General features: G+C 49.6%; 1 protein-coding gene across 1 annotated transcript; it reads left to right on the top strand.

The window, feature by feature from the left end:
* The first annotated feature begins 32,722 nt into the window (after positions 1-32,722).
* Positions 32,723-121,586, top strand: VSNL1 (visinin like 1). The gene is made up of 4 exons (XM_043988893.1): positions 32,723-32,970; positions 77,000-77,166; positions 118,539-118,754; positions 120,500-121,586. The coding sequence occupies exons 2-4, from the start codon at positions 77,005-77,007 to the stop codon at positions 120,695-120,697; spliced, it is 576 nt and encodes a 191-aa protein (XP_043844828.1). The 5' UTR covers positions 32,723-32,970; positions 77,000-77,004; the 3' UTR covers positions 120,698-121,586.
* The last annotated feature ends 310 nt before the right edge of the window (positions 121,587-121,896 follow it).

The raw sequence follows: 121,896 nt of genomic DNA on the forward strand, positions 1-121,896 counted from the left end.
TTGATCTATCCTTGTTAGAAGTCGTGTCAAAAAGCATTTACTGGAGCAGCTAGATGGCTCGGTGGATAAAGTACTGGCCCTGGATTCAGGAGGACCTGAGTTCAAATCTGGCCTCAGACACTTGACACTAGCTGTGTGACCCTGGGCAAGTCACTTAACCCCATTGCCCCACAAAAAAAAAAAAAGCATTCACTGTGTGTCAGACGCTATGCCAAGTGCCGGGAATACAAAGAAAGACAAAAAAACCAGTCCCTTTTGAGGGCAGGATACAGATACCCCCACTTTATAGAGGAGGAAACTGAAACTTGGAGGAGTCCTTCCTTATTTGCCCAGACATGGGTGGCAAGATTTGAACCCAGGTCTTCCTGATTCCAACCCCAAAACTCCATCTATTCTGCTATGCTTCCCTTCTGTAAGGTAAAGGGATTGGACCTTTTCTGGTCACCTGGAGCCTATGAGCCTTCTCACTTTGTCCCTTTGCTCTCTCGGATTCCCCTCCCTCAAATTCCCTTTCCATTTCTTCATGTTAATCATGCCACATCTCACACCTCTGTCAAAGCTGAGGCCACGTGATCAAGCTCCTTGCTCCACCCCACCTACATTTCAAAATTCACCTCTTCCATGAAGCCTTCCTCCACTAACTCTAGGACGCACCTGCTCTGAACTTCCCCTGCACCTGTCTACCTTTTCCAGGTGTACACTGCATCTTTCCCAAGCTTGACGGTTCCTACCTTTGCTCTTCTTGTATTCTCTATGAGGTATAGCACAGTGCTGGGCACATGCAGGTAAAAGATTTATGTGACAGTGATATGTGCTGGGGTGGGGGGAGGGGGGAAGGGAGGCACCCTGGAGTACTCAGTGGGTGTTCCAGGATATTGGAAGTGCTGAAGTAGCAATGACAGCACACAACCCACTTCTGCTGTGCTTTCCATAACCACAGAGAAGGTTGGGGGAGTCACTTAAGTAATTCATGAATACATTAACTAGCAATGGGGTATAATATATAATTGCTTCATCATGTGGCTCTATCCTCAAGCCACTAGCCAGTGAGTGGTCCTATCAGTATCTGCCTTGGACACCTGTCTGCCTCAAGTCTCTCCCTACTCTCTACCATCCTCCTTAAGCTGTTGAATTCTTCTTAAAGACCACGCTACTCCCCTGTTCAGTGAACTCCAGTGGTTCCCTATTGTCTCTAGGATGGGATATCAATTTCTGTCTGACTTTTAAAGTCCTTCATTACCTGGCCTCTTTCTAGCTTTCCAGGCTTCTCACCCCTCTGCCCCACCTCAACCCCACACACTCCAGTGACCCTGGCCTCTTTGCTGCTCCTCAGAAAAGACACATGCTCCCACTCCTTGTGTTTCCCTGTTTGTCCCCTCTTCCTAGAGCTCTCCCCCCTCATCTCTACCTCCTGGGTCCCCGGATCCCTTTAAGTGCCAGCTAGATTCTCACCTTCGACAGGAAGTCTTCCCAGTCCTCCATAATGTTAGTGCCTTTCCTCCAATTTATCTAGCACCTATCTTACAGGTGCATAGTTGTGTGCCTGTTGTCTCCCCAGCAGAATGTGAGCTCATGGACTGCTTTTTGCCTTTCCTTGTGCTGCCAACAGCACCTGATCCATAGTGGATATGGAGACCTGACTGACTGTCCCTTTCTAAAAAAGAGTCAGGAGCTGACATGGTCACATGCACGGGCTGGCCCCCCTCCTCAGCACCAGTCACACATCCGAGTGTCCTGAGGATGTACACAATCTATAGAAAACCAATGTGGGGCCGCTAGGGGGCGCAGTGGACAAAGCACCCGCCCTGGATTCAGGAGGACCTGAGTTCAAATATGACCTCAGACATTTGACACTTACTAGCTGTGTGACTCTGGGCAAGTCACTTAACCCTCATGGCCCTGCAAAAAAAAAAAAAATCAGTGCAAAGGGATTTGTGAGAAGTCCTGGAGACTGGAGAGTTCAGAAAAGGTCTGTTGGAGAAGGAAGTCCTTGAGCTGAACTTGGAAAGAAACTAGGATTTCCAAGAGACCAAGATGAGGAGGGAGTTAATTCCACCCATGAGTACAAAGGTACCGGGCAAGGAGAGGGATTGCTGTGTATCAGGAACAGAGCATGTATGTGAAGGGGAATAATGGATGAGTCTGGAAAGGAAGCTTGTGGCCAAGCCATAAGGAGGAGCTGCTGCTAGAGTCCAGAGGCAATGGGGAGTCACTGGAGCTTATCGAGTAGGGGAGTGACACTGGCAGACCTTCACTTAAGGGACATCACTTCTGTACAGAGGATGGATTGGACAGGAGATAAGAGGCGATTGTAGAAGATGATGAGGGCCCGAGTTGGGATAGTGAGCGTGAGTAGAGAGATATGGATGACTATGAGTGTCCTGGGAGGTAGAATCAATTAGATTTAGGAATTGATTGGGGGGGGGGGGCTTTACAGGGGGAGGGGGAGAAGGGGAAGGGGGGCAAGAGTCACCGATGTGAGGAGGTGATTCAGAGATATTGGAAGGATGGTGGTACAGTCAACACAAATTGGGAAGGTTGGAGGAGGGTGGGTTTTGGTGGGAAAAGTAATGAAAGATTAATTTCTATTGTCTCTCTTTCCACTGAGTGAACTGTCCAAGGCTGCTCCACACAGGTCACAGAACTGCAAGATGTGAGGGCTGAAAGGGCCCACGCAGCTAACCAAACCATACAGGAAAGGAGTCCTCTCGGCGACATACTGGATCAGGGAGAGCCAGCCTGGTTTAGAAGACCCCCAAGAAGAAGGGAAGACGCTCCTCTGGAGCGATCCTCTTTGGACAACTCCCAGGGATGGAGCCTAAATTCACCTCCCAGTGACTTCTGATTCTGCCCCGTGAGGCCAAACAGAACACAGGGCACAGCTCCTCTGCCAGCTCTCATGGACCCCCTCAGTCTTCTCTTCTCCATCCTCGGCAGCCCCCACTTCCTGTAACCCCTCGAGGAAATGAAAGGAAGGGAAGGCCTAGGGAGGACATTCCAGCTCCCCGGAGGACCTGAAATGTGCTGCAGCCCCTGCTATGGCTCTTAGAAACATGAAAGGATATTTAGCCAAAGCTCCACAAACCTCCCACTTCTCCAGCGAAAGCTAATCAAATGCACCCAAATTATCTTCAGTTCCAGAAGAACCTTGTGAAAATGCATGGTTATCTAGCAGGGGCTTATCTGAAGGCTCTGCTGGAGGCGGCAGGCAAGCTTTTGGAGTCTTCTCCCTTGGGCATGGATGTGTGGATTAACTCATTGGAGCCTCTGAGATTTGGGAAAATCTGCTGGAGGGTAGCCTGGCACTGAGGGAGTGAGACTGGGGGAGGGAGATGAGAAAAAGGGGGTGAGCCCTGCCTAATTGGGGGATGTGAATAAACTAGCAATAGAGTCAAGGCCCCACATTCCAGAGCTTCCAGGCTAGTGCCTGGGGAAGGGGGTGCTACAAGATGATGAGGGGCTGGCTGGAGAAGGGAGAAGGCCTTGGAGGTCAGCTCCTGTTTTCCTACTTTGCCAAGGTGATGAGCCAGGCCCCCTGCTCCTGCATTCTTGCAGGAAATCCTGTCTAACCCTTGCTCACTGTCTCTTCTTGGTCCTAAGTTCTCTGCCTTCATCTAGCCCTGCCCCCTGCCTCATGTGCATGATCTTGGCTTCCTGTTCCCTTTGTTCTGCACAGCCTAGCTCTTTTCATGACCCTCCATTGAGTCAGTCACCCTCAGGGGAAGTGTTCCCACTACATGACAGGAGGTCCTAAGTTTACTGGAAAGATCCCCATGGTGTATTGGAAGGCCTGTGTGTGAATGTCCACTCTGTCCCTTACAGTTCCAAACAAGGAGAGCTCCCATTTCTCTAGTTCTTTGAGGTTTGCAAAGGGCTTTACAGATACAATCTCATTTTGGTCCTCACAACACTCTGGGAGGGAGGCATTGTTATTACACATTTTTATAGATGGAGAAACTGAGGTTGAGGGTGGTAAAGTGACTTGCCCAGGGTCACACAGCTAGAAGTGCCTGAGGCCAAAGTCAGGTATTTCCCCAACTCCAAGCCCACCACTCTCTCTATAGTGCCAGTGGCTGTGTGTCTTTGGACAAATCGATTCACCTCTCTGGGTCCTAATTTTCTCATTCTTACAAGAGGCTGCTTAGGCTAGTGGGTGACGGCTGAATTCAGATTCAAGAAAGCTTGGGTTTGAATCCCACCTCTGTGCCTTGCAGGTAGTAAAACCTTTCAGTTGTCCAAGCAGGTCTCTAAGGATGTAAATTATAAAGAAGATGATGATTGGCACTAGTAGTGAGTGCTTCCTCTTTGGAGGGGGGGGGGGCTCTCTGCAGAGATCAGATGATGGGTCAGAGCATCAGTCAGCCAACAGGCCAGATGCAGCCCTCCTCCCAGTTAATGTCCCTGTGTATGGCAAAGGGGCCACTATTTTCCCAGGCACTCAGCTTCCCCACCTCAAAGTCATCTTCAACTCATCATTCTCCTTCAGCTGTCCCATGTGACCAGTCATCAAGTCTTAATACTCTACCTCCACAACATCTCTCATGTATGTGCTCTTCCTCTCATACCTAGAAGCTCCATTTGTAGCATAATTCTGCCCCTTACCCCTGCCAGCTGTGTTGCCATTAAGCTCAGCCCAGCCTAAGGCCCCCAGAATCCTTTCCCATCTTGTCTGCTCAAAACCCTGCTTTTCAGCTCAACTGAAGTGATTTCCCATTTCCTTCCCCAGCTCATTTTACAGATGAGGAAACCAAGGCAAACGTGGTAAAGTGACTTGCCCAGGGTCACACAGCTAGTCAGTGTCTGAGGCTGGATATAAATGCATGAAGATGAATCTTCCTAATTCTAATCCTTGTGATCTAGCCACTGCACCAGTTAGCTTTGCTTTTTACCTCACTATCCCCTCACAAACTCTACATTGCTGCCAAAATGGAGCTTTTACTGTTCCCTATATACTCCATTTCTTCTCAACTCTCCATTCCTTTGCACAGGAAATCCCCTATACCGTGAACAAACAAATAAATTAACAAATAAATAGCTCAACAAATGAATGAATGAGAAAAATAAATAAAAACAACAAACACTTTAAGGTTTGCAGAACACTTTGCAAACATCATCTCATTTGATCTTTACAACAATCTTGAGTCAATCATTATCCCCATTTTACAGCTGAGGAAAATTGAGGCAGACAGAAGTGAAGTGCCTTGCCTAGGGTCTCATGACTAATAAGTATCTGAGGTCAAATTTGCACTCAGACCTTCCTAACTCTAGCCCAACAATCTCTGCACTGCTTTCCATATTCCTTCCTCACCTCTCCCTGTAGATGTTTTCTAGACTCCTTTGCAGTACAGTTCTGCGTCCTCCCTCTTCCCTCTTTGATAAGGTTCTCCCTCCTTCAAATTACCTTGATTTACATGATGTATATTTTGCATTGACTTACCTTTGTGCACAACACACACAAAAAGTCCTTACTGAATGCTACTTGGACTCAAGAAAATGATCCATCTACTTCTCTTTCTGCACATTCAGCTCCCTAATGATGTCACTTAGGACTCTGACCTCTGCCAGGCAGCTCATCTCCAGGCATGGGCATCAGGTCTGACACATACCTCTCAATGGGCTATTGGGTGACCCACCACTTGAATGCCTCAGATTCTGTTCTATTCCATGACTGACAGAGATGCAACACCCCTGAAATATTATCAGGATTCAGAAAAGGGGCCTTTTGATTAATAAAGAAGCTTGGGTCCTTACAAGCAAGTCCCCAAATACAACCTAAGCTGCCTCCTCCTATTTAGTAATAAGCTCAACTCATCATCCATCCACAGTGTATTGGAACCAACTCTCAGGATCACAGGATCATGAGGCTTTGAGCTGGGAGCCTGTCCAGCAAGGCTCAGCTTGGGGCTAACCTCCTCCATGGTGCTTTCCTGCATACTGTAGTCATTAGTTCTTCCTCCCTCCTCAAAATTTCTTAGAGCCTTGTGTGATCTGCCTGTTAGCACCAACCCCTTACTCTTGTCCATATGTTAAAGCATCTTATTTATCTGTGTTCACATTGCATCCTTCAGGTAGAATTTCAGCCTTTGAAGAGTCAGATTTCTCTGTTGGTGCCTCAGTCTCCCCAGAGCCTAGCATAGCCCCATCTACACAGCAAATGCTTACCAAATATCTCTTGGATTGTAATGTAAGGATGAATCCAAACCAAGGCAGGTCAAGTGATTTGGCCAGGATCCAAGAGGTCACAGACTCAGGCACTGGAGTCAGGTTGGACTCTTCCAATGCTTCCTGCTGCTGACCTTGAAGCAGGAATGGCCTCAACAAAAGTCCTTCCTCTAAGTCTTAAAGTTGTCCTTCAGCTTAAAAGCTTAGAGTCACCTGGAGCACTGAAACATTAGGGAATATGCCTGTCTTTGCAAAGCTGGAATCAGAGATAGGACTTGAACCCAGGTCTTTATGTCCAGAAGGCCAGCTCTCTCTCCACTCTGCTCTGTGGCCTCTGCAGGGCCTTTCCACACCAAAGTGTTTTAACGCTGTGTGACATTGATCGCATCCCATAATTCTCTTTTTCAGGCAAAATGATCAATCAATAAACATTGACTAAGTGACTACTTTGCACCAGGCACTGTGCTAAGCATTGTTTCTTTTTTTAAAATTTTTTTTTAATTTTTAATGAATATTTTTATTTAAAGATTTTTGTTCCAAATTTTCTCCCTCCCTCCTCCCTGAGGTGGTAAGCAATCAGATATAGGTTATACATGTGCATTATGTAAAACATTTCCATATTAATCATTTTGTATTAGAAACCTGGAAAAAATAAAAGCATGAAAGTGAAAAATAGCATGCTTTAGTCTGTGTTCAAGCAATATCAGTTCTTTCTTTGGAGGTGAATAGTATGCTTCATTATTAGTCCTTTGGGATTATCTTGAATCATTGTATTGCTGAGATAAGTTAAGTCATTCACAGTTCTTCACCCAACAATATTGCTGTCACTGTGCACAATGTTCTCTTGGTTCTGCTCATGTCACTTTGCATCAGTTCATACAAGTCTTTTCAGGCCTTACTGAAATCCTGCTTGTCGTTTTGTATAGCAAAATAATATTCCACTAAAATTGTATACCACAACTTGTTCAGCCATAATCAAATTGATAGACATTCCTTTGTCTTCCAAGTCTTAGACCTGCTGGAAATATTTTTCTACAAATAGGTCTTTTTCTCTTTTTGAGGATGTCTTTGGGATATAGACCTAGCAGTGGTATTGCTGGATCAAAGGGCATGCACAGTTCTAGAGCCTTTTGGGCATAGTTCCAAATAAGCATTGGTTCTTTGAACAAGCTCATATGGCAGAATCATTGTGGTCTCACTTCCATTGACACTCTCCTTCTGACCAACATCCTTCCTGAATTGTAGTGTTCAAAAATTAAAAAAAAATAAAACCAACCTCATGTGTGTGACCAAGGCATAGATTAATAATACTATCAGAGTAAAGCAATACCATATGTAATAACTCCCTAAACATAGCTCAATTACATTAGTTTTTTTTAATCTTACTCTCCTCAACACTAATAGCCTGTGAACTTGAGGGAGTTGTAATTGAATGGTAATCTAATCTAAAGCAGTTTAAAAGACATATTTGGCTTGGGAGATGGATGCTATGGGTCTGACTCATGAGCTAAAATATCCTTGAGGCTATGGGCTAGACTCAGAAAAGAGCTATCAATACCTCACTGAAAAGAAGAGGTCACTTAGCAACTAGAATTCAGCAGAGAAGAAACGCATGTGATAGCAACAGCTTAGAAGAGAGCTAAGAATGTCCAGAGCAGCTTATCAAGAACCAACATATGATAGTGCATCTGAAGATGATGCTGAAGAATTGATGGCATCAGGGACTCAGAGAGTAAGTAACCAGAGCTAGTTTGGGATTAAGAGACATTCCAGCCTAGACACAATGCTAGGAGCATTCTTTGTCTAATATCCCCTCTGTGAGTTGCCTTTCCAATTAGTATTCCTTTTCCCATTCAGGTTTCTTCTTCCATGAGTGGCATTGGAATCTGTGGGAGAATTTCTGTGGTGTGTGTGTGTGTGTGTGTGTGTGTGTGTGTTGTATGTACTGTGTTCTTTGCTTATGAGCATGGATTTTATTTAGTGCTTTTACTACTCTGTTTAGTCAAATGTTTTGAGTTAATGTGACCTCTACTGATAACACACAACAATGAGAATGCTGAACCACTTAATACTTATTTGTCTTCTGTTTTCTGTAGAGAATGATTTGTGGACCATGCCTTAAAATATAGTAATGACAGGTTCCTAGCCAAGAATGGAGTATACCTATCAAGGGATGGTAAAAATGTATTTGGATAGAAATGTGTATATTGAATCCAAATGGTTTTAAAGGCAGAGGAAAATTTTCAATGCATACCTACCAGACTAGAAACCATAATGTAATTAGAATCATTAAAGAAGCACCTCTAAATGCATAGTAGACAAAATCTAAGAAAGAAGATAGCAAAAAAACCCAAAACTTATGGCTTAAGTTGTCTATAGGAAAACAAACAAAATGTAGACAACAAGCAAAATGAAGAAGAACTTCTCCTTTTAAAGTCTTCAGATAGAAGCTAGGAGGATGGCTACTTGCTGTGGATATTAGCGAGGGAACCCTTCTTCAGACTGGGTAAGACTTAATGGCTTCTGAGATTGCTTTTAATGATGATACTTGGGAATTCTGTTATCCAATGGAACATAAGTTCTGTCATATCCTCCCAAACTGAAGAGGTTTTCCATACAGATCTGGTGATGGACAATGCATCAGGAGTTAAAGGGCCAACCTCAAAAAGGCTCTTCTATAGTTTGGTTCCAGGGTGACTAATTTTGTGGCCATGGCCATCTACCAAAATAGAGAGAGGCTGTGTCCTATAAAATCATAGATCATTGCAGTGGAAAGCAAGAATGAAATCCAATTTCAATCACTAATCACTTTTAAAAATTCTATTTATGTGCCAATCACTGTGCTAAGCAATGGGGATACAAAAAAGGCATTAGTGTGTGTGTATACATACATATGAATGTGCATATTCATGCATGTATGTATATGTGCACATATTTATAGTAGGGTATCTTTATTATGTGGACATTATATTTACTGGAAGAGGTAGGGGAAAATACATTTTATGAGACCACAGGAAAAACAGCTTAAGGAGAAACATAGCTATTTCTGAGAGGTTTTGAGAGAAAAACATCCCCTCTGATAAATGTACTTAAGGAGAAATAGCAATGAAGGAGGACCTGAAAGCATTTGATTTATATATAGCTGTTTTTAGAACTTTGAAAATTGCATCTAGAAAACTCTGTATCAAAGAAGTATGGCACAATATTATAGTGACTATTTGTCACTATCTTGCAACGTATCTTGCAGAAATGTGAATTTAGGTTTCTCAGCCTAAGATAGAGGTGGGTCATTACACCCCTATTTTGAGACATGAAAAGCTACAGAATTGGAAGGTAAACACTGGTGTTCGAAGTTGCAGACAATGAAGGAGATGAAAAGTACAACTGAGAACTTCTGACTAGAGATAGACATCTTCGAATGATTTGGAGGGTTGATCTGATTGGAGGCTATCTTTGATGCTGAGAGCTGACTGGAAAAGACAGACTCCTCTGCTATTTGAAGAGTTGACTGGGCAAAGATTGCCTTGTTTTCTATTGTCATCTACAGTTTGGAAGGGAAAAAAAAACCTCTAAGAGGCCAATCTGCATTGCCCTTTACTGTTGTCTATGGCTCGAGAGGAGGAAAACCCTCAAAGTCCATGGAGCTGACCTGAATAGCATTGCAGATCCCAGGTTTAAGGGAACTGTTTTCCATTGAAAGAATGTCATACTGCCTCAGTGCCCAGCCAAGAAAGCTCTACAGATCTTAGGTTTAAGGTTTCTGTTGCTAAAAATAGTTTAACGCTATTTCAACCCAAAAGTAGCAGTTGTTTCTTCCAGCAAAAGGAGGGAGAGATCCAGAAGAAATGGTGCAAATACAAAAAGGCTGAAATCCATAGTTGTGTCACCCCAAGCAGATGGGTTTTCCTACAGCTCATGCCTCATTGCTAGGTTTCTGTAAGAGGATGACCCCCTTCTTCCTCGATGGATACTGTGTGCATTCATGGGAGAGCACAGTACATATTATAGGTGGACATTTGTGTTATGATTATTATCACTTTGCTTTAGTAAATATTTCATGTTTAAGAGTTAATGATGTTGTATTAGCCAATTTGTTTAAATGGGAAACATACTGGAAAGGGATCAGAAGTCTCAATTATAATAGATATGTAGTTTTGTCCCCATAATTGTTACCCCTAGAACCTTGAGAGTAAGTTATAGATGTGTTCCTACATTGACATGTCAAAATAAGCTTAAGTTGGTTGGGTAAGCCAATTCAGTAACTTGCCCATAATCATGGAGCTAGTATGTATCCAAGGCCAGATTTGAACTCAGTATGATGTCTTCCTGATTCCAGGTCTAGCATTCTATCCCCTGTACCACCTAGCTGCCCAATATTCCTATATAACATCTAATTGATGACTAATACACCTGTGTTCCACAGTATCCACAGAAGGGGGCAGCTAGGGTGGATAAAGCATCAGTCCTGGATGCAGGAGGACCTGAGTTCACATCTGGCCTCAGAAACTTGACACTTACTAGCTGTGTGATCCTGGGCAAGTGATTTAACCCTGATTGCCCCACCAAACCAAAACAAAACTAACAAACAGTATCCACAGAACCAAAGACAGCTACCACCCCAGTTATGGGACCAATGTGCATTTCTTCATCCTCTCCTTCTACAAAGCCCAGTATGGGTCTCTGTGGGTTGCATGTTTGTTTTAGTCATTCAGAAATCCCTGCATTTATTCACACTGAAGTTTAGTGGTATATCTAGCCTGGAAAGTCCTAAAACAAAGTGATATTCGTTTCAGCTGTAGTACTAGAATTATCAATAACCTAATATTAAATGAATTAATAATATACATTCTCTCCAAGGGACTGATTTTAAATAAACTTTTTTTAATGTCCATGAACATAATTCATTTTCCAATTTGAAGAAACTTGCTTCACATCATCTTGGGGATAAGTTGGCAGTATTTTGAAATTTGTTGTCCTGAATAAAGATTTAAGATTCCCAGAATAAATTAATAGAATTTGCTTTCTCAATTCCCAAAACCTTTTCTTGCATTTTAGTAGCATAAGGACTAGAGGTGACCTTGGGCCACCTTCTTTTGCATCTACATACGCAGATTTTAAAACCACTGCAGAAAGTTGTCCATTTGTTGAAGTTGATCAGTCATTTCATGACTCTTCAGGACCCCATTTGGAGTTTTCTTGGCAAAGATACTGGAGTGGTTTTTCATTTCCTTCTCCAGTCCCTTTTACAGATGAGAAAACTGAGGCAAACAAGGTCAAGTAACTTTCCCAGGATCACACAGCTAGTAAGCATCTGAGGCCAGATTTGAACTCAATAAGATGATTCTTCCTGATTTCAGACTCAGTATTCTGTGCACTATGAGGCCACCTAGCAGCCCATGACACTTCCTCTTTGTATATGCAACATTTACTTGCAATCTATTTTTTAAAACTTTTTGAGTTGAAGATGTCTAGAGGATGTCCAATTCAAGATATCAAATGGGCAGATGGGGATGTAAAATCATGAGGGAGGTTGGGACCAGATAAATAGATTCAAGAATCATCAACATTAAGGTGATCATTGAGTCCTGGGGAGCTGATGGGATCACCAAATAAGGTAGAATAGGAGAAGAGAAGAGCATCCATACCAGCCCTATGGGAAACCTGCACTTAAGGGATATCCTTAGAATTGAGAAGTGAAGGTCATTTTTACCTCGTGTTTTATCAAGCACCAGCAATTTAGCCACAGGCAAACCTGACTTCTCAATGCTGATTCTCATTATTTTAGAATATCCATCATCATCCAGTCATACCTTGCTGGTGCCTATGTCAGCACACAAAATGAAAGAACCAGAGAATCTCTGAGTTGGACCGTCTGGCCAAACTCCAAACCAAAGAAGACTTTCCTCAATCATATCCCTGACAAGTAGTCGTTAGCCAGCCTGTGTTTAAAGGTCTCCAGGGAGGGGAAACCCACCACCTCCCATGAAGGCCCCTTCCTCCTTACCACAGCTCTGAGGCTAGGCTGCTTCTCCTGAAATCAAGCTGAAATCTTTCTTTTTATCATTTTGCCTTTCCCCTCTCCACCCCACTGCCAGCTGTACTCGTTCCTGGTTCTGCCCCATGGTGTCAAACAGAACAAGTATTATCCCTCTTCCACGTGACAAATACTGATACTTGAACAAAGCTACTGTGTCCTCACACACATCTCCCCCTACACACACACACACACACACACACACACACACACACACACACACACACACGCCCTTCTATTCCCAGGTTAAACATATACAGTTCCTCTACCCAACTCTCATTCAACACAAACTCAAGGTCCTTCTCTATTCCATCTTGGCACTATCCCACTTCAACCAGAATTGAACAGAACACTCCTGATGCAGTGTGACCAGGGCGAAGGACAATAGGGCTCTCATCTCCTTCTTGATCCATTCTGTACTTGCCACAGCCCAAGATCCTATTAGCTTTCTTGGTTAGCCAATTTCTCCTATCCAAGTTCAAGACACATTAAGTTTTTCTCAACTGGGAGATTTCCAATGAAAGAAATAGAACTCGTCTCTAAGATTGGTTTCTTCTTTCCCAATACCTCTACCCTCAGTAGTTCCGGGAATAGTTGAAGGGGATTTGAATAACTTCATGCAATTTCCAGAGATTTTCTGTAATTTAACCTGGGAGAAACCTCCAGTGTATTGTCAATTCTGAGAAAGAGATGAACATGAGCTTGAGAAAGAATTAGGAGGTACAGAAGGATTTAGGCATTGGAAGGATTGTCCTCTGCAAAAGGGATCAACTTTGATCTGCTCAGTCTCAGTGGACAGAACTAGAAACAATAGGCAGAAGTTGTGGAGAGGCAGATCTAGGCCAATGGCAGGAAAAATCCTCCTCACCAAGAGAATTCTTCTAAGGTAGAATGCCCCACTTTGGAGCACAGGTGCTGGCTAGATGGGAACTGTTCTTTCAGGAGGCAAGGGGAGAAGCTTCTGACTGAAGCTGAAGGAGAAAGGACATTGAGAGCCATAGTCGCTGTACTTGAAGCTGGTGTCAGTGATTAGGACTTTCTTGGCAATGAACTCGTAATTCCTATTCCCTGGGCAAGTTTTTGAGAATTCAGTTGATTCAAGCATCCACAAAGGGGGAGGTTGCCTTTATCTGGCATGGACTCACTGGAACAAAGCCACCTATTGGCCTGGGCACGTTCTTCAGAGAATCCATTCTGTGGTAGTTTAGCAGTGGCTGGAACTGTCCAGTGCCACCTGGAGCTGCCCACTGGGAGTGGAGAGCAAAAAGCATTGTTGCAGAAAGGGAAGCCATGATGGTGGGAGGATGGGCACCTGTCTTAATGAGATGTGGGCACCACCAGATACTTTCAAAGACCTATGAAAGGCAATACCTGCTGGGAACCCTACCTCCTCAGGACTTTAAGTAACTAAGGCTGTCCACAGACCATGGAAACAATTGCTGAGTGGAAGAAGTCATTATTGCTCAATAACATAGCTATGAGTTCTATTTTCTTCAACCTTTCAATCACTCTTCTTTAATTTTGTGAACTGCATACTTGCAGGGCAAGCCAGTATCAGCAGATGGCATGGTGACCAGAGTTGATTTTCCAAGACCTCATGGAGCAAAGCTCTGGCTAGTCCTACCCAGTTGCCACATCTTCAAGCAGGAGCCCAGTCAGTAACTGATTCAACAACTGGTATTGTGCAAAATGACTAAGAATGGAGAGGCCCCCTCACCAGATGGATGTCAACTGAGGGAATCAAGGGGATTAGGACAGCAAGTGGTTAATTGTGGTGGCTCCATCTTCTGACTCAATTCTGAAGCTAGCTTAATTTCTCTTCAAATATGGGTCTAGCCCACATTCTGGCTTTTGAGAAAACTTTATTGCATTGCTCGAAGCTAGCCCTGCAAAGATGAGAAACTGGACCACCCCTCCCTGTTGTTTAAAAACCCTTAACTAAAGACTAGCTTGTGCTGACCAGAAACTCAGTCAGTTCCAAAGATTGGTGCTGGCAATTTTCTCATGACTGTCTATCTCGAGCAATCCATGGGTCATATCTGAAAACAGGCCCCATTCTGTTCAATCAGTTACTGTTTCCTTCTGCCTTTGATGGTTTACAGACACTTGTGCAGAGTGGAATGCCTCTTTTTCTGAATTCAGGGTATAGTGCCTGTTCCCTCTCCTCTTCCCATCTGGGACAATCCCTAATCTTTCCTCCAATTAGACATCAGATTACCTAATGTCGTGTTGTTTCCTCTTATTTAATTGGCCTTATTTGATTAATGGTCTTTAATGTATAAAAAACTGCCTCCCCCTGTATTTGGTGTCCAGTGCCAAAGCTGAGGAAATCTACTGGTCCCAAGTTGTTGAACACTTGGCATTGCTTGATAAATCTATATGCTTGGAAACTCAAACCTTTGTTTCCTCAGTCATTTTAGCTTTCACCCACCACACAATAAGGTTTTCTTGACCAGGACCTCTCATGAGGACCATCTCTAACAGCATGGCAGACCTGCAATTTGCTTCTGTTGGGAGAGGACCAGTGAAGTCACAGATCTTTTGAAGAATCAGTGAGCAACAAATCTTGTTTTCAAGATTCCTGACTCAAGAAGATTGTCATTTCTGTTTCCTAGAATCTAATTACATTGGCAGGTATGACTTCTAAAGCAAAGCTATTAAAATAAGGCATATTCCATAGAACAGTTTAATTCAGGTGGAAGTATCAGATTGATACGTTCAAATTTTTTTTTATTTTGTTAGCTAGTGTCACAGTCATGCAGTCTCTCTATTTGAATATGCTGCAAACTCTTCCCCCAAATCAGTGATGACTCATGGAATTCAGTTAAACTCAATTAAAGAACCATTTATAAGGACCTACTATGTCCTAGAGTCTATGCTAGATTAACTGGGGACCCATGATGACTGTGATTAGATTTCAATGTTTCATTTCCACCCAATTCAACCACTACTCATCATCATTTTGGATCCTAAAATAGAAATCATAGGTCATGCTCTCACACTCATAGCAACTTATAGAAAGGCTTCTTATTTAACTTTTTCCATAACAGTATAATTTAAAAAGATGATTGTACATGAAACTGCAAATCAACTATGTACAATTTTCTACTCCTTTTAAATATAAAACAAAGTTATGATGGATTTTTTCCTTTTTTTCTTCCTTCCCCCCCACCATAGAGATGTCCACCATTTGACACAAATGTGTGTGTGTTTGTGTGTGTATGTGTGTGTGGAAAATCATTCTATATATACTTCTATTTATCAGTTCTTTCTCTTGATTTACATAGCTTCTTTCCTCTAATATCCTTCATTGTGTGTAATATAGTTTACCATTTGGGCACTTATAATAGTCAAAATGAGTTATTTGCTCAAAGTCACTCTTAAAACAACATTGCTATTATTGTATGCAATGTTTCTTGGTTCTGCTCATTTTGCTCTTCATTATTTTGTGCAAGTCTTTCTATGTTTTTCTAAGATCAGTGAGCTCATCATTTCTTATAACACAGTGGTATTCCATCACAATCATATACTACTGCTTCTTCAGCCATTCCCTAATTGAAGGGCATGCCTGCAATTTCCAGTTCTTTGCCACCTCAGAGAGATGCTGTAGGTTCTTTTCCTTTTTTTCCCTAATCGTCTTCGGAAAAAGAGCTAGTAGTGGTATAGTTTCTAATGGCTCTGTCCTAATCCCACTTTTATTCAACATTGTGCCAGTTCACTAGGATCAAGACAGAGAAGATGGAAGGAAGGGCTAAGGTATTGGAGAGATGAATCCAGATTTTGAACCTCTTACTAGACTGGATCAGTGGGCTATTAGTGAGTAGAATGAAATATGCAAGTTCATCGTCCTTGACCTTTATGCAGCATCTAATCCTGAAGACCAACCACTTCTCCTTCCTCCTTTGAACTCTTTCCCCACTTGGATTCTGTTCTGGTTCTCTTTTGCCTCCTCATAATTCAGTCCACTCCCCCTTTCTACTCTTCTCTTCCCCAGATCTAATCATTGAGGTTCAACATCTAACCCTAAAGACCAACTAATACTTCTTCCTCCTTGAGTCAGCATCTTCTATATCAGGAATAAACTAGAATTCTTTCAAGCAAGAACAAAGGTGTCCATTGTTGCCATTAGAATTTGATTTAGTGCTGGAAATTCTAGCTATAGCAATAAGACAAGAAAAAGAAATTGAGGAAAAGAATAAATAAAAGTATCTTTTTTGTAGGTAATGGAATGGTATTCTTTGAAAATTCTAGATAGTGAACTAAAAATTAATTGAAACTATAACTTCTATAGTTACTGGATATAAAAGAAATCCATATAATTAACCAGAATTTCTGCATATTAACAACAAAATCTATCAGGATTAGAAAGAAAAATGGGGGCAGCTAGGTGGCGCAGTGGTTAAAACACCAGCCCTGGATTCAGAAGGACCTGAGTTCAAATCCGGCCTCAGGCACTTGATACTTACTAGCTGTGTGACCCTGGGCAAGTCACTTAACCCCAATTGCCACACTAAAAAGAAAAGAAAGAAAGAAAAATGCTATTTAAAATAACTACAGAATATACAAAATACATTGGAATCTACCTCCAAAGACCCACAACTAAAAAACAGTGATTATAGAAATAGACATGCTGAAATATTTCTTGTTGGGTAGGCTGAGCCAACATAATAAAAAATGACAATAGTGTTCAAATTAATTTCACGATTAAGTGCCATGGCACCCAAACTTCCAACACTAGTTAAAGATCTAGAAAAAACATTAAAATTCATCTGGAGCAATAGAAAGTCAAGAATCTCAAGAGAAATCATTAGAAATCTAGGGCACTGTATTAAAAAGCAGGAATCTTCAAAACAATTTGGCAAGGAATTTAAAATAAAACAGTAGGGAGTTTGAGCTTCACTTTGCATCTGTTTCTTTGTCTCATTTCAACACCCTATAATAAGATGCCCCTCCTAGGATAGGCTCATAAGTTCTAAACTCACCAACTGCTTATTCAAGCTTTGATAGCAAGTCCCTTGGTTTCCTCTCTCCTGTAATTGGAGGGCAATAGGTCAAAGTATTAAACTCCCCCAAATGTCTTTCTTTATAGAGGACAGAAACTGGACTCAGCTCACTCCACTTTGTATCTGCTGCCTTGCCTGCTTTCAACTCCTTGGAACAAGATACCTCCATCCTGGGTACTCCCTAGTAGTACCCCTGCTTTCTTGGCTCTTTTTGCATGTCATCTTCCCCTTAAAGATAAACAGGAGGAGAACCAAAGGAGAACAGTGTCATGAAAACCGAGAGAAAAAAGAATATCAAAGAGAAGAGTATGAAGGTGTCAAAGGTTGTAGAGAGGCCTAAAAGGGCAAGTACTGAGAAAAAAAGTTATTAGACTTGGCAACTAAGAGATTATTGGTGATCACTGGTAACTTTGGAGAGAGCAGTTTCATTTGAATGACGAGGTTGGAAGCCAGACTCTAGGGAATCAAGAAGAAAAGGAGAAGAAAGGAAATGGAAGCATTGATGCTAGATTTTCTTCTCAAGTTTAGCCAGAAATGGAAGGAAAGGTACAGGGTAATAGCAAGTAGGAATGGATGGATCAAGTAAGGAGTTTTGAGGACGATGGAGACATGGGCAAGTTTGTAGGCAGTAAGGAAGCAACCTGTAGACAAGTAGAGAATGCAGATTAGTGAGAGAAAAGGGATGATAGAAGAAGGGATGAAATAGGATTACTTTCACATGCAGAGGGAATAAAGACTTACTATTTAGCAAAAATTGCTGGAAAACTGCACAGGATTTGTCAGAAATTAGGTTTAAACCAACACCTTACACCAAATACCAAGAAAAGCTCCAGATAAATATATTGTGCTTAGCACAGGGTTTGTCACATAGTAGGTGCCTAATTGATGCTTGTCAACTTGACTTGACATGACATAAGATCATAAACAAATTAGAGCAACAAGGAAGAAATCCCCTTTCAAACCTATGGATGGGGAGGAGTTCATGACCAAACAAGAGATGTAGGCCAGAAGATAAAATGGACAATTTTGATTATGCAAAATTAGAAAAGTTTTGCACAAATTCAATGCAGCTAAAATTAGGAAGGAAAAAGTTTTTCTGATAAACGTCTCATTTCCAATATATATAAGGAATTGATATAAAATTATAAGAATGAGGACCATTTGTGTATGTACTGTCCCAGATCCCTTCCCCTAGAATTACCATGTATATGTGTGCCTGCTCTTTGTGCACATACCTTTATAATATAATGGACGTCAGTATACATGTGTACATATTCTTATGTTTGTATGCATTTTTATGTGAAGAAGGGAGACAACTAGATGGTGGATAGACTCAGACTTAGAGCCGGGATATCTGAGTTCAAGTCATTTAACCTTTGTTTGCCTCAGTTTCCTCATCTACCTCCAGGGTTGTTGTGAACATCAAATGAAATGACGGGTATAAAGCACTTTGCAAAACAAAGTGCTCTATTCATTTCATCACCACCATCCCATCTAGATACATGTTGTTTCAATAGAACATAAGCTCTCAGATGGTAAGGATGGTTCATTCATTATCCTTATGTCCCCAGTCCTTAACACAGTGCCTGGCACCTAGTTGAGGGTTAGAGTTGAATGGTTAATTGGTTTTGCTGATCATTTGTCCCAGAAGCAGGATCTAGAATGTAGACTTGGAAGCATCTCTTGTGATGGCTCTGGCTTCCTGCAGCATTTTCCCAGGTCCATCTCTAAAGGAAGATGCATTCATGAAAGCCCAGTAGGTTCATCAAGCTTGGTTATGGTGCCAAGCTACCTGCATCTCTTCCCTGCCCTGGAGACACCTCATGCAAATAGATGGTACTTCCAGAAGAAAGTAAGGAACTAGCCCTTTCTTTTATGAAGAAAACACAAAAATCCTTGGTTTGTTTTGTTTTAGCAGTCGGTCAGTCAACAAGGATTTATTCAGTACTTACGATGTTCCGGGCCTCATAGCAAGCACTGGGAATGCAAAGAAAAAAGGGGAAACAGTCCCTGTCCTCAGGAAGCTTATAGGCTGTGGGATTAGACAACATGTGCATATAGAAGTATATGCAAGATATATACCAACCTCAGGCAAGGACCCTGCCGCCTTGAGTTTACTATCCCATGTGGGATTAAGAAACAGAGGCCAGGGTGATGATCTTACATGGCCCTGTTACAGGTGTGTCACGGCACATGAAGAGGCCCTGATTTTAGGCATTAGACTCTGGATAAGAAGTCACCAAGAAGATTCTGAGGAGCTCTGCTGGAAGCCAATAACCACTGATAGATACTGGAGAGAGGGACAAAAGTCTGTGTGAGCAGGAGGAAGATTACCAACAGGAGGGATTAGGAAAGGCTTCATAGAGAAGGCAACATTTAAACCGGGTAGAAATTCAATAGTCAAAGAGGGAAGGGGGGTGCAGATAGGTGGCAAAGTGGATAGAGCACCGGCCCTGGATTCAGGAGGACCTGAGTTTAAATCCGGCCTCAGACACTTGACACTTACTAGCTGTGTGACCCTGGGAAAGTCACTTAATCCCAATTGCCTCACCAAAACAAAAACAGAAACAAAAAACAAAAAACAAAAAACCAAAGAGGGAAGGGGATGAAATTTCAGGAAGAGAGGAAGGCTCTGCTCCTTTCCTCTGTGGTCATTTTATATACTGGAAGGAGCAGAAAAGGAAAATGTTGTGTGAAACATGGAAAATTGAATTGAGGTGAAACACCAATGGTTCTTAGGACTGGAGAGAAAACAGTTGCTCACATACACAAAGACTGAAGGATGTGAGTGAAAGCAGGTCTGAGGCAAATGCTGACTGAAGCTAGAGATGGCTGCTGGGCACCCTTTTCTAGTAAGTTAATTGCAATAAGACTGTTTTCAGACGTTGAAGTTGATTGCTGAGGACCTTGGAATCAAAGAACTGTTGGGGAACTATGGAAAACTTTTACCTTAACTCCTGGTGTCACATATGACAGAAGTGTTTATGTTGGGGCTTGGCCCTGTTACAGGTGTGTCACGGCACATGAAGAGGCCCTGATTTTAGGCATTAGACTCTGGATAAGAAGTCACCAAGAAGATTCTGAGGAGCTCTGCTGGAAGCCAAAGTCTGAACCCAACCCCAATGCAAACTGAGCTATTTTCCCTTAAAAGATAATGAGACCTAATGAGATCTTTCTCAGGACTGCCCTAAAGACAGAGGATCCAATCAGAAAGACAGAAGGAACTGAGGAGATGTAAAGACCAGGCAGATTCAATCTGGCAACATGAGCTTTCTCAATAATGAGTTTTCTGGGGAAGGGAAGCATGATAGAGGGGGCCCGAGAAGTCCAAAAGCAGGAGAGCTGATGCAAAGTGGGGAGGCCATTGGAGCGAGAGGTTACATGGGCATGAATTAGAACAGTGGCCATGTGACTGGAGAGAAGGGGATGTACAAGATAGATGTTGTGGAGATAGAAATAACAAGAATTGAAAACTGGCTGCGTATGTGGAATGAGAGGAAGGAAAAAGATCCAGGATGACTACAGGATTGTAAGCCAGGGTGACTGGGAGGCCGTTGGTGCTTTTAACAGAAAGAGAGACTTCAGAAGGGATGGTTTTGGGAAATGCTGCATGCAGGACAGATTGCAGAATAGGAGGGGCGGGGCTGAGCCAATCTGAGAGTCATCAGAGGCTGAGTCTTTATCATGAAACAAGATTCCAATAGAATACACACAGTATAAGGATGTAGAAATAGCTTTGGTATTCCTATCACTCATTCTCAAACACTGCCTGTTCTCTCTCATGTGTACCTAAGGAAAGAGTGCCTGGGAAACACTGCACTGGGTGGGTCCCCTCCTCCCTCTTCCCCTCCTCCTTCTTCCTCTCCTCCTCCCTCTGCATTCTTTCTCTCCCTGCTGCAGGCCACCTGTGCAGCAGATTCTATCACAGCACTGCAGTTGTAGGGTTTGTGTCACTAAGGGCAAAGACCACCATGGGCTCCCACACTATTGGGAAGCTTGCCAAAGACTGGGCTTGGATAAAAGAAAACACTAACTACCCAACATGACTAAGCCAGTTAACACAGAGACACATGCAGGACCAGCAGCATAGCTCAGAGACAGACCGACAGACAGCAAGACCAGCAGCATAGCTCAGAGACAGACAGACAGACAGCAAGACTAGCAACACTGAATACAAGGAAAGAGTAGAACATCTTTAGACATGGAGCCTAGGACTTTGAGCTAGAAGGAATTTTTGAGATGTCCTAGTCTAAGCCCCTCATTTCACAGAAAAGGAAACTGAGGGCTGGAGAAATTAAGTGACCTGCCCCAAATCACACCAATTTTTGTTAGTAGAAGTAAGAATTCAAACCCACCTTTCTTACCTCCAGGAAAGAGGCTGGGAGTTAAGGTGCCTGCCCTGGTCAGGGGGGAACCTCCACCCTTTCCTTGAGCTATCAGGGAGAGGCCAGGGAGGCCTCCTGCGGCAGGCAGCCAACAGGGTAAAGGCTTCTCCACCTTCCAGATCCTCGGGGACCCTGGCTGTAGAATCGCCACTTTAGCAGTTGTCAGCCAATGGAAACGTTGGCGCCTACTGTGGACATTTACAAGCTCTCTCTGTCTCTCTCTGTGTCTCTGTCTGTCCTTTTCTCTGTCTCTCTCCCTCTCTTTCTGTCTCTCTCTCTGTCTCTCTCTGTCTCTCTGTCTCTGTCTCTGTCTCTCTGTCTCTGTCTCTCTGTCTCTCTGTCTCTCTGTCTCTCTCTGTCTCTCTGTCTCTGTCTCTCTCTGTGTCTCTGTCTGTCCTTTTCTCTGTCTCTCTCCCTCTCTTTCTGTTTCTCTCTGTCTCTGTCTCTCTGTCTCTGTCTCTGTCTCTCTGTCTCTCTCTCTCTGTCTCTGTCTCTCTGTCTCTCTGTCTCTCTCTGTCTCTGTCTCTCTCTGTGTCTCTGTCTGTCCTTTTCTCTGTCTCTCTCCCTCTCTTTCTGTTTCTCTCTGTCTCTGTCTCTGTCTCTCTGTCTCTCTCTCTCTGTCTCTCTCTCTCTCTCTCCCTCTCTTTCTGTTTCTCTCTCTGTCTCTCTGTCTCTGTCTCTGTCTCTGTCTCTCTGTCTCTGTCTCTCTGTCTCTCTCTCTGTCTCTCTGTCTCTCTGTCTCTCTCTCTCTCTGTCTCTCTCTCTCTGTCTCTCTCTCTCTGTCTCTCTCTCTCTCTCTCTCTCTCTCTCTCTCTCGCTCTCGCTCTCTCTCTCTCTCTCCCTCTCTCTCTGTGTCTCTCTCTCACACTTCCTGGAGGGGAAGGAGGCCTTCCTCCCCCCACCCTTCCCCCCACCTTGCAGGCACTCATATGGTAGCTGCTCTATATCACATATGCCTATTTTGCTGTGTGTTCCTTTTCCTGAGCACCGGGGACCAACCAGCAAGGCTGAACTGGATATGGCAGCCTGAAAGGCAACCTTCTGAGTTTGATACTGGCAGATGGAGTTGGGGGCAGGCCATTCCCTGGAGCTATTGCAGCAGTTCTTGGAGAAGACATAGGGCTGATCCCAATCAAGAGTCCAAACACAGAAACTATAAAGAAGACCTTTCTGGTGCTGGCTTTGTTGTGTCCTGGACCCCTCTGGCATTCAGTCTGGTGAACCTAGCCACTCCTCACAATCATGTTTTTGAATGTAAGGCCCTGGAGTCAAGACGCCTGGAGCAGAGAAGACCTGAGTTCAAATCTGTCCTCAGACATTTCACACTTACTAGCTGTGTGACCCTGGGCAAGTCATTTAACCCTCATTGCCCTGCAAAAACAAAAACAAAAAACACAATGTAAGAGCTATAAAAAAAAAAATTCCCAGCCAGTATTTCCTTTAATCATCAACTATAACTACTGACTTCTCCACAAACTCTGGAACCTTAGGCCCACCAATGAGCTCTCTCAGGATGGACAACAAAGTGTTAAGGGTTAAAATTCTAGCTAAACTGTCTAAAATATCTAATGAGTGGTCGCCAATAAATTATAAGCTTTAGCAAGAGTTAGACTTTTAAGCATTTATTAAGGAGAATAAGAATTTGGTAAAGAGAGAGAAAAAGGCCTAGATTTCTATCTATTAAAGGGAGAGCACATTTCTAGCTCCCTTCTCCACTAGAGTCCAGAGGAAAAGAGCGTGAGATCGAGCGCCCGTCTCTTCCTTCCTCCTCCCACTAGTCCGCGTCACTTCCTGAAGCCTGGTCTTGCCCTCAAAGACCTTTGCTTCATGGGCAGAACTCTTCTACAGTAAGTATCCAGCAGGTGGCGTCATTCCAATCGTTACAAAAGTCTCTCAGGAATTATCTTCAGACATTTTCTTTGCTACATATCTTCTCCAAGCAATTGAGTTAAATTCATCTCCCTCAAAATGTCTCTTCAGTCTTTCTGAAATGTGAGAGTTCACTCAGTCTCTCAGGAAAGAAGTTCTCTTAGTTCTTTCCCTTAGAACCTCCTACAGACTCTCACAGCCCTGGCGGGTAACCCTTTGCAGAATGACTATTAAACTATGTCTCCATAAGGTTCTATTTCATTTTAAAGATACAGTAATAGTATTCATAGTCTCTGATGGAGGGGACACAGAAGCTAGAACTATGTAAGGAAGAACTTCTTAACAATTAGAGCTATCTGAGAGAAGAACAGACAGAAGTAGGAAGTAATGGGCTTCCTCTCCCTAGGGTTCTTAAGGCATATTAAAGAACATATTCTCACTAAAACAGATAACAGCAACACAACAACACTACAACTCACTTTTTACAGCAATTTAAGATTTGCAAAGCACTGAACTTATATAATCAATCAATAAGCACTTATTAAACACCTACTGTATGCCAGACACTAATGACCAAAATGAAATGGGCCCTGCTTTCAGAGAGATGGCTCCTATCAGGAAAAAGAAAGTAGGCACATGTTTACTTATCTTATATATCTCATTTGGCCTTCACAACCTAGCCATGGGGAGGGTGAACTTGTGTCCATTATTATTTCCCTGTTTTACTGATGAAGAAACTAAGAATAGGAGAAATTAAATAAATAAAAAGATAGATAAATGAATGAATAGATAAATAAATGAATAAATAGATAAATAAATAAATAAAGGATGCATGAATAAACAGACAGATGGATGGACGGACAGATAGATGGATGGATGGATGGATGGATGGATGGATGGATGGATGGATGGATGGATGGATGGATGGATGGATGGATGGATAAATGAATAAAGGAAGGAAGGAAGGAAGGAAGGAAGGAAGGAAGGAAGGAAGGAAGGAAGGAAGGAAGGAAGGAAGGAAGGAGGGGAGGGAGGCAGGGAGGGAGGGAGGAAGGAAGGAAGGAGTAAGTAAAGCCCAAAGTCACAACAGCTACTCAGTGTTTGAAGCGGCAGTCCAAATCTAGCCTTCTACCCTTTAGTCTTCTCAGGAACTGTGCTCGGTGCTGATTAAGGGGCAGCTAGGTGGCACAGTGGGGAGAGCACTGACCCCGAAGATAGGAGGACCTGAGTTCAAATCTCACCTCAGACACTCACTATTTGTGTGACTATGGACAAGTCACTTAACCCTAACTGCCTTAAGATATTCAGGGGCCATCTCCAGTTGTCCTGATATACATCTTGCCACTGGACCCAGATAACTCTGGAAGAAAGACTGAGGCTGCTGACCTTGCACAGCCCTCCCTCACTTAAGTCCCATTCTGTGCAAATCATGACATCCCCCAACACCACGGTCCCCTTGGAGAACAAGGACAAACAGCAGCTCATTGCTGATTATACAGGGACAAAATAAGTGCCCTAGGGGTTGCCTTCTCCTGGAAGCACTGGAAGTCCCTTTTCCAACTCTGAGCTTCTGCAGATTCTAAGGTCCATCCTATTACCCTTTAGAATTGAGAAGGCACCTCCCATCCCAATTTGTGATCACCTCCACCATACCCCCATCTAAAGGAGACTAGAGCCAGGTATTAGTCATGGTGAACTCAAACCCTGGCATCCTCCAGACTCTTTAGCTATAGCATTTGCTTGGCCTTTCTGAGCCTAAGCAAATTCTGGGAGGGTAAGGGGGTGTTAAATGAATTAGAAGAGATACAACTGTTGATTCACCATTTGCAGGGAGCAAAAAAGCAGATAATATTGGAGGGGTTAAGGTGCTTAGCCTTACATAGTAGTAGGTTCTTCAATAAATGCTTGTTCCCTTTCCCAATCCAAAATAAAGAAATGACCCCCAAATTACATGGATGGGGTTTTAGAAGGAATGTCCTTAAGGAGCAGCTCATAGAGCTGATCTCTGCCTTCGCTGTTTTAGGCCTCAGTTTCCCTTTCTGTTGTGACAGCCAGGATCTAAGGTCCCATCTTGCCTCAATATTCTGTCCTTTGCAGGTGCAGGAGTCTGATGGCCCAGGCCACAGTCCTGAGGAACACGCATAAAGGCTGCCACTTGGTTCCCTTCTGGAATCCTAAGAAAGGATGAGCCACTTGTCCATGACTAATCAGACAGACACTGTGTGGCTTGGAGAGTCTCACACCCATCTGAAGGACCGCAGCTTTCCCAAAGCATTTTCACGCCTACTTCAGTCACAGCCGAAAGATTTGGAGCTGCTCCGTCTGCGGGGACCACCTCAGTGTATCACAAAGGAACGGGATGGAGGGAGGCCCGGAGAGGGGACCTCACTTGAAGCAGGTCAAGCAGGCTGTAAGTGATAGACCCTGCATTCCAGTGGAGGCCACTCGTGGGGCCTCGACACTGCAGCCTGGGGCCTGCTCCCAGTCAGCCGGGCCTCTTAGGAGTGTTAGGAGCTAAGAAAGGCAATCAGGGCTATTGGGTAAACAGGACTCTGGGTCTGCCCTGTGCCAGGCACTGTGCTAAGCTCTGGGGGCACAAAGGAAAAAGAGAAAATGATTCCTGTTCTCAAGGACCTTGCCTTCTACCAGGAGAAAACAATACAGAGACAGAAGAGAAAATGCAAACTAGCATGAGGGGACGGGGACCAATGGGAAGGGGGCTGGCCTTCAGGAAAGGTTTGTATGGGAGCTGGATAGAGCTGGAGCTAAGCCTGCAGGGGTCCTAAGAGGCAGAGGGGGAGTGGGGTCTTATTCCTGGCAGGGGAGCAGCCAAAGGTTCCACCAGGCCGGGCCAAGGCTGGCTTTTCCACAAAGCTGTTGAGAGTGAGTTGGCTCAGAGAACTAAGGCTCTGGGCATTGGCATGGCCTCCTAGTGTCCCGAGGACCAAAAGCCAGGGCCCAAAGAGACCGGCAGACCAGCATGAGCAGCACAGAGACAGGGATGCCTTGGCCGAATCCTGCCACCATGGCTAAGTAAACTTCAGTTGGTTAACTGCCTCACGGTCAATGGGTGTCTCCTGCCATTCCACTCTGAAAGTGGAATTCAGACTGGCCTGAGGCTGGACAAAGTCATGGAGGAGAGATAGAATGTCGTGTATGGAATAGTGAGCAGGTCAGTTTGGCTGCAGGCTATGTGCTGTGTGGGGGCTACTCTTTGAGAGGTGCACTGGAGATAGACTGTGAAGCTTGGTTTTGTTTCAATGACAAAAGAGCTTATATTTTATCCTGAAGGTGAAAGGGAGTTGGGGGAAGAATGTGGTAATAGCCATGCTTTAGGAATATTCATTTGGCAACTGTGTAAAAGATGAATCCCTGGAAGGGAAAGACTAGAGGCCAGGAGAAAAACTGAAGGGAGAGAGAAAGGGACCTATTGTGGGTGGGAGGTGATGAGGACATGAACTTGGGTGAGGGACCCAAGGGGCTGGATGACAGAGCTGCTGTGGAGGCAGAAATGGCAAGATGTGAAAACTGATTGGAAACAGGCACGAGGACTGAGTGTGAGGAAGGAGAACGAGACGATGCTGACATTTTGAACCAGGGAAGGTGGGCAAATGGTGGTGCCCTCAACTGACACGAGGACACTCAGAAGAGGGCTGGGAGTGAGACTGGGAGGGGGAACTGGGAGCCTCCCTGACTTGAAGGATGATGAAGGAGAATGGCCTTCTTCCTCATGTCCACCTGAAAAATGTTTTTGTAGGCCCAGCTCTCTGCTACGTGGATTTCCTCCTTCCTAGATCGCCAGAACACCAGTCCTCCTGCCCTCCATTTCCATGGAGCCCTTTGGACAGCACCTTTGCACGCCGCCTGGCAACGCCCCGGTCTGTGCATGTTGAGATCCCCCACTGGGCCATGAGCTTCTTGAAGGCTTGGCATACTTGGGGTTCATTGGCTCGGCTCTTCATAGCACTTGGGAATGTTTTATGCTGAGGAAATGCCACCCATCTGTAACCACCCTTTAGGGTAATTGGGCACCCCTCACCCACTGCTCTGCCAAGTGTTCATTCATGCTCCTGCCCCCATATTACCCCCATCTAAAATATGGTCCTTGTCATCATCGCAGTGCTTGGCAGAGGAAAGAACATACCAATGCCTGAGTGACCTTAGGCCAGTCATTTCCCTTCTCTGGACCTCTGTTTCCTCAGCTATAAAATGAGAATGTTGGAATGGATGACCTTCAAGGCCCCTTCCTGCCCCAAAGCCCCTAATGTTTTGTAAGTTCCTGCTGGAGCAGGCTCGGTATCTTCAGGAACTAGACTCGAGGATAGGCTACATAAGTGCCCATCAGGAATCCCATCTCCCCAAAGGGTGTTCCATCCCATCTCTGAGCTCTTAGGAGGCAACACAGTGCCACCAGAATAGCCCCTGGCCTCCTGGCAGCAACGTCGCTCCTCTTTCTCTGGTCACCAATGACACTGAGGTGCCTTTATTATCTTTCTGCCCAGAATGGAAGAGAAGCCCGTGCCTCAAGGTCCAAGCAAAGGCTCCCTGGCCCCTTGGCAAGGATGCGGCAGAGGCCTTCCCGAGTAGGCACAGCTGAACCAGCTGGCTTCTGCTCCAGCCCTGAGGGGCACCTCGGTGGTCCACGGGATAGAGTGGCAGGCCCGGAGTCAAGAAGACTCATCTCCCTGAATTCAAATACTGCCTCAGCCCCTTACTAGCTGTGCAACTGGGCAAATCTCTTAGCCCTGTTTGCCTCAGTTTCCTCGTCTGTAAAATGGGCTGGACGAGGAAACAGCAAATCACTCCAGTATCTTTGCCAAAAAAACCTGGGTCATGAAGACTTGGACGTGACTGAAGAACCACCACCACCAGCCTGGAGAGTCTGTTCAGTTTTTGAGAGCCCTTCATTTAAGAATAGGCCTGTGGGCTTTGTTCTGCCAGCTTCCTAGCCGGGCAGATGCGGGGCACCCAAAGGGTGGTCCGAGCGCGGAGGGAGGGCAGGCAATAGGGGTCGGGGATATGTCAGCATTGGGGGAAAACCCGATGGGGGGGGGTGAGGGAATCTCATCGGCCTTCTGATTGGTGAGGACCGCTGTCTCTCCGCCGGACATCGCTACGGATTGGCGGGCTCTGGGCCCAGGTGTCCAGGCTGCCCTTGCCAGGCCTTACTGCTTGAGGGCTGAACATCGAGAGAGGGGAAGGGATGTGTCAAGGGGGGACCGAGGAGCTAGTCCAACTGGGGATGTCCAGCGGCCTCAGCGGCCCTCCGTCCTCGCCGGGGGGCGCAAATGGACGCATCGCCCGGAGGCGACACAAAATGGGGGCTGCCGAAGCCCCCTCCTTCGAGGCGGACTCCGCCCCCTTCTCGAGTCTCCTTCCGCGTGCTTTGAGTGTCAACGGGAAACAGAGAGATCCATAGATCCATTTTGCAGATGAACAAACTGAGGCGGATAGCAATTGAGGGACTTGCCCAGGGTCACACAGCTGCTCAATGGCGGCGGCCATTTGTTTTGAGTTGAGATATACGCTTCCTTAAAGGTTTCCAAAACATCATTTTTTTTCATCACCATTTCCCCCCTAATCCTCCCCCTCCCCCCATAGCTATTGTTTTCTTCCAAGTTTCCGGATGAGAAAAGTGACAGAGATTAAAAACGTGGCCAGGGTCAGCAGGCTAGTAAGCGTTTTAGGTAGGACTTAAAAGTCGAGCATTCTTTGAACTGCATCTCTTACCTCTCAGACGTTACATATTTTTGCACCCTGGCTCACTCCAAGAGATGTTGAGTCCCCCTCTCCAATACTGGTGCTGACAGAGGGGGGACTATGATGAAAAGGGGGAACGAACCTGATGATGTTGTCAGAAAGGAAATTGACGTGACTGCCATGGGGAGGGTGTCCGGTGAGTAACTGAGGAGAGGCCAAGCAGGAGCTTGGATGCCAGTTTTAATCACAGCTTCCGGGAATAGATTTAAGATTAGGGAAGTATAGAGATCCTCTAATCCCATTTTGCAGATGAGCAGATTGAGGCAAATAGTTAAGAGACTTGTGTGCAGGGGCACAGCTAATAAATGTGTGAGGTTGTATCATACAAATACCAAATAATTTTCTCTGGAGGTATGGGGAGGCTAACTGGAGATCTGGTTAAAAAAAAAAAAAAAGAATAGGCCTGTGTCAGGGGCAGCTAGGGGGCGCAGTGGATAAACCACTGGCCCTGGATTCAGGAGGACCTGAGTTCGAATTCGACCTCAGACACTTGACACTTACTAGCTGTGTGACCCTGGGCAAGTCACTTAACCCCAATTGCCTCACCAAAAAAAAAAAAAAAGAATAGGCCTGTGTCCCCAAAAACTCCAGAAGGAAACCCAGCCCTGCCCACCCTCCTCATCCATCCCACTGGAGCCCCTTCTGCCTTGGGATTCACATGTGCCCTGAGGCCAGGTTTCACGTCACTTAGGAAATTGAAAAGGAACCATGAAATTGCTTTTTGGTGCATTCTAAGCAACTGCTTAAAAGCTAAAACAAAGCCCAACCCTCCTCCTCCCTAGGATGGTCCCCATCTCAAACCCTGCCTGCTCTCAATGGGCCACCTTCCCTAGGGACTGTCCGCTCTCCTCAGCAAGGCCCCTCTGACCTGAATCCTCCTGCTCTCTGAGGCACCCATGGTCCAGTGCCAGGCTCCCAAAGTCAACCAAGCCCAGGCCATCATGGAAGAAAGGAAAGGAGAAAGAGCACACCCAATGTCTTGGAGGAGCCAACATGTCCTAGGGTACAGAAATTCCAGGAGAGAGGCCTGGCTCTTCAAAAAGCAGAGCCATCTCTCCCACCCATTCCACCAGAGGCAGGCCTGGCAGGATGAAGGGTGAATCCCCTCCTCCCCATTTCTCAAACAAAAGAAGCCCTACCTGAGGCTACTCCCCATTTATCAATGGCACATGGAGTCCCTAAAGCAATCTCAAGGCTCTAGGGGTAACCCTGAGCCATTGAAGCTCATGAGCTCCCGTCAGTGGGGCCCCCTTTGAATAATCAATGAGTGAACCAGAGTTTTAATTTGCTTTTATGAAGGGTGTTGAAGGAAGACTAAGACCTCCATGTGAGGGCTCATGCACCTTTGGTATCCAACCAGTCACCTGGCTCTCACCTGTGGTTTCAAGAAGCTGTAGCATGTCCATCAGATGGGCTAAACCAAGCTGAGTATAACTGCTGAAGCAAGCATGTGAAGACGTCCATCGGCAGAATGGGTGGAGGAGAACAATTTTGTTTCAATGATTAAAAAAACCATTGGAAGCGGGTGATGTGAAGCTCTCAGAGCTTGGTCAGACATCAAAGACACCAAGGTTATCCACTGAATCCCAGGCCACTACTAGTCGTCCTAACTTTTGTCCTGCCACCGGACTTGGATAACTCTGGAAGAGAAAGCAAAGCTAACTTTGTGCAACTCTGTCTCACTTCAATCCAATTCGTGCATAAATCAAGGCATGTCAGATGTCACTGGTCATGTTTGAAGACAAAGGACAAACAACATTAACAGGTATTTGCAAAAGTAGTTACAACAGTTGGTATGAAACATTCCCACTTGCTCTCCCCTTGCACAAGAAAGGTCATTGGGGTGGATGGGCTCAAGCTTAGAGACCACATGGGACAAAGATATAACACAGCTCCTCTTTTCAGGGCACGAGCTGGAGCTGCTTCACCGTGAGGCTGGTCCATCATTGAAATGCCAAATTCAGAACCAGCTCCCTAGGGTGTCACTGATTGTTTCCAGCCAACCACAAAAGGTTTCCTGTCTGGCATCTTCTGCCTTCATTCATTCATACTTAGTTTATGATCTATAATGACTGACAGAGATGTCTAGGAATTGGTCACATCTATTTCACACCTTTGAGTGATTCTGTAATTCGAACAAGTGTCCTCACCTGACAACACTGTCAGAGTGCAGAGCATCTTGCTAATTATATTCACTGGAGTTGAGGGGTATTCAGGGACACCCCCCTGTGTCAAATGAGGTTGGACTAGATGACCTCCAAGGTCCATTCCAAGTCTAGATGTAGGACCCCCTGATTTAAGAATCACGAAACAGAGCTGGGTGGAGGGAACCATGGAAACCGACAGAAAATCCAAGCTCTTCAGACTTGAGTAATCACTTGCTAACCTTGGACCTCTATTTCCTTATCAGTAAAAGGGAGCAGTGGACCAAATACTTCTAAACCCAGGGAGCTATGAGCTGGGTATTTGTGGACAGAGCCAGGAGCCCAGCACAACAATTATCAACCAATAGCAGTTTATTGTGTTAAATGGCTTGCCCAGGGTCAGAGTAAGTATAAGAGGCAGGATTTGAACTCAGGATTTATTGACTCCAAGTTCTGTACCTTTTAGCACTATGTTTCCTCTCAAGGTCCTGGAATGTACCGCCTCAGTGTGTTCCACTCTGCCCTTCATTGGCAGCTTGGCAGGTTCAAGGGTATAAGGATTCCCTAAAAGGGTAGATGTTAATTTCTAACCATAAACCCATCGCCATCACCACCATTGGCATCACCACCATTGGCATCACCACCTCCGCCACCATCATCACTTCCACCACCATCACCGCCATCACCGTCACCCCGATAATAACTCCTTATACTTATGTAGCACTTAGGGCTACAAAGCATTTTCCCTCACAGCTCTGTAAGTTGGGGCAGAGGCGGGTGGACAGAGGCCTTCCAATGACCCCCTCTGCTTTTCCTTCCAGGCATTCCCAGTATCAGTTATCCGGGCCCCCGCGGGGTCCAAGACATAAAAAGGGCTCAGAGCTGCTGCTATCACCCATTTTCCTTTCTTTTCTTTTTTTGCAGAGGAAGAAGCTGAGGCTCATCGAGGGGGCCTGTGACCCGCCCAAAGCATCAGCAGCGGGATTTGAACCTTTGTCCTAGGAACGGGAGAGGCCAGGGCGCCGACGCAGCAGCGGCCCCTGGCGGCCGTGGCGGGGCCGCGGCGCATGCTCCGCTTCCTCGGCGGACCGGGCTGGGTCACGAGGGTGAGGCGCGGCAGGAGCGCCGGCGGCCTCTTCCCGCTTCGCGTGCGCAGGTGCGCTCTGCAGAGGGGGCGGGGGCGGGAGAAGGCGGGGGCGGAGGCTGGGGGCTGGGGGCTGGCGCTAGCGCGCCTGCGCACTGAGCCCAACCCAGACTGTCAGTGGGATCTCGGAGCCGAGCCGCTGCAGAGACCGAGCGCGAGCTCGAGCCGGAGCGCGATCGGGATCGCGGGCGCGGGCGCGGGCGCGTGCTGCGGCGGTGGCGGCGGGGTCCGGGAGGCGCGCGCTGAAGAGGACTAAGCGGCTGCCGCTGCTGCTGCTGCTGCAGAAAGCGAGCGAGCCGAGCCCGGGACGGACGGACCGGCGGCGGGACCGGCGTACGGACAGACGGGCGGGCGGACGCACGCAGCATCCCCCGAATAGCAGACACCACTCCAAGCCCCTGAGCCCCGAGCTGCGGAGTGCTTTGATTTGCACCGAGTGGCAGTCCGTGCGTGCCCAGCGCTCCGACCGGTAAGTGCCCAGCGCCAGCTAGTCTTCCTCCTTGCCTCCTTCCTCCCTCCTTCTCCTCCTCCTCCTCCTCCTCCTCCTCCTCCTCCTCCTCCTCCTCCTCCCGGGTGCGCTTCTGCATGTGCGACTCTGCGCAGCGCGGCCAGCCCAGCCTGGGGAGGGGACGGGGGGTGTGAGGCTGTCCGCCCCATCCGCCCGGGGCTGGGGGCTGGGGGATCGGCAGGAAAGCCCGCCTGGGGATGAAGAGGGGGGTGTTATTGCAGGGTCCGCCTGGGAGCCAAGCGAAGACGACGAGGAGGCAGGGAGGGACCTCAAACAATTGGGAAGGGAAAGGGGGGGCTGCCTTTTTTAGGGAAGGGGGTGTCATAGGCGAGATCTCAGGATGCCTTTGTAGCCGATTTATAAATAGACCCATTTCTTCCGCACGTTGGATCCCCCAATTAGGGATCGGGCAAGTTTCCCGGGGGCTGCGAGAACTAACGAGCCCTCGATGGGACGGACGGCTTGGTGGTTTGCAGTCCGGTGTTTGCCCGCGTGCTGGTAGCTGGGTCGCTGGCCCCGGGGTCTGTCAAGCCACCCGGAACGGGCCAGGCAGCGGCGGGGTGGGGGGGGGGGGGAGGAGGAGCAGATTCAGGGGCTGGGCGTCAGGGATCGCCCAGGAGGGAGCCGGGATCCGACTCTGGCTCCTCATCCCTCGCCAGCCCTGCGAGGTGACTGCTGGGGGTTGTCGCGCGGGGATTTTCTGGGCGCTGGTGGCTCGCGCGCGTGATGCCTGAGGGTCTGCTGTGTGGCTTTGTCAGGAGCAGTATGCCGCGCTGGGGTCGCAGAGGCTCAGGGGCTCGGAGGGAGATGGAGGAGCAGCCGCAGAGGCAAACGCCTCGGAGAGCCCGAGGGGTTACCTGCCCGCCCGGTGGAGCGTAGTGGGCTCGCCTCCCGCCCGCCTTGTTGTTGTGGGCTTGCCTCCCGAAATGCGCTTCCCCGGCTCCCGCCCGACACCTAGCTGCGCAGGGGGATGGGCTGCCAGAGGAGCCAAGGTCATTTGGGCTCGGGAGCTGGGGAGGTTCCGTGGTGCCCAGCGAGAGCAGCCCTTTCTCGCAAGGTCAAAGGCAGCCGGGATGGGAGTCCTCCTGCTGAAAGCGGACCAGGCGGAGAGACGTTAGGTAGGGGGAGGGGGGAGCTTGGTGCAGGCGCCCGCAGATGATGGGCTGAGATTGCTCTCGCTGCATGGACGAGTTACCTGGAGGATGGCTGGCGGCAGTCCTGTCCTTCTGGGCTTAAAAGCCACCATCGCGGTGGCTCTTGTGGCCCAGGGGAGAAAACGCAGATCCTGGGGAGGGGGAAGTAAAGGGAAGAAGAAGAAGAAGAGAGGGTTTGCTTGTTGAAGAGGATTGAGTCAAGTTGAGACAGATCCCCAGGGGAAAGGGAAGGTAGTGAATGCGATTGGGAACCTGGCATTTTACTGCTTAACCTTCTTACCTGGCTGCCCGGCTACCTGGCTACCTGGCTGGCCCTACCCTTCGTGCAGTCCGAGGCCGCCGGGGTCTGCCCCGTGCTCCCTGGGCTAATTCCACTCCCCCCTGTGCCCCGGGACTGAAGGCGGCTTCCAGGGAGCTTTTGGGAGAAGGTGCTAGGAACGGCTGTGTGTATGTGCGTGTGTGTGTGTGTGTGTGTGTGTGTGTGTGTGTGTGTACACGCACGTGTGTGCCTGTGCTCGTGTGCCTAAGAGGACGGCGCCATTCCAGCACTGAGCGCTGCCAGGGACCTTAGAGGCAGCATCTCCCATTCCCCTTCCCCCCATTTTACACTGGGGGAAGAGAGCGGGAGGAGGAAACTTGCCCAAATTGGGGGGGGGGGGGTGTTATATAACACTAGCTTACATTTGCAAAGCACTTTGTACCTGACCCGAGTGAGCGCCATGGCTCTGGAGGTTCCTTTCAGCCCCGTCATCTCGGATCCTATTCTCAGAGCGCTTTGGAGCCTTAGCTGGATCTTTGGGGCACCTCCAGGCACTTGCCCATCTTGTTCCTCCCTCCATAGCCCTCAAAGGATCTGCCCCCCGAATGTATTTCAATGGGTCCCCTCCAACTCAGCAAACCCCTTTCTGAGAAACAAAGGTTACTCATGCTAAGTGTGGGCCTTTCTCCTTCTCCCCAGGCAGCAGGATGGGGATGAAGCAGGGCAGCCTGTGGGCAAGGGGGCTTCCATGGTCACCACTAGAACCACGTCATGGGCAGAGGAGGACAATGCCAAGTAATAAGCATCCCCGAGTGGAATAAGTGAGAGGATGGGAGGACAGAGATGGGGGGGGGGGGAATGTGGTGCTTAAAGCCCAGGCATTCACTTAAGTGTTAGGGCTGGGGAAGAACTCTGGCTCTGTGGAGCACTGTATCTTCTGTTCAAGAGGAGGGTGGGATAGAACAAATAGTCTTGACCTGGGCTCCAGGAACCTTTTAAAGAAATAAAGAAATAACTTGAAATGTAGTGGGTTTCCTTTGTCATGTTATGCGTTTTATTCTATGCATTTCAAACATGGCTGAGGCTTCCCTGGGTTGCCAGAGGGTGGTCCAGGACATGGAAAGGTTAAGAACCCCTTGCCTAGATTCTCTCTAAGGGCCTGTCTTCAAGATGTCAGGTCTTGCATTTCCTGTTTGATTGGAATTCAGAATTTAGATATTCAATATGAATTCTTAGTTCTCTAAAGACATCAAGCGAGATTAGTCTCTGTCCATCTCCCATCCTAAACTCTTGCTGTCCTCCAGACAGGTTTTCTGTCCAAAAGAGCCAGGGGGTAACTCTCATTGCCCCACCAAAATATATATATATATATATAAATACAAAAGAGCCAGGGGTGGGACTGGGAGGCAGGGGAAAGAAGGTGAAAAAAAAAAACAAACAAACAAGCCAAAGAAAACAGAGCATTTGGAATCAGGGGAGCTGAGTTCGAATCCAGATTCTGCTGCGTTTCCATACAGCAAGGGGAAAGGACCAAATTATCTTTAAGGCCTTCAGCATGGTACAGGGGAGGAATTAAATCTCACCTCATTCACCTTCGTGATTTGGGGCAAGGCAATTCAAATCCCTTGACTAGCTAGTCTTAGAGATCCCTTGCTGACTCTGTTTGTGACCCAGATCCTGTGGTCTTGAACTCTTACAAGAACCGTTCTTCTCCATGGCAGCTTCCCCCTACCTTCACCCAACCCATCTCACTAATACCTGATCCCAGTCCCAAGCTAATCACATTCTATTTGCTGGGGATTTTCTGAGAGAAAAGAAAAATTCAAAGCAACCTGCAGGGCAGAACCAATAGTCCCTTTCCCTACCTCTCTCTGCCCCGCAGTGAGGGGAGATAGTATGTCCTGCCTGCAAGGCTGGTGAATCACCCAGATAGGGTGGGCTCACCTGCAGAGATGCAGGAGTGATGCAGCCGAACCAGCATCCTGCCAAAGGCAGCCTCAGTAAACTGGCTGCCTGACTACCCCCTCCCCACAGAGAGGTGGGGAGGGGAGGTGAAGGACGAGGAAGAGAGAGGAGGAAAAGGAGGTCGGAGAGGGAGAGGGAGGGGAGAGGAAAAGAGAGGGGAGAGGGAGGCGGAGCATTACTTTGGGGTAAGGAAGGACATTGTGTTTATCCCTTCAGGGACAATACAGTTTCCCAGGGATAGAAGCATTTAGAACATGGGGGGTGGGGTCAAAGGCCCTCCCACATCTCCTTTACCAAGAGGTCAACTGAGATGCATCAAAGTTAAACATCTTACCTAAGCAGAGCCAGGATTTGCACACAAGTTCATTGGCTTCAAAAACAACATTCTCTCTCTGTGTGTCTCTCTCTGTCTCTCTCTCTAAAGAGTTTTTTAAAAGTTAAAGTTCTAGGTAAATTGTAGCTATTATTACTATTATCTCTCTGTATCTCTCCCCCTTCCTCTTTTCCCCCTTCTTCTTCACCCTTCCCCTTTTCTTCTTAATTGACACTTCTCTGTTGCTTCCTCCTCTTTCCTCCCCCTACTTCCTCCCTTTCTTCTCTTCCCTCTCTCCTTCCCCTCCCCTTTTCTGTATCTCTCCAACCTTCCCCCACTTCTCCCCATCTCTCTGCTAGTTACCTTCCCCCCTCCATGCATCCCATTAAGAAAATGCAATTAATCTCTAGAGGCTGGGGGGAAGGGGGGAGGGAATGTTTGTTTCCTTCTAAACTGAGCATGTGAGTGCAAAAATAGAGTCCTCAGTCTTTGATGAAGCCAGAGAGATGGTAACAGTCAAGTTTCCCAACTCAACACAGGCAGCAATTTGTAAACAGATCCCCCCCTTCCCTCCCCCACTCCCATATTAGGACTTGAAGGAATTCGGACAAGTCTACATCTTTTCCCCTGGAATCCTGCACCCTCCTGCTCTGTTGGTCTTACCTAGATGCTCTGGAATCAGTGAGCCCATGCAAAGGAGGCTGTTGTGGGGAAAGAGCCCCTGGAAGGAAAGTTAGGGACCCTTCTCACCAGCTGCCAACCACCCATTTCTATTCCCTGCTGCATATCTCATCCGTTATACACATTCTGGCCTCCTGTGTATGGAGAGAATGACTGGGTGCTTCTGGTGGAGGGAGACTACTTTGGGAGGAGTCGAGGATGCTGGAGGGGGCCTGAATAGTCAGCTCCAGCTTCCCTTGGGGAGGCCTTCCTAGAAGACCACCCAGGGATCCTGACAAGCCTCTAGCCCGCTGCCCTCCTGCAGTGATTGGCTACAAGAAGACCTCCTTTTCCTAAAGGCTTCTCTGTTTCCTCCCCCATCCCAGATACCTGGAAGGAGACAAACAGGAAACTCGATGGTATCCTTGCCAAAGAAGTAAAATCTCAGTCACCCAAGATTGGAATGGACCCAGAGTGCAGGACCACTGCTTCTTCCCAGCTGGTTCTGTTACCTTGGCCAAGTCATCTCCCCTCCCTAGGCCAGTTTCCTCACCAGTAAAACTGGGGGTATGGAGAGGAATAGACTAAATGACCTCTGAAGGTCCCTTCCAGCTCTAAGCTCTTTGATCCCTCCCTCTGGCAAAGGTGCTAGCCAGTGCAAACATGCAGAATGGTGATAAATGAGAGCTTCCTTCAGGGAAGCTAGTCAAGGGTTAACCTTGCCCGAGTATAAATAGTAAGTCATTGATCTTCCTGGCGCTCTAGCAGTTAACTGGCAGGAGATCATTAGTAAAATAATACAGTTTCCGAAGGAAAATGCCTTTCCTTAATCCTCTTTAATAAGAACCTGCAGTCCCTGTGGGTAGAGGCCATCCTTCTTGCTCACTTGTCTTTATGCCTCCAGCCCTCTCCCTCCCCCTCCCCCATGGCCCAGGACTAGCCCTGGACCCTGCACTGAGTAGGAGCTCCATTAAATATTCATTGAGTCTTGTAAAGACCACAGAGGACTGGCCTGCCGGAGGTGCTTTGTGAATTTTAAAGCTGCACCATCAACCAAACATGCATTTATTAAGCACCTGCTGTGGGCCTGGCTATCTGTGATAAACTGAGGCTACAAAAACCCCAGAGAAGCCATCCTGACCCTCACAGAGCTGCCTTTCTATGGAAGGGGCAGCATTCGGGAAGATGATTGAGGAGGGTCGAGAGAGTGGTGACATCCCTAGAGCCAGGAAAGACTTCAACAGCAGGTCAACAGGGCACCTGACGTGAAACTGGGGGGAAGGTGGGACTCCAAGAGGAAGCAGTCAGGAGGGGCATGGATGACAGGGACAGGATGCTCAGGCTGGAGAGGACTTACTCACATTCCTCTCTTTCAGCTACAGGCTCAGGCTGCTGGGCCAAGAGCTGTAGTTGATCCCTATTCAGCAAATGAGGAAACAGGCTCAGGGAAGTTGAGGAACTATCCAAGGTCATGAAGCCAGTAAGTCACTTAGTAGGGATCCGGGCTCCGCCAGGTCGCATGTTCTTCTATTGTGTTGATCGATTCTCGCAACTTTTTGTCTGCCCTGGGAAAGAGATAGCAGAATCAGAGACAGACAGAGACACAAAGAGACACGATGGTTTCTCCCCCTAGATACTCTAAGATCCCCCTTCTCTGGTGCATCTCTGGGCTCTTGATCAAAGATGGGGGGAAAGCTATTTGGGGGATTAAATGTTAGTAATGTTCAGTTTCTAATATCTGTATAGAGGCATTCATTTTAATCCAGTTATAAAAGCTTCTCCTCCTTCCCTCTTCTTAGCAAATAAAGACATACACGTCATTTATATTTTTATAAGCATTGATGTCACTAAGCCAGTCATAGGAAAACACCAGCTTCTGTTTTCACTTGGGATCTTAGATCTAGAATGGGGAAAAAAACCTTAGAAACTATCCAGCCCAACCTCTTCCTTTTACAGATGAAGAAACTGAGGCCCAAAGAGATTCAATGCCCTGCCCAAAGTGATAAGTAGTGGAAGCATGATTTAAGCCGGTCATCTGGCCCCAGAGGTTCTGTACCAGCCTCAAGGGACATCACCCAGCCCAGGTTATCTAGTCCAGCCCCAACACTTTTAGAGATGGGAAAGAAGCCCTAGAGAAGGAAAGAGACTTGCCCACAGGCACCCACATGAAAAACAGCAGAGCTGGGAGTCACCCTCAAGGCCCAGGGCTCTTCCTTTGGCATCAGCTGGCCTGTTCTCCCCCACCCATAGGTAACTGTGTTCAGAGCCAAGGTGAGGATTGGAAAGTGCCCACACTGTGACAACCTCAAGGCCATCCTCGATGCTTTACAGTTTGTTTCTAAAGATAACGGCCATTCCCTCACGTGAATCAGAAGAGAAACATCTCCTTGCCTTGAGCCTGCACAGAACTCATTGAGAATTATATAAATGGAAAGATCCCGTGGATGCTGCAGAAACTCTCGTAATGAATGAGCCAGGGAAGGAATAGCAAATTGCCAAAGACTCTTCAGTGAAGCTTGGCACTAATAACCAGGTGTCTGTAGACATACTCAAGAGAAATTCTAGGCTCTTTGACAATAATGCACCCCTCCGAAGAGGAGTCATTGATTGAGAGCCTGAGGCCTTCCATGCACTGCCCAGACCTCACCCAGGAGCCCCAAGACCTGACCCACACCAGGACTTCCTGGCATGGCAGCCATCAGTAGGCTGGGGTGAAGACAAAGCAGAGAACAAGAGCTCAGACTTAGGAGCCCCTGCCCATGTTCTGAGGTTAGGGAACAGGACATTCTGAAGAGGATTGTGGAGAGGAGGATGACAGCTGCCATTTCTCTAAGGCTTTCGCATTTCCCAAACCCTCTTCATACAGCAACCCAGGACAGGGAGCACAAGAATTATGCCCATTTTGCAGAAAAGAAAAGTGAGGTTCAGCAAGGAGAAGGGACTCACTCCTGGTCACCCAGCAAATCCACTTCAGAGTGGGCATATGAGCCAGACAACACAGAGCCCTTTGGAGTCCTTGCCCCATTGTCTTCTCCCCAACCCCAAGCTGTCTTCCTAATAAAATCACAGAACAGAACCCTGGCCAGCTCCCTTCCTCCTCCATGGAGCCTTTCTTGATTCTCTCGGATTCCCTTGTGTTCACTGTGTCCCCTCCTTTTATGCTGCCACAGGCACTTTGGCCGCCTTCCTTAGAGTGGAATCTCCATGAGGGAGGCCTGTTTCCTCTGTTGTCTTTGTACCCTTACAGCTCAGAGCAGTAGATGCTTGTGGATAGATAGAACAGGTCATGCCTAGTCTAGATCCCTGCCTTTGAGATGTCTCCTTTCAGTTGGTTCTATAACCTCAAAGTCCCTATTTCTAAGACGGAGATAGAATTAGCACCTCCTTTGGCGGAGTCCTTGTCAAGACCAAATGGGAGAATGTATGTGATAAAGGATTTTGCGAGCCTTATAAGCGTGTCTTATGAGTATCAGTTATTATTTTAAATGTATGCGTGTCACGGGAAAACTTGGAGAGATGGTTGCTGTCCACTGATCAGGGGAGGTTCCAGGATGGGGGATGGCTCTTGGGATGGGCCTTGAAGGGATGCCCTGAGGATGAAATTTAGGTTAGAAAGGGTTTGGGCTTGGCAGCCTCTAGTCACTTGACCTCCCCACCACCACTCAGTTTCCTGATTAGTTAAATGAAGGGGTTGGACCAGATGACCTTAGGGCTGGGGAGGGGATCTTCCCTCTCGATTTCTGTGATCCCATAATAGTCAGGAGAGCCTGGCACCTCCAGTGCCCACTTCTCTTCTTGGCTACTCTCTGGTCTCTCTGGCCTTTCCCAGAGGCTGCATTCCAGAAATCTGTTTGCAAATGGAATTTTTAGCCTTCAATCCCATACCCTAATGGCCATTCAAATGCTCCTGGGGAATCCTTCCAGAGTGCAAATTATCCTCCCTGCCTCCATGCCTGGGGGCTCACACCTGTTCTGGAGGGTAGTCCCAGGGGAGTTTAAGCCCGAGGGAGGGCTTCCAAAGGGCCAGCTGCTCAGTGTTGACATCAGATAAGAAATCCTGGAGTGAGGGAGCACCGGCAGCTACTTGGGATCCTAACAGACCAGGAAGTGCCTGCCTTAATTGGCCAGACCCTGTTCTCAGCAGTGGGGAGACCCACCTCCCTTCAAGGGTCTTACAGTCCATCTACAGTAGGCAAGATGGAAACAAAGGACACATCCAAACATCATTCTCTCGGTAGCCCTCTCAGCTGGGCAGGGGCACAGTGAGGGTGGCATATGGCCCCCAAGATGTGCTGGGAGCCTGAATCCCTGAGGGGGAGTCCCAGAATCCCAGAGTCAGAAGAGAGGGATGTCACTGGCACTCTAGTGCAGAATCCCCGTATCGGACCTGATCTGCCCTTGAAGCCCCCCACTGAGGGGGAGACAGCCCATTCCCCTCTGGGAAACAGCCCCCACTAAGGAAGTTAGTGAGCCTATAGTAACTTCTGCAAATTGTTGCCATTTCCATTTGTTCTCCCCTGCGGGGCCAAATAAAGTTAGGCTGACCCCTCCCCTTTCACATCCCCCAGGGTCTTCTCTTCCCCAACTGAACACCCTCGGTGAATCATCCCCTGGCCTTCCTCATGTGGACATTCTCCAGCTCACCCCCAGAGCCCAGAACAGGGGGCCCAGCAGTGAATGCACACATCCCATGTGTGGTCGGGCCAGGGCAGAGTGCCCAGGGACTCTCCCTCCTTGTTCCTGAAAGTTATGCCTGTCCTCTATGGCCGTACACAAGGGGCTGGGCTTGATTTCCTCATTGAAATTGGCCACAGGATTGCTGTGAAACTCCCACGCCCAGGACTTGGAAACCTTAAGTGTCTGCTTGAAGCAGGAGCTTCCTGGGTGGCCTCAATATAGTGTTGGCACAGATTGAATTAGTAGTGGTCCACTCGAACCCCCAGATCATTTTTGGAACTACTATCTATCTGTATTTGTCTCCTCCCCATATTTGTATATGCAACATGTTTTTTTTTTTAATTCCAAATTTAAAATGCTTTTGCTTTTCCTTGTTGAATTTCATCTCGTGAGATTCAGCCTCAGCTCTGGCCTCTCAGATCCTTTCAGATGCTAGTTCTCCCTCCCTGGTTGGCATCATCTGCAGATTTGATAAAGATGGCGTCTGTACCATTGTCCCAGGAATGGAGCCAAGCACAGAACTCTGGGGTGCTTGGCTGGAAATGTGCTTCCAAGTTGAGATGAATGAACCATCACTGCACACTTCGAGTAGGGCTCCACCTCTACCACATCAAACTCTCTCCATCTTCTCCAGAACAATGACAGGAAAGCCTGTGGCAAGTCCTTTGCTAAATAAAACCTGGACAAACTGGATCTGCAGAAATTCCCTGATCTGCCCAGTTCACTAATCCTGTTCAAAATGAAAAATATGGTTAGACTGGTGTGACCTGTTCTTGATGAGGCCATGTTAGCTCTTTGTGATCGCCAGTTCATTTTCTAGGTTAAGACCTGGAGGGATGAGAAGCTCACTACCGTCCGAGGCAGCTGGTAACACTTTTGACTGTTCAAGGTTTAAGGAAATTGTTCCATCTGTACCCAGTCAAAATCTTTCTCCTCACAACTCTCCTTCCTGTTGCTCATTCCACCCCCACCCCCCACCCCGAGTCCCATTGCTCCTAGTTCAGCCATTCGGGGCAGACTAAAATAAGCAGAATCCTTCTTTCATATGATGACCCTTCAGAGAGAAGCACAGAAGGTCAGAGCTTCATAGGGCCTCCCTCTGAGCCTCAATTTGCTCCTCTGCAAAATGAGAGGATTGGACTCAGTGGCCCCTTCCAGTTGTGCCGTCCCCATGTTGTACAATCTGGTCCCACCGTGGCAGACTAGGACACAGCCCGGTCATGTTCAGTACAGCCAGTGAATGGAAGAGGCTGGTCTTGTGGCTTCAATTCCTTCAAGACTATCCCTGCACCTCTTCCTATTTGAAGGCTTTTAGCCAGGAGCAATAGTGGCTCAGGAGGAAGAAGGCATGGATTGCAATGCTACCTCAGTCCCTCTCTCACATGTAATCTTGGACTCCCTTCAACTCCCTGTTCCTCATCTGTAAAATGCAGGTAGATAGGTAGGGAGGTGGTGCCCTGGGCCTGAAGCCAGGAGGATCTGAGTCCCTACTCAGCCTCACACCCTTACTAAATGTATGACTTTGCCTCATTTTCTCCATCTGAAAAAGAGGGGTAATAGCACCTACCTCCCCCCAGTAGTTGTGAGGTTCATAAAGCATGTAATAGACCTTAACATTCTCTATAAATGCCAGCAATCGTTAGCAATCATGACCTATAAGAGCAAGAGCTGGGAGCAGAAAGGTCCCCCTCAGTTCTGACATGCCATGCTCTGGGTGTGCCCTTTGGAGACGCAACCTGAAAACCTGTGACTGGCAGAGGGGAAACTCCCCATTTAAGATGTAGTTTGGGGGTCCGGGCTCCTAAAACTACAGCTCGCTGGATTACTTCCATAAACACGTTTTGCTCCAAATGCTGGCATTGGCTAAGAGAAGGCAGTGAGACTTGAGGTCATAAAGCCTTCCCTCCATAAACCTGGGGCCCAAGGTCCATGAATAACCACAGTGTCTGTAGGAAGAGTGTGTACAAACTCAGAGTCCACACCCAGTGAAGCAAGCAGGTAGGGAATATACAGACACAGTTTCTGTTGCTCCTGAGCCTCAGCGACCTTTCTCTCCCCATGAGGCTTCCTGCTGCTTCCCCTCAGGCTGTGTCTCTGCTAGGAGGGCTGCCCCTCTGGACTGCCTGAAATCCACAATCAGCTCTCTTCTCTGCTGCCAAGGCTTTTGATTCCCAGCGACTGCCTACATGTGTCCCTGGCTGTCTGGAGTGTGTGTCCTTGTCCCCCTTCCCTGGGGGATCTCCAGACTGGCAGGGACTGTGACACTGTTCCTACCTCAAGGGTTTGCCACCTCTTGGAAAAGCAGTATAGAAGTAAATACAAAGTGACTTCCAGAGGCGCCAGCAATGAGGGACATCAGGAAAAGTCTGACATGGGGAATGGGCTTATGCTGGAGACGGGGATTTGCAGGTGTGGAGATGAGGACAAAAGGCATTCCCATCATGGGGGAGATGAGATGGTGTAGATGAAGAATAAACATAGAGTGGCTCAGCTGGAAGATAGAGTATCTGCTGGGGGAGCGATGTGTCAGCAGCCTGGGAAGGTCGGCTGGAGCCAGATGGCCAGGAAAGGAACCGATCTCCTATCTTTGGGGCAGTAGAAAGTCTCTTGAGCTGGGAAGTGACAGGGTAAGCCTTGTGCTCTAGGAATAATGATGTGTGGAGAATGCACGGGCCTCTAAGCTAGGGAGTCAGGGAGGCCAGGGAGCAGGCTGCTGCCCTAGCCCAGGGGAGATGTGCTAGGAGGTGAGATTCCAGTGCCTGTCTTCTGAGTCCAAATGCTTCTGGAAAAGGTTCTGCTGTTACTCAGGGCTGTAAAGTTTGCAAAACCCAGTGAGGGAGATGAGGCTATGATTATCCCCATTTCACAGATGAACCTACTCAGGCTGGGCAGTCACATAGCTCCTAAGTGTCAGAGGCGGAGAGATGAACTCAGAGTCTCCTTTCTCCCAGTCCATTGCCCCTGCCCACTGCCCCACCCTGGTAGAAGGAAGGCATTAGTGATTGGGGGGAGACTGGACAAGGCTGCTCTTGAGGTGGTCCTTCCCATCATATCCCCACATCCATACTGGCCCAGGGAGCCTGGGCCCTCTTCTTTTGAGGCAGGCATCCTGAAGGGGAGCCCAGGGCCCCCTCCCCAGCTCACTGGAAAGCCTGAAGGGTCCTGGAGGCCTATCACTCCTCAGCAGAGCAGTGAGGACACTTTCGTAAGTCAGATGATGAAGTTTTGGGTGGAAGGCTGAAGGAGGGGGGCCTGGATGTCCTCTGTCACCTAGGATTCACAGATTCAGAATTGAAAGGGGCCTTCAAAGTCATGGAGTCTAACTTTCCTATTTTACAGAGGAGGAAACTGAGGCCCAGGGAAATGAAATGACTTCCTTGAAGTAGCCCGGATCCCAAATGTCACCCTTTCCATCTCCAAGATGCTGGGATTGTAAACGGGGTCCCCTGCCCTTTCCTGCCCCACGCTTGGGCAGTGAAAAGTGGGGTGTTGTCTGTGAACCTGGCCACCAGCCCTGCTTCCTGTGTTTCTCCCCCCAACACACCCCGTTCTCTTACCGACCTTTATATAGCACGTATGGGATGATTCACTGAGAGATGCCTCCATCCCGGCTTCCGAGCAGCTCTGCGTGATGCATCCAGGATGTAAGGATACCCAGGGCCCGGAGAGGGGATGAGATGCGCCCAGGGCCCCCACAGCACCAGGACAGCAAGCTGGGCTCTTCTGGAAGGCAGCGGGGTTTGGTGGTGAGAGGGGGCCATGGCTAGAGTCGGGCCACTGAGCTTTAAGTCACGGCCCTGCTCTTCCTTCCTGGGACGAGTCCGTCACCTGTGGAGCGGTGAGCCTGGAATAAGAGACTTCCGAGGGCCCCTTCTTGCTGCTTTCAGGACTCCCAAAGTGAGGGAGGTGGGTGATGTGATCTCAAAGGTGCCACATTGTACAGATGAGGAAGACTGAGGCACCCAATCCTGACAGCAACAAACATCTATTAGGCTCTTACTATGTGCCGGACAGCGAGGGACAAGACTAGCATGAAAAATAACAGTCCTTGTCTTCAAGGAATTCGGCATTTACTGGGTACTTTCCCCTGGTCCCCCTCGGGTTCTCCATTATCCCCTGCCTGTCTCCTCCCTTCTCTCCCCCCATATTCCTAAACAGCCATGAGTTGGACCTGGGGCTTTAGGGTCACTGGTTCCCATTTTTGAGCTTGTTGAATACAATGTTATGTTTTCTGGTTTTCATTTGAAAAGTGAGGTATTTAGAGAGTTTAGCCTTGTCTAGTGAGGGAAGGAGATCATAATTTGCAGTGTCCCCATACAGTGGTCCTTCAGGGGCATTGCCCTCCAGGCTCTGCTGAGACCATGAGGCCTCTTTCCTGAGCAAGCCAATTATTTCTTCTGCCTCTCCTTTACCAGCACCTTCCTCTCCTGGGCCCAGCCCACTTTATGACTAATCTGCTTTCCATTCTTGGATGTAGGAGGAAGGGAGAGTCATTCACTCCCTCCTCCCTGGGTTTGTCATAGACTCATCTAAGGCCGTAAGGCCTGAGACATCTTCAGATCCCACACCCTCATTTGACAAAGGAGGAGACTGAGCCCTGAGAAGGGGAGGGAGATGCTCAGGGCCTTTGTTTTTGTTTTGTAAACCCCACAACTAGAGCTATTTTTGCATCCACTGATTATCTGGCTATCTGTATGTGTGAAGTAGAAGAGGCTGCCTCAGGAGGGAGTGAACTGCATGTGAATGGAGCTGTTCAAGTCCAACTGACTGGCTGATCACTTCTTGAGGAGGTTGTAGAGGTTTGGGTAGATGATTTCTGAATTCCCTTAGGTCAGGGGTCCTAAATCTCAAGGGTCTATGGGTGGGTGAGTGGGTGAATGGATGGATGGATGGATGGATGGATGGATGGATGGATGGATGGGAAGAGAGAGATAGGTGGATGGATGGCTGGGTAAGAAATTACATCTTTAGTTTCACTAACTTCTATGGAAATTTAATCTTTCCCCTCCAATTATGAATTTTTATGAAACCATTCTTCTCAGAAAAGCTCTGTAGTTTTCAGCAGACTATCACAGGGGTCCATGACCCCTTATTGATGTACTAGCTGGGTGACTATGGGTAAGACCTGCCTGAGCCGTAGTTTGCTTCTCTGTAAAGTGAGAATGACACTTTCCATTATGTACCATCAGAGTTGTTGTGAAGACAGTGCTTGGTAAACAAACCTTAAAGGGCATAGAAGTATGAGTTGTGGTGATCATTCTCTGGAATTCAAGACCCCTCTTTGAGACAATGGGCTGTGGTAGAAAGAGTCATGGACTTGGATTCAGAAGCCTAGAACTGAATACTTGTCTTGGACATTTCACTATTGATGTGACCCTGGACCAGACTGTTAGTTGTTTTTGAACCTCAATTTCCTCATCTGTAAAATGGGTTTGAAAGCACTGGTATTGCCTGCTAAGGAAACCTAGAGCATCACCGAGAATGATTGTATTAACAAAAATTAAAGATTCACTTTAGAAGAGTTCCCTTGACCTCACAGATTAGAATTAGGTTGTTGTTCAGTTATGTCTGACTCTTTGTGACCCCGTTTGTGGTTTTCTTGGCAAAAATACTGGAGTTGTTTACCATCTCCTTCTCCAGCTCATTTTACAGATGAAGAAATTGAGGTAGACCAGGAGAAGTGACTTTCCCAGTGTCACACCTAGTAAGTGTCTGAGACTCCATTTGAGCTCAGGAAAATGAGTCTTCCTGACTCCAGGCTTGTCCTTATTCCCTGAGAAGTCAGGACCCTTGAGCAGGTCCTAATAAAAAAGGGTGTGTCCACTCCTGTTTCCTTTGGGTAAAAAAATAATCTCAAGACCATCACTGAAAACTTTCTACTTTTGTCCTTTCCTTGCTATCAAATCATTTCACCTTTTGTTTCACACTTGCTATAAATGTAAGTTGGAAATTTCTTCATTGAGAGCGAATTCTCTGATTACCAGCAGCAACCGTCAGCCAGAACCTCTCCCAAAGGTGCTTCTGATAAGACTTTAGCTAAGTGCAGACTGTGATCGGTTTTTCTTACCCATCTCCTACTCCAGTGGTTGAGAGGAACAGCCTGGGATAGAGCGTTGTATTTGGAGCCAAGAAAACCTGGGTTGGAATCCAGCCTCCAGCACTTCCTTGCTGTGTCTCTGAGCAAATTGCTTCATCCTCTCAGCCTCAGTTTTTGCCTCTGTAAAATGGGGGTAATAATGGCTCCTACCTCTTAGGATTGTTGGGAGCTATTGCTGTTGTCCTTAATCTGTTTCCCTCTCTTTAAATGTGGGTCAGATAGAACAGACTCTGAGAGAACGCACTTTTCTTTTCCGTCTGATGCATAAAAGAGATGGACATCACATAGAAAATCTATGTATATGCCCGGATGGATGAAATAATCTCTTTTTGTACGAATGGGAGCATTGGGTTCTGAGCTCTGCCGGCGCAGCTCAGTGAGAGCATCCACAGCCCCGGGGTGACTCAGTGACCGAAGGGACCCTGGGGAGGATGGGAGGTGCCTCTCATCCTCCCTCTCCCTCCCTCCCTCTATTCCAAGACTTCTCTGCTCCCTGTAGCTCAGAAATTGATGGGTGATTTGTCCTTTCTTCTCAGAGAGGACCAAAGCGACAACCCTATGTCGGGGTCGAGGTACCGTGTGTCTGACCGTGGCTGATCAGACCCATGTGAGCTCCAGAGGCTCCAGAGCAGGTGAGGCACACAAAGGCCGTATTGCTTTATCAACATCGATTTTCTGGGCATTTCACAAAGTTGTCGTTGGTGGTGTTACACCGTGAGGCATAGGAGGCGCGAGCAAAGACGACTTCATTCTGTGCCAAGCCCCATGCTCGGCGGCACAGTGGGGCGCGGAGGCCCCGGGAGCTGCCGCCTCGGACAGGTCGCTGCTCAGGCCTCAGGAGGTTTGGGTTAAAACCATGACAGTGCCATCCCGAGCAAGACGATTTCTCTTTTTCACACGCACAGGCGTTCACGCCGCCTCTCCGAGGTGGTGTTTTGTGCAAGGCACTTTGTAAACCTCAGAGCGTGGCAGAAAGTGGGTTTTCTTCATTGGGCCTGGACCTGGGAGGTCACTGGTTTCTACCTATAGACCACTCCCAGGTGAGGAAAGTGCCTCTGCCAGAGCCGGTTAGCACCCTCTCTCCTGCCTACGGGCCCTGCGCCGGCAGAGCGTTTGTTCACCGGGATCCTTCTTCAGCTAGGACAGCAAGCCGGGCGAGGCCACTGGCGGCTTCGAAAAGGTGAACTCAGCTTCTCTGCAGCCAACAAGGGAGCGAGTGGAGGCAAGGGCCGAGCTGCTCCAGGAGGCCTTGGCGCCGGGCCGGGAGCTCCCTCCCACAGTGCTGTGAAGGTTGTTTGACGTGGCCCTGCTTCATCTGCCCAGGATCGCGCCCTGGGAGAAGCTCGGGGCTGCTGTTGCTCGTGCCTTTCCGAGGTTCCCCCACAGATAACGCCTGGTCTGGTGCAGTAGCCAGTGGAAGGAGAAGGGGAAAGAGAGACAGAGAGAGAGAGAGAGGCAGAAGGCCTGAGTTTAAATCCCCCCTCTGCGACTTATCTGCCTGACTCTGTGCCTCAGTTTCCTGCTCTGTAAAATGAGCCAATTGACCTAGGCGACCACTGAGCTCCTTCTAGCTCTCTGGTTCTATGCCATTTGTAGCTTTGTAGAAGCTATTAGCTCCATTTTTGTTCAATGGAAAAGTATTAAGATCCTCCTTAATGGGGGGCAGCTAGGTGGCAAAGTGCATAAAACACCAGCGCAGGATTCAGGAGGACCTGAGTTTAAATCCAGCTTCAGACACTTGACACTTACTAGCTGTGTGACCCTGGACAAGTCATTTAACCCTCATTGCCCCGCAAAAAAATAGTAATGATGACGATGACGACAACAACAATGATGATGGAGCCTACAGGGAGAATGATAGAGCTGAGAGAAGGAGAGATGATGGAGCCTACAGGGAAGATAATAGAGCTGGGGGAAGGGGAGGTGATGGAGCCTACAGGGAGAATGATAGAGCTGAGAGAAGGAGAGATGATGGAGCCTACAGGGAAGATAATAGAGCTGGGGGAAGGGGAGGTGATGGAGCCTACAGGGAGGATGATAGAGCTGAGAGAAGGAGAGATGATGGCACCTACAGGGAAGATAATAGAGCTGGGGGAAGGGGAGGTGATGGAGCCTACAGGGAGAATGATAGAGCTGAGAGAAGGAGAGATGATGGAGCCTACAGGGAAGATAATAGAGCTGGGGGAAGGGGAGGTGATGGAGCCTACAGGGAGGATGATAGAGCTGAGAGAAGGAGAGATGATGGAGCCTACAGGGAAGATAATAGAGCTGGGGGAAGGGGAGGTGATGGAGCCTACAGGGAGGATGATAGAGCTGAGAGAAGGAGAGATGATGGAGCCTACAGGGAAGATAATAGAGCTGGGGGAAGGGGAGGTGATGGAGCCTACAGGGAGGATGATAGAGCTGGGAAAGGGTGATCGAACCTAAAGAGAGGATGGTGGAGCCCAAGGCATGTATTGGATGAGATAAGACATCACCTTTCCAGTGGAAAAGCGTCCAGCAGACCTTCGGCTACCAAAGCTTCCCAGCAGAGCACCTCCTCCCACCATGGGATCCCAGCGGCTGCTCCTTACAGATTTGCTGCTGCAGCATCACCTGGCTGTGAGTTTTCTCCTCATCACAAAAGCTCCGAGGTTTAAATCATAAATGTCCTTTCCCGAGGCTGGTGAGGGCGGTGACCTACGCCCTCCAGAGCCTTTGGGAGTCCCCAGAGGTCTCCACTGGCCGACTTGATGAGCCCAGGGTGGTGCTCTGGGGAGGCTGCGGAGGACACTGACCTGTGGCGCCGGGCTGGGTTCCCTCCCGTCCCAGAGCAGCTCTTTGGCTCAGCTGGCACTATCAGTATCCTCCTGCTAGAGGTCCAGGGCTTCCCACTCATGGGAGTAGGGGCAGGAGAGCTGGGGTGACGGCACCGGCACCGTACAGGATCTCAGAATGAGAAGGAACTTCAGGAACCACCCCTGCTGAAAGGGCCTGGAATCCCCTCCAGAGGTGGGGAGCTGTTCACTAAGTGACCACGTGCCAGGCCCGTCTCCATGAACCTAAGATTGGCTGCAGTATCAGCCTGCTGGCAATGTTGAGTCATCAGTCCACTAAAACCCCCAGCTCTTTTTCAGATGAACCTCTAGCTAGGCGGGCGCCACCCCCTCCTCACGGGTTTCATAGAGAAGGACGTTGGTAACAATTATTTCTACTCTGTTCTCCTTGCTTTTCTTGGTCATTTCATCTTTCCCTCGGGATAAATGTGAGATAGGAAAGCCTCTGGCATCAACGAAGGACCGTTCCTCCTGAGGACAGTGGAAAGGGAATAGCTTCTGTTCACTTGGGCCTCCTTGCTGCCCCTCTTTGTGCCTCCATCCAGACTGTGCCTAGAGCGCCCCCTCCTGGCCTCCGGTGCTGTTCTCTACAGAAAGCCTGTCTTTGGGCCTCACTTGGCTTCCTCCTGTCTGACTTGTATCCCTGCCTGAGAATGTAAGCTCTCTGAGAACAGGTTAATGTCTTTGGGTTAGTTGCCATCCCCTACACAAGACCTTTCCTGATCTTCTTATATGTTGTTTTTTTATTTCTTATTTTATCTTAAGCGATATTTTATTTTCCCCCAATTACATGGAAAAACAATTTTTAACATTCATTTTGTTAAATTCCATCCATTCCATCCCTGCTCCATGAAATGGTAAGCAATGTGATACAGGTAAGACATTAGCAATCATGTAAAAGATTTCCATATTTTTTTTTCAGGGCAATGAGGGTTAAGTGACTTGCCCAGGGTCACACAGCTAGCTAAGTGTCAAGTGTCTGAGGCTGGATTTAAACTCAGGTCCTCCTGAATCCAAGGCCAGTGCTTTATACACTGCAACACCTAGCTGCCCCAACATTTCCATATTTGAACTCCACCTCCCAACATTACTTAACCTTCACTTTGTATGTATTTTATATTTTCTTTTTTTAATCATAAAAGTATTTTATTATTTTCCAGTTACATGTAAAGATAGTTTTCAACTCTTGTTTTTTATAACATTTTGAGTTCCAAATTTTTCTCCCTCCCCCCATTAAACATATTTCTGCATTAGTTATGTTGTGAAAGAAGAATCAGAGTAAAAGAAAAAAACCTCAAAAAGCAAAAACAAAAAAACAACCCCAAAGTAGAAGCAGTATGGTTCAATCTGCATTCAAATTCCACAGTTCTTTTTTCTGGAAGTGGAGAACATTTTCCATCATGAGTCCTTTGAAATTGCACTGCTGAGAAGAGCCAAGTCTATCACTGTTGATCATCACACAGCGTTGCTATTACTGTACCCAATGTTCTGGTTCTGCTTATTTCACTGAATATCAGTCCACTTAAGTCTTTCCAGGATTTTCTAAAATCTGCCCACTCATTTTTTCTTACAGCACAATAGCATTCCATTACATTCATATACCACAACTTGTTCAGTAATTCCCCAATTGATGGACATCCCCTCGATTTCCAATTCTTTGCCACCACAAAAAGAGCAGCTATATATGTTTTTGTACATGTGGGTCCTTTTCCCTTTTCTATGATCTCTTTGGGATATAGACCTAGTAGTTGTATTACTGGATCAAAGGGTATGCACAGCCACAGAGCCCTTTGGGCATAGTTCCAAATTGTTCTCCAGAATGTTTGGATCAGTTCACAGCTTCACCAACAATGCATTAGTGTTCCAATTTTTCCACAGCTTCTCCAACATTTATTATTTCCCTTTTTGTCATATTAGCCAATCTGATAGGTGTGAGGTGGCACCTCAGAGTTGTTTTAATTTGCATTTCTCTAATCAAATGTGATTTAGAGCATTTTTTCATATGGCAATAGATTTGATTTCTTCATCTGGAAACTGCCTGTTCATATCCTTTGACCATTTCTCAATTCGGAAATGACTTGGATTCTTATAAATTTGATTCAGTTCCCGATATATTTTAGAAATGAGGCCTTTATCAGAAATACTAGCTGTAAAAATCATTCCCGGCTTTCTGCCTCCCTTCTAATTTTGGATGCATTGCTTCTGTTGGTACAAAAACTTTTTTAAATTTAATGTACAGATTTCATATTTTCTTAACTGTTCACAGGCTCTTTCTCGCCCTTAGAATGTACATTCCCTGAGGGCAGGAGCTGTTCTCACTTTTGTCTGTCTATTCCCGGCTCCTGGCCCCATGCCTGACACATAGTAGGGGTAAATAACTCCTTATTGAATTGAGTTCATGCTCTCATGGGGCTTGCAGTCAAGCAGGAGGTAGGGGGTATGCACACAAATAGTATAAGGTGTCTGTCATTGTTCAGTCATTTTTAGTTGTGACCGGCTCTTTGTGACCCCAATGGGGGTTTCAAACGACACACTTGGCAGAGACACTGGAGCGATTTGCCATTTCTTTCTCCAGCTCATTTTACATATGAGGAAAATGAGGCAAACAGAGTGAAGTGACTTACCCAGGGTCACACAGCTAGTACATGTCTGAGGCCAAATTTGAACTCGGGTCTTCCCAACTCCAGACCGCTATGTGATCTATCCATTGAATATAAATTGGTCAATCAACAAGAGCTTCTTAAGCACTTTCTGTGTGCTTGCCAGACACTGAGGCTAAGCACCGGAATCCAGAGACACAGATGAGGCCGTCCCTTCGCTCCAAGGACTCACGCAGTTAAGGCAAACAACAGGCACGCTTGTCAATGACTGTGAAACGAATGATGGGGGGGGGGGCTGGGAGGGGGTCCGTGAGTGAAGCCCCCCCCCCACACACACACACAGGAGGTGGGCTTGAGCAGAGCCTCGAAGGAGATGAGGCGAGGGAGGAAGGAGGAAGTGCCTTCCGGGGGGAAAGAGAAGATTTCAGCCGCAGCACGGTCTGGCTGGATTGTAGTGCGCACGGGGGAGCCGTGTACAATAAAGTGGGTGCTGGATTGGGAAGGGTTCAGTGCCAAACGAAGGAGGAACTCGGACTTTAAACTCAGGGCAATGGGGGCCCCAGAAAGTTCTTGAGCAAAGGCGCACTGAGGCGCAGCATGCTGCGTGTCAGGACTTTGCAGCCATGGGGTGGACGCTTCCCGGGAAAGCTACGGGGAGGCTCTTGCAATGATCCGTGGGAGAGGGGGTTGATGGGGAAGCAGTGAGTGGAGAGAAGTGGGGTCATGTGAGAACCGCTGTGGCAGCAGACTCCACAAGACATAACGGGTCGGGGAGGGGGTTGGGGGGGACTGGTGAACCCCGTAATAGTGAAAGTGGGGGTGGACCTTGGCAGACATCAGGAAGACCAAGCAGAGCACAGACCATCAGAGCGCAGAGACCCACCATCTCATCCACCCTCTCGTTTTACAGGGGAGGAAACTGAGGCATACAGAGAGGGACATTTGACCCATACCACATGGTTGATAAGTGGAGGAGCAGGATCTCTGAGTCCAGGTTCAGGGGCCTCCCTCTTGCCCTGTGCTGTGCCTCAGGATTGGATGAGGTCCCACCTGGCCAGGCCCCACAGGACCCTGCTATGCACAGTGAAGGCCTTCATGGCATGGTCAACCCTTGTCCCTCAGTGAGTGCCCTCAGTCCAAGCCTGTCTTGTTAGATTAGGAAAGAAGCTTTCTGGGTCACCCTTGGGAGCCTCCAGTGTTTAGGAGCTGACTTCATTTCACCCAGAATTTTCAAATTCACTTTTGTTTAATTTAAAATATATCCAAGGGGGCAGCTAGGTGGCGCAGTGGATAAAGCACCAGCCCTGGATTCAGAAGTACCTGAATTCAAATCTGGCCTCAGACACTTGACATGTACTAGCTGTGTGACCCTGGGCAAGTCACTTACCCCCATTGCCCTGCAAATATATATATATATATATATATATATATATATATATATATATATATATATATATATATAATCTCCAAAACCTACGTAAAAGGAGGCAATTTTGAGAAACAGAGAGACTCTCATCCCAGAGAAACAGACTGGCCACATAAGCACACTCCACCAAGGACACCGTCCTGTGGAGCCAGTGCAGAAAAGAGGCCTGAGCACTGGCTAGGCAGTGACCTCCTGGCCTCTCAAGGTCACCCCCTCCACCCACCTGCTTTTCCCCGACAGCCTTGGGCAGGAATCCCTCGGGAGTCCTGCTCTCCATGTCCGACTCTGCCTCTGCTCCATATGATAAAATGGGGAGCCAAGAGCAGGCAGGAGCTTCAGGGCCATCTGGCCCAACCCCCTCTGAAACACGAGCAGAACGAGGCTTGCCCAAGTAGCCAAACATAGATTCGAACTCAGGGTGCGTGACTCCAAGGCCAAGGCTCTGCCTTCTCGTTCCTCCTCCACTTGACTGAGCCAGGGGCCTCCCACTCAGCATTTCCATCCTTTGTCCCTGATACTCTCTGGACCCCGATTCTAGTGCTTGCTCTAAAATAAAGGGGCACCATAGTGCTCAAGGCCTTGGACGCTTTACTAGCTGTGTGACCCTGGGCAAGTCACTTCATCCTGTCTGCCTCAGTTTCCTCATCTGTAAAATGAGGTAGAGGAGAGGGTAGTCCAATCCAGTATCTCTGCTAAGAAAACCCCCATTGGGTCATAGAGATTCAGACAGGGCTGAACAAGAGAGTCCAAGTGATGCCTTTTGTTTTCCCAGACAGAGTGTAAGCCCCTTGAGGACAGGGACAGTTTCATTTTTGTCTTTGTGTTGACAGACCCTGGCACGGCACTGCCACATAGTGCATGCTTGCTGATAGATTAATCCATTGATTTGATGTCACCTGCCTCCTTCCTGCCTTTCCAGCCCCTCCCTCTTCTAACAAGGAAGATCAAGGTAGCAAAGTCAGCTGAGAAAGTGGCCTGAGAAAAGAGCACTCACCATTCTAGACCCAGGCAAGGACCTTAGAACATAGAACAGGGAGGGTCAGAGCTTGGAGAGACCTCGAAACAGAGCAGAGTTCAGGCACAGAAGTGAGCTTAGAACACAGAGGAGGGAATATCAGAGCTTGGAGAGAACTTAGAACTTAGAACAGGGAATGTCAGATATGGGAGGAAGTATGGAAATGGACTAGTCCAACCCCTCCTTTGTTTAGAGGAGGAAACTGAGACCTGGGAGGTTCGATGACTTTCCCAGAGTCACACACCACAGAGCGGCAGAGCCCAGACCAGAGCTTGGCGGCTTCTCCTCCTGCTCTTGAGCCTCTTGGACTTTTAATTGGTCCTGTCCACAGCTCTTGAGATGCTGCCAGATGTCAGCCTGCCCTGATTCTGCACCTTGACTCCGGGCTTGCCTGCAGGATACTTAATTAGCACTTTGGAGGAGGCTCCTGTAGGTCAGCAAGGTTTTTCAAAGTGAAATTAAACCTATTAAATTTGATGGAGATAAAGCTGAAGAGAAGGGAAGTTGGAGCACCTCTCAAGAGATGCTATAAATGAGTCCATCTACCATTCTGAGATGGTTCTCCTGCTCTCAGCTCTGCCATCCCCTGTTCTAAAGCCCCTCCCTGCCCTGAAATTCCCTGTTCTAAGCTCCCTCCCAGCTCTGCCATTGCTGTCCTAAGCTGCCTCCCAGCTCTGCCATTGCTGTCCTAAGCTGCCTCCCAGCTCTGCCATTCGCTTTCTAAGCTCCCTCCTAGTTCTGCCATTCCCTTTTCTAAGGGCCCTCCAAGCTCTGCCATCCTCTGTTCTAAGCTGCCTCCCAGCTCTGCCATTCGCTTTCTAAGCTCCCTCCTAGTTCTGCCATTCCCTGTTCTAAGGGCCCTCCAAGCTCTGCCATTCCCTGTTCTAAGGGCCCTCCAAGCTCTGCCATTCCCTGTTCTAAGGGCCCTCCAAGCTCTGCCATCCCCTGTTCTAAGGGCCCTCCAAGCTCTGCCATCCCCTGTTCTAAGCTCCCTCCCAGCTCTGCCATTCCCTGTTCTAAGGGCCTTCCTAGCCATAGGTCCTATGACACAAGACAGGGAGCCACCTACAGTCTTCCATCCTGGCCACTTTGCTTTGGAGCACACTTGGGATTGAGGCGTTTAGTTTCTGAGGCTCCGGGGACATAGAACAGGAGCCCTGCTGTCTCCTGGGCATGATGTCCTGATCTGAAGCCATCCAGCAGGAGGATGCTCCCTCCTCTGGTGCAGATCAAAGCTCCTGCATCTCATTCCCTCTGATCCCTGTCCAAGTCTTCCCCCAAGTCCTCCAGAGGATCCATCCCACCCTGGAGAACTTTCTCTAATGCTCTTCCTATTCTCAGAGCAGCGATGTCATGCTCCAGCTCAGCTTCTCTTGTCATCGGTCCTCCCTCTTACAAAGCGTCTGAGCTCAAGGGAATTCAGAGACATCCAGGCCATAAGGCACTGAATAGCCCTCCTTCTCTCCAGCACTTCCAGCTACTGTGTGATTTCCCAGAAGGCAGCACTTGTCACCTGTGGCACCCCAGTCTAATTGGGAGTGACTCATCATTAAACACCTTTCCCTTGCCCCAATCCTTTTCTGATTTCTGAGGCAGCTGGTGGCACAGTGGAGAGAGCTCTGGGCCTGGAGTCAGGCAGACCTGAGTTCAAATCCATCCTCAGGCACTCAGCCACCTTATGGCCCTGGGCAAGTCACTTAACTTCTGTCAGCCTCAGTTTTCTCAAATGTAAAGTGGAAATAACAACAGCACATTTCTCACGGGGTTGGTGTGAGGACCAAATGAGACAATAATTTGTAAAGTGCTTGGCACAGTGCCTGGCGCATAGTAGGCACTGAATGAACTCTCCTTCCTTCCTGATTATACCTTTCTTTGATGATGTCATTTGCTGCATTGTTCCCCCGCCAGGCTTGGTCAGTGTCTGCTTCATGGTGTCCCTAAGGTTCCTTCTATCACCTGCCACCTTGACTGTTCTTTGTTAATGATTTGAAACCATCCAGCATTCCCTGGAGCTTTTGGGCATTGCAGGAAGGGAGTTGTGAAAGCAGGACCTACTCATCTTCCCCTAGCTCACTGTCTACCTGAAGCTTCCAAGCAAGGTGCATGCACTGAGGGAACAAACCATTGGGCTGCCCATCCAGCTTTGATAGGTACCCAATGTCATGTGGTCATCTTCTCTTTCCTTGTATATATTTGTTCAGCAACAGACTCATTCCCACAGGACCTCTGGGTTTGGAGCTGAAATTGGCCTCAGAGACCACGCAATCCAACCCCCTCCCCTGGAGACCATGTCCTTCTGCTCCTCCCCTTCTCTAGACAAGCACAGAGACATTAAGCATCTTCCCCAAGGCAGCCTGGGTCACAGGAGCCAAGCTTTGAGCCCAGGTTTTCTGACTCCAAATCCTGTGTTCTTTCCACTAAACCACATCATCGTGGTGCCATCTGTGTGATACTATTTGCTGAGCCGACATTTCCTCAACTTGAGCTTGTTGCTGCCTCCTTGTTCCTTCTCAGAAATATTGTAGAGAAAATACACGTCTAGGTAGGTGTGTGGCAGGCTGGACTCATTACACAGAGTTGGACCACATGACCTTGAAGGTTGCTCCCAGCACAGAGATTTGAAGGGTGAGGTGGGAAGCATCAGCACATCCGCTGTTCTCAGGGACTGTACACAACAGTCATTGCAGCTAGTGACTGGAGGACACTCTGCCATGTGGGGCTCCCTCCTGGGGAGTAGATCATGGCCCACCCTGCCTTCTCCTGCTATGGGGCTCTCATCCCAGCCCTGCCATAAATCCCCCATGGGGTCCACCCAGTGCGCTGGGGGCCTGCCCTCCTCCAGGGCTGACCAGAGGTCATCTCCTGCTTATGCTACCTGACTGGTGCACTGCCCTCTCTGGGCACACTGCCTAGTCCTTCCCACCATCCACTTCCTCATTGCCCTTTGAGTGGCCAACTCAAATAAGGAGGTGTCCAAGGTCCTGAAGAGAGCCCTTGCCTCAGTGGTAGGTGACTGAGACCTGAGTCCAGGTTTTGCAGCAATCTCAGTACCGTATGACAGATGGGTGACAGGTCAGCAGCTAAGCATTTGGGGAGCAGGGATGGGCTGGGGGCATAGCAAAGAGGCCAGGTCAGAGTCACCATCAGGAGGCGCTTACCATGAGGGCCACCCAAACTTGGAAGGGGGCAGTGGGCTCCCATTCACTGGGTGTAGAGGCCAGGGGTGGGGGGGATCTTAAAGTGTGTGTGAGGCAGGGTATTTTCTTGTGTGACTTGGACTGGATTGTCATTGAGATCCCTCCCAACTCTCAGGTTGTGAGATTGTGTGAAGTCATTTCCCCTCTTTCAGACTCAGTTTCTCCATCTGTAAATAGCAGCAATAAGATCTTTCACTCTTGCCTTGAATGCTGTCACGGAGAAATCCTTTGCATAGCATCATAGAAATGTGAGTCGTCATTATACCAGCAAGAGGTTTGTTTCTGGGCTGGGGAGAGTGTAGGAGTCGGCCTGGGAAGGGAGGGTGATGGCCTTCTTGTCCTCCTCCTGCCTCTTGCAGGGGCTCAGAAGACCATCCTTCAGCCTTAGCTGAAGGTGGTGTTTTCTTGGGATTCGGGTTTTTCAGCAGACACGTTGTTTTGAGAGATTCCCCAAATTCCATGTGCCAATAATGAATCCGATTTCCCCACAAGACATCAGGGAGTTACTTATTCTTTCTCTTTTCCCCAGAATTGGTTGCCAATATCGATGAAATGGATTTCCCTCCCCCAGTACATATAAAATAGATTCTGACTGTTTGGAGCAGTGAAAAACAAACAGGAGAAATTACTAAAAAGCTGGTGCCACAGTGCACTGAGAGAGAGCTGGGCTTGAAGTTAGAAAGCCCTGAGTTCAAATCCTACATCATACACTTACTAGATGTGTGACCCTGGGCAAGTCATTTCACCTCTGTCTGCCTCGGTTTCTACATCTGTGTGATGAGGGGTTGAACTCATTGGTCTCTTGAGTCTCTTGGATTAAGTTTATTGTGCCTCTAAGCTCTAATGAACATCCAGCTGCCCCATTTTAGCCAAGACAACACACTTGTTTTTAAACCTCTGCAGACTTTTCCACAGGAGGCTGTTTGGCTAGGAACTAATTTGGCAAATTGTGATTTCTTCATTAACAGCCTCAGAGTGACTGAAGTACCTCTGACCTTGGGTGCAGGGGAGCATATTGGTGAGAATGCTAAAATTGGAACTGGATGATGTGGGACTGAATCCCAGCTCTTCCACTTATGCTGTGTCTAAGCAGGAATCGGTCACTTCCCTTCCATGGGCCTCAACTTCCTTATCTCTAAAATGGGAATAATGAGTCTTACCCTCCAACAGCCCCTCCCCAGACTGTGAGGATCCTTAGAAGACAAGGATGACAGAATGTGCTTTACCAACTGTAACAGGCTCAAACATGTCAGCTTTCAGTGGCCTCAGACACCAGATGGGTGGCACTGGCATTCACAGCTCTCCTTGGTTTGAAGAAGTCTCTAAAGTGGGGGAGTCACCCTGGGCTGCCTCAGAGACACCCCAAAGCCCCAGATCTGAGATTCTATAGTTCATCTCCGGGTGCCAGGCTGAGGAGGGCTACATCCTCCAGGCTGGCCGAGGGGTAGCGGGGGTCCCAGGAGCCCTTTGGGCTGAGGACTCAGTCTGCTCCAGAAGGAAAACAGAAAAGGTGTCTGCACCTGGTTCAGTTGGCCAATACTAAGCCAGCACTAAGACCAGCTGACATTGGCAGAGTCAGGGAGGTCTGCAAAGTGCCTCAGAGGGAACTAGAAAACCCACCCTAATAGAATTCAAGCTCTCACCCATTTTGCAGATGGAACCCAAGGCCCAGAGAAGTTAACTGATTCAGCCAGAGTCACACAGCAAAGGAGGGGGGAGTGGAGAGAGAGGGGGCTGAGTTGTGTCCAGCAATAGTTATGTTCACAAGCCACACGCTGTGCCAGCACTTGAAGGGGAAAAAACACTAGGAATAGGCTTTAGGAGTGAAGGATCTAGGGCAGGGAAGGCCCTTCAGGGTCCTTGTTTTATGGATGAGGAATCAGGTCCAGAGAAAGAGGGAGACTTGCCCAAGGTCCCTTAGGAAGGCATGGGCAGACCCAGGGCCAGAATTCCTTTCCTTAAAGGAGCTTGTAGACCAGTCCTCAAGCCTGGCCTCTGAGCTCTGAGCTGGGTCTTTTTTGAAGAAAGCCACAAGGGATCGCATCCCAGGCCTGGGGGCACCTGGGGCAAAGGCAGGGAGAGCAGAGGGATGGGCTGTCCTGGGAAGGACCAGCTGAAGGACGGGGTGCATTAAGCGGAGGAGAGGGGGAGGGGCCATGCTGTGGGGGCTTTGAAAGTCAGCCAGAGGATGCCTGCAGTGAGGGGGTGAGGAGGGAGCGTGCAATGGGAGGCAGAAGAACTGGGATCAGCTACCTGACTCTGCTACTTCCCGTTCACTGGATTGGTCTCTGGTGCCTCAGTTTCCTTATCTGTACAAGGAGGGGTTGGTGGGACCAGAGAGGCTCCCAAGTCTCTTCCCTGAGTACATCCTGTCCTTCCTGGGTACCTGCCCCTAGAACAAAAAGTGGCTGGCCAGTGGAAGGATTCATAAACAGACCTTTATAAAGTCATCCCGTGTCACCGGATACAAAGCAGCCTGTCTTCTCTGCTCAATCTCTAATTAATTGGACGGATTTTCTCAGTTAATTAAAGAGGATGCAGGCAAACCACAGAAAACGCCTTGTAGCAAGTTAGGAAGAGAGATTCTACCTGACAGACAGAGAGCTTTCCCCACCTCACGGTTAGTGCCGAGAACAGCTGCCCTCGCATCTCCCACACAGAGGTGTGAGGGGCTCCCTCTGCCCTGCCCTGTCCTCTGGAGTGCCATCCTCTGCTGTTGGAGGGGGGTAGCTGACACCTCCTCCAGGGAGCCCTCAACAGATCCCTATCCCCCCAAAATGCTCTTCCTTCCCATCCCATAAAGCCCGGCTCAAATACCAGCTTCTCCAACCCTCACTCTGGTTGGAACCCCTGATCCTGTGGGCCGTCTCCCTCCTGCACTCCCCACCCCAGGCTCTCACACAGCCCATTGGGCCTCTCTGATGTATATGCTGCGTTATATTGGGGTTTGTGACTTATGCCGTAGAGTGGAGGGAGCTGCATGAGGCTGGACTCTATTGGGGGCAGTCTTTTTAGGGGAAGACACTCACCAGAGGCAGAGAGAAAGCTGCCTTGGATGCTTACTAGCTGTGTGCCCCTGGACAAGTCACATAACCTGCCTGCCTCAGTTTCCTCATCTGTAAAATGGGGATAATAGCAGCGGCACCTCCCTCCCAGGGCTGTTATAAGGATCAAATGAGATAATATTTAAAAGTGCTTAGCATGTGCCTGGAACATAGTAGGTGCTATAGAAAGGCAGCTCCTTGTGGTCACACCAGCACTCTCCTGTCATTCCCTATCAGACCCTGTTGGTGCTTTCACCATTTTGCTGTGGTGAAGGGCCCCAGGGCTGAGCCTGGTGACTGTCAGGTGAAGGACCTAGAGATGTTTAACCTGGAGAAAAGGAGAGGATGGGGGTGGTCCCTGTCCTCTGGTGTTTGAAGGGATTGTCTGCTCCACTCGAACCTCAGCACAACCAGAAGCGATGAGGGACAATTACCAAGAGGCTGCCTGCGGGGAGGCTGGGCCGTGGCACCGGAGGGTCCAAGCAGAGGTTTGCGGTAGAGAGGGGTCTGTCTAGGGCCTGAGTGGGCTGTTGAGATCCCTTCTAACTCTAAAAAGAAAATGATCCAGGGTTCTGGGTTCCCACCAAGCAAACCGGAGCCCCGGTTCATCTTTCTGCTGGGCAGTGAGCACCCTGAGAGCAAAGCCCTTATCACGGGATCACAAGATTTAAAGCTCAAAGGAGCCAACTCCATCTATGGAGATGAGAACAGAAGCTCCAGCTGGGAAAGAAGACTTTCCTAGATGGAACATAGAGTCAGGAGCAGATCCCAGGGCAGGGCTCTTCCTCTGCCTCAGTGTTCTCATCTGCGAAGTGGAGTTGTACCATACACACACTAACTACTCCGCAGGACTCCTCGGGAGGGAAAGGAACTTTGTAAACCTTAAAAGAGGAGAGCTAGATTCAGGAGTCATCCCTGCGGACCAGTAGGACCCCGGGCTAAGAATTTCCAAAAACAATTTTGTTTGCCCCCAGTGATGACTGCTCTCCTCTGCACCCAGCCCTTTGGCCCGTCTCTTTAAGGGGGGAGCAGAATGATACTCGTTGTGCCCTCCCAGTGCTTGCAGCCTCAGTTTCCTCATATGTGAAATGAGCTGGAGACAGAAGTGGCAAACCACTCCAGTATCTCTGCCAAGGAAACCCCAGATGGGGATACAGAGTCAGGCACAACTGAAATGCCACGTGACAAAAATGGAAGGATGGATGGATAGATGGGTGGATGGAAGGAAGGAGGTGAGAGATGTCAGGGACAGACAGGTGGACATGAAGGGTGGAAGGACCAAAGGAGGCTGGATGGCCAGAGGGATGGGGGAATGGGAGAGATCTTGTGCAACTGCCCGCTGGGACCCTGACTGCTCACAAGCAGCTTTTCCCTCACCCTTTTTTGCCCATAACGTGATAACTGATCTCTGGCAGGCCTTTGAATGCAGACCGTCAGAACTGACCCTGCCAGGTCACATTGCCCAATCGCCTCATTGTCCAGTTGGTGAATGTGAGGGTCAGAGAGGTGAAGGCATGGTTCCTGCTGCTCTTCCTCTGGTCAAGATATTCCCATGGATGGCTTGAGTGTACTGGGGAATTGGTGTTGGACATCAGCTTAGGAAGAACAAGGGACTCATTTCCCTTGGCCTCTGGCATACTTGTTGGTGCTGAGGGTGGGCAGCATCCTCAGACAGCTGGGCATGGAAGGCCGGGCCAGGCAGGCTGGGAAGGCTGAGCCTCCCCAGCTCCCCAGATGCAGTCCCCTCCTTGCTCCCCCCATGCAGTCCTCTCCTGGCTCCTAAGGGCCCCAGGGTTGCAGAGAACACCCGTCAGAGCTACACGCTCTGGATGCCAACACCAGCAGAGCCAGAAGGTCTAATTTTAGCCCCGTATCCTTGGCATTGTCTCTCTCTGCTCGAGATGTTTCAGCAGATACAATAAAGTGCTTTGTTCCACATCCCCGGATGCTTTGAAAAAGGGATGGCAAGGACGGCAAGGGACGTGACTCAGGGCTCGGTGCCCATCTGAGGCAGAGGCTGACATTCCTGGAGGAGCTGAACCAGGCCCGGACACTGTAAACACGGCCCTGGCCAGGGAGGCGGGAGCCGTCCTTCAGACGGGCACTCAGCCGTGCTGCCCCCCGACCCCTGATGTGGAGCTGCACCTTTGGGCAGCCATTTACTGAGGGGTCTTGGAGAAGACCTTTCTCTGGGCAGATGTAGCCTGTCCTCCCAGCCTCTTCTCCCACCCCCTGTGGCAGAGTGGAAAAGAACTCCAAGGCTGGAGCCAGCAAGCCTGGAGTTAAGGCCCTGCCACAGACTAGCTGTGTCACCTTGGGCAGGTCCCTTCATTTCTCTCTGACTCAGCTTCCCCAGCTGTATGATGAGAGACTGACCTCTGAGGACCCCTCCAGCACTAGAGCAGTGATGGTGACGTGCATGAGAGCAGTGGCCCGGCCTCCTGTCCCTGAGCCTTCCTTTCCCACCCGCCACACTGAAGCCACTTCAGAAAGAGTCTTCATAAGGCATGTGGCCACTGTGATCTTGATTCTCATCATCACCAATATCCAGCCCACCCTAACACCACTGCCACCATTTTACACACAGGGAAACTGAGGCTGAGAGAAGGGATGGCCTCATGGTTTGTCCAGGGGCTTACAACTGGGGACTGGACCCAGCACTTGCTTCACTGGTAAGAGAGCTCCCTCCACGCATGCAGGCCAGCACTGCCCTGTGATTTACAGTCAGTCTGTCTCAGAGAAGGGCTCAGGGGCCAGACTTGAACCCAGGATTAGTAACCCGAGGTCAGAGACACACAAGTAGCAAGGGTCTGAGGCAGGGTCTTCTTGACTAAGGCTGGACACCTGGCCTAAGCTTTGAGCCCTGCATCCTCAGGATTCCTTTTGTCCAGTCCCATCATTCCACGCAAGCAGTAGAGACCCAGCAAGAGGAAGCCCCCCAGCGAGTGTGTGGCCAGCTGGAGCCCAGGTCCCCTGAGTCAGCCTGAGCTGCCGGCTATGCCAGGCCATATCGTACTCAGGTCCACTCTAAAATGGAATGGAAGGCGTTTCTTAAGGGCGTGCTGTGTGCCAAGCACTGTGCTGAAGGAGCCAGAGACAGTCCTGCTCTCTTGTGACCTACATCCTAAGTAGGGGAGATAGCTCCTACTTTGTCATACCTAAGTCACAACTTGGAAATGACAGTGATGTTTGCTCGAGATGGGACAAAGGTGAGAAGGTGATGAGGCCAGGAGCTGGGACACCCAGGTCTTCATCCTGGTGACCCTGCCACTGCCTAGGTCCTCCACCCTGAGAAATATGTAATATAAACCTTATTCCCTACATTTTCAGATAGGCAAACTGAGGCACAGAGAGCTGATGGGGAAACAGGCACAGAGGCAGGGGTCAGAATCAGAATTAGAACCCTAACTCCAGGACCAGACTGCCTCTCTCCAGGCCTCAGTTTCCCCATCTTTAAAATGAGCGGATTGCACCATATGGTCCCTAAGGCCCGTTCCAGCTCTCATGATGTACGTGCAGAGAGAGCCGGTGCCACGGCTGCCCCGGTTAGCTGCTCCTTGGCAGGACAGCCTGCTGGACAGAAGGCTTGTTTGTAATTATTAATGAGAGCATTTCCTCCTCAGCCCGCACAGAATAAGTGGTGTTCAATGCTCCCGGCTGACAGCCTGCTTCCTTTCATAGAAATCTCTTGGAAATAAATAGGATGGTTGGAAACAGGATACACAGGGAGGGAGGTAAAAATAAAATGCTGAGAAGCAGGGGGAGGGGCAGAAGGCTTGCTGCCCCTGCAGATGAAAGGTGACTGGCAGCATGCAGCCCCCCACCCCCTTCTGTGCAGCAGGCACATGACAGGCCTGCAGTCAAGGAGATGATTTCAACTCTGGCCTCAGGCACTTCTGAGCCCAGTGACCCCGGGCAAGATCCTTCAGCTCTGCTGTTTCATCTGTGAAATGGGGACAGTAAGGCACCTTACCCCCCCCCAGGCTTGTTGTGAAGATCTAAGGAGAGGACATGGGCGCAATTTTGCAAACCTCAAAGGGCTCTGGGGAAATGCAAGCAATGACTATTCCGTGACCCACCCAAGGTCTCAGAGATAGCCAGTCACCAATCAACAAGCATTCTGTGAGCACCTCCCTGAATAGCAGAGCTGGGATTCGAACTCAGGTTCTCTGACTCCCCATCCAGCGCCCTGGAAGCGATGTAAGAAGAGCCAGGATCTGAGCCCCAAACCCCCATTCAGGGCCAAGGAGCCTTCTTGACGTTCCTTGTACTCTGGATTCCATCTCCCACCTCCGGGCCTTTGTCCCGGCTGACTCCCCCAACACCCACCACCTCTGCCTCTTGGAATCCTGAGACTTGGCTTCAGGTGCCACCTCCTCCAGGAAGCCTGCCGCTCCTTCCAGCCACCTGGGCCTTCTCCCTCCTGAAATGACTGTCCACCTGTGCAGGTGTTCTTCTCCTCCCCCCAACCCCAGCTGAAGGCCAGTGAGAGACTGGGAGCTCCCTGCAGGCAGAAGTGGGTTTGTTTTTGCAGGCTCATCTCCCTGCACCCGACACGGGGTGACCCCAACACAACAGAGCTGGGATATCTTGCTCCATCTGATACAACTTCCTTGGTGGGCAAGATGGAGACAAATGACCAAAGGTATTAGGCGTCACAAAGTGGCCCTGCCTTCTCCACAGTGGCCAGGGACCTCTAAGTCCCCAAATCCAGTGTCCTTTTCTTGGTCCTCATCCTCCCTGACCTCTCTGCAGACTCAGACACTGTTGGTCACTCTTTCCTCCTGGATTCTCTCTTCTCTAGGTTTCAGGACACTGGCTCTCCTGGCTCTCCTCCCTCCTCTTTGACCACTCCTCTGTTGGCTCCTCCTCCAGGTCACTCCTGGTAATTGGGAGTGTCCCCCAGGGCTCTGTGTTGAGCCCTCTCCTCTTCTCTCCCTTCATTACCTCACTTGGGGATCTATCTGCTCCTCTGTATTCAATTATCATCTCCGATCTATTTATGCAGCCCTGACCTCTCTCTGCTCATCCCCAGACTCACATATCTAACTGCCTATTGGATGACTGGATGACTCGTAGATATCTTAAACTCACCGTGTCCAAAGTCAAACTCATTATTGTTTCCCCCAAACCCTTCTCTCTGTCTAATTTCCCTATTACTTCCAGGATAACACCCTCTTCCCAGTGACTAGGGCTTCAAACTTAGGAATCATCCTTACCTTCTTTCACGCCCCCCCCATCCTTTAGATCTCTTGTATATTCATACCCCCTTTCTCTTCTCTGACACAGCTCCCACCCAGGGGTAAGCCTTCATCACCTCATACCTGGACCACTGAAGTAACTTCTGGGGGGGGGGGGTCTGCCTGCCTCAGATTCCCCCCCCCAGCCCATCCTCCATCAGCCACCAGGGGGACTTTCCTAAACTCACGTCTGATCGTGTCACCCCCCCCTACTCAGTAAACTCCAGTGACTCCCTCCCATCTCCATGGTCCAACACAAAATGCTCCTCTCAGTGTTCCAAGCCCTCCCCCACCTGCTTCCTCCCACCTTTCTTGGAGTCTGACACCTTCTTCCCCACCACATTGACACTGGCCTCCTGGCTGTCCTGGCACATGATACGCCATCTCTTCATTCTAGACACTTTCTTTTTCTTTCTTTCTTCCTTCTTTTCTTCCTTCTTTCCTTCCTTCCTTCCTTCCTTCCTTCCTTCCTTCCTTCCTTCCTTCCTTCTTTCCTGCCTTTCTTTCTTTCTTTCTTTCTTTCTTCCTTCCTTCCTTCCTTCCTTCCTTCCTTCCTTCCTTCCTTCCTTCCTTCCTTCCTTCCTTCCTTCCTTCCTTCCTTCCTTTCTTCCTTTCTTTCTTTCTTTCTTTCTTTCTTTCTTTCTTTCTTTCTTTCTTTCTTTCTTTCTTTCTTTCTTTCTTTCTTTCTTTCTTTCTTTCTTTCTTTCTTTCTTTCTTTCTTTCTAATACCAAACACTTTTATTTAAAGTTTTGAGTTCCAAATTCTCTCCTTCCTTCCTTCCCTCCCCTGCCCCCTCCCTGAAGCAGCAAGCAATCAGATTTGGGTTATACATGGATGATTATGTAAAACATGACCATATTAGTCATTTTGTACGAGAAAACTTGAATAAAATAAAATAAAGTGAAAAAATAGCCTGCTTCAGTCTGTTCCATCAATATCAGTTCTTTCTTTGGAAGTAGATAGATAGTATGTTTCATCAATAGTCCTTTGGGATTGTCTTGGATCATTCTATTGTAGAGAATAGTTAAGTCATTCACAGTTCATTAAACAACATTGCTGTCTCTGTGCACAATGTTCTCTTGGTTCTGTTCTCTTCACTATACATCAGTTCATACAAGTCTTTCCAGGACTTTCTGAAATCATCCTGCTTCTTATTTCTTAGAGCACAGTAATATTCCATCACCATCATATACAACAGCAATTTGATGGGCATTCCTTTGATTTCCAATTCTTAGCCACTACAAAAAGAGCTGCTATCAAAATTTTTGTACAAATAGGTCTTTTTCTCTTTTGGGGGGATGTCTTTGGGATATAAACCCAGCAGGGGCCTTGCAGGATCAAAGGGTGTGCACAGTTCTATAGCCTTTTGGGCATCATTCTAAATTGCTCTCCAGAATGGTTGAATCAGTTCACAACTCCACCAACAGTGGATTAGTACTCCAGCTTTCCCACATCCCCTCCAACAACCAATATTTTCCTGTGTTATTATATTTGCCACTCTGCTAGGTGTGAGGTGATACCTCAGAGTTGTTGTAATTTGTATTTCTCTGATCAATAGTGATCTAGAGCACAGAGATAGTTGTGAGTTCTTTCCATTCCAGACATTTTCACCTGCTGCTGTTCCCCATGCCTGAAATTCTCTCCCTCCTTACCTTCGCTTCCTGCTTCCTTCAAATAAGAGCCCAAGCCCCACCTTCTACTGGAAACCTTTCCCACTCCCTCTTACTTCTGGAATCTTCTCTCTGGGATTATACTCAGTTTACCCTGAATGTAACTTATTTGTGACATAGGTGTTTGCTCATTGTCATCTCCATGGGATTGTGAGCTCCCTGAGGGCAGGGACTATTTTTTGCCCTTCTGGGTATCCCCAGCTCTTAGCACAGGATGTTCCTGGCACATAGTTGGTGCTTCATACATGTTTGCTGACATGTTTGGAGCCCAGGTCTGACAGCAGACCCTGCAGCTCATCCTGCTCCCACACCAGGCCTTGACAAAGTCCCTCTCTGGCCCTGCCTCCCTCCTTCAAAGGATGGGCTGGGATCTTTTGTGGAGCCCCTGGGACAAAGGAAAGGTTATCTTTAGACAATTGCCCAGAGGTAAGCCTCTGGTGACCTTGTCCATGTGGCCATCTCTCCTACTGCCCCCCCCACCCCGTGCTCTTTCCTCTCTCCCTCCCCATCACCCTCGGTACTTAAGACCTTCCTCAGCACCAATTCCTTCTGCAGGAAGGTCTGCTCCCTGGGGCTGGGGCTGCATTCCAAACCTGAACACTCCCTGAGGGAGGGACAGGCCCTGGGACAGGAGCCCAGTCCGGGCACATCCCAGAGCTGATCTGAGAGGTTTGCCTAGCTGGGGATTCTTTGACTGGGGTCTTTTTGAACAACTATTTCAATACCATTGGTTTCCTTTCCTGTGTATCTAACATTTTATTTGAAGACATTCTTCCAAGTAGGGGGGCCTTAGGCTTCAGCTCCTGCTAAAGGAAAGCAGGATACAAAAGTTAGGGAGCCCTGCCCCGAGCCCCGGGAGGCTCCTGCTGTGCTGGGTCTCAGGCTCCTGGAAGCTCCTGCCCCCTCCCACTCTGGGGAAGGGGCCAAAGCAGCCGGGCTCACTCCTGCCCTTCTTTCCCAATTCCAGGACTTCTCCCCCCTCCTCCAGCCTCCTTGACAAGTACCCCTCCCCCAAGTTCCAACTTAGTAATTGCCGTCTCCTCCATTTGATTGGAAGGTCCTTGAACACCCAGACTGACTTTTTGCTTATATTTGTACTCTCAGAGTTTGGCCCACTCCCTGGCATGGGGCGAGTGCTTAAAGCGTACCCGTCCGCCTGTCCATCTGTCTGTCTGTCCATCCATTCATCTATCCAGGACTCTGGGGAGGCTGTTGTAAGGAAAGTGCTTTGTAAGCCCTAAAGCAACAGGACCGGGGGCTGCTGGCCTGGCCTTTGTCGCCTGGGCAGGGTCCCTGGGCTTCTGGGTGGTGGGCCAACTACCTGGGGCCTTTTGGGTCAGAGGTTCAGCGTCATCAGGAAAGTACATCAAATGTGGAAAACAGCAGTATTCCGAAGTGGCTTGACCTGGTCTCTGGGCCTCGGGTCCTGCCCCATCTCTTCCATTCCTTTTGTTTATGTGTAAGATATTTTATTTTTATTTAGTAAAAGAAGCATTTCCCTAACATAGTATGATAAAAATTGTACGTGAGACTGCAAATCTACTGTGCATAGACAGCTTCCTGTTCCTTTCAAGTATACAACAAAATTAGTGCGCACATTTCCTTTTTTCCTTTTTTCTTCCCTGACTTCTCTCTCTCTCTCTCTCTCTCTCACACACACACACACATACACACACATACACACACACATACACACACACACACATGATCTCACAATTCTTCTGCACTTTTCTTCTCCATAAGGTGATGTGTGGCCTTAGACTAAGGCCCCTCCCAGCTCGGAGCTTCTTGGAACTAGGATGTTAGGGTTCTTCAGGGCTGCTCCAAAACTCACCTTTTGGACCCAGCTGAAAGCCAGGGGAGGCATCCACACCTAACAAAGGCCGCCATGACTTCCCTCCCCTTTAAAAACCAAAGGTACAACTCAGTGGAAATCTTTGGGTTTTTACCCCACCTTCATTTCTGAATCTCTCTCCCCTCCCTTTATACTTGTACAGAACAAAAAAAGAGAGAGCAAAAAGCAGATCAGCCAAACCCACCAGCCAGAAACTGTCTATATATTGTTCTATACCCAGAGTGCCCCCCTCACCCCACCCCCTGACAGGGAGGAAGTGGGGGAAGATTCAGCTCCAGGGGGTGTCTGGCACTCCTAGGTGTCTATCACTAGTCATTGCTTGTCAACAGCCCCAGGGGCTGAGGAACAAACACATGTGTGTCTTTCGATGTCTGTTTCTCATACTCCATTTGTCTCTGTCTCTATCTCTTTCTCCCTCCCTTCTTCTGTCTCTCTCAGTGTCTCTGTCTCTCTGTTCTCTCTTCTCTGTCTCTGTGCTGCGTCTATCTTTCTGTCTCTGTCTGTCTTTCTGTCTCTTTCTGTCTCTCTATGTCTCTGTCTCTCTCTATCACACACACACACTCACACACAGAATCTTTAAGACCTGGGCAGGGTTAGTTTCTCTCCTTTAGCCGGGGGCTATAGCTTTAGTGCAAACTCAAGTTTCCAGCACCTCCCTTCTTGGAAACTAAGATCCAAGTCCTGACAGCCTTCCCTGAATAAGAAATCCATTGGCTGACCAGCGTAGGCTCTCCTGGGACCAGCTGGCAGACATGTGTAGCTTTGTTCTTCCCCCAGGAGTGCCTTGTGAGAGCACAGTCAGACAGGACCTTGAGACTAGAGCATCTGCTAGGGGCTCTAAACTGGGAGTCTGTGACTTTTAAATATATATGGATAGAAAGATAGATGACAGATAACTCTATCTCAATATAATTTGTTTCTTTTGTAATTCCTTGTTTTTTGTTTTTATTCACTTAACATGACTCTGAGACGGGGTCCATAGGCTTCACCAGACTGCAGGTCCAATGATCTCATCTTATTTGGGAAAACTGAGGTCTGAAGAGAATACTGAAGAAACACTGCCTGGGGAGGCAGGAGACTAGGTGCCCATCTTGCTCATCACTAGCTCAGTGACTCTGGGCAAGAGAGTTCTCCTCTCTCGACCCCAGGTTCCCTATCTACAGAGCAGGGGGAGTGGTCAAGAAGAGAGACAGACAGACAGAGACAGATGGATAAAGATAGATAATAGAGAGATGATAGAGATAGGTGACTAGGTAATGGATGAATAGATGTATTGACAGACAGATGGATGGAGATGATAGAAGTGAGAGATAGCTGACAGATAAGACAGAATGATTGCCTTTTGGGGGGGAGCAGAGCAATGAGGGTTAAGTGACTTGCCCAGGGTCACACAGCTAGTAAGTGCCAAGTGTCTGAGGCCGGATTTGAACTCAGGTCCTCCTGAATCCAGGGCTGATACTTTATCCACTGTACCACCTAGCTGCCCTTGTGATTGCCCTTAAAATTAAGAATGGTGTGTGGGCAGCTAGGTGGCACTTCCTCTGGGGAAGTGATGGCTCAGCTGGAGATGTCTGGGGAGAAGACAATAACAGTTGGTATTTAGACACTCCCTTGAAACCACCCTGTGGGCAGGTGATACAAGAGGAACAGGGGATCTGAAACTGGGAGAAGCTAGACCCCCCCAAAGTCCCCTAATTTTATTGCTGAGGCCATTGAAGCCCAGAGACAAGTGACCAGTCTATGGGCCCCTAGTGGTGCTAGAGGAGCCTAGAACCCAGGTCCTTTGCCCCAGACTCTGTGCTCTTTCCATCACAAGGCATTCTGATGTGTATCTTTCTTTGCTCCTGTGCTGTTCTCTAACACATTCCTAGAGTTGATTGGCCAGGGTAGGCTCAGAGTTTCAGTGACTTGCCCAGGGCCACACAGCTACGGAGCTGTCACTCAGAATTCACACCCCGCTCTCCCTGCCTCCCCATCCATCCGTAGCCCATGCTCTCTGGACATTGGAGGACCTCCCCACAAGCATCCAGAGGGGTGGCTTCCCAGATGCCCAAAGCTCAGGGCAACTGACAGCAGCCCCGCACCCTGCTCCATTTCATCAGAGCCAGCTTTTCCAAACACTCTCAAGTTTAAAAAACTGCCTCCTCCCACGATTCCTTTGCATCTCCTCTTTGCACAGGGGCAGATATAGTTAGCATTGTTTCCTGTCTGGGAGAGTCAGACTGGGATTATACCCCCAGCCAGGGCGGGCTTGCCTCAACACACCGGCCAGCCAGGTGTGGTGTGTGATTTCAGCACCTGGGGGAGGTCCCTGCTAAGGTGTCTTCTGGAGGAGGGGGAAGAGCCCTGGGCTTAGAAGTGGGAAGGAGGCCAGGTGCCAGCTCTGACTCTGCCACTGAGCCTGGCCAGGGCCTCTCTGGGTATCACCTTTCTCACCTGTACAAGAGGCCAAGGTAACATCTATCCCCTCCCCGCTCTGCCATTCTTTGTCTCTGTTCTGTGTCAACCTGCCCTCTAAAGCTCATTAGCTTTAGTGCCAATGCAGTGCCCCCTCCTGCCGACCCTCCATCTCAGTTTGACCAGTGTGCCTTTGCCAAATCTTGGGGTCAGTGGATGACCTCTGAGAGAGATCCAGGGGTCCCCGTTGCAGCTCCAGAAGGCAGTTCTGAGGCCAGCCAATTCAAGCCCCCTCATTTTACAGATGAGAAAACTGAGCCCTACAGAGGGAGAGTGACTTCTCTTACTGAGGTCACATGGGCCATTAGTGCCAGAGCCAAGGATGGAACCCAGATCTCTGATTCCCAGACCAATGTTCTTCCCCGCACTCCACAGGCTGGACATCAGAAGTCTCAACAGGTAGGTTCTTTCTATGCCAAGAGTTCACTTCATCACATCATGAAACAGTCAGGACCTGTACCCTATCTGTGTGTGCTCCTTTGAGCTTGAAAATAGAGGGGCTCATGCTATCATTCCAAGACATGCGTGCACACATGTGTACACATGTTGTGTGTGCCATGTATGTGTACATGGGAGAGGCAAAATCGAGGAGAAAGCAGCTGATCGCCCCAATCAGCTACAGGCTCTGCAGATGGGAGGCCCACACAAGGGGAAGCCACGCCGTGTCCCCTCGTGTCATGGCTGTGTTTCAGGAAGCTTCCTCTGAGTCTGTGGGAGGAAGCCTGGAATCCAGACATCAGCAGATTTTCAAGGGGGCACTTTGGTTTGGAAAACAGAAAACGATGATAACAAGAATGAATCACTTGAAGTCCAGCTGATCCCATATGGGATCGGGCCCAGCAAACCCCTCTCACAAGCGCCTGCGATTCTCCAGCCCCAGGCAGGCAGGCTGAATCCCTGAAGGCTCAGGTGCTCAATTCGGATGAAAGATTCCATCTAGGAGTTATCATTTTCTTCCCCTAATGAATTAGTTCTTGGGCAGCCAGCCCCTTGGGTGCCCACCTGGCCTCCACATCAGGCAGCACTGCCCCCTGCAGCTCCTTAGAATTAAGGAATTTGTGAATGAGAGGCTGGAAGCCAGAAGCCAAGGGGGAGGGGAGAGGAGAGAGAATGGATGGAGACATTTGTAATCACAGATGCCACTGACTGGCCACTTGGGCAAGTCAAGACTTTGTCCATTCAGAAAAACTAGACAGAAAACCAGCTGGGAGAATAACCAGTGCTGACGGTTGAGTGAATCATTGACATCCGATGTTAAACTATGAGATGTGCTTAAACTGAACGATGAATCGAGGGACCCCCTGGCTTTGGCTGATCAGTGGGTGCTATAGAGACCTTTGCTGAGAGAGACAAAGAGAAAAAGACAGACCGAGTTCTGAGGCCCGGCTCCTTCAGCCCACAGGGGACTCTGGGGCCGTCTGACAGGTATCTTCCAGGATGTCTAAGGGCTGTCATAGGAAAGGGGGGTTAGCTTTGTTCTGCTTGGCCCTGGAGGGCAGAACCAGAAGCACTTAGGAGAGTACCCAGCACCTAATTCTGAGGCTACAGGAGTTCTTGTTAGGGCTGTCGTAGAGGAGACCTGACTTGGGAATGGGCTGGGCCGGTGGCCACTGAGGCCCCTGCCAGCGCAGGAAGGCTGATGGGAAGCTGTCTTCTTGGGAAGAGTGAAGGCAGGATGAAGGTACGATGGGGGAAGGAGGGAGCTGAATCAAAGAGGGACCTGGGAGATGTAGCAGCGTTGCTGCTGCTGCTGCAGTGAACAGAGCCCGAGTCTGGAGTCAGCCTCAGAAACTTTCTAGCGGGGGACCCCAGGCAAGTCACGCCATTTTTCTCCACCTCAGTTTACTCATCTGGTGAAATGGGCATCATGATATGACATAAGTGACCTCTGAGGGTTTGTGAAGGTCAGATGATGTGTGATGTGAGGGACAAACGCCAGCTTTGTTGCCCCCTCTCCCATTCCTCAAAAGATAAACATCACAGCCTCACAACCCAAACCAAGATGACCAATGAATGCTGTCCCTGAATTAGGTGTCCCTGGGCTCTCTTGGACACATATGTGGCTGTGCAGCTCTGGGGATGTTGTCAAGTCTTGTGGAGTGGGCTCCGGGGTGGATGGACCTTACACTTTCTACCTGTGTGACCTTGGCCAAGTCCTTTCTCTTTGACCCTCATCTTCCTCCTCTGGGGACCATCCCAAGCTTCCTCCCAGTTCTAAATCCCTAACCCTAACCCTATCCTTCAAGGGACCAAGAGCCTGACTTAATAGTGAACAGCATAGGACATGTGGAGAGAGGTCGCTGACTGGCACAGCAGGGAGTCCTGGAGACAGCAAGACCTGGGTTCGAGACCTGACCCTCACATGTACTGATTGTGTGACCCTGGGCAAGTCGATTTAGTTCTCCAAGCCTGTCAAAAGGGGACCTGTGGTATTTCTTTCTCAGGGTTGTTGGGAAGCTCAAAGAGCCCTTTGAAAGTCTAAATGGGTTAGAGAAATGTCCACTGCGTGGCCGTCACTTAACTCCTGGGGGCTCCATCCACTGCTTCATCAGGGCAGTGAGGAGGGCTGACTGGCTGCCCTGTCATTCAGGCCCCTTCTTCGTGACCCTTTTTGGGGTCTGACAGCATCTTCTTTGACAGCCCCTCCTTCAATCGAGAGGCGGAGCAAAGCGTCCCATCAGAGACCAGGAAACCGAGACCAAGGTTCCAGGGTCAACATCCAGGCCCCCCTGACTCCAGACTCCGGTCGTCTGATGCCCTTTTCCTTGTGTTCGGCAGCCATGAGTGGGAGGGGCGCGGGAGGGCAGTTTGTTGCTTAGACTGTGAAGGGAGCCTGGCCCAGGGCCCTCATCCTCCGTGGGTCTGAAAGGGCCGGGCCTTTTACGTACACCTTTCGTTTGCAGCACAGTCTTTGGGGGATCTGACTCATCCATCCCGCCCCCTCTGAGCCCTTCCTCAGAAGTAGGACAGTTAAGCGACACCCGTGGAAGGACTGAGGGGGGAGGGTACGTTTGCCGTCTGAAGCTGGCTGATGGAGGACAGTGTCTACATCAATCATTTGTTTACTATTTGTTACGAACGTTCGCTTCCCTTTTAGTCTCATCCTTTTATTTTACGAGAAAGAAACTGAGGCTGAGAGAGGTGTTCTTAAAAAAGGAATACCAGATTTGGCCCTCGAGGACCTGGGTTCGAATCCCTGCTCTGTGCTTTATTCCCGGGGCGCCGTGGGCACATCCCCGTCTTTGGGGCTCAGTCTCCTCTTCCTTCAAATGGGAGAGTTAGTCTTGGTGGTCTTGTAGATCCCTCCTTATCTCTCCCAGGCCCCCTCGGGGTAGTTAAAGGAGATAAATTATTGAACTTTAATTCTATTGGCTTCATTTGAGGGTCCGTTTCTAGGGTCACCCACTAGGGAGTGCCGGGGTCCGCGTCAAAGCCGGGGCCCCCTCTCCAGTCTTGCAGAGCCGGGGCCCAGAGGAGCCCAGCCAGGGCGGCCCTCCAGAGCCGGGGCTGGGGCCGCTCATTGTCCCCCCGTCCTTCTCTGCAGGCACGATGGGGAAACAGAACAGTAAGCTGGCCCCGGAGGTGATGGAGGACCTGGTGAAGAGCACGGAGTTCAACGAGCACGAGCTTAAGCAGTGGTACAAAGGCTTCCTCAAGGACTGCCCCAGCGGCCGCCTCAACCTGGAGGAATTCCAACAGCTCTACGTGAAGGTGCGTGACGGCGGGCCCAGGGCCGGCCTCTGGGGCGGGGGCTGCTGGGGGCGGGGCCTTGGCGGGTGCCGAGTCACCATCGATTCGGTTAGGAAAGAGAAACGTCTGGCACGCCGCGGCCAAACGATCTTCCAAAGACAGTGACCAGGTCACTCCCCTGCTCTAAAACGCCCGGTGGCTCCCTATGGCCCATAAGAAACACTGAACAATTCAACAAGCATTGTTAAGGGGCTCCTCGGAGCAGGGCCCTAGGCTGAAACCGGTTCCTTCCCTCAGGGAGCTCACCTTCTCAGGGTATAAAACAACAATAAATCCTGCCTCCTAAATCATAGCATCCTAGATTGAGGGTTGACCTACATCGCCAAAAATAAACCCCTCCTTTTACGGTAGAGGAAACTGAAAAGACTAGTCAGTGCCTGAGGCAGGATTCAAACCCAGCACTCGCAACTATAATACACCGCCCTCCCTTTACTGTCTGCCACAAGCTGCCTCCCACTTAGTAGTCCATGAAAAACCTTAGCAATTAGCCTCAATACACACTGCCAGATGTGTTTGAGAGTGGCCCTGAGCCCTGTGGCTTCTTCCTCTACTTCCCCTCCATCCACAGAATTCCCGTCATTGTCATTCCCTTCTCAGGCAAGATTGCAGCGAGTGTTTGCTCCCTTGTCCTTTCAGAAGGCATAGTTTCCGCTTTCCTGCTTTGGAAGATCCTTCACTCCCTCTACCAGCTGCCCGCCAGTCTGCTTCCAGGTCTAGATCACCTGTTCTTGCCTAGAATCTTTGCCTTCAAGGCTCTGCTCAGCCTCCGCCCCTCTGAAGTCCTCCCTGATTCCCCCAGCTGAAAAATATCTCTCTCCCTCCTCACACTTGACTCTAGATCCATGCTTGGGTCTCACGCTGCCTTGTATCAGGCGTATCTCACACATAGCCTAATCTACCGGAACCCCTTAGCAGATGGGAAGCTCTTTGAAGGCAAAGGTGATATTGTTTTTAGGAGCAGTGGGAGGGGGGTTTAGAGAGTCTGGTTTGGGCTGACTGTCGGGTGAAAGCCCTCCCAGAGTGGAAGGGCCTGCCTTGGGAACTGGTGGGCTCTCCCTCCTTGGGGAGCTTCAAGCAGAGGCTGGATGAACACTTGTCGAGATGGCTTCTGGGGATTCCGTTTGTGTGTAGGCTGGCCTCTCTCAGACTGTGTGATTCATCTTTGACTCCATAGTGCCTGTCTCAGGGAGGTGAGGTGACTGGTCTGAAGTCATAGACCTGCTCAGTGGCTGAGCCAGGACTCAAGAACCCTGGGTCTCACTCAGCCACCAACTCTCCCTGTGGCCTTGGGCATTGTCCTTCCCTCAGAGTGTCTGTTTCCTCCTCTGTAAAATGAGAGGCTGTATTAGAAGGCTTCTGAGGTTCCCTCCAGCTAGTCCTTTCTCTCATCTAAATAAGGTCCTGCAATTGCATTGTAGGAACGGAAGGTGGACAGACCACTTCTGAAATGTGGCACAGACTCCTCTGCATGCTTTGTGTAGATAGATCAGATGCCCCCTGCCTGGGGGTTAGAGGGGGCAGAGGAATGGGTCCTGTACAGGAGGAGGGATCGTTTAAGGCTGAGGTCAGACAATGATCTCACAGCTGAGGAAAGAGCCTTCAGGATGTCTTTGGAGGGATGTGAAGGGTGGCTTGGGGGGGGGGGGGAACCCATCAGACTTGACCTGAGAGGGTGTCGGCTTCTGTGGCTGGAGGAGAGGTGAAAGTGACCCCTGGGATGGACCCATTAGGGGAGAGAGAGGGCTCCCACTGCCCATCTCTCATCAACAGGGGCACACTTTGTGTCTGCCTCCCTGTCAGCCGGAAATCCCGGTTATCCTGCTACCAGGGAGGCCGGCGGAGCTGTCCAGCCCAGAGATCCCGGTTGGGGATGCTGGAGTCAGGCTCCTGGACCAAGGCTGCCCAGACGCTGCCGAGGCGGCAGCTGCCTCCCTGCCCCATCTCTTTCCAGGGCAGCCCCATCTCCGGACTTCTATTTTGTGTCTATCAGAGACCCAAAGCACGTGGGAGGAACAGCCTTCATGGCAAAGGCAGGCAGCGGGAGGGGGCGTCCAGACCAGCCGGCTGTACGCTCTGCTCCCCTCCCATCGGCCTCCAACTGGCCTGTTCAGATCTCGGCCCCTTGTACATCCAAGGCTGGCGGCGTCCCTCTGAAGAGTCTTCCCAGGGCAGGGCTGGGGCCTCCAGATATAGCAGGAAAGGGTCAAGGGAGACGCGGAGCATGGCAGAGGAAAGGTAGGGCGAGCGGAAAGGCCATTAGATGAAAGCGGAGAGGGGAGGGGGGATTATGTAACAGGGCCTGAGAGGAGACAGAACCAAAGGCGAGATGAGGGATGGAATGTTTACAGAAACTTCCATTAGTGTGCTGGGGAAATGCCAATACTTCCAGGGGCCGGGCCCCTCCCCAGGGCCCCCCAGGGTCCCATGGGGCTCTGGGAGCAGCTGAGCACAGTGACCAGAGGCCACTCCTCGGGGCACCTCCCAGCTCCGGGCTGCCGGAATCCTTGGTTCTGCACTGGAAGCCAGCGTCTGGAGCCACACCTGGCCAGAGGCGCAGGCAGCTCTGAACGGGGAGTCAGCAGTGGAGAGGCGCCGGTCTGGCTCCCCAACTGCTGAAGCTGTGGGAACGGGGGCCAATCACTTAGCGGCTTGGAGTCTGAGTCCTCTCAAATGAGGAAGGAGCTACCCATGTCACAAGGCGCCTTGGGGAGAGTGCTTTGCAAACCCTCAATCATGAGGGACGGCAATCGATCGATTTTATTGCGCGCTCGAACCCGTGCCAGGCGCTGGATGGAAACAGAAGGGCCAGGCCCAAACATGCTGTTCCTTCCAACGCAGTCATATTTGCAAAGCGCCTGCCCACAGTGGGTATTTAACTGCTTCTTCCCTTCTAGAAGATTAGATTCCACTGCAGGAAGCCCAGGTACCTACAAGTCAATAACAGGTGTATAAAAAGCAAATACAAGGTCATTTCGTAGAGGGGAGTATCAGAAAGGCCTCTCTTCAAGGGCTGGAGCCTGGCCCAGGCAAAGGCTCGGAGGTGGGAGATGCACAGGGACCAGTAGGAGGCCAGGAGCGGGGAGAGGAGGCACGATGGTGTGTCACAGACCTGGAGAGATCAGTCAGCCAATCAGGAAACCTTCATTCCCTTAAAGTGATGTCCTCAGAGCCTGGCACCTGAGTCAAGGACGGACCTGCCTGCCTCAGTTTACTTAGTTGTCAGATGAGACTCCCGGCAGGCTTGAAGCTTTTCTCCCTGCCTCTGTCAACTTTCTTCCCTGACCCCACAATGGTGTAATTAAATCTCTTGCAAATTGTCTGTTTTCCACAATCCTATTGATTGCTGGGCTGAGATAAACGGATCTGGAGAATTCCCTCTGATTGCTGATTCACCGGGACAAGACCAGCATTCAGCGGATGCTCACGCTGGGAGGGGGCCTGGCCACGGGGAGGGGGGGGGGGGGCTAATCGAATTAGGGAGGAAATGCCCAGGCCCTCCCGGGCCTCCCAGAGCTTCGCAGGAAAGCTGGCTTGGGGGCTGGGCTTCCCAAGCACCCAAGATCGGCCTGGCGGCTGACGGCCCGCGCTGAGTGGGCTGAGTGGGCATTCGCTGAATGGGTGCGAGTGGGCAGGAAGGAATGCGCAGAGGCGGCCCCTCCACGTCCGCGGCGGAGGCCACTGCGTGGGGGGCGGCGCTTGCTGAGGACCTGGTCCTTTTACCTGGGACTTCTCACTAAGCCTCCGAGGGTAGCTGGTGAAGGGATTATCGTGCCCATTTTACGGATCAGCAAGCGTGGCCCGTGGCCCGAGGCTGGGCCCCGGGGGGGGGGGGGCGGTGAAAAGGCAAAGGGAGGCAGGCCCTGTCCTAGTGGCTTCCGTTCTATGTAATCAGACTGGAGCCCCCAGAGGGAAAGGGCTCACCAGGCTCCCTCCACCGGGATGGCGCAGCCGAGCCCACCCTGCTTGTCACACCAGGGCTCTTGTCCCAGCTCCTCCACTCTTGCTGTGAGACCTTGGCAAGCCCTTCCCCCTCCTGGGCCTCTGGTTCCTCCTGAATTCACTTTGGTCTGAGAAGTCAGGATCTCAGCTGACTCGGGAACCTTGGGATCCACAACAGAAAATCCACCTGCCCGGGCTCTGCCTCAGGCAGCATTTGATCAATGGCCTGTGACCCTCGCTAGGTCTCAGTTTCCCCATCTGGTCCCCTCACGGAGCGGTTTTGGTGATAATGCTTTGAAAATCACTTTGTAAACTGCTAAGTTCTCTCTGAACTACAAAGGGCTTTGGAGGCTCATGCCATCCAGAGCCCTCAGCCAGATCAGGCCTGCCGGGAAAGCCTTGGTCGAGACGGGGATGGATGAGGTGGAGGGGGGGGGAGCCCCGTCCCTCATCTCGAGCCCTTGCTGGAACTTTGAAGCAAGGACATCCTTGGCCCTCAGGCACTGTCCCTGCCAGCAAAGGATGATGTAGGGAGGTGACAGCTACTTATCAGGAAGAAAGAGCCCTGATGTTTTCAGGCTGGCGGACTAAAAATAACCAGCCAAGGCCAGGGGAGCCTGGGCCTCCCGCCACCCAGACCCAAGGCCCACAGCGCAGGCCCCCTCTCCCAGCCGGGCTTTCCCCACAGGAGGTGGCAGTGGAATTCTTGGCTTAGCCATCCCCGAGGGGAGGTGTATGGGGCATTCTGAAGAGCCTGACCCGTGGCATCACAGGTGTAAGGAGATGGTGTTTAATGGGGATAAATGCAAAGCCTGGACTTGGGTGAAAGCAATCAGCACCATGAGTGCAAGACGGAGGAGACGCCCCTCCCGGGCAGGATGAGATGGAGGGGCTCTAGGGGGCTGAGTGCAGCTGCGCCAGTGAGGCCGGCTGGAAACCCTCGAGGAAGCCAGTGGAGCCTAGAGAGGAGGAGGGGGAGCAGTCCAGGCCTGGGGCCCAGCACATGCCAAAGCATGGATCGCAGAGCAGGAACACCCAGCATGCCAAGGGCGATTCTGATGTTGGGGGGTGGTGAAAAAGGTCCGTGTGCCTTGGGGGTCAATAAGCTCCCTTTCAGTCAGCATGGGGGGCGTGGCTGCCAAGAAAGCAGGGGCCATCTTGGGCTGCATTAACCAAGCAGCCCACAGGCATTTATGAAGCACCTACTGAATGCAAGGCAGGGATCCTTAAGGAGAGGAAAGCGTCACCCGGGTTTTGCCCTGATCAGACCTTATACACTGTTACGTTCAGCTCAGCAGGAGAGCCCCAGGGATGGGGAAGGGCCAGGAGAGTATCCAGTACAAGGATCTGTCAGAGAAACGGAGGGTGTCTAGGCTGTCTTCATGTTATTTGGTGAGCTGTTACCTGTGGGAGGCGTTCAGCCTCCTCTGTGTGACCCCTGCAGGTCGAGCCGGGTGCAGGGAGGGTCAGAATTACAAAGAGCTAAGGTTAGGCTTGTTATCAGGGGGAATTTCCTCCGATGGGAGTCATCCAGATGTGGTCAGCTGGGCTGCCCTGGGAGCTAGGGGCTTCCTTCTCCTTAGGGGCTGAGCCAGCAGAGCTCAGGCTACCACTGCCTTGGGAGGGGGGATGCATGTAGCAGGCTGGAAGGGCACAGGTTGGACTCGATTGCTTCTTCCCACTCTGAAATTCTCTGATGCTGTCTCCAGAGAAGCCCCAAAGGAAATGGATGGCCCCTCCCCTACCCCCTTGGTGGCATTCCACTTCCTACCTCCACACTTTGTGGGGGCCGTCCCACTGCCTGGAGAGGTGGTGAGTTTCCTGTCTTTGGAAGTGTGAAAATCAAGGCTGAGCATTTGTGGGCACATAGGGGTAGTTCTGCAGCAGCTGGAGGGCCCCCCCCCCATTAGGGAGAGCTTGGGCACTACACACACACCCCAGGCAGGGCCTCCACTTGAGCTAATGGGAAACAAAGAGCTGGTGCCTGAAATCCCCAAGAAGAGGTGATAAGGTGACAACAGTCCTAGGAAAGTGAGGTATGGCCCTGCCTCCTCCCCCCTTTGCAGGCCTGGCTGAGCGGGACACAGCCTGGCCAGGCTGGGAATTATGCCCCCACCTTGGGGAGGGTGCCCACCCCAGACACTGGCCTGAGCATCATGTCTAGTCACACCCATCCCAAAGTCCCAGAGCAGAAGGGCCCACCTGCCTGTGCAGCCCAACCTTCCCCTCGCCAAGGCTCCCTCTATACAGGAGCTCATCGGATCCCCAAAGCACCTGCCAAGTCCCCCTGCCTAGCTGGGAGCCTAGACAGTCCCTGCCCTCGAGGGGCTTACACACTGTGACGGGCACAGTAGTAACAGGGACATCATAATGAGCAGTTATATGAGCCCTGAAGGATTGCAAAGCCCAGCAGCAACTGTTGGGCCATTTGGTCCTCACCAAAATCCTGGGAAGTAGGTACAGATGGGGAAACTGAGGCAGGCCGGGTTACGTGGCTTTGCTAGCAAGTATCGGAGGCCAGATTTGAGCTCAGGCCTTTCTCACAGCAAGCCTGGCACTTATCTGTGCAAATGGATAAACATGCACACACACACACACACACACACACACACACACACACAGAGTCATTCTGAGAGAGAGGGCAGGGATCAGCTGAGCCTCCTTCCAGCCCTCTAAGAGGGAGCCTGCCCAGTGCAGCTCAGAGCCAGGGACTTCGAGGTGCCCTGTAAACGGGAGGGAGTCGTCTCTCGTGTTCTGACCTTGGGGAGGGTACTGCCTTTCTCCTGGCCTTGACCTTCTCATCTGTACAATGGGGCAAATGACCCCCGGCAGTGATGGGGTGAGGAGAGGGCTCTGCAGACCCTTGAGCCGCCCAGAGAAGCAGCCAATGATGACGTGGGTACCATGTGAGTGAGTGACTTTAGCATCATTATTTTGATTGTAACAGAGTAAAATCAGGTGATTTGTTTCAGCAAACATTGAGTTTATTTTATGTTCTGTAGGAATTCATTTATTCATTCATTCATTGTATGTACCTCGGCATCCTCCGCCCCCCCCCCCCCAGGAAGCCAGAACATGCAGCGACACTTGTAATTCACAGCAGGTGGTTTGAAAGGTTTGACGGGAGCCTGGGGAGAGACTGTGGTTGGGCAAGAGAGGACAGCTGGACCCTTGGGGATGAAATCACTAAGAGAGAGGTGGGGAGACAGACTGAGTGTACAGAGAGGGAAAGTTAAGGACTTGGGACAGAGCCTTGGGGATCACCAGCCGTGGGGGGGGGGGAGAAGGATTAACCTCTCGGGCTTCCAGGGAAGGGGTTTTCAGACAGACCAGGAGAGAGGAGCAGCCTTTGAAGCTGAGGGAGGAGAGGATCATGGGGTGGGACCAACTCAGTGGCCACGTGACCTTTTCTAATGAGTTCAAGAAAGACGAGGGCTGGTCAGAGGCTACTCATTTCCTTATATCCAGCAGAAACATCCTTGTAGGGAGAAGCATGGGTCCACGTTTGGAGTCAGAAGCCAGGTTGCCACAAGGGGTTCAGGAGAGACTGGGTGATTAGGAAGGGAGGCAGCCACAGCAAAAGTGGGGGCAACCACTTATAAAGTAGAAAAGGAAAGACTTTTTTATCCTCATTTCACAGAGGAGGAAACTGAGGCCCAGCGCCTCAAAACACCTTGCCCAAGGTCATGCAACTAGGAGGCTGAAGGCAGCATCCTAAAGTCAAGGTTCCTGATTTCCAGTCTAGTGGCTTTTTAAAATGGATTGGGAGCAGCTAGGTGGCACAGTGGATAAAGCACCAGCCTTGGATTCAGGAGTACCTGAGTTCAAATTCAGCCTCAGACACTTGACACTTACTAGCTGTGTGACCCTGGGCAAGTCACTTAACACCCATTGCCCTGCAAAAAACAAAAACAAAACAAAAAAATGTTTACTTGATGCTTTAAAAAATTACTGTTATTTACCCAACTACCCTCTCCCACCACACACACACACACACACACACACACACACACACACACACACACACACACACACACCATGAACTGCACCTCTCCCCCCCACCCGTAACCAAGAGAAACATAAGCAAAACAAACTGCCCATGAGCCATATCTGACAGAGTATGCAGTGTTCTGCTTCCATAGCCCTCCACCTTACTAACCAGAGGAAGGAGAAATGTTTCATCACCGGTCCTCTAAAATCAAGACTTGTCATTCATTGCATTCGTCTGAATTCTCGTCTTTTAAATTATCTGTCTACCATCTATTTATTGTATCCATAACATATACATACATATATATATATATATATATATATATATATATATATATATAAATGCATATTGTGTTGTGCAGAAAACCCCAGAGATACTGGAGCCGTGTGCCGTTTCCTTCTCCAGCTCATTTTGTAAATGAGGAAGGCAAACAGGTGAAGTGACTTGCCCAGAGTCACGCAGCTAGCTAGATCTGACTCCAGACCCGATGTTCGATCCTTTGTGCCCTCAAGTTTCCTGTTACATCCATGCCTGTTTACCTTTCTATGGGGGAGGGGAGGGGTTAGGTGGTGCAGAAACTATGAATTACTACTGACAGGTTTGCACAATAGAGGCAGGAATGAGGCTCGGTGAGTGGGTGGAGAACTAGGAGAGGGCCTCTTTAATCCGACTTTTGCTCTGGCCCGGGTTCATTTGCATAGGAGGCCAGAGAGGCTCTTAAGTGAGGTAGTTAGTAACAGAGGGCTCTGATCTCTTCTGCTGTCCACAGCAAAGCTAGGGTTTGGGGGCCATATTTTGGCCCCTGAAAAGGCTTGTTGTCTCTTTCCCAGAGGATTTATGGGCAGATCTCGGGTTCTGTGAACTTGGATGCGAAAAAAAGCTATCTTTTTTTAAGGTGATGGTTTCTTATGGGTTTATTTTGTATGTTTGGAGGCATGACTCAGAGAAGGGTCCCTGAGACCCCCCCCGACTGCCCGAGGGGTCTGGGGCACAAATAAAGTTTAGAAGCACCAGGACCCACAGGCTGGAGCTCATCTTCCCCAGGCCGATATCTTGCTGTGTGAGCCTGGGCCAGTATTATCCCGATCTGAGCCTCAGTGTCCCCATCTGTGACATTCAGGGTTGGGGTAGGTGACCTCTCTGATCCATAGGGCAGGCCACTTTATTTGAGGGGCGGTAATGAGGAGGTGGTCTTTAGGTCAGAGTAGGTGTGTTTAGAGCCCAAATACTCCTGGGTAGATGCAGGAAAACATGAAGCCAAGAAACGCTTTTAATCTTCCCTCCAGGAGAAGGTGTTGTCTCAGAGGGTCATCGTGCTAGAGACATCTAGTCCATCCCCGAATTTTACAGAGAAGGAAACTGAGGCCTGGGGTGCATCAAGGATTGGTCCAGGGTCACACAGGTAGAAAGTTGGGATGACTGAACAAAGGCACAGAGTCTGGGGGCTACAGAGTCCCCGAGTTTGGCTGGGACACAATGTATATATGAGGCCAATACAGGGCGTGTGTGTGGAGGGAGGTGAGAGGGGGTGGGGGTGTGGGTAGCTGCAAGGAGGGCGTGTATTGGACTATAGGGGGCTTGGAACGTCAGGCTGAGAAGAGCGAACCTTATCTGACAGGCCATCGGGAGCCATTGAAGATTTTTTAAGTAGGGGATTGATGTGACTAGAAAAAAGTATCCTGGAAATTTCTGGAGAAAGGAGTAGCTGAGGAGAGGATGCCTGGAGGAAGGTGGTGGCTTCAGCAGATCAGACAGCTTGGTGGCCTGTCCTGGAGCTGCCGCAGGAACAGAGAGGAGGGGGCCGACTCAGGCACTGACTGTGTACAGAAGGAGGGAGAAGAGCTGCAGGATTTGAATGTCAGCAGGACTTGGTTAATGAGGAAGGGAGGGAGTTCTGGCCACTGCTGGAACTGCCCAGTACAAAGTGCTTACTTTCTTGATTCAGAGGCAGCAGCATCGCTGCACTTCAAGTCAGGTGGCACCCAGCCACTTAACCTGTGTGAGGAAGCCTCAGTTTCCCCACTTGAAAAACGGGAGGACGGGTTTGATGTCTTCTAAATCTATGACCCTATGATCCAGACAGAGAAGGTGGCTGCATTCAAGGCAGAATGGTCAGTTCTCTCCCCTGGGACAAGTAGGACAAAATGACCCGGGCTCCCCAAGGGGCAATGATGGGATTGGCTGGAGTGGCAAGGCCTCAGGCAGTGGGGACATCCTCCCATGATGGGAGACAGAGGCCCTGGAGAATCTTTGGGAGAGGGGGGCCACAGCAGCTTTGGGTGACGCTCAGCTGCTTCTTTCTACTCGAGGATTGCAAGGGCTGTGGAAACCCCCTAAAGTGTGATGCCCTGGGACCAGACCCCAGTCCTTCAGCCCTAGTTAGTGATGGACACACAGATCTGGAGCTTAACAGAGAGAGGTAAGAGCTGAGATTCATAGATTCAGAACCTCAGGACTGAGACAGACCTCCTTGTCAAGGCCAGCCACCCTCCACGTGCAAGTCATCCCATTCCGTCCTGTCTTCTCTGGCAGATTTCCCCTTTATCGCCCTCACCCCGCCCCCCACACACCCTCAAGCTCTTCCTCTCCACTGGCTCCTTCCCTGCTGCCTGCAAAGGTGCCTGTGTATCCCCCATCCTCAAGACACCTCACTGGATCCATCCATCCCCACCGGCAGTCATCCCCCATCTTTCCTCCCCTTGGTGGCTAAACGCCTTCTAAAGAAGGAAGAAAGCCCTCAACACCGAGAGCCACAACTTCCCTTTCTCTCTGGCCTTTCATCATCCCACTAGAATTGCTCTCTCCAAAGTGGCCAGTGATCACTTAATTGCCAGATCTTGTGGCCTGTTCTCAGTCCTCATCGTTCTTGATCACTCTGCAGCCTGATACCATGGGTCAATCCCTCCTCCTTGATAGGAGAGAAGAGTCCTAGGGGTCTGTGCACCCCTCTCTCCTGGTTCCCTTCCTGCCTGTCTGAATGCTCCTTCTCAGTCTCCTTTGCTGGATCTGTTGTGGGCCCTCTTCTCCACCTATTCTATTATATAATATGTGTATGTGTGTGTGTGTGTGTGTGTGTGTGTGTGTGTATATATATATATATATAATATATATACTTATATACATGGGGATCAACTATTACATATACTATATAACATATAATATAGTATGTGTGCATATATATGCTCTTTTGATTATTTCCTTTTTACCCTATATTCATATCCATATTTCGTATCTCTCTATTCATCTACCTATCATTTGTACATGTTGTTTTGCACATGCACACACACACACACACACAAAATCATACTTGGGGGTCTCATCCTCTCCCATGGACCTATCATCTTCTCAGACCTACTCATCCAGCCCTGACCTCTCTCCTAACCTCCACCAGTCCCGGGACTTCTCAGACCGGGTGTCCTGCAGACTCATGATCTTTCCCCCCAGTAAGGCTCCTCCTTTTGGGAAGTTCTCATTCCTGTTGAGGACACCACCATCCTCCAGTCAGTCACCCAGGCTTTCGACCCAGACGTCATCTTCCACTCCTTCCTTTCCAATACCTCTCTGTCCCGCCTGTAGCTAACCCCCATCAGGTCTACCTTGTGTAGCATCTCATACATGCCCCTTCTCTCCTCTGACATCACCTCCATGCCATCAGAATTGTAAGGTGCTTAGCACAGTACTGGGCACGTAAGGGCTATCCTCTGTTTAGAGGAACCTCCAGCCTCTGCATGTGGTGTCTTCTTGGTGACCAAGCCTTGTTCTGGAGTTCCCGCTCATCCTGTCCCTGCCTGGATAACCCCGAGTCTCCCCTTCTACAGAGTTAACATGAACTAGGATGAACCGTGCCTCACCCCAGCCCAGGGTTGCTCTCCCTGCAACCCTTCAGGGAAACAAGGCGGGGCACCCTTCCCAAAGGACCACACCTCAGCTTTCCAGGACAATGGGAGCCAAACCACTTCGCTGCAGCTGAATCATTTCCCATGGAGCTCTGGCTCCTGCCCTACACCTTAATCACCAGAGACACAGCCCTCCCAGGAATGACTTGGTCTGCCTTATCTCTGAGCCCCCTCCCCCTGCTAGCAGCCTGTTTCATGTTCTAATGTCCCTTCCATCTCTGACGTTCTCTGTCCCATGTTCTAAGATGGAGATAACTTTTCAAAGTAGATAATACATTCTATGTGTTCCTTTTTTATTCATTTTGAACGTAAATACATAAAGACCAAAAAAAGAATGTTTCCATGTTTGCAGCACAACACAAAAAGAGGATTCACTATAAAACCATGAATTTACATTTCACACTGTTTACTTTTTTGAGGGAAACTATACAATAACCACTACCACTCATCTGCTTTCTATTACATGTTGCTTACAAAACCGACCTGCTAGTTTGTGCTTCCTTCCATTTTTCCGATGCATTTTATTTACATATTTTGTCTTCCCTCTTTTTTCCCCAATTAATACTTGTTTCCCTCATTCCTACTTGCTCCAATGACAAATTTTTTAAAGAAAAACAAAACTCTACAAATATGCACAATCAAACAAAAGAGATTTCCACGTCGGCCGAGGCCAAAAGCTTTTGTCTCATTCTATATCTCTGAGCAGATGTGGGGAGCATCCTTCATCCTCGGTCCTCGTGATCAGAATTCCAAAGCCTTCCAAAGCTGTTTTTTCTTTATAATTCTGTCTCATTTTGTGAATCATTGTCCTGGCTTTTCTCTCTTTGCTCTGCATCAGTTCACCAAGGTTTTCATCTTACCCATGACTGTCCATTTTGTCTGGCTCAGAAGAATTCCCTGCCCTTGGGAAGACTTGAGCGGAGCCTGGGTAGTTGGGCCCTTGTCCATTCCCAGTTCTTTCCCACCATAAAGAGAGCTGCTAGAGTTCTATTTGTCCGTTTGGATCCTGCTCCTCTGTCCTTGACCCCTTTGGGGGGGGGTGAGCCCCACTGTGGTATCACTGGGTCAGAGGTTGTGCACCAGATCCTGACATTTTGGCAGAAGACAGGGACCACTTCCCAGTCCCACCACCAATGTGCCTGTTTTCCCACAGCCCCTCCGGCATCTGTCATATCCCTCCCCAGGAGTCCAGGGAGAGATTTCCTTGTTTTCTTTTGGACTAACCCGTGGTTTCCATTCTAGCCCTATGTATTTCATCTTAGGTATTTCAAAGCCTCGTCCTGGGCAGGGCTCCATGGGCATCAGCAGCCCAGTGAAGGAGTCAGGACACAAGGGGAAAACCCCCTTCCTAAGGTCTGGGCTGGTCCTACCATTCTCTGCTCCAGTGTCTAAAGTCCCTGGGTCCTGTAGCCCCTCCCAGCCCTGACATTCCAAGTGCAATGTCCCTTCCAGGTCTGAATGGGGGAGAGGAGGCACATCCCAGGAATGGTGGTCAGCTGGCTCAGAGACCGGTGCTAGAGGCAGGCCTCCCCTCGTGTCTCATGGCCTCAGTCACCTCTCGTAGGGATCTTTGACTCTGTTTGGACCCTCCACGCCCTCAGACCTGGGCATGCAGCTGCAAGGCCAGTCATTCCTTACTGAACTGGTTCCAAATGATGGTGACTAAGCATCATCACCTGGCCGATAAACTGAATTGTTCAGAGCAAACCACACGGCTAGGATCATGGATGAGGAGCAAGGAGGGGCCCCGGGGGAGAGCACCCAACCCCTTCTCTTAAGCACAGAGAGAGGAGTGACTTGCCCTGAGTAACATGGCTGATAAGGATCTGAGGCCAGATTTGAACTCAGGTCTTCTGACTCCAAGCTCTATCTACTAGGCCACCTAGCTGGTTGGTTTGAAGAGAGGCAGGATTTGAACCCAGTGAATCCTGAGCTCATTAATGTGGGAAGGCACTTGAGCCCAGAACTCCATGAGAGCCTAAGGTGGGATTGTCATCGTGGAGGAGGAGGTCAGAAAGGTGAATGGGGCCTCTCTCTCCTCCCCTCTGATCCCTAGAATCCTGCCTCAAATCCTTGCTGGCTGTGTGACCCTGGGTGAGTCACTTAACTTTGGTGCCAGGGAGGAGGCCCCTTCCACCTTGGAATCAGGGGTCCCGTGGAAGCTTTCACTTCCTCCTGGTAGTTTCCTGAGTCCCCTCCCCAGGGAAGAGAGCTTTCCCTTTCCTGGGTTAGCATCCCCACAGCTGGAAGCTGGAGGGCTTCCCTGAAAGGTGCCGGTGTTCCTAGCAGGGAAGGCAGACCCTTGGGGGAGCCAGCTCAGACTCCTTCCCATCCCAAGGACTGCCAGGGGCTCGACTCAGGGGATTCAGCTTGACTTCCTTGGCGGAATGTGTCCAGCCTCGTCCTCTGCTGCTCAGGTCTGAGGAGAGGCCTTGGGGGCCCCTTCTGACCCTGAGAATCTCTGATTCCATCATCATGAGTCAGGCTTTTTAGACAAAATCAGAGGCTCCAGAAATAGCATTTCATTTGATTTATTCATCGAAAATGTGAAATGTAAAAAGCCTTGAGCAGAATGGATGGAGAGAGCCCCCCACAAAGTCAAGAAGCCTGCAGCCAAGGTCCCAGGCAGCCCCCCCACCCCACCACCACCACCTGCTGTTCGACCTTGGCCAAGCCTTCAGTATTTCCTCACTTCTCGATTTGGCCCCTCCCGGTTCAGATGCCCTCCCTTCCCTGTCCAAGAGCCCTCTTAGCTCTGACCTTCCAAAGGTCCTTCTCTTAAGATGTACACAGGAGACAAAGCCCTGAGTTCAGATTCTACTTTGCCATTTCCTGGTCATGTGACCCAGACAAGTCATTCAACATCTCTCAGCCTCAGTTTCTCTATTTGTAAAATAGAAATGATAACTGTTTCTCACCTCAGAGTGTTTTTGTAAAGACCTGACAAGGTGCATGGATTGCTCTTGTCTTCCATTGCCCCATCTCAGGCCAGGTATGCCACTGCCATGGAGGCGAGAGCCCCACCTGACCCCTCACCAATCAGAGCACCACCATTCCTGGAGAGAACGCCTTGGTCATGCGCTCCTGATTCCAAGCATTCCCTCTGCCTGTGCCCAGGCCTGGAATTTTCCCCCTCCTCCCCCATTTACCCACTGAGTCACTCGCATGCTCTCTCACCCATTAGACTGAATGCCTCCAGAGCAGGCACCAGTTTTTGTCTTTCTTTGTAACCCCCAAAGTTAGCTCAGAGCCTGACCCCATAGTAGGTGCTTAATAAATACTGTCCAACCTGATGGCTTATGCACTGTAGACTGGGGATTCCTTTGGCCAAGCTTTCCAAGCCGTTCTTTATGTATTGTACGTGCAGAATTCTTCTATTTCCATTATTTGCTATGAATACTTTCCGATCCGTAATTTTTCTTTTACTTCCATCCTTTATTGTATAGAAATGTGGTATAACTTTCATGGAGTCGGCTGCAGCTCTCTTGTCCCCAGTAATTACTTCGATTGATTGGACAGGAAAAAAGATATCCTCCCTCCCCAATTTACACAAGTTCATGATTCCACTTCCTTCAGCCCCTGAAGTCCTTCATTTTTAAACATTTGAGTCGCTTGTCCGGCTAGAATTGACTGACATGGATGGTGTGAGATGTGGCATAAATGCATTCTCCCCCAAATTCGTACCCAGATTTCCAAGTGCATTTAGTAAATTCTTCTTCTTTTTAAAAAAAATCTCCTACGCCTAACCTTGGGTCCTAACTGTCCTTCACAGAGACAGTAGTTACCGTTATTTTATATTAAACCCCAAATACGAGGTTGAGCTTTGGGGTGCTAGGCTTTTTTCTGAGGTGCTTTTCTCTGGGGAGTGGGGGAGAGAAATGGGTGTGTTCTATCTTATCTAAGAGGCTTGGTGAGGCATCTGTGGAGAAGACAGGTTAGGAAAGAAGTGATTTAACTGTTCTGTTATTAAGAAACTATTAGAGAGAGTTCCCCGGGGAGTCTGTGGGAGCTGGGAAGTTCAGTGTATTCTGCAAAGACTTCCCTGTCATGACTAATAAGAGAGCAAAGAAAAGGGTCTAATGGAGCTGGCTGCCCGAGAATCTGAATTTAACTCTTCTTGTGAAAAAAAAATTAAGATGCTTCAAAATCAGCGTCCCGAGTGAACCAAGTGTGACATTGTGTTTCTGGAAGTGGAGACAGACTGTGGTCGAGCGCATCTACAATGTACTGTTTTCTGGGCATTGTGAGGTGTCTGGAATGCTGTAAAGAATTATCTGTCTTTGCAATTCTCTTGATTTCACTTGTTAACACATTGCAATGACTGTTGGGAAAGATTTCTCCAGGGAGTAAAATAAATAATATTCAGAGCTGGAGGCTGTGGAGCCCAATTGTTTTGCAGTGGAAGACACTTGATCTCAGAGAAAGGAAGGGACTTGCCCTGGGTCACACAGTAAGTGGCAGGGCTAAGATTCGAACCCAAGTTTCTCTGACTTCAAATCCAGTGCTCTCTGCATTGTAGAAAAACAACCTTTTCTTTTGAGGTGTGATAGAGCACTGGACCCGGAGTCAGGAAAACCTGAGGTCAAATCCTGCCCCAGCACTTATTGGCTTTGTGACCCTGGGTGAGTCACTTCACCTCTCTTTGCCTCAGTTTCCACATCTGTAAAATGGTGATAATAATAGCACCCACCTCCAGGGGTTGTGGTGAGGAGCAAATGATATTAATAACTTCAAAGTGCTTAGCCTTGCACACAGTAGATGTCCAATAAATGCTCAGTCCAATGTGTTTCATTAAGTAAAAGGCTGTCTTCCCCGGTGGGAGAGTGGCTCGGTAACATTCTCTGAGGACAGACGGATGTGGGGTGAGCATCTTATACATCTTTTCCTGAGATGAAAAGGGATCTAATATTTTCCAAGAGCCATAGAGGGAAGTGTAGGTACCCATCAGGGGGTTTGGCATTTTTTCATTTACATCATTAAGGGGGTTGCTGGAAGGGGAAGTGTGCACACACACACACACACACGTGTGTGTGTGTGTGTGTGTGTGTGTGTGTGTGTGTGTGTGTGTGTGTGTGTGAGAATTTATTTTTCCCCCTGAGAGCTAGAACGGAGAACAAGACAGGCCAGGGAGTGCTTCTGAAAATAGCTCAGGGAGTACACCTTCGAAGTCATCTCCCCACATAGTAAAGGGAAGTTTATTTTTATCCCTGTTCTTTCCAGACCAACAGGGAATGACCCATGAAGACAGTGCTGTCAGCTCTGAGGCTGGATTGGGTCGCACAAGAGGTCAAGGCCCCCTTACACTTGACATGAATAATGCACAGCTCTGTGATGGTGGGCGCTGATACTAGCCCTCGTTGGCAGACACCCCTTCTGGGCTGAGCCTCCAATCCTTGGGAATTTGGGGGGCCCCACATTCAGGCCCTGGGCGGCCCCTCTCAAGAGGCTTTTCCAGATTCATCAGGATGTAGGCTCCCCTCGCCATTCCTTTACACATTTCATATATCATTTCATGGTATATACTGTCTCCAATAGCGACTGTGAACTTCCTGCAGTCAAAGACGGTTTTATTTTTGCTGTTTATATTTGTCTATATTTGCCAGTGCTTAGCCCAGTGCCCGGCACATAGGAAGTACTTTATAAAGAAAATCATTATTTGAAGAATTTGAATTATTTTAAATTAATTAGATGAAGAAATGGAAAAAGAGAGCATTCAGTAGATGATGGGTCTGAGAAGGTCTTTATCTGAGAGGAAAGAAAGGACATCTCCAGGCCTTTCCCAGAGAGTATGTTCTGAAAACAGGGATTCCACGGTCTCCACCTAAGCCCTGCCCCAGTGGCCGGCCCCTGGCACCTCCTGGGCTGCCCCGGTATGTGGCGGCGACGCAGAGATGCCAGGCTTGCTCCTTCCTTCCAGGAAGATGCCGTTGTAGGGATCTGGCGTCCCCCGGGGCCACCTTGATGACCGGTGACTCACCAGTCCAGTATCCTGAAGAATCAGGCTGATAACCCAGGGCATCTTGGAGGTGCCACAGTCACATTGCCAGGGCAACTCAGCCAAGCCGGTGCCAGCCGCCTGAGGGGGGTGTTACAGAAGAGACGCCCAGTGGCAGATGGGGCCAGCTAGCAGGCAAGGGGATGCCTTGGAAAGGGAGGTAGGGCAGGGGCTGGACCTGAGGCTCCTCGGGATGAGTCCAGGGAAGAATCTAGGGTTCTCGTTAGCAGAGAAATGGCCCGTGCCAGGCAGGTGCTGCCAGTGTCCTCCCAGGGAGAGTGCATACAGGAAGACCCCTCCCTCAGCACAATCTGAAGCTCCCTTGCCAGGTAACCTTGGGCTAGCTCCTTTGGCTCCTGAGGCCCTTTACCACCCGGCCTCAACTTACCTCTCCGGCAACTCAGCCAGGCTGGCTCTCTCCTATCCGGACTCCCCTCTCCCAGGCTTGGCCTGGCCACAATCCAGACCTCGGGCCTGGAACACACACCTTTACTTCTGCCACATGAAGCTCGGGTTTCCTCCAAAACACAGCACAAGCATCAGTCAGCCAAGAGCATTCATTGGGTGCTTACTGCATGCATGCCAGGCCCCAAGACACAAAGAAAGGCAAACATGAGGCTTTCCAGATCCCTCGCCCCTTGTGGCTGGGGCCTGTCTCCCAAACTACTCTGAACCTAGGGATAGAATAGTGGCTGGACTGGGTGAGGAAAGGCCTGTGCCAAGGCACGCCGGCACCTTCGTTGGCACTGAAGGTCTTATCTGCCTAGAGGGGGGAGAAGTCGAGTCACATGGCGGGGAGGCGGCGGGGGCGGGATTCCAACTCAGGCCTTCAGACCTGCTCTTCGGCCACCAGGCCACACTGCTGCTCAGGTGGCATTTGCAGTGGCCGTAGTTAGAGAGAGCCATTTGAATGTAAGGCTCTGGAGAGCAGGGATGGAGTCAGGCTACAGTCAGGCTGGCTTCCTTCAAAACACAGCTCAAGCCCTAGTCAGTTGATGAGCGTTTGTCAAGGGCTTTGAGATCCCTCAAGTTGGGGAGATGCCACATGTGAGCCGGGCATCAGACGGTGAAGCTGGTCCCCGGATGACAGGCAGACACAGAGGGGCCTCGCCCACCCCCGGACCAATGACTTAGTATCCCATTCAATTCCCTTCCACAAACATTGATGCTTGTCCTTTTCACCTGCACCCAGGAGAGCCATTCTCCCACCTAGATTTTCAAGGGACCCCAAAGAGGAGAAGCCCATTTGGGGTTTGTTCTCTTGGGAGGGGGAGCGGCTGTGGGCCCCCGCCTGTGTTTTGTCCCTCGTGGCATGCTTTTAAATAACTATTAAAGGGCAGCTAGGTGGCGCAGTGGATAGAGCACTGGCCCTGGAGTCAGGAGGACCTGAGTTCAAATCTGGCCTCAGACACTTAACACTTACTAGCTGTGTGATCCTAGGCAAGTCACTTAACCCCACTTGCCTCACAAAAAACAAAAACAAAAACAAAAATATATATATATTAAAGCCGACAAAGTGCTTGGCAGAGAGAACCCCTCTGAGCCTCACAAGTACAGGACGTGGCTACAGACCTGTCCCGACACTTCCTAGCGGTATGACCTTGAGGAAGTCACATAACCTCCGTCTGCCTCAGTTTTCTCATCCGTAAAACAGGCTCAGTAGTGGCGCTCACTTCACAAGGGTGTTGGGCAGGTCAGAGGAGCTTGGCAGTGTTCCAAGAATGAGAGAGATGCCCACTGGTCCTCTACCCTCTGCCTGAAGACTTCCAAGGAGGAGGAACCCACCAGTCAGACAGTGGACATCTGGTTAGCACCGGCTGTGCGCCCAGAACCGTGCTGAACATGTCAAGCAGAAAGAAAAGCAGCCCCTTCCCCCAAGGGGCTGCCAGTCTGACGGGGGCCACGGGTCCTACCTGGTGCTTCTTCCACTGGGAAGTGCCATCTCCTAACTCGGTGCCTTTGCCCAAGCTGTGCCCGCACCTATGACACCCTCCACCCCCCCCCCCCCCCCCCCGCTTCCTTCAGCCTCAGCGCCAGTGCCCTCCCTTCTCCAGGAAGCCTCTCCTGACCTCTCTTAAGGGGCCTTCTCTCTTGGATCATCTCCTGTTCTCCGCTCTCTCCAGCTCCTTGTGGAGGTTCATTTACACATCGTCTCCCCCTCAGACTGGGCACTCCCTGGGGCAGGGGCCGGTATTTGCCTTTCTGTGTATCCCCGTGCTTAACACAGGGCCAGGCACGTAGTAGGGCTCAGTACTTGCTAGTCAGAACAAGCAGATGGAAAGACACGGCCGTGCCACCAGTCACCAGGCTCCCTCCATCCCTCAGCCGGTCCCCATAGACAAGGAGCCACTGGGCTTGTGCCTCTTACTGCAGGGGCTCTGCCGCATGTCCCCTGCTCTGCGCACACAGCCAAGGCCCCGTGCCTGGGTGGTCCCACGGTGTCCCTGCTTCTGCTCGCTCCTCTCTACTCCAGCCTCCGCAGAGCCAGGGGGGCCCTGGACTTGGAATCGTCAAGATCCAGGTTCAGATGCCTCTTCAGACACTTTTTGGCCTTCTCTACCTCAGCTCTTTATGTAAAATGATGAACGCAATGATGTCTCACCTCCCCCCACCCCCACCCCAATTTAGATATATGAGCTTATGACGTGTCCTTCCCTGTCCACAAAGCTCCAGGACATCCCCACTGCCCCTCGGGCACCCCTCTTTTCAGCACTTAAAGCCCTGAACCACAGGCTCCAGCCAGCCTTCCAAGGCTGGTTACAGGGGGCTGCCCCCCCTAGAGTCTGCATTCCAACCAATCCACCTTCACTTCTTTGTCCCCTAGGACTGAAACACTCTCCTCCCCTTGGCCCAGTCAAACTTGAGGCTGCCGTGCAAGCGTGGGCCCCATGTCCCCTTCTTCCCCAGGCCTTTTTGACCCCCTTAGGCCTCAGTGTCTACCCAATCCCCCAGATTCCTGTCTATGTGCTCTGTATCTATATCTGTGTATGTATACACACGTGTGTGTATCTAGGTAAGTGTATAGATAGGAGTGTGTGTTGTGTATATACATATGCATGCATATAGATATAGATATATACGTGCATATAGACCCACACACAGACACCCCCCCCCCACCTCCGGGTATTTGTGGTACTTTCCTAGGTGGAAGGGAAACTCTTGGAGAGCAGGGCCTGATTCACTTTTGTCTTCACACCTCTAGCCCAGCCCCCAGGGCCTGAGGCAGTGAGAGTGGGTGAAGGCTGGTTGAACTGCATTCAACTTTGCCTGAAGAGAGAGCAAAAGGAATTGAGCTCGAGGTCCTGGGTAATGCCAGAGAGGGAACCAGAGTTCACACAGAAAGCCAGTAGCCCAGCCGGAGCTCGGCCCAGCTCTCCTCCCCCACTGTGCTGCCTCTGACACCGGTTCTGTGCCGCCAAAGACTCAGGCTTTGGGGGGAAATCTCGAATCATGGCAGGTCTGCTCCCGTGGGCCTTGAGTGCAGCCTCCACACCGATCTAGCAAGACTCATGGCAAGGACTGAGGATGACAGGATGCGGCAGACAAATGCTGTTTCCATGGCAACTTGGGAGCGCTGTCTCGCCACTTGGCTGGCTGGCATGCTGTCGGTGTTGACGGGCACAGAGATGTTCTCGGTGTGGGGGGGAAATCTCTGGGCTGCCCATTTCTCTCCCGCTGGGAGTCTGGGCCCTGCCAGGAGGCGTGAGGGGAGCCCAGCTCTCCTTGATGGACTGTTGGGGGAGGGGGGCTGGTGATCAGGCAGGGTGGGCCTCCAGGGCTTCTGGCACTGGGCATCTTGGCCAGCGGGGTCCTGGGAAGAGGACCTGGTGTAGGGCGGGCTGGCCTGCCCGGCACCCAGAAAGCTGGTCAATATTAACAACAACAGCCAGATCTTGGTGGCACTTTGGGGTCAGCTCTGGGGAGAGCTCGGCCGGGCTCCTTTGAGCCATCCTGCGGCTCCTCTCTCTGCAGCGCTGCTGACCGATCCCTGGTGACTGTTGGGTCATCATGAGGGACAGGCCTCCTGGGACCGGGTGGAGGAGAGGGTCGCAGCCACAGCCGCTGCCGTGCAATTTTGGTGGACCCGGAAGGGACCTGGCCAGGCCGTGTCCATAATCACAGGGGTGGTGAGTGGCAGCTCAGCCAGAAGGAAGTGATGAATCAACAAGTACATTAATGATAATAACAGCTAGTGTTTCTACAGCTCACAAAGGTTTGAAAACACTTTACATTCTCACAATAATGCACGGAGGAAGGTCCCTATTAAAGTTAAGTGACTTGCCCAGGGTCACAGAGCTAGTAAGTGTCCTGGGTTACATTTGAACCCAGTTCTTTCTGACTCCAGGCCTGCCGTTCTATGCACTATGGCACCACCTAGTGGCCCCACATACATAGTAGGGGCTTTGAAAATGCCTGTACATCGTACTGAACTGACCTTCCTCTCTGCTGCCCCAGGCCCTGGCCCAAGGACAGACTGGAAAGCCGGAGAAGCGAGGCCAGGTTTGCTTTCTAAAACACAGCTGGTTTGGGGTGAATTTGTAAAGGCCGCCATGCTTACAAATTTAGAGTGAAAAGGTGCCTTGGGACTTCTCTTGTCCTGTTTCTCGGGGTAACCTGAAGCTCAGAGGGGCCTGAGACTGGCTCAAAGGCCGGCCCAAAGCCCAGAACTCTTGACCTTCTGCGTAGTGCCTTTGGAGCCGGACACTTCCCGCTGCCTCCCCGTGTCCCCCATTGCTCCTCCTGGGAAGCTCCAGGGAAGGACGTGGGGCAGGCCTGGGGAGCCAGGAAGCCTCTAGGTTTTCTAGGCTTCCTTGGGGGCTGCGCCCTGCAGGTGCAGGGCTATCTGTACCTGCTTTCTTTCCAGACGTGAATTTTTGTCATTCCATTCCTTATGGAACTTCTAGCCCATAGGCCAGCACTGGTCCTGGGTTACCTACAGCCTATACGGGTCTCCCATTCAAGGCTTCCCATCGCCCTTTGGGTCACCAGTGGTGCAGACAGCAGACTGAAATGTTCTGGGGCTGACCCCCACGATCAATCAATAAACACCTACTGTGTTATCAGGCCCCGTGCCAAGCCCTAGGGACACAAAAAGGGGCAAAAGACAGTGCCTGCCCTCAAGGAGCTCACAGTCTAATAAGGGAGATAACATGCAAACAAATACAGGCAAAGCAGGGATAAATAGAAAAGAATTCACAGAGGGAAGGCCAGAGAATGAGAAGGCACAACATCACTGGTCAGATTTGGGGCAGGTTTCTGATGCTCCTGTCCCCCCCCCCACCCCATCCCCCTCTCCTCATGCTGGAGTCTGGGTTGGTCTCTTCAGCTCCAAGGATCATAGGAATGAGAGGGTCCTGAGAGGCCATCCTGCCCAGCCCTGTCCATTGGACCAGGTAGCTACAGCCCAAGAGTTCCGAGGGATTTGTCCAAGGTCACACAGCTAGTTCATTAGTGGCAACGTTGGGACTCAAGCCTGGATGATGGAACGCATGTCCAGAGGTGAAGCAGCCTTAGAGATCGGCTCATCCAACCCTCTTGTTTTATGCACCAGTAACCTGAGGTCCAAAGAACGGATCAGAGACCTTGTCCTCCGGGCGTACGGGTGGGTCTTTAGCGGGAGAGTTCCCGGAATCCCAGAAGTCCTGGTCTATCCCCACCCCAACCCCCGCCCCCATTCCATAGATGAAGAAAAAAAGCAAAGCCCAGATCGGGTCACCTTTGGACAGAGCATCGCAGGGCCAAGAGCTCAGAAGCCAAAGGCAGCTTAGTTCTCCCCATTAAACCGTGTCTGGCTTTTGTTCTTACCGAGAGAAGCCCCTGCCCCGCTGCTGCGCTGCGACCCCCTGAGGGAAGGAGGCGGCAGGTGATTAAGTGCTCTCCGAGCACTTACCTTCGCAGGGAAAGAATCTCACTCCTACGCTTTTCCATTGTCTGGTGCTCATATAATAGATGCCAAGTCTTGGCGGGCACAGAGGATGGCCAGGGTGCAAGGCAGCTCCCGGAGGCGAGAACGCGCTAACGCGCTCCGCGCCTCTTCTGAGCTGGAATGGAGATGAGCGCGAATGGAAATGGGCGGCGGAAGCCTCCTTGGGCGCAGGGACTCAGTGCCACTAATTACAATAAAACGCCCCTCCTCCAGGGGGGGACCAAGTGCTTTCTTTCCAATGACTCTGTGCAGTAAGGAGAACAAGAGTTTGCAGCCCCTTTTTACGAACGGGACCACAGAGGTGCCCAGAGGGGAAGGGGCTTAAGAGATCCGATGGTCGGGCCACGATGCCAGGACCTGCCCCGTCACCTCCTGACTCTAAGACCTTGGCTTGTTCGAGTGGATTTCCCTTCTTTCCACACACATTGTACCTTACAATCGGCAATAGTCCTATGAAAACCAACAAACCCCAAACAGAGAGAAGGACCTGAGCCTTCCTGTTCCTGCCTAGGGCACCACCAGGCTCCCAGTGACCCAGGTGGCCACCTCCATGTCATCCTCAGCCCCTCACATCACTCCCCCCACCCATGGCTGCTCTAACTCCACACCCCTCCCATACGCCCCCTTCCCTCCAGCCACAGCCCCAATGTAAACCGTCACCTACCTCTCCTCTGTGGTAGATCAGCCTCTCAACTGGTCTCCCTGCCCCAACATCTCTTGCCTCTCCAATCCATCCTCCACTCGGGAGCCGAAGTGAACATCCCAAAGTTCGGGCCTGTCTATGTCATTTCCTTGCTCTGTAAACTATAGTGGCTCTCTATTACCTCTAAGAACAAACATTAAGCCTGCAATGGGCATTTAGAGCCCCTTCCTCACACCCTGGCCCCTTCCAACCTTTCCATCTCTCTCTGTCTCTTTCTCTCTCTCTCTCTCTCTCTCTCTCTCTCTCTCTCTCTCTCTCTCTCTCTCTCTCTCTCTCTCTCTCTGTCCCTTTCTATCTCTCTGTCTCTCTGTCTCTGTCTCTCTGTCTCTGTCTCTCTCTGTCTCTCTCTCTCTGTCTCTGTCTCTGTCTTTGTCTCTCTCTCTCTCACACACACACACAGATATATACAAACAGAGATCTATGGGATACATTAGGGTCATCTCAGAGGGAAGGCCAGAAGATTGAGGATTGCTGGGGAAGGTTTCCTGACCATGGAGATGATCTCCAAGGGAATGTGTTTCTCTGCAAGGACTGATCCTTCTCCCTCCTCGGAGCCCCAGCAATGGGAACGTTTCTGGATTGGACATTGGCTACAACTGTCTGCTCTGCTTCTTACCTTCTGTGACCCTCCCTCTCTGGGCTCAGTTTCCTCCTCTGTCAAATGGTCACAATATATTAATAACTCCCCCCACTTATGGGCAAAGTGCTAAAGAGAAGGGAGATGGCATGTCCTGTCCAGCCGCCCCCCACCCTGGACTCCCCCATCCTGCCCAAGGACCCTCATCCTCCTGACCATTACTTCAGCCCAGGACTCACACCTCCTCAGTGCCCTCTTCATGGAGAGTGGAGGGTGGGGAGGTCCCCCCAGAACCTCCATTGAAGGAGGATGCCCATCTCAGTCAGCTCTTCAGTTCCCAGCGGCTGCCCTGACCCTGGGCTTCTCTCCCCCCCCCCCAGCTTCCTTCTGTATGTAGTCTGCCCCCTTTAAATTGTAGGTTGCTAGAGGGCAGGGACAGTCTTTGCTTTTCACAAAGTCTTCCCAGTGCTTAGTGCAAGGTGCGGGCTTGGATGGGAGGTTATGAATGATTACTGATTGAGGATTATGGCCTTTGAGAAAAAGGACAATACCCTACTACTCCCCCAGGGCCGTCAGAGATCCTGGGAGACAAGGCTTGCAAAAGTACTTTGTAAACAGCATAGAGGGAGGAGTTCTCATTATTTACCTTCTGAGGCTCCTGCGTGGGTCAGCTCCTGGGAAGCCTCCAGAGACCTGTCCAAGTGTTTCCTCGGCACCTGCATGCATGCATGAATGAATGAGTGAGTGAGTGAATGAATGAATGAATAATGAGTGAGTGAATGAATGAATGAATGAGTGAATAAACGAATGAATGAATGAATGAAAACATTTATTAAGCCCTTACTGCATGTCAGACACTGTCCTAAGATAGTCCCTGCTTCCAAGGAGAGCTCTCTCCAAGAGAAGCTTTTAATAGGAGACAAAACTCAAGAAAGTGACTTGGAACAAACCATTTCCCTTCTCTGGGTCTCTGTTTCCTTTCCTTTCAAACGGGGAGGTTTGATGAGCTGGGGCCCAGGTCCCTGCTGGCTCTGACATCTGACTGGTGGGAGGGGTGGAAGGCCGGGCTTGGCCATGTACCTCCCCGTGATCTTGGGCAGCCATTTTCTCTGTTCCTCCTTTGTGAATGAGGCTCATCGGGAAGTCGGAGCTGTTGGTGCAAAGGGATTTACTCAATGATTGAAAGGCCACTCCCCCATCCCTGACCTCCCCAGGGGCTCTCGGTCTGAGCCTCAACCTCTGGCCTCTCTTTGGGCCTCTTCCCGGAAGAGGCCGACTCTCCCGGGCCAAGGCTGCCCAGTGACATTATTTGTTCCAGGGAAAGAGCCTGGTGTGGGTCATGATCAGCCCAAGGCCCTCCGGGTTTGGGTCCCCAGGCAGGAATGTGCAGCCTTAATTAGGAAGCTAACAGCAAATGGAAGCTCCCACCTGAGCCCTGACCCAGAGAGTGCCCAGGCTGGGCCCCTTGTCCGAAGCCCTTAACTCAGATTATAGAACACAGTAAACTGAGGTCTGGAGAGTAGTTGTGTGACTTGGCTAAGGTCCCTCAGGGAATAAGCAGGAGACCAAGGATTTGAACTTGGATCCTCATGGGGTGGGATAATAGTGAGGGAGGAGGTATGGGAAGAGAAAGAGAGCTGAACTTGGGCACGAGAGGACCTGGGCTTAGCCATTTCCTGCCTTTGTGACCTTGGGTAAGTGCATTCTCTCTGCCTCAGTTCCCTCATCTGTAGAATGAGATGACCTCTGGGGCTCCTTCCAGCTCCGGTGACCCATGTTTCCACAGCACTTTGTCCACAACTGCCCTATAAGGGACGGAGTTCAGGAATCACCATGCCTATGCTACAGAAGAAGAGCTGAGGGTCATGGAGTTAAGGGACATCCATCCCCATGGGGATGTAGCCAGGAAGTGTGGGGTCCAGAATTCAAATCCAGGGAGTACTCACTCCTTCCAGCCAATGCCTTGCAAGAGACCTTCCCTCAACATCATCTAGTGTCCCCCCTCCCCACCCCGACTGTTTGACAGGTGAGAAAATGGAGACCCAGATCGGGACTTGCCCAAGGTAATACAGGAGTAAGTGGAAGAACCGAACCTGGAAAGGGAGACATGAGGCGCTTTATTTCTCCTTTTGCCTGTGACCTCAGTAACATCAGTATGTAAAGAATTTCAGAATGGAAAGGACAGGAGAAGGATCCCATAAGCAGCTGTGGACTAGTCCACACCCATACAGACTCAGGGCTGAGAAGGACTTTGGGTTGGCTCTTCTGACTCCCCTCCCTAGCTCCCTTCCGCTTGCATGCCTCCTGTGACAGGGAGCTCATTAGCTCATGCATATGCCCTGCTGGACGGCCAAGAACCCGAGAGTTCGGCCAGCCCCTTTCTTGGGCTCATGGGCTGCTGCTTGTCAGTCCAGTGGGGGCAGGTGCCTCCCCATTGCCCTTTGGGTGACCCACAGCCCAGTTCCTCAGACAGGGCGCTCTGTGACTCACCTTTGGGCAGTATCAGGAGAAGGAAGCCGGCGTCCGGGCAATGGGCCTTTGTTTCTGGGAGATGGCTGGGCCCACACACCACCTTCCTCACTGTCTCAATGGCAGACCTGCCGCCCCCTCCCTTTAACCCTCCATGCCCAGCCTCCGGCCAGCTGTGGGAGCAGCTCTCTGGCAGGCCCACCCTTCTGGGCCTGTTTGCTCATCTGTCAAATGAGGGAGAGGGATTTGGGACCTTGCGGCTGTCCAGTCAAGGAGCTCACAAGGCTCACAAAAGGCCTCTCTTTAGAGATGCTTGGAACAAACTCCGTTCACCATTTGTGGGCAGCTTGGTGGCCAGTGAGCACCGGGCCAGGAGGCAGGCAGACCTGAGTTCACATATGGTCTTAGACTGTGTGACCCTGGGCAAGTCACTTCACCTGTTTGCCTCAGTTTCCTCATCTGTAAATTGAGGGTTGTCAGGAACATCATAGGCAACATCAGTGCTGGCTATAACTATCAGCGTTGTTACTATTATCATTTTTATCAGACTGCCCGCCCCCCCCCCCGAAGGCATCCCCTTTTACACTTTGGGAAACTGAGAGCTCTGAGTGCTTTCCTGGGGCAAGAGACAGTGCTGATGTGCAGACACCCTTCCCCACAGCCGAGGGGGCCATCGAGGTTCCTTCCAACACCCGCATTCTCTGAGATTTCTCTGAAGCCGTTTTTACTTTTGACCCAGGTCCATGACTCCATTGCCCTTGGCAAGTCCAGGTAGAAAAACTCCTTCTGCCAAAGGGGATCAGCACCTGTTTAGCAGCACCTTAGGGCTTAGAGATTCGCCTGGACTTATCCAAGGCCACCCAGCCAGCATGAACCAGAGGCCTGCTCTGCTGGGAGAGCCTTCCTGAGACAGCGGCCAACAGCTTGAACCAGAGTGTGGGATGGAATAGGCCCAGGGGACGGGGCAGAGGGGCGTTTCCATGGCAGATGGACCCAGTTTGCCAGGTTGCTAGGTGACTTACAAAGGTTCGCTAATTGGCCTTTCTGATAGGATCACACTAATTGCAACACAGGGAAAGAGCTGATGGTAAACAGACCAGCTCCACATTTAAGGAATGTGTCAGGGTTTGCCGGCGATGGGAAAACGGGGATGTCCCTGGAGAACAGGGGCCTTGGAGTCCCCAGGCTGGGGCCATCTGGGTGGAAGGAGTTGTAGGGAGTGGGATGAGAGGAGCCAGCACGGAAGCTCCCCAGCCTTTACAAGTAAGAGACCTAAAGCACCCTCCTCCTCTGAACCTAGCTCTGCCGAAGGATGAGCTGGTCAGCACTGGGAGTCTGGTCCTGTCTCTCAGCCTCAGTTTCCTCACCTGTAGAATGAAGAGACAAGGACCCTGCCGGTTCTGACCCCCTGGAGTTGTCCTAGGCCTGTTCCTCTCTCTGGGCCTCAGTTCCCCTTCCGTGTGAAAGGCAGGGTTCCGGCAGTGTGGGGCAGTGGAAAGCGCTGGATGAATAAACAGAGGAACTGGTCTTGGGCCGAGTCCTTCCCCTTCTGGGTCTTTCCTCCTCTCTCAGGTGGGGCAGTTGCTCTAGACACATCTAAGGCCCCTTTCAGTGCCCAAGTCTGGTGGTCTTGCAGTGAGAGGAAGGGGGCTGAGGCAGCCAGAAGCACAGCTTCTCACTCAGAGCAGCCAGAGGGACATTTCCTATTCTTTCCATGAAAGTAGTTTGTAGCATCTCTTCTCTGGGTGATTCATCACTAATCATCTATTGGTTACAAAGTGACAGGTACATTTTATGGACAAAAAAGGCAGCTAGCTCTGTATTAACACTGAGGGCCCTTAGACCAGGGGAGGGCGGGGCTGGGAGGGGCCCCAGCAGAACTATCTCGTTTTGGCCTCGATTGATCAACATGTCAGGTGGAGTCATTTATAGCATCTGCCCAGTCCGGCTCCACCTCCTCTGAGATGTGCAGGGTCACCCAGTCAGTAAGGGGCAGGCCCAGGAGCAGCCCTCAGCTCCTTATCCAGGCCTTGGTTGCCTGGCCCCCAAGACCCTCGGGCTGCTAGTGCTGACTGGGGTTGGAGGCCTGTTCTTCCCTCCCTCCACCATCCAGAGGACAAGTGAAAGCCCTTTGACGGGCCCCAGGGGCTGCTGGGATGGGAGGAGCAGGCTCTCTCTTCCTAAGCCTAGGCAGGCACCTCTGCCAACCCCTCCCCCCTCTAATGACTAAAGATAGATATGGAAATGAGAGCTTTCCCTGAGAGAGCCGGCGGCGGCAGTGGCAACCCTCACTTAACCCACAAACAATCCAAGGAACTTCTGCCTCACCCACCTGGGACGGGCAGGTCCCGCCCAGCCTGCCTCTGCAGGTGCACCTGCATCACCAAGTGGTACAGAGAGGGCAGCTCCCTGGTACCCTTGGGACTCCACGGGCTCAGCATAGGGTCTGAGCCTCCCGTGAGCCTCTGAGGCTAGCGGCAAAGTACCAGTATGCCCATTTTACAGATAAGGAAACCGAGGCTCAGAGAGGCTAAAAGAACCTTCTGGCCGCACAGCTAGGAAATGTTAGAGGGGGAGATTTGAACCCAGGGCTTGCCAATTCCAAATCCAGCATGCTCTGCACTGCTCAGAATTTCTGGATTGGAAAGGACCTTTGAGGTCATCTCATGTGACACATAACTGATGCTCACTCCCTCTGAGGTCCAGATGAGTCCCTTACCTTTCCGAGCTTCCTTACTCATGCATAAGATGCAGGGGTTAGACGAGACAGCCTCTGAGGCTCCGGGCAGCATCCCTGGCCAGGAAGCAGCCATCAGCCTTGAATACCTCCAGGGATGGAGAACTCACTACCCCAAAAGAGAACAATCCATTTTAGGCAGCTCTTAGTGTTGGGGTTGTTTCCTTATGTTGAGCCCAGTTTGCTTGGAGGAAATACCCCCACCCCCTTTCTTCTAGTTCTGCCCTCTTGGGGGCCGGATCCCTCTCTCAGGAGACCCTGTCATGATAGGTGCCTCGGTCCCTCCTACCAAGCCTGGTAGGGCAGAGTCTGGATGCTCTTCTCCATCTTACTTAGGTGTTTCCTAAACAAGGCATCCAGAAATGACCACAGTGCTCCAAGGGAGTGGCAGAGATGGCGGAAGGGACGGAACATCACTCCCTGTTCCTAGAAGCCCTACTGCTCAATGCTGCTCCTCGAAGGACGGCCATTTAACGAGGGGCCCAGCCCTGGGGTGTGTGTGCACGGGTGTGTATGCATGTGTGCATGTATGCAATGTGTGCATGTGTGTATACATGTGTATCATGTAGGTGTGTGCACTTCGTGTGTATGTGTATATTTGTATGCCTGTGTGTATGCATGTGTGTGCACGTGTGCATGTGTGTGCGTGCGTGCGTCTGGTCCTCCTCCATCAGGATGGAAGCTCCTACGGTCGGGGGGGCTACCTGGCTTCTGTTTGTCTTCTGGTGCTTCCCAGGGCTGGGCACTTATTGCCTGTCTGGCTGTCTGGCTGTCTGTCTGTCTAGATGTCTGGCTGGCTATCTGTCTGTCTGGTTCTGTCTGTCTGTCTCTAAGATGGCATCCATGCTCCTGACTCACATGCCAAGGCTTCACCTCAGGGCGCCCTAGGATCCAGCCTTCTTCCCATCGTCCTCTCCGTCCTAGCCCCCTCCAAAATCTGCCACTCCCATGTTTTTTTCCCTCTTTCAGGCTGTTCATTTTTTTAAGAGTTAAGTCAGAGTGGAGAGTCAGGAGATCTGGTCTGAGTCTTGGCTGGTGGAGAAAAGCTGTGTGACTTCAGGGTGATCATTTGCCTTCTCCGGCCACTTCCTCCTGAGGGATTCTCAGAAGAGCAGCCCCCAAGGTTGGTGGAGATGCTCGGTAGCCAGCAGGATTCCTCCGGGAGTGAGCCAGAGGGATGCATTGTCTTTATCTTTCCAGCTGTCATTAAGCCCGGGGCCTCTGTGGGAGAGTCCTGCCTGAGACTCTCTGGGCAGGCTGGGGATGCTCTTCTTGGGATTCCCTCTGCCTCTTCCTGCCGGGGCAGCTGCTGCAGATGGAGCTTGGGGACGTGCCATGGGCTGTCCCTGAAAGGCCCTGAGCCCGGGCAGGCATCACTGACCCACTCTCCAAGCCACAAGATGTCCAAGGGGACCTATTGGAGAGGGCGACCTCTCAGGCTGGGCCCCCAGGCAGCTGACCCAGGGGCTGGAGGAGAAGGGGCCGAGGGAACCTCCTCCCGGAGCCTCAGTTTCCTTATGTGTAAAAGTGAATAATGAGAGTCTCTGCCTAAGGAGGCTGTTAGAGGAAGACCCTGGCCTAACAGCTGTAGGAATGGCAGTCTCAGTGAGGGCATTCGCGCCATCCTTCCTCACCTACACACAGGACAAGCCCTGGAGCCTCTGTCTCATTGGGCTCATGGACCCTCAGGAGAAATCCCAGGAGCAGTTTCCCACTGGCTTCTGATTTCTCCACGGGCGGTGGTGGGGTGGAATCCAGGATGCCTTGAGAGTTAATGGGCAAGGCAGGGAACGAATTGGCTGCCCCGAGTCAGTGACACTGCGGTGGCTGCCCCCCAAGCCAGGGGGCAGGGGGGAGGCTGAGCACAGAGAGGGGCTAGGGGTGAAGTTCTCGCTTCAGAGGCTGCCCTTTTTCTTCCCACTCAAGATGTTTCTGTATTGTCTTCAGCCCCGAGGCCAGATGGTGGGTGCTGCCTCTGAGGGCCCAGAGATGCCATGCCTGTCAAAGTCGGTGGGGAGGCTGAGGTACCAGCTCCTTCCTTGTTGGCACAGGGGAGGATGGATCAGGCTCCCTCAACCCAGCCATGGTCTTTGCTGCCACCAGGAGGTGCTTTGACCAATTACCCAAGAGTCTCAAATCAGAAGAGCTTTGGGCAGCCGCAACCGATGTGAATTTAGAGCTACAAGGAGCCCAAGGAGCCATCGAATCTACCCCCCTCCCCTCCATTTTACAGATGAGGAAACTGAGGCACGGGGGAAATAAACTAGGGGGTGCCAGAGTGGATAGAGTGCTGGCCACGGAGTCAGGGAGACATGAGTTTGAATCCTGCCTCAGTCGCTTACTAGCTGTGTGACTCTGGGCATGTCACTTGATCTTTATATGCCTCAGTTTCCTCATTTGCAAATGGGGTTCGTAATAATACTGACCCCCTTGTTGTGAAGATATAATGAAAAAACATTTGTAAAGTACTTTGTAAACCTTAAGCTTTGTGCATCCAAGCAATTTAAAAATTATGAATATCTAAATGACTTGCCTAAGGTGACTTAGGTAATAAGTGGCAGAGATGGGATTTGAACCCAGGTCCTCTGAATCCACCCCTTCCTTCCCATCATCTGGGATGGTCTGGTCATCACTGGGACTATTGCTTGCCAGTCAGTGACAAGACCCTAGTGAGCAAAGTTTAGTGAGCTCTGGGGCCATGATCTCCAACCCTCTTATTTTACAGAGGGAAAAACTGAGACCCAGAGTAGTTCAGTGATTTGACCACAGTGACATTGATAGTAAGCCTCAGAGTCAGGATTTGAACCCAGATCCTCTGACTCCAAAGCCAGTGAGTGCCCTTTGCACTGTGTCATCCATGCTTCATAACTCTCAACTAAGAACTCTGCATTAACCTCAGGCCCTGTCACACCATACAGCCCTCTACTGTGCAGAGAAACAGTGCACATATGTCTGTGTGTGTGTGTGTGTGTGTGTGTGTGAGAGAGAGAGAGAGAGACAGAGACAGAGACAGAGACAGAGAGAGACAGAGAGAGAGAGAGAGAAAGAGAAGAGACAGAGAGAGAGACACACACACACAGAGGGAGAGAGACACAGAGACACAGAGAGAAAGAAAGACACACAGACACACACAGAGACAGACAGACAGACAGACAGAGAGAGACAGAAAAAGAGAGAGAAAGACACAGAGACAGAGAGACCAGAGACAGACAGACAGAGACAGAGAGAGAAAGACACAGAGACACAGACAGAGACAGAGAAAGAAAGACACAGAGACACAGACAGAGACAGAGAAAGAAACAGAGAGAGACAGACAGACAGAGAGAGAGAGACACAGAGAGAAACAGATACAGACAGACAGACAGGCAGACAGAGACAGAGAGACCAGAGACAGACAGACAGACAGAGAGAAAGAGAGAACTCCTTGGAAATACTTCCCCAGAACCTCAAGGGACTCCTTGGCCATTCATTGTTAATTCTCCCCCAGGAGGAAGGGAGACAAGGAGGCCAAGTCTGGGTTCAGGGGCTAGAAAGGAATCTGGGGCTTTTCAGGCTGGGGCTTGGAGGCTTCAAAGCAACACTTCCCACTTACACGAATGGCTTTGTAGGAATGTGCTTGACCCCTCACAGAACTCTGCTTGTTGCCCAGAGTTAGGGTCAGGGAGGGGAGAGTCCAGGGGTTTCCTTAGACTTCTTACTGGCTCCTGACACCAACAAGTATTCAGCTTTCCACCTGCTTTGGGTCCCCAGGGAGGGTTTCAGGAGGCTGATTGGTGTTCCTGCCTTTGTCTGAGCACAAGGCTGCCTTCTCCTCTCCCCTCTCTGAACTGTAGGTTGTTAAGGGTTAAAATTCTAGCTAGTCTGTCTAAAATATTTAATGAGTGGTCGCCAATAAATTATAAGCTTTAGCAAGAGTTAGACTTTTAAGCATTTATTAAGGAGAATAAGAATTTGGTAAAGAGAGAGAGAAAGGTCTAGATTCCTATCTATTAAAGGGAGAGCGCATTTCTAGCTCCCTTCTCCGCCAGAGTCCAGAGGAAAGAGCGCGAGACTGAGCGCCAGTCTCTTCCTTCCTCCTCCCACTAGCCCGCGTCACTTCCTGACTCCTGGTCTTGCCCTCAAAGACCTTCCCTTCATGGGCAGAACTCTCCTACAGTAAGTATCCAGCAGGTGGCGTTATTCCAATCGTTACAGTCCCCCCTGTTGTTCCTCAAGAAACAAAATGTTTCCTTGACGGAACAGTAAAAAGAATATAATAACTATTGCTAACTAATAATATGTGAACAACAATATAGAAAAGGAAGAGAGGAAAGTTTTGTCCAGAGGGGCGATTTTTTTTTTGTCCTCATGAACCGACGCTTTGACATTAGTCTTGCAAAGGGAGGGCCTCTGCAGAGAATACATGTTACAGATGGTGTATATTATAACAGAAAGAGAAAAAAAACAACAAAAACAACAAATCAAAACTGTTCATTTAAAGTCTCTGAAAGTCTTTTCTCAGATGTCCTCTAGGTGTAGTCGTGGAATGGAAGTCTTTTCAGGGGTTGATGTGTGGATGCTGGTAATCAGCCAGGAAAATTTCCTACAAAATTGAGCTTAACACAACTTTAAAATAGCTTTGTCAATAATCAAATCAAACAATGAAAGTTCTCAAAAACATGTCTAAGGGAATTCATAATCTTAGTTGTTACACATGAAACATATAATAAAACAAAAATTGAACCATTCTTTAAAATTATAATATTACTATAGTCCCCCCCTTATGGAGGGTAATTGAGAAGACAATTGCTGCAATATTAATTATTAAAAATAATTTTTATCTTTGTTTCATCACTTTTTGCATCATCTGCCTAATTATCCTCATGCCATTATGAGAAATTTAAAATCTAATATAATTAATAACAGATGTCAAGGCCAAATTCAACACTGTTATTTATCATGACACCTGAGATAATTATGGGGGTTACCATAAAAGAACAGAGAAATGATGGGATATGAGCATTCCCACACTTGAGCAATATGTACTGCCCATACAGTATGCCAGGCTTAAAATAGGTGGATGGAATATATGTCCATGCCACCGAACATATTGGAGGAAACTGAGTCAGACTTAATCAGATGCATGGGATTCAGATGTCCATGGCATCAGGCATATAGGAGGGAGCATAGAAGCCAGGTGTAGAAGTGAGATGGGTGGGATCAATACTTCCAGCCATCTGTACAATATTGTGGGGAAAAATAAAATAAAATATGAAACCAAGAGAATCCAACCTCAACATTTGTCAAAAGCCGTTCCCTCGGCCATACCTTGACTTCATGCATGTCTCCCCTCATGTGACAGTTCAGTGTCTGCTCTTGAATGTATTCCTCATTTTGTGATTGGATGGCATCTTGGCCAACTGGCATCTGATAACTCAGAATAAAGGCAATTAATGTCTTAAATGATAAGTTCCCATAATCCAAGTCTCATATGGATTTAAAATTGAGGATAATAAATGATTGCAAAAAATGTGAATACATCTTGACTCAGAACACAATATATAGTTATGCAACAATTTCAAATAATATCTTTTTTTACTTAGTATACAATTACTTTTGTGAAAAATCAGAACATATTTAAATACAAGTTAAAGCACAACACAATCCCAAAGAAAACTTTTTTTGAAAAAAGAAAACTTTTACAAACATTCCCCTCTTTTTTTTTTTTTGGGAATATGCTTATCAAAAATAATACTTCTAGAATCAATTTAAACTTGCCATGGCAACCAATTTGCCAGGGAAATGCTTTAAAGAGTTTGATCAAATAATCAGTTGAGGAAAAAAAATAACAAAAACAAACAACTCAGAATGTGGGAGCACAATACTCCTAGAATTAACATTGTATTATGAAATCAAAACCATCTTGCAATGTTTCAAAATTAGATAGATAAACGAATAGAAGAAAATACACATGGAACAATAAAATACAGTGAAATTCAAACTAAGGAAATCTAAATGAATATGAACTTAATATCAATAAGAGTATTATAAAATATAAACTTGATCACATGACTATAAAAAGCTTTTACAAATATTCTCCTTGTTTTAGAAACTAAGTATAAGACACAATCTCAAAAGCATGAAAATCTCTATGAAAATAAACCCATACCATTAATTTCAAAATGTATATATAATAGCATAGAAATCCTATGTAACCTCTGAACTGATACTATTACTCTGAGTGAATTCAGAACACTTTTGATTCCGGTATCTAAAATCCCCAATACTCATATCAATACCTTGCTGCTTACTTCTACATTTCTGTAAAATATATACCCTTCCATGGCAAAAGAAGCAGAGTCTTGAACTATGTTGATTGTCATTCTTATTCAGCTTAAGTTTTTCTTCTTTAACCCCTCTATATTGTCTGTCGGGCTTTTCACCATACAAATGCTTTATAAGATTACTAATTAAAGACAAAAGCAGGTTAGCAAAATTATGAACAAAATGAGCATATCTGGAATTTAAAGAGTTTTCTAAGATTGTCTCAAAAGCACAGCCAGGCCGGGGAAGGGCTGAGCCTGAAGCTGCAAATGCAGGTAGAAAAAGTTGAGCATGCGCATCAGATCTCTGGACTTCCCAGGCAGGGGAAGCTATGGGCTTGGCCATAGGAGGAGTAGAGGGTGGGGTCTGGAGAGGAGGGGAGGGACCAGAGCAATTTGAATCAGACTTGATTTTGAACTCAGGCCTGGATTCCTCTTCCCCCACTTTGCCTCCAGGTGCTAGGGGATTAAAAGCTTCTAGAGGGTGGGTCATTGCCTCCAGGCATGCAAAATTAAAGCAACAATTACTGTTAGAATTGGGAAAAGCTGCAGGAATCTCTTCAGGTTTCTCTGAAAAAGCATGGTTGGGAGAGGGAGAGATATTTCCTTGTGTGAGTAAGTTGCTGGCTCTTTTAACAAAAATAAAAAGAAAAATAGAAAATCCACAAAAACAAAGCATTAACATGATCTTATCTCCCATTTGTCTGGTTAAACAGACTAAAATCAAAAATAGGGTAATTAGGGAGTTTAAAAGGTCCATTCGAAAAAATTTAAAGGAAAACACAGCCAGTACGCCAGTACTTAGCAGTTAAAGGGAGAGGGAGGGGAAATTTCTTACCCAACCAGAAGATCAGAAGAAGACTGAGGGTTAGCTTTCCTCTTCGTGGTCAGCCATCTGTTAAGGGTTAAAATTCTAGCTAGTCTGTCTAAAATATTTAATGAGTGGTCGCCAATAAATTATAAGCTTTAGCAAGAGTTAGACTTTTAAGCATTTATTAAGGAGAATAAGAATTTGGTAAAGAGAGAGAGAAAGGTCTAGATTCCTATCTATTAAAGGGAGAGCGCATTTCTAGCTCCCTTCTCCGCCAGAGTCCAGAGGAAAGAGCGCGAGACTGAGCGCCAGTCTCTTCCTTCCTCCTCCCACTAGCCCGCGTCACTTCCTGACTCCTGGTCTTGCCCTCAAAGACCTTCCCTTCATGGGCAGAACTCTCCTACAGTAAGTATCCAGCAGGTGGCGTTATTCCAATCGTTACAAGGTCACATAGTCACTCACTGTCTCTGTTTTCAAGGGACAACAAAAGTGGAGAATCTGCCTATTCTTAAAGTGAGGCTCCCCATAGGACAGCTGGAGCCCCCTCCCCCCATGTGCAGTTGGAAGGGAAAGTGAAATCCCCCTGGCTTCACTGAGAGCAGACTGCACATGACTGATGTCACTTCCTTTTGGATGGCGTTAGAGCATTGGTGGATGGGAGGAGCGCTAAGGACACCATGTTGATATTATCTATCACATAAGCCAGGTGGACAATGGTAGAGTCAGGTGGCCACATTCAAAGAGCAGCCATTCATGGGCTCTTGGTCCATGGCTAGAAGCACACAGCTCACACCTGCAGACATGCCGGGGATCCCAAGCTGGGAGGGACAGTCATTACACCAGATGGCAAAGTCACACCCCAAACTTAAAGGCCGCAGTCGGATGCCAGCCTCTGTCTGGAAAGTGCGGCTTTGGTACAAGACTGTCTGACAGTGTCCATGTCCCACTGACTCTTCTAGGGGAGGCTGGAGAACCTGCCATGCCTGCCCCCAGCTCTGCTGTCCCCAGGGGAGTGAGGAAGAGCCCCCAAGAGCCTCTGGCTTCCCCGGTGCCCCAGCTCCCCAGCTGCTGGCAGTGGGGGACTCAGCTCTGCTCCTGACTCTGCCACAGGCTTGTCATAGGGCCTTAGGCCAGGCCCTTGCCCTTGCCCTCTGGAGGCCTTGGTTTCCCCATCTGTAAAAGGAAGGGAAAGTTAGGCCCCTTCTAAGACTGTAGGCCCACAGTCTGTGTCTGTTAAGGTAGTTTGACGTGGAAGGTGGCGTCCTGCCTTTGGAGTCTGGAAACAGGGCTCCGGGCTGCTTCAGGTACTTCATAGCTGACAAGTCACTGACCCCTCTTGCCTCAGTTTACTTATCTGCAAAGCAGAGCTTGAAGCAGCCCCTCCCCCACGAGACTGTCATGAGCCTCCCATGCAATTGCTAAGGGCTGAGCTTACAAACATGCGCTGGGATTTTTCCGTCCCAGGCCCTTCCTTAACTCGGACATTCTCAGTCTGTGTTCTAAGGTTCCTCCAGCTTTAACTTTCTCTCACCTGGATTCTAAGGTCTTTCCAAGTTCTAATATTCCACATTCTCTGCGGCCTTTTGTGTTCTAAGGTCCCTCCCAGCCCCACCCCAGGCCCACACCCCTGCCCAGACATTTGCTCAGCCTGCACAGGCTCCTGCTGACTGGCTCTTCAGGAAGCTAAGGATGCTGGGAAAACTAGTGGCCGCTGGGCCCTGCTGCAGCGGCCTCCCAGCTGCCCCTCACAGCAGACCCTCCCTCTCCAAGGCTGTGCCCCATGCCTGGGATGTCTCTCTCCTCCTCCATCTTCCTCCAGGTCCCAGACAAGATCCCACCTTCTCCCAAAGCCTTCCCCATCCCCTTTAATGCTGACGCCCTCCCTCTAGCATTATCTGAGACTTATCCTGCCAACGGACATGCGCCATCTTCCCCATTAGACTGGCAGCTCCTCCAGGGCGGGGACTGTCTTTTGTCTTTCTTCATATCCTCAGTGCTTAGTATGGTGTCAGGCACATAGTAGGTACTTAATAAATGTTTATTGACTGACTGAAGAAAAAATGCCACCAGTCCAGCCCACAGAACCCTGATTCCTTCCTCTGACTTCTCCAGGTACCAAGAACAGTGAGCCAGGTCCATTCGCCAGCAGCTTCAGCCTAGCATCTGTCTGGAGCTACCACACATGAATCCACTTTTTTCCAAATCTAATTAAGACCGGCTTGGATTGAAAAATCAATTTACTTCCTGTCCATTCATGACTAATTCCCGAGAGGCCAAGGCAGACACGGTCTCTCCAGGTCACCTGCTATTGACTGTTCAGGCCTCAGGTGAGGCCTGCAGGCCCTGGGGCCCAGCGGGGACAGGCAGGTGGTGATGCCCCCATACCCTGATTGTTCATTGGGTCGGCTCAGGTGCACTAGGTTTGCCAGGTGCCCACAACTTAGAGGGTAGGATAGTGAAAGATAAGAGAGATGGATAGAAAGATGGGTGGAAAGACAGGTAGATGGATGGATGGCTAGATGGATAGACAGACAGACAGATGATAGAAGACAGATGGATAGATGATAGATTGATAGATGATGGATGGAAGGATGGATGGAGCATTTAGTAGGCACTTCCTCTGTGCCAAGCACTGTGCTGGGCATACAGACAGGGAGCTGACATTCTGGTAGGGAAATACAACCTATGAAGCAGAGTTGGAAAGGGAGAAGTCCAGGGGGAAGGTCCAGGCCACAATGTGGGGTGGTCGTTTCCCTCCCTCTTGGCAATGCCTGGTTACCTCTCTCCACAGACCAAGGACACTGTGAGCCTGAGCTCACAGGTGGGGGCAAGGCCTCCATCTCCAAAGAGCCTGTCCTAGATGTCCTTCATTTGGTTTCCCGTCTTCTTCCTAGAAATGTCGGCTTTGATCTGATCTCAGAGCACCCGGCTCTCTCCCTGGGTTGTTCCCGTGCTCTGACTTGCTGTCTCTGTGTCTCAGCTCCTCCCCCTCACTAAGCTGTGAGGGCAGGTATAGGTCTGACCTAACTTTTGTATCTCCCCCAGTGCCCAGCACACAGTGGGGAGTTAATGACGAATGAATGGATGGATGGATGGATGGACGGATGGATGGATGGACGAATGGATGAATGGATGGATGGATGGATGGATGGATGGATGGATGGATGGATGGATGGATGGATGGATGGATGGACGGACGGACGGACGGACGGACGGATGGACGAATGGACGGATGGATGGACGGACGAATGGACGGATGGACGGATGGACGGATGGATGGATGGATGGATGGATGGATGGATGGATGGATGGATGGATGAATGCATGCATGCTAGGGGGACAGAACCTGTCCCACCAAAATCTACTCCAGGGCATTCTTACTTGAATCTTAAAGGCAGAAAAGGGCTCTGTGCCTCTTCCTTCCCAGGGCTATATCTGAGCAGGGCTTCCATTTTTCACCTTCTCTGGGCCATGAACCCCTTTTTCAAAGCCTGAGGACTCTTCTCAGAGGCCCAAGATCTGGGGACGGGGGCCTTCCCTGGCATCAACCCATGGGACTGCCATCCATGCTGCCCATTCCAGCCAAGTTGTTGGTTCTGAGAAGGAGCAGAAGCCAAAAGAGATTATTTGGGGGCAAACATCTCAGAGGGGTCCTGGGAAGAGGATGAGAAGAGTCAGTCTTAAAGGTTTCTAATGTTTTTAAATTCATACAACAAAATGCTGGGGGTTACAAAGGAAACCAGTTGTACTGAGGTAAGAATGCCCATGTTTGCATTGAAGTTCACAGACCCCAGGTTAAGCACCCTTGTGGTGGAGAATGCTGGTAGCACATGCTCTGACATTTGACGCTCACCCTGGATGTAACGTCTGTTTCCCTCCAGCCATTCTTTCTACCCAACAGGAAGAGCCATGGGAGCTCTCTGGAGCCTGCCCTGCCCTCCTCCCTTCCCTTCTTTTCTGACTGTATTTTTCTCTCTTTCCTTGTAGTTTTTCCCCTATGGAGATGCTTCCAAATTTGCCCAGCACGCCTTCCGAACCTTTGACAAGAATGGCGATGGCACCATCGACTTCCGAGAGTTCATTTGTGCACTCTCCATCACCTCCAGGGGCAGCTTCGAGCAGAAGCTGAACTGGGCTTTCAACATGTATGACCTGGATGGTGATGGCAAGATCACCAGGGTGGAGATGTTGGAGATCATAGAGGTGAGGCCAATATCGAGGAGACGTTTCCTCTGCTCCCCAGAGCTAGGAGGGACCCTTGCACCCAATCCCATTTTATAGATGAGGAGACTGAGGCAGACAGAGGTGGAGTGACTTGGCCAAGGTCATATAGCTGGTAACTATCGGAGACAGGGTCTGAATTCAGGTCTGCCTGACTCCAAGTTCCCCACTCATGGGGGCTAATACTTGTAATCCCAGCTCCCAGGGTGGGGGTGAGGCTCAAGAGTACCAAGCTGCAGTGGCGTGACACCCATCAGGTATCTGCACTAAGTTCAATACTGTGGGAGCCACTAAGTTGCCTAAGAAGGGGAAACTAGCCTGAGTCAAAGCCTGTGCCTCCTGCATATTCAGCCTGGGCAAGACAGGCACCCCAGGCTTAGAAGAAAAGAAATATTTGCCTTTAAAAAACATACCAAAAATGTGGAGGTCAGACTTAATGACCCTAGAAATTCCTCTGATCCTGTGACCCCAGAGCTGCTCCCTCCCCCTCCGTTCACTTGACTCTCCATGCATTTCTTAGAGATAATGTTACCTGGTGGATGGAGTGGGCTTGGAGGTGGGAGACCTGGGTTCAAATCCTACCTCAGACACTTGCTAGCTATGAGACCTGGGCCAAGTTCCTTAAGCTTGGTGAGCTTCCCTTTCCTCACCTGGGAAGTTGTCAGTGGTCTTTATTTTTTATGTTTTTTTTTTTTTTTTTTTTTGCGGGGCAATGGGGGTTAAGTGACTTGCCCAGGGTCACACAGCTAGTAAGTGTCAAGTGTCTGAGGCCAGATTTGAACTCAGGAACTCCTGAATCCAGGGCCGGTGCTTTATCCACTGCGCCACCTAGCCGCCCCTGTCAGTGATCTTTAAACTCCTCGTGTCTCAGGGATGCTGGACAGAACCCCAAAAGTGTATGGGGTTAGGAATTATTGTTATTATGACTGTGTGCAGGGCCATGTGGGACTCTAGGAGAGGCACAAAGATAAGATAAGAAGCTATCCCACAGTGGCTGCCTTCAGGGACCTGCTGGTCTTGAGACACCACATGGTATAACAGGAAATTGGACTAGGAGCCAAAAAGACTTGAATTCAGACACTGACTGTGTGACCCTGGGCAAGCTTGCCTCAGTTTCCCCAACTGTAAAATGGGGATAATATTAGCACCTGCCTCCTTGGGTTGTTGGAAGGACCCAGTAAGATGTGAAGCACTCTGTGAACTTTGCTCTCTAAAGGCTAGCTATCACCACCCTCAGTCATTCCCACTATAACTATTAAGACTCTCCCAGGAGAGATTCACCCATACATGACTAAGGGTGACCCAAGGTGGGCAGCCAAGAGATCCAGACACAGTACTTTGGGAAGCAAGAGGCAGGTGAGAGGCCCAAACCCTGGGGAGAATCTGGGCAAGTTTCATGATAGAAGCAGCCCCAGGCTGAGCTCTGAAGAAGAGGAAGATGATTCAGAGGTTTCGAGGAGGAGGAAGGGACTGGGGAGAGAGGTAAGAATCATAGGGATATATTCTCTCCCAGGAGAGAAAGGTCCTTTCCTCCTCTGCAAGTTATTGATTCTCGCCTTGAGCACCAAGTTTCAGAGCCACGTCCAGGGTCACTAGGCCAGGACACACCAAGTCCTCCAGGTTCCCCTGGCTCCTAGGCTAGCTCTGCCTTCCATTGTGCCCAACCACGTGGAGCCACACTGGGTTCTGGCCCCCTGATCTCTGCTTTCCTCCCTCTCCTCTCCCAGGCAATCTACAAGATGGTGGGCACCGTCATCATGATGAAGATGAACGAGGACGGGCTGACGCCGGAGCAGCGAGTGGACAAGATCTTCAGCAAGATGGATAAGAACAAAGATGACCAGATCACGCTGGATGAGTTCAAAGAGGCAGCTAAGAGTGACCCTTCCATCGTGTTACTGCTGCAGTGTGACATTCAGAAATGAGCCGGGCGGCCAGGGACTTGCCCAATTCAGTCTGCAGCTACACACAGACACAGACACAGACACACACATGCAAACAGACACACACATGCAAACACACACACATGCACACTGTACACACACGCACACACGCACACACATACAACATTGCTTGGATTACCTGTATCAATGGATTTGCTTTCTGTGTTTGAAACACTCATGTGCATGAAAATTTTATTTGCTAAAGAATTTTAAAAGTCTCTATATTATAAAAAGAAAAAAAAAGAAGACCCAAACCACAACCATGTGATGTGTCCAATGTCATTCCATGCCCCTCCCTCCCTGCCTCCTCCTGAGCCCAGGCTGTGGTGCAGGGCAGCCCCCACTCGTGTCCTCCCCCTGACCCTCATGCTCATTCATACGTGTCCCCTTGACTCAGTAATGAATCCCCCGATTATGTAACTAACTGTTCAATCGGAGCTGTGTTGCCGTCCCCGCTGCCAATCGCTGCCGGACAGACAGACGTCGGTCCGTCCCAAGCTTCCTCCACCCTCTCGCTCCCTGGGGGGAGCTCGGTCCCCCCTCCAGAGCTTGTGCTATCAGTGAATGTCGATGTGTCTCATCTGCATGCGCCTCTTAGCCAGGTCTGCCTCTGATCTGGTCTCATTGCATCTTTTCCATCTGGAAGACCTATGTACGAGGAATGCAGTATCACATGTAATGAAACCCCTGCTCAAATGCTCCTTTAATTAAGACATCTATCTGTCTATCTATCTATCTATACACACACAGAAGTCTAATTATTTATTGGAAGTAAAAAAAAGTTATTGGAAGTGTATGGATTTCTGTCTGGATTTTCAGAAGCTTCCAAAGAGGTTGCAATATATGTCCCAAATAAATTTATAATATTTGACTTTTCCCCTAATTCTTATTTTCACTAAGTATCGCCGTACCTGACCACTGAGAATAGGGCCATCACCCTTAACACAAGCAAAGGTTTGTGAGAAATCCTTCAGACATTATGTACAAAAAAGGGTTGGCTCCATGGCCAGAGAAGAACAGAGATGACAGACGAGATAGCCAGTGATGCCAAAACTCAGGATCGGGTCAGAAGGGGCCGTGAGGCCCACACAGGGAGGCAGCTAGAAACCAAACCATACAAGGTCACTTGAAGGTCATTGGACACGAGCAGCCTGAAGAGGAAGGGGCTCAGAGGGCACGTG

The sequence above is a fragment of the Dromiciops gliroides genome, chromosome 2 (genome assembly GCF_019393635.1).
Source record: "Dromiciops gliroides isolate mDroGli1 chromosome 2, mDroGli1.pri, whole genome shotgun sequence".
Classification (NCBI taxonomy): domain Eukaryota; kingdom Metazoa; phylum Chordata; class Mammalia; order Microbiotheria; family Microbiotheriidae; genus Dromiciops; species Dromiciops gliroides.

Coding starts and splice junctions, on each gene's coding strand:
- VSNL1 (XM_043988893.1), top strand. CDS start 77,005: ATGGGGAAACAGAACAGTAAGCTGGCCCCGGAGGTGATGGAGGACCTG. Junction 77,167..118,538: donor TCCAACAGCTCTACGTGAAG/GTGCGTGACGGC, acceptor CTTTCCTTGTAG/TTTTTCCCCTATGGAGATGC. Junction 118,755..120,499: donor AGATGTTGGAGATCATAGAG/GTGAGGCCAATA, acceptor CTCCTCTCCCAG/GCAATCTACAAGATGGTGGG.